This window comes from Hyperolius riggenbachi, chromosome 3 (assembly GCF_040937935.1).
Source record: "Hyperolius riggenbachi isolate aHypRig1 chromosome 3, aHypRig1.pri, whole genome shotgun sequence".
Taxonomy (NCBI): Eukaryota; Metazoa; Chordata; class Amphibia; order Anura; family Hyperoliidae; genus Hyperolius; species Hyperolius riggenbachi.
The window spans coordinates 133,253,011-133,397,189 of record NC_090648.1 but is presented as its reverse complement, the minus strand read 5'-3'; the positions used below and the strand labels follow the sequence as shown (position 1 = coordinate 133,397,189).

Genomic DNA, 144,179 nt, shown 5'->3' with positions numbered 1-144,179 from the left:
GCCACCAGCTATTACGTCAAACAATAGCTGCTCACATTACTCCTCCATTCCTCCTGCTGCTGTTGCTGTCTGTCTGTGTTTCCCACTGCCAGGGTACACAGAATTACCTTCTGCTGCCACTCTGCCACCAGCTATTACGTCAAACAATAGCTATATTGGTTGCAAAACCAAAACCAAACAAACCATTAAAAAAAAAAAAAAAAGGTTTAATTTTTCTGAGGTGCCCGGGTTGAAAACTGTGTTGTCCCAGTTGTGTATTGGACACAATGTGGGCTGCACGATCGCTGTCTGGACTGGGACCTCCTGTTGTGTTTATTTACAGCCCTGGTATCACCGCTAGGTACCAGGGCTATTATGTCACGCTGCCTACCTGCTGCCACACTCACACTACTCCTCCATACCTCCTCCTGCTGCTGCTGCTGCTGTCTGTCTGTGTTTCCCACTGCCAGGGTACACAGATGATTTACCTTCTGCTGCCACTCTGCCACCAGCTATTACGTCAAACAATAGCTGCTCGCCTACTCCTCCATTCCTCCTCCTGCTGCTGCTGTCTGTCTGTGTTTCCCACTGCCAGGGTACACAGAATTACCTTCTTCTGCTGCCACTCTGCCACCAGCTATTACGTCAAACAATAGCTATATTGGTTGCAAAACCAAAACCAAACAAACCATTAAAAAAAAAAAAAGGTTTAATTTTTCTGAGGTGCCCGGGTTGAAAACTGTGTTGTCCCAGTTGTGTATTGGACACAATGTGGGCTGCACGACCGCTGTCTGGGACCTCGTGTTGTGTTTATTTACAGCCCTGGTATCACCGCTAGGTACCAGGGCTATTATGTCACGCTGCCTACCTGCTGCCACACTCACACTGCTCCTCCATACCTCCTCCTGCTGCTGCTGCTGCTGTCTGTCTGTGTTTCCCACTGCCAGGGTACACAGATGATTTACCTTCTGCTGCCACTCTGCCACCAGCTATTACGTCAAACAATAGCTGCTCGCCTACTCCTCCATTCCTCCTCCTGCTGCTGCTGTCTGTCTGTGTTTCCCACTGCCAGGGTACACAGAATTACCTTCTGCTGCCACTCTGCCACCAGCTATTACGTCAAACAATAGCTATATTGGTTGCAAAACCAAAACCAAACAAACCATTAAAAAAAAAAAAAAGGTTTAATTTTTCTGAGGTGCCCGGGTTGAAAACTGTGTTGTCCCAGTTGTGTATTGGACACAATGTGGGCTGCACGACCGCTGTCTGGGACCTCCTGTTGTGTTTATTTACAGCCCTGGTATCACCGCTAGGTACCAGGGCTATTATGTCACGCTGCCTACCTGCTGCCACACTCACACTGCTCCTCCATACCTCCTCCTGCTGCTGCTGCTGCTGTCTGTCTGTGTTTCCCACTGCCAGGGTACACAGATGATTTACCTTCTGCTGCCACTCTGCCACCAGCTATTACGTCAAACAATAGCTGCTCGCCTACTCCTCCATTCCTCCTCCTGCTGCTGCTGTCTGTCTGTGTTTCCCACTGCCAGGGTACACAGAATTACCTTCTGCTGCCACTCTGCCACCAGCTATTACGTCAAACAATAGCTATATTGGTTGCAAAACCAAAACCAAACAAACCATTAAAAAAAAAAAAAAGGTTTAATTTTTCTGAGGTGCCCGGGTTGAAAACTGTGTTGTCCCAGTTGTGTATTGGACACAATGTGGGCTGCACGACCGCTGTCTGGGACCTCCTGTTGTGTTTATTTACAGCCCTGGTATCACCGCTAGGTACCAGGGCTATTATGTCACGGCGAGCTGCCTGCCTCATTGACTGCCTGCTGCCACACACTCATCCTCCTCCTCCTGCTGCTGAATTTACCTCCTGCTGTCTTTGTGTTTCCACTGCCAGGGAGCACATACAATGGCGCTTCCAACATGCGTGCGCCCACCAGCTATTTGTTACGCTCAAAAATAGCTGCATTTCTTTAAAAAAAAAATTGAAAAGAGAAATACGTGAAGAAGAAGAAGACGATATTGAAAAAGAAGGAGAAGGAGAAGATGAAGATGAAGAAGAAGATGAAGAAGAAGATGAAGAAGATGATGAAGAAGAAGATGAAAAAGAAGAAGAAGATGAAGAAGATGAAGAAGATGAAGAAGAAGAAGATGAAGAAGAAGATGAAGAAGAAGAAGAAGAAGATGAAGAAGATGATGAAGAAGATGAAGAAGATGAAGAAGAAGAAGAAGAAGAAGAAGATGATGAAGAAGAAGAAGAAGAAGAAGAAGAAGAAGAAGAAGAAGAAGAAGAAGAAGAAGAAGAAGAAGAAGAAGAAGAAGAAGAAGAAGAAGAAGATGAAGATGAAGAAGAAGAAGATGAAGAAGAAGAAGATGAAGAAGATGAAGATGAAGAAGAAGAAGAAGATGAAGATGAAGAAGAAGAAGATGAAGAAGAAGAAGAAGAAGATGAAGAAGAAGAAGATGATGAAGAAGACAATATAGAAGAAGAAGAAGAAGATATAGAAGAAGAAGATCGAGAAGAAGAAGAAGAAAGATAAAGAAGAAGAAGAACAAGTATATACAGTAACACTACTGAACAAAATTAAGGACACAACTTCTCTTTCCACATTTTTTTTTAAAGGAACATCCCCACATAATCACTTGCTGTTGTTACTTGGAAAAAAAGATGTTTCTTGCATCATTCACCCTCAAAACAAGTGTTGGAAGCTATTTAAGGCCAATTCGAATAGTCAGCTCGAATAGTGAGCTCGAATACCGACTCGAATAGTGAGCTCGAAGTCCGAGGTCGAATCGAATAGTAAAAATTATTCGACTCGAATATTCGACTGACCTCGAATAATTTACTATTCGAATTCGACCAAACTCGAATTTTAAAAAGGGGTATTTGAGCATCACTAAACCCTACCTACTGCCTGGCTCTGCGTGACCTGTGCTGCATAAAACATTCCCTTAAATCCATGATATCCTGCAAACTTCAGGACATTCATAACATGTTATTTTGACAATAGGCTGCGCAGCCCTAGTTCTTGACCAATGTGCACAAGATAAGGGAACTTTGTAGTCAGAACTGTGGGACTATTCATTAAGGGGTACGAGGGCTCAGGGACTGGGGTGACTGGTGGGGGGTTTGGGGCAATTTGCCGTTATGTGCTTTTATATATTGGATTAAGAATTTGCAAGTTTTGAATAAAGTTTTGTATCTTTACAATTAACACATTTGTATTCAATCAGGACATACCCTTCCTATAGTCTATCTCAAAGTTTTTTTCTTCTAAAATTGTTCTAATGACTGCATCTGTTCAGCCACTGATAAGGAATCATACAAAGTTTTGCAGACAAAGATTTGTAGACAGTCCCTATTCAGTGTTTAGCAGCATCTTGTGTACAGCGCCCTGCCTCCAACCTCCCTACCCCTCCACAACTGCTGATGTACTGTAGTGATGCTGGAGAGGTCTGCAGAGCCAGTTCTGCTCCATCAGAGATGGACAGAGTGAGTGTAATAAGCTCAGGTTGGGAGTACACTCGTCTGTCAGTTTTCAGTATGTGTTTTCTGTCTATATGTGTGAAAACATGCACGTTTTATCACATAAACTAATGTAATTGATAGTCTGTTTCCATCTGCATGGAGAAAACACATTCAGGTGTGCCCTAGCACAGCCAATTGAATAACATTGGTTCTCAGTTTACATGTACAGAAAGCGAGGGGAGGGGGGCCAATCCAAAGTTTCGCAGGGGGCCTAGTTATTTCTAGTTACGCCTCTTCTGCCATTCATCATTTTTCAAAGTGGAGAAAACCACTGACCAAAAAGGAGATCAGTGCTAATTATTTTAATTTTTTTTTCAAATTGCCACAGATTTCCACCAGATAAAGTGGTATGAGGCTGAAGTGAAAGTCAATGGGCAATGTACCACTACTTTTTCTAATGAGTTACGGCTTGTGACACCTTCCATTCAAGTCACTAATTTTGTTGAACTATTGTACTGGGGTTACAACATTGATCACACGTGAACAAACTATAATAACCCTTTTAGCAATACAACATTATAAAAACTGCAAACATAATACAAAATGTAGAAAACAAAAATGGTGATTTATTTTTATCTTCATGTACATAAAGGAACATTTAAATCATTCCCAAGCTTTCCCTGTCACATGGAACAGGCGCTTGTGGTGACAGTGGACACCAGAGGAGGGCAGGAGTCACGCCGGTGAAGAGGTGAGACTTTAACTGACCCTTTGGGGAGCCCTGAGGACTTGGAAGCCCACCTTATGGGTAGCAGCAGATGGTTGACGCGCTCTGACTGCCAGTCGGCTGAGGTCTTGCTGCCTGCCTCCGACCGGCCACACAAGCCCAGGCTGCAAGCTTGGAACAAAAACTTTCAAGCATAGAATGGCCAGTTTTACCAGTTTATGACAGCTGCCGGTCCATCGCAGAAGCTACCAGCCTCCCAGCTATCCCGCAGCCAATATACCTAGGACAGTCTACAGGCTTGGCCAGCCAATCATGCCACTAGGCAACCAGATCACCGCCACAACTCCAGGAGGACTTTCCATCTCTTGTTTTCTTTCTCTCCTTCTCTGTCTCTGCTCTCTTTCTCCTCGCTCTCTGTCTATCCTTTCTCTCTTTCTCTGTTCTCTCTCTCTCTTTTCTTCCCTCTTTCTGTCCCAAGGACACACAGCGGCATCTGGAATTTCTGAAGAGCTCTTGAGCGCCGCAGATTAATGTGCCAGCTCCACTCACATAGCACTCAGACTACCCCTCTGGTCCTTCTTTCATGATGGTTATGTACTGTGCAAATGCCTTCTTATGTTGTACTGTACCTGCAATGCTCACTGTAACTGTAACACTTACTGTACTATCACCGACCCTGTACGTGCCAAAAATAATTCCGGGTACAAATCCCGTTGTACTTGGCGAAATAGTTATTCTGATTCTAAATAACCACGTACTGCACTTAGTGCAGTATAATCACGGCCTGGGAAAACTTCACTTGAAGTCCCAGGGCCATGAATACTCATACTCATACTCCCCTCACTGCCGGTTAGTGGGGAGATGAATGAATGGGAACACAGTTCCCATTCATTAATCTAAGTTCACATGTCAATGAACGCTGGCATCTATTAGATGCCTACCTCATTGTATCATTCTGGAGTTACAGTGCCACACATTACTTCTGATTCACGTACATATGCATGCGAACAGGAAACAATGTGCGAGGACCTCTTGTGGCCAAATAGTAAAGTTACATCTAAAGACATTTTATTTAATAAAAATACCAATACGTTTATCAAAAATTAACTATTTCCCTCCAACACTCTCCCATAGTACCCAAACAGAAAAAAAAAATTATAGAAAGAAAATTAAGTAAAAAAATACATAAATAGTTACCTTAGGGAGTAAACTTTTTTAATGTGTCAGGTATGTCAAGAGGGTATTTTACTGTTATTTTTTAATTTACGGTCTTGTAATTAGTAATGGACGCAAAACTGAAAAAAATGCACCTTTATTTCCAAATAAAATAATAGCGCCATACATATTTTATTTGTTGCAATAACCGGGACAAATGGGTAAATAAAAAATGTGGGTTTTATCCACAGTAGAACGCTTTATTTTAACACTATAAGGGCTGAAAACTGAGAAATAATAATTTTTTTCCATTTGTTACTTATGATTCCAATTAAAATGCATTTCTAATAAAATAATTCTTTGCATAATGTACCTCTCAAAGAAATCCTAATTGGTGGCAAAAAAAAACAAAACAAAACAAGATACAGATGATTTTGTTGTGATTGATAGTGATTAAGTTATTGGCGAAATAATGGGAGGAGCGCTGACAGGTGAAAATTGCTGTGGTCCTAAAGGGGTAAAAAAAAAATCCTCAGTGGTCAAGTGTTTAAAATGGAATTGGGCACGGGGACACTTATATACATGGGGGACACGTACACTTGGGGGGACACCGGCCAGCGATCGTGTTGGTCATCGCGATATCGAATGTCATTACTGCAGCACACTCAACTGATTTTAGCCATAAATTGATTAAAAGATCGATCCGGCAGCCATGTTGCCGAAATATTGAGTATTGCATGGGCACCTTTGGGATTTAAAACTTGAATTGTGTGGATATGTTATCTGCCCATATATCAGGTGATCATGTGTAATCAATGTATTAGTATTATTATTATTATTATTGATTTATAAAAAAACAACATATTCCATGGTGCTGTACAAAGTAGTAAACAAACATGTACATAATACTTCAGACAATGGTACACACCAATATATAAAATACAGAATTGGTACAAATAAAGAATTGGTAATTACAGTGAAAAAAGTAACACAATGAATAACATGTATAACAAAATCCACGACACAAAGGGGAGAGAGAGCCCTGCATATTTATTTTATTCTTACAGCACAGGGTTAATACAGCACTCTTTTGCCAGCTTTGCTTATTTATTGTTTACCTCCAGCAAAACTAAAAGGTTGTTCAGATAGCAAAACTTGATTCTGGCCATTTCTGGAACATATTGGTACTGTGATACTTCAGATCTGCTCCAGGAATGAGAATGCAACCACCGGGCTAACAGGTTGAGTCTTGACTATAATAGATTTTGCCTTAGAACCTGTTTGATGAGGTTTAATCTTGGTCAGCACAGTAGCTGAAGCAATGACCTTTAAAGCTCATATCAATCCTTGTCTTGTAGTTATTTCTTTAAAGACACAAGGCAGAATTTCATTGCAGTGCCAATTGCTTCTAATCTTCGACCATTGTCTGCTTCACAAAATCATATTAACTCCTTATCATCCGGGCTTTTTAAAACTGTTGTGTTAGCAACATAGCATTCTGCAGTGTTTGTCATCAGTTAAAGGACCACTATCATGAAAACATGTAGAATGTAATTGTAAAATACATACTTATAAAAAGTACATTTCAACTAGATTAAAATGTACCATAAATGTACTTTTCTCCCATGTGTTCCTGTCACTTATAATAGACAGTAAAAAACAGACAGATCAGACAGGCTTTGGACTAGTCCATCTCCTAATGGGGACCCAGCACTGTGTGTGTGCCTGCGTTTATAGTTTGAACCCGAGCAGCTCCCCCTCCCAAAGGAATGTCATTTCAGTGTTTATTTTCACCAACAGACATGCAATGTGTATGGAGCTGGGTGTTCTTTGGCTGTACCCATCGCATGTCTGTTGCTGAGAATAAACGCTGTAATAGCATTTGATTGGGAGGGGGAGCTGCTCGAGTTGAAACTATAAACGCAGGCACACACACAGGCAAACAGGCTCTGTCAGTTGTGAGGAGGATGCGGGCAAAATTATTTCAGGTGACAACAAGCAGGTTACTGTGATTTCAGGAGACAAAAATATGCATTAATAAATCACAAGGGGAACCGTGCACTCCTCAAAATTCCTATTCCAGAGTAATTTGTGATATTATAAAAAAAAAAAAAGGTGTGCTATACTTTTACATATATAAAACTTGTACGAAGGCAGAGCGCTCAACAAACTCTAAAGGTAGTGGTTCACACTATATATAGGGGTAACACATCACAATATAAACCATAGGGGTATATTTCACATCATGAACAGTGCAAAGTCCCGTCCCTCAAATTATAGAGTCCACATAAAAATCAAAATAAATGAAAAATAGAAAATAGGATTCTTCTAATTTACACTGTTCTCAAAAACCTCCAATCGCCTTTCAGTGTAATCTTCATAAGCGTCTTATGGTAACAGTAACAATGACATTATACGCTCACCGAATTGAATGGCCGACCCAACCAGATCAGCAAACATGTTTTTGGCCTTGCCAGTTAGCACGTCTCCTGCATCTGTCGTTCCAAGATCCTCAATACTCCATATATGCAGGGAAAGAAAAAAAAATACATAGCAATAGTGTGATACTGTATAACCATTTGATCTACAGTGCCACCAGTGCTCCCCAGTATTCAGCTACAACACCCAGCGTGCCTCCACTAAGTAAGCACTAGAGCCTCTCACCAGATTCATATGCTGACCCAGCACAGAATAGCAACTCCGCTCTTCATGAACCAGTGATTCCGTTTCTCCATAAGCAATGATCCTATGACTCAAACAGAGCTTGACATAGCATAATTCCGTTTTATTAATAGCAAAACAAAAAGTAGTGCACTTACAAAGTTCCAGATAAAATGCGCATATAAAAGTTTTCCTCGAGATCACCTAGCATCTTACTGGCTCCTCAGGCTCCGCCCAACTAGTTTCGTTGATTGACTCATCACGCTTCTCGTCTCAGATACACTTTAATTCCCCTTCTGATATTCTTTAAAGTACCCATACAAGTACAAGGCACGGTGTACAATACCATATATCCCAATGGAACCATTATCAGTGCAGCGCTTTCAATTTGCATAAATTACAAACTCACTGCATGTAGCATTTTTGGAGTGATCGCCGTACAATCACCGCAAAATCGCAATGCAAAAATTGCAATATTATGTTTTGCAATCGCAAGTGTCAAAGGAGCCTTATGCTCATTTACCCAATTATGACATGCAATAAAGAATAACATGAGTTATGACTGACTCGTGTACTCCGTTAAGCAGCACAGAATCATGAAGAATATAAAGAGTAAAAGTTTTAATTATATTTTATTAAAAATGAATATAGGTGTTTTTTTTGTGATATCATTCAAGCCCAGACATTAATTAAATGACTCGTAGCTAGAATCACCTTGGACATGATTATCATCTGGCCACCTTTGAGGGTATGACATCTTGGTGTCTCTCATTATGTGTGCCACTGAAGGAGTCATGGAGATGAGACACTAGGGGCTTGATTCACAAAAGCGTGCTAAAGCAATGCACCACACATGAAGGTTTGCAGTTAATCTTACCTGGGAGTAGGGCTACCTAATACTGGGGTACATCTTGCTATCTATAATGGGGAAGGGGGGAGGGCTACCTACCGTATACTGTGGATCTATCTAGCTATCTAACTTATATAGGACTACCTAATACTGGGGGTACATCTGGCTATCTATAATGGGGAAGGGGGGCTACCTACCTTATACTGTGGAACTATCTAACTATCTAACCTGGGAGTAGGGCTACCTAATACTGGGGGTACATCTTGCTATCTATAATGGGGAAGGGGGAGGGCTACCTACCTTATACTGTGGAACTATCTAGCTATCAAACCTGGGAGTAGGGCTACCTAATACTGAGGGTACATCTGGCTATCTATAATGGGGAAGGGGGGACTTCCTACCTTATACTGTGGAACTATCTAGCTATCTAACCTGGGAGTAGGGCTACCTAATACTGAGGGTACATCTGGCTATCTATAATGGGGAAGGGGGGGCTACCTACCTTATACTGTGGAACTATCTAGCTATCTAACCTGGGAGTAGGGCTACCTAATACTGGGGGTACATCTTGCTATCTATAATGGGGAAGGGGGGAGGGCTACCTACCTTATACTGTGGAACTATCTAGCTATCTAACCTGGGAGTAGGGTTTCCTAATACTGGGGGTACATCTGGCTACCTATAATGGGTAAGGGGGGCTACCTACCTTATACTGTGGAACTATCTAGCTATCTAACCTGGTAGTACGGTTACCTAATACTGGGGGTACATCTGGCTATCTATAATGGGGAAGGGGGGAGGGCTACTTACCTTATACTGTGGATGTAAGGCTTGGTGGTGTATTCTCCACAGTCAGCATGCAACGCATGAGCTGGCGTGGAGGAGGTACACACACTAGCACCAGGAAACAGGCTATCCCTAGTATAGTGGAGGGGAGGACTGACTCCAATAGGAGATTGTGGCGCACAGAGCCGGTGCAGATCTGACAGTCACAAACAATGCTTTCGTTATAACGTCTCAGCGCAAAGTAGCGCTGAGCGCATAAACCAGAACTGAGGAGATCAGGACAGGTAGACAGAATGAACGCTTGCTAGCTAGCGGCTACTTAGCGACAGCAAGCGTCCAAAACCAGACAGACTGGAATGAGGCAGCCAATGCATTGCGGCGATGGCGTGCCTCACAAAGACAGGACAGGATGGTCAGGAAATAGCAGGATTGAGATAGAAGAACGTAACACAGATAAATATACAATAAGTATGTTTTCCTAGCGTATTACAATTACAGCTATCAATGAAACTATTTGTTACGTCTGACTAACATATGTATATATCGGCAATGAACCGATATATGACATAAGCAGGAACGCTGACTAGGAATGGAGTAACACAGGGAACAGGACTCAGAAGGATTCGCTATCTCTTCGCAGAGATGAACGCAATCCACAAATAGTAACAGAACAGGATTCAGAAGGATTCGTTATCTCTTCGCAGAGATGAACGCAATCCACAAACGGTAACAGGACAGGATTCAGAAGGATTCGTTATCTCTTCGCAGAGATGAACGCAATCCACAAACAGAACCAGGAGCAGGGTAACTACCTCAGCACGGGTGGTCACGGTACGCGCAACCTACCAAAACGTGCTGGAAAGCTGACTAACTGCACACAGGATATAAACAGTTCGTGTACGTATACATCAGCGACACTGATGTATCACGTAACACAAATACAAGGAAAATAATAAACGTGCTGGTATGCATATATATTGGCAATGAACCAATATATGATGCAAAGACCAGCAAAGTATCTTTATAACAAGAAACACGATCGGGGGCTAAAGCGACAGCAAGACTGGCTTAAGCTGAAGCTATGAAAACCCAAGGAAACCCTGCAGGAAGCAGATCTTTATACTGAGGTCATCCAATGGGAGCAGACATGCAGATTCCCACACAGGTGAATGATAATCAGTCACAAGCTGACAGCAGGGAAAGACAGACAAACCTATGCAGCTTGCATGGAAATAGATCAGAACTGCCTGAGCTGCAGCACTACTACTTCCAGTAATAGCTGCTGCAGCAGCGATCATTACAGTACCCCCGCCTTTAAAAGCGGATTCCAGACGCTTTTCAAAACTGAAATTCCCAACAAAACAGTCTGACTGATAATTCATGATGACCGGGACAGCCCGGCAAGACCGAATTCCAGAATCAGTCCCCACAAGACTGGACCCATCAGAACCAGAACCTACAGAACCATGCCCATCAGTACTACAAGCCCCAGTGTGACACCCATCAGAACCATGATTTCCAGAAGAAAGCTCTCCGAAATTCCCTGAGCGATACCCACCGCCTTCCAGGAACCGTTCAGAAACGCCAAAGCCTTTGCAATGCCCACCGGTACTGTCTTTACCAAGACAAAACCCACTGTTGAACCAGTCCAAGGCACCAGGACAAGTTTTCTCAGAGACCTCCCAGAACACCTTGAAGCTCCAAAGAGATCCCCATAGGTCAGAATGCCCCTTAGGCTCACATGGAGAACTATCAAGAACCCCTATGGAACCTAGGGCAATTCCCGAGTCAGGGCCACAAGGACAAACATCAATATCAGGGCTTTCAGGGACCAGAACCATCTCTGGGCATGCAGGCAGACTGGCAACATCAGAACGTGTTCCCACTAAGGAAGCATCAGAGCACGCTAACACCTTAGACACACTTGGGCATTCTGGCACACAAAGAACATCTGGGCACACCGGCACAAGAGAAACCTCTGGGCATGTCAAGGAACTGTGAGCCTCAGGGTCAGCCAAGACAGGACCAAAACCAGGACTGGCCAAAAAAAAATCATCATTACTAAACTTCGCAACTACTGGACTTTTACACGAGAATGCTGGATCAGACTTAGATGTCGCTGATTCCAGCAAAGTCAGTAACAAATCAGATTCAGGGGCACTAACAAGACAGGACAAATCTTCTGATGTATGCACTGAACCAGATAGGGACTCCACAACTACCTCTGGACTGGACAGAGACTCATTTAATACACTGGATTGGAGCTCATGAGGCGCTGCAGAACAAGTCAGTATTGCAGCAGCCCCCACTGGACTAGGCAAAACTGAGGAATTCCCTGGACAGGAAGGGGACTCTGGAACCTCTGCCACAGTGGCCAGAGAACCAGAATCTTTCAGGATACAGGGCTGGGTTTCAGGAACACTCATCAGACCGGACTGAAATTCTGAGATTTCTATTATTTTGACCAGAGAATCAGAATTATCCATGTTACAGGGCAGGACTTCTGAAACATTCAGAGGACAGGGCTGGAGTTCCTCGGCTGTTACAACACTGGAGAGGGACTCAACATTGGTTAAATCAGACTGTGTACAGGGCAAGGTATCTGACACACTTGCTGACGAGGACAATATTTCAATGGCTTCTGCTTTGCTGGGCAGAAATTCATCAAGTTTTATTAGAGCAGACTGTAATTCCAAAACAGCTGCTAGACAAGTGAATATTACTGCAACACCAACTGAGGTAAGCAGTGCTTCAGCCTCCTCTGCTAGAGGGTTTAAAGTATCCAAAATACTGGGTGAAGCATAAGACTCTGCGACCACAGCTTCACTGGACAGGATCACTGAACAGTCCATATTGCAGGGCAAAACCATGGAAGCACCTGCTGGACAGCATAATGATTCTGTGACCTGAGTTTCATTGGAGAGATCTACTGCACAATTCATGGTACAGGGCAAATTTATTGGAAAATTTTCTGAACAAGGTAATAATTCTGCGATTTCAGGTTCACATAGCAGATGCTCTGAGCTATTCACGAAACTAGAGCGAGGTGTAGAAACAGGAAGATCAAGACACAATGTTTGCGCATCTGCTGGATCAGACAGGAGTTGAACTTTATTAACACAGGTAATTTCTGCAGAAGTGTTTGCAGAGACAGGCAAGATTTTTCTGGTGTCTGTTTCACTAAACAAAGAGTCATGAGAACTGGCTAGGCTGGACTCGGAAGTCAGCAGGACCTCTGGATTCTCTGCTGAGAAATTTGCGCAGGGCAAGGTTAAGAATGTATCAGTGGCTTCTGTTTTACTGGGAAGTAACACTGAGTTATCCATGGTACAGGGTGGAATTGCAGGAACTTCAATTTCACACAAAAAGAGCTCCGAATCACCTGCTGAATCAGCCAAAGGTGCTGAAGCAGGCGGGTCAGAACGCCAAATTTGCGAATTCGGAGTCACATAAAAATCATCCAAAATCAGTTCCCACACATCAATCAAGGGAGCCACACAGTCATACCTACACACACCAGCCTCTATTAGGTTGTAGGCTGACTTAATGCATGCGTTCAATACCATTTCACTTTTTGCACTGTAAAATTGACAAAATGAACTTGAATCATTCTTCCATTCACAGACCAGGGCTTCCATCTCTCCCCTCTCGAATGGAGGATCCCATGCATACTTAACAGCGAAACATTTAGGCTGATCACAGTCTGCAGATATGATTGTGGCAGGCACATGTATAGGGTTAATTAGCAGGTGATTGGCAGATTCCTTATTCTTAAGAATCTCCAATACCTGTAGCAAGTGTTGAACTGTAGTGTATGCAAACTTCCCTTGGTTCACAAATAAGTTGATTTGTTCAATACTCTGTAATATCTCATCATAATCATACTCAGATAATTCTTTTAAACAAAAATCTTTATTTTCCCTAGCCAGGGAGGAAAGTTCATTAGTAGTTTCATAAGTCCATTTAACTCCCCTGAAAGACAATTGCATTTCATTATCTGTTAATGGCAGAATCTCATTATAGGTCTCAGTCGCTAAGGATAACGATTCTGCAGATTGGACACGTTTCTTAGAACGTTTGCGTTTTGCCTTTGACCTTGCGGTTTTTGGTGATTTATTCAAAGCTGCAGGAAAATTATCAGTAACACTTTCTGCTTGCTGAACATTCTTGCAAGCAATTGAAGGAGCAGCTGATTGGCCTGCTGCCAGGAGTTCATTAAGAGGAAAAGGCAATGGATCTATGCGCAACCAGTTATGGATCACAAACGCTAGAAATTCCAGCGGTCTATCTTTCAAATCGGAATGATTGAGAACATCAAATGCCCACTGGAATAATTCCCCTTTAAACAAAATATAACTTAGTTGGAGTGCCCAGGTTGAAACAGGAGTCGCTTGGAGATCAGGATTGGTCAGGAACCTGGCACATTCAGAGAAAAACTCATTTTCTGTTTCAGAGCTAAGTTCTTCAAATTTCTTAAAGGAACAGGAACCATAATTAACAGTGTCATACTTTCTGGGAATCCCCCCCACAATGGGGATTGGTAATGGGGTTTTCATAATGTAAGGCTTGGTGGTGTATTCTCCACAGTCAGCATGCAACGCATGAGCTGGCGTGGAGGAGGTACACACACTAGCACCAGGAAACAGGCTATCCCTAGTATAGTGGAGGGGAGGAATGACTCCAATAGGAGATTGTGGCGCACAGAGCCGGTGCAGATCTGACAGCCACAAACAATGCTTTCGTTATAACGTCTCAGCGCAAAGTAGCGCTGAGCGCATAAACCAGAACTGAGGAAATCAGGACAGGTAGACAGAATGAACGCTTGCTAGCTAGCGGCTACTTAGCGACAGCAAGCGTCCAAAACCAGACAGACTGGAATGAGGCAGCCAATGCGTTGCGGCGATGGCGTGCCTCACAAAGACAGGACAGGATGGTCAGGAAATAGCAGGATTGAGATAGAAGAACGTAACACAGATAAATATACAATAAGTATGTTTTCCTAGCGTATTACAATTACAGCTATCAATGAAACTATTTGTTACGTCTGACTAACATATGTATATATCGGCAATGAACCGATATATGACATAAGCAGGAACGCTGACTAGGAATGGAGTAACACAGGGAACAGGACTCAGAAGGATTCGCTATCTCTTCGCAGAGATGAACGCAATCCACAAATAGTAACAGAACAGGATTCAGAAGGATTCGTTATCTCTTCGCAGAGATGAACGCAATCCACAAACGGTAACAGGACAGGATTCAGAAGGATTCGTTATCTCTTCGCAGAGATGAACGCAATCCACAAACAGAACCAGGAGCAGGGTAACTACCTCAGCACGGGTGGTCACGGTACGCGCAACCTACCAAAACGTGCTGGAAAGCTGACTAACTGCACACAGGATATAAACAGTTCGTGTACGTATACATCAGCGACACTGATGTATCACGTAACACAAATACAAGGAAAATAATAAACGTGCTGGTATGCATATATATTGGCAATGAACCAATATATGATGCAAAGACCAGCAAAGTATCTTTATAACAAGAAACACGATCGGGGGCTAAAGCGACAGCAAGACTGGCTTAAGCTGAAGCTATGAAAACCCAAGGAAACCCTGCAGGAAGCAGATCTTTATACTGAGGTCATCCAATGGGAGCAGACATGCAGATTCCCACACAGGTGAATGATAATCAGTCACAAGCTGACAGCAGGGAAAGACAGACAAACCTATGCAGCTTGCATGGAAATAGATCAGAACTGCCTGAGCTGCAGCACTACTACTTCCAGTAATAGCTGCTGCAGCAGCGATCATTACAGTGGAACTATCTAGCTATCTAACCTGCGAGTAGGGTTTCCTAATACTGGGGGTACATCTGGCTACCTATAATGGGTAAGGGGGGCTACCTACCTTATACTGTGGAACTATCTAGCTATCTAACCTGGGAGTACGGTTACCTAATACTAGGGGTACATCTGCCTATCTATAATGGGTAAGGGGGGGAGGCTACCTACCTTATACTGTGGAACTATCTAGCTATATAACCTATATAGGGCTACCTAATACTGGGGGTACATCTTGCTATCTGTAATGGGGAATGGGGGAGGGCTACCTACCTTATACTGTGGAACTATCTAGCTATCTAACCTGGGAGTAGGGCTACCTAATACTGGGCGTGCATCTGGCTATCTATAATGGGGAAGTGGGAGGGCTATCTACCTTATACTGTGGAACTATCTAGCTATCTAACCTGGAAGTAGGGCTACCTAATACTGGAGGTACATCTGGCTACCTATACTGCGAGGGCAACCTACTGGGGGGCACATCTAGCTAACTATACTGAGCAGGAGTGTCTTCCTCATACTGTAGGCACATGTGTTACCTGTACTGAAGTGGGCACAATCTCCTTCTTTAGTGCTTTAGAACCTTGTCCAGGCTTTAGTTATATCTCACTTAGGAACAGTAGTTATTTGAAATTGCATTGAGTTATTTTATGGGGCCAGTTTAGGTGCAAACTGTACTTGCATGAAAGGACTCTTTAGGTAGTTTTTTTTTCCTATCATTTACACCCCATGAAACAAATGAGTGGAAAATAAAGCATAGTGTATATATTTATTCTCGGACATGCACCATGATGGTATAAGACATTCTGTAGTCTTAGTTCTGTAGGCCTTAATGACCCAAAAAGACATCGACATTCAAAGTAGTAATTATATATAGTGTTCAAAAACATAAAGTGCAGGAACATGTATTTTAAGGTACCTTTTTTTAAGCAAAAGCAGACAAGGAAAAAAAGGGGTTATCAGAGAGTTCTGCTGGGATGGAGGGCCCTGTACTTGCCAAAATTATTATTATTATTATTACTGCACAAAGAAAATCAATTTAGGAAAAATGGTAAAAGTTTGAAAATACAGCTTTCTTGGGGTTTTTCATCCAAAGTCTAACTATTTTGGTGCTTTCAATCATAGGTTTCTTAGCTGTTATTATAAGTTTTTTCTCTGACCTTTTATCAGGCACTGCACTGCTGCGAAGCAGCTGCACTCCACAAAGCGGCTTCGGGGGTTTTTGGCATTTGAATGAAATTTTCATTCTTATGTCCTTATTTCACTCTTTAAATAAAAATATTGTATGCGCTTATTTTTTATATCTTGTGTGCTGTACGTAAGGCAATACATCTAATGGGAGGAAGAAACCTAATTTATATCTCAAGAAATTAAGCTAGAATTGATTGCACCATGTGTTGAACTATTTATGTATCTATGTTCCCTCACTGTTGTCTGTTCTGAGAGGCAGACGTAACAATGGGAAAGCTCAGCGAGAAATTCTAATTTAGCAGCTGCAGTGTACCTAGTTAGTTTACAACTTGGTTACAGCAAGTCTGGTTTACAGGTTCGTTATTTCTAAACCAAAGCAAGAATACCATAGAAGAAGAAAAAAAGATTAAATAAGAAGAAAGTAATAGAGCAGAGTAGTCTGTACACACAGATAGTCACCCCCAGTATAACAAGCTAGAAAACTTTACTGAAGAAAAACATGCAGAGATATATCATACACCACCATCAGGAAGAGCAGCTTACTTGGAACAGAGGGAGAGATTGGAGAATACAGGAAATAACAATCCATCACATCTACACACAGTGACATCTTGTGGTTGTTTTACTACACTGCAGTTTAAGGTAACAATGTTGTTAAATCTCTAAAAGAAAGAAGTTTACAGATAAAAATACTTGAAGAGGATGAAAATATATAGAAGAAGATGTAACTTAGTGTAACGCACACTAATTGTGTAATGTGCACTACGTAGTCTGCGTAAGTAACAGTAAAATTACAGTGAGCTCTCTGCGCACAGCAAATTTACCGATCTTAAGTTTATTTGGACTCTAATCTTTCTCTCTATTGTCTGTCCTTATTTTCTCTCTGTCTCTCAATCTAACTATCCATACTTCTTGTTATTAGTTTATAAGCAAAAACATATATTGTATGGGGTGTCTGAATGGTATAAAACACATAAGGGAAACCTGAAGGAGGACATATGGAGGCACTTTGTCCATTAATTCTGTTCTTAAATGTTCCGTGGCTGGTTAGCCAAGGATTTCAGCCAAAAAGAGAATGTACGTGAGTTTCCTGCCAAGCATAAATCTTCCCATCCCCTGATAAATAGAGAGCATATTCACATCTGCACATTCATCTAACAAATGCAAAGGAATAGAAGGACCACCTAAGCCTGGGATTTAAGAAGAAACTGTGCTGTTATTTCGCATTTTTAGACATAAACAAGGTAACGGTAAACAATACATAAGCTGTACAAATACCATTTTAGATTGTCTAAACAAGGATGCGCCCAACCACTGCTATATCTTAAAAAGAATAATGGTTATGCACAGCGTTTAGTAGGACATGAATTCTTGTACTGCATATTACTTTCCAATTTAAAGAGAAACTCTGACCAAGAATTGAACTTTATCCCAATCAGTAGCTGATACCCCCTTTTACATGAGAAATCTATTCCTTTTCACAAACAGACCATCAAGGGGTGCTGTATGTCTGATATTGTGGTGAAACCCCTCCCACAAGAACTGAGGACTCTGAGGACACAAATTATTATGCTGTACTCGTTTTTTTTCCTGTCTGTAAACCTTGTTGCATTGTGGGAAATAGCTGTTTACAGCTGTTATAAAGAACAGATAAAAGAGTATCCAATCCAATCCACCTCACCTAATACTTAAATATATACAAAACAGTCCACACAGGGTTTTAAAGGAACAACATCAATCTTTTCATTCTTCATAAATATCAGTTTAACTTGATTGCAGTCATATGAGTAAAATATTCAATCCCAAAACCAAAAAATGCCTGACACGTGTTTCACGGCCAAAGGCCGCTTCCTCAGAGGCAAACAAGTGCGTTCAATCTGTTAAAACAATAAAGTCCAAACAGTCCAAACAACGGGAAAAGGATGAGACACAATCTAAAATGCTGTCCAATGTGCACAACACACGCCAAATGCTGCTGTCTGTATGTGAGTCCAGCACTGGACTCACGTACAGACAGCAGCATTTGGCGTGTGTTGTGCACATTGGACAGCATTTTAGATTGTGTCCCACCCTTTTCCCGTTGTTTGGACTGTTTGGTCTTTATTGTTTTACCAGATTGAACGCACTTGTTTGCCTCTGAGGAAGCGGCCTTTGGCCGTGAAACACGTGTCAGGCATTTTTTGGTTTTGGGATTGGATATCTTACTCATATGACTGCAATCAAGTTAAACTGATATTTATGAAGAATTAAAAGATTGATGCTGTTCCTTTAAAAGCCCGTGTGGACTGTTTTGTATATGTTTACAGCTGTTTCCAACTGCAAAGCATGCAGCAGCTACATCACCTGCCAACAGTAAAAATGTCAACATGTAATAAATGTCAGAATGTAAATCAGGGATTTAAAATATTTTACAATGGACAAACACATAATAAATCATTTATACACAATTATTGTAAAAATGATGCACTTTATTACATTATGTTCACTGGAGTTCCTCTTTAAAGGTTCAGTATATTGGTCCATGTAATTAGCATTTTTCTTCTTCCACTATCAATTTACATATCTTTAAAATGCTTTGCATATCTATTTTCAATATTCTTCTATCTTCCATATTTTATGTCTTGGAAAGCATTTAGGATATCAGATAATGTATTTATTCACACTTTTGTAGGTACTTTGGGCAATTTTCACTATTGATACCATTGTGGAAGAACCTTATGTTGTATCATTTCTTTATGGTTCCATTTCCAGTCTGGGTGAGTAGGGGATAGTAAATGAGTGTGACATCATGGCAAATAGTGCCCTAATTACATTTGTTTGCTTATTTTCATTACCTCCAGCTCTGTTTCAGGCTCAGTTTGGGGGTGACAAGCTTAAGATACAGCTCTGTGTTGTTGAGTTAGCTATCTCTGCAAAAAGCAAATGGGATACTATTTCTGCATTGTGCAGGACGTTCCCTATGCCTGGAGTTACCCGACTTGCTCAATGCTTTGAGGCCTGGAGGAGGGATATGATAACTCTTCCAATTCTTATGGAGTTGTAAGAGGTGCTTTAAAAGTTTAAGAGCTTTAATATAGCCACAAAATAGTTCACATCAAACTATATGCATCTGTTATTCAATACGCTACCATGATTAATGTATACATGTGAAAGTTCAATTTCTTATAAAATCAAACATCATATGTACAGTGGCTTGCAGAAGTTTCCGGCCCCCTTGAAGTTTTCCACATTTTGTCATATTACTGCCACAAACATTAATCAATTTTATTGGAATTCCACATGAAAGACCAACACCAACACGTGAGTAGTGGAACAAAAATCATACATGATTCCAAACATTCTTTACAAATAAATAACTGCAAAGTGGTGTGTGCATAATTATTCCGTCCCCTTTGATCTGAGTGCAGTCAGTTGCCTATAGACATTGCCTGATGAGTGCTAATGACTAAAAAGAGTGCACATGTGTGTAATCTGATGTCAGTACAAAAACAGCTGCTCTGTGAGGGCCTCAGAGGTTGTCTAAGAGAATATTGGGAGCAACAACACCGTGAAGTCCAAAGAACACACAAGACAGGTCAGGGATCAAGTTATTGAGAAGTTTAAAGCAGGCTCAGGCTACAAAAAGATTTCCAAAGCCTTGAACATCCCACGGAGCACTGTTCAAGCGATCATTAAGAAATGGAAGGAGTATGGCACAACTGCAAACCTACCAAGACAAGGCCATCCACCTAAACTCACAGGCCGAACAAGGAGAGCGCTGATCGGAAATGCAGTCAAGAGGCCCATGGTGACCCAGGAGCTGCAGAGATCTACAGCTCAGGCGGGAGACTCTGTCCATAGGACAACTTTTCGTCATGCACTGTACAAATTTGGCCTTGATGGAAGAGTGGCAAGAAGAAAGGCATTGTTAACAGAAAGCATAAGAAGTCCCGTTTGCAGTTTGCCACAAGCCATGTGGGGGACACAGCAACCATGTGAAAGAAGGTGCTCTGGTCAGATGAGACCAAAATGGAACTTTTTGGCCAAAATGCAAAACGCTATGTGTGGCAGAAAACTAACACTGCACATCACTCTGAACACACCATCCCCACTGTCAAATATGGTGGTGGCAGCATCATGCTCTGGGGGTGCATCTCTTCAGCAGGGACAGGGAAGCTGGTCAGAGTTGATGGGAAGATGGATGGAGCCAAACACAGGGAAAACTTGGAAGAAAACCTCTTGGAGACTGCAAAAGACTTGAGACTGGGGCGGAGGTTCACCTTCCAGCAGGACAATGACCCTAAGCATAAAGCTAGGGCAACAATGGAATGGTTTAAAACAAAACATATCTATGTGTTAGAATGGCCCAGTCAAAGTCCAGATCTAAATCCAATCGAGAATCTTTGGCAAGATCTGAAAAATGCTGTTCACAAATGCTGTCCATCTAATCTGACTCAGCTGGAGCTGTTTTGCAAAGAAGAATGGGCAAGGATTTAGGTCTCTAGATGTGCAAAGCTGGTAGAGACAGACCCTAAAAGTCTGGCAGCTGTAATTGCAGCAAAGGTGGTTCTATAAAGTATTGACTCAGGGGGGCGAATAATTACGCACACCCCACTTTGCAGTTATTTATTTGTAAAAAATGTTTTAAATGATGTATGATTTTCGATCTACTTCTCACATGTACACCACTTTGTATTGGTTTTTCACATGGAATTCCAATAAAATTGATGCATGTTTGTGGCAGTAATGTGAAAAAATGTGGAAAACTTGAAGGGGGCCGAATACTTTTGCAACCCACTGTATATGCACTCTTGGTCCAATATTTTGGAAAATATAATCTAAATGTATATGATCATTTCATGCATAAAACGACCATTGTTAATTTTCTTTATTGAAAAAAACCCAATACAAATTATTTGAATATAATATAGCCACAAAGAATAGGCTGATAGTCCTTAAGTTTCTTCACAGAGCCCATATGTCTCCAACCAAAACAATGACATTTAACGAGGGATCCTTGGGTAGATGTGGGAGGTGCGGTGAAGCCTCTAGTTGGCAGCAACTTAGTGAAATATGCTTTGGGATGCATGGAGTTAAGTGCACAAGGTGAAAGAGATGACCAGGGTATGGTAAAACTAAGTTAACACCAGTTAAAAAGAAAAAGATGAGGTGGCTTACCTCAAATGAAGTATTTTTGTATTTATCTATTAATGTTAAGAAATTGGGAGGGTTGGGGAGGTCCATCTTGAACGTTTAGGGTGGATAATGCTGTTTGCACATTGTATTGTTATATGGTATTTTGGACAAATAATAAAAATGTATTATAAAAAAGGAGAACATTTTTTTCCATGAGCTTCTACACATGGCAACTTTACCAAACTTTTGTGAACATGGCCCCTTGGCACCTACAATTTAGAAAGTGATACCTTCAAGCCAACTTCTGATTCAGATCCCTAAGCTCACGGTTGCATTTTTCATTAAGATAATTAATTTTGCAGTGATGTATATTAACAATGTTATAAAAATTTAATAAAGGTTTAACTTGCTAGCTAGCAGATGGTGAAAAAGTATGACTCTTCTACATCTGTCGGAGAAAAATAAGTGAAACCATAAATCATTGTATTAAGTAAACACTATAGGGGGGAGGGGGGCCCAGGGACCCTTCTTTTAAGCTTTTATTCAAATCTGCGACACAGTGATATGACATTACTGCTTTTATATAATATTTCATGACCTCATTTACCTCAATCTTGAATTTGCATACTTAACCCTGCTTAACACAGCCTTATAAAAAAGTGCATTATAATAATATTGTATAGTATTAGCTACTGCATCAAGACTTACAAACAGGGGTGGGCAAAACAGGCAGGCGCACATCACCTGGAACCGCCATCTACAAGCTGCACCGCATACAAAGCTGCACCGCAATGGAGGGTAGAAGCAGGGTAGGCAGCTCCCCAGATGCTATCACAACTCGGTGGACTACCCACTACTGCCCCCACCACTAACGAGATTCCCCACAAAACCACCCCCGAAAAACATTTAAAAAAACAAACAGGTTGGCAAGAGCTCATTTCCAAGCAGCACCTTCCTATTAAAATGCTCTGCAGGGAAGCCTATCAGCACCGTTAAAGGCACAACAATGTGCACCCAAATTTGTAGAACCAGATTTTGCAAGGGTTGAACCAATTACATTCCTCTAAAGCCTGGGTTCTCAACGTGCGGTACATGTACCCCAGGGGGTACCTCTGATGGTTCCAGGGGGTACTCGGACTTTATATACTTAACCAAGAATAACAAATTTAGAGTTTTAGAAAATGATCAATCTTATTTAAACAGCACCAAATTAGTATTTTAGCTAATTAAAAGCAATAGTAAATGCTTGGAAATTGTTTACAACCAATTATCATATACTATGATTAAATATACATTAGTCAAGGGATACTTGGTGAGTGCAAGGTTTTAAAAGGGGTACTTACCAATAAAATGTTGAGAAACACTACTCTAAACTATAAGGAGATATTCCCATAGTAATACAATTAGGTGTTAGCAGGGGTGCGCGTGGGCCGCCATCAGCAAGCCAAATGGTGATTGTCTGGCTGCACAGCATCTGTAAACTAAGAGATATGGCCTCAATTCACTAAGCTTACTCCTGTCTTTAATAACTCTTCTGAGCTGTTTTACAGTTATCACAATTATATCACCATGGTGATAACTGTAAAATAGCTCAGAAGAGTTATTAAAGACAGGAGTTAAGGTTAATGAATTGAGGCCATAGAGAAGATGACTTGTATCGCCGCGGGGAGCAGGTAATGTATAGCATATACAGAACCACCCCATTCCTAACACCCCCCCCAGCTCAGGCTCCAGGTCCCCCCACCCCCTGTTACTTCCCTGTATATAATGTATGAGGCAATGTAAGACCAGGCATACTATGTTTAACTGTAAATACTGTATCCATGACCGTTGTCTGTGATTTTAATGATTTTGCATTTACCTTGGTTAAACAAAGGCTGAGTGCTAAGAACGGCAGCACCCACTATTAAAAGCACACAGACCTCTATGTTTCATTAACTTCCTGTTGAACTTTTTTTTTTTTTTTTTTGGTTGACCATGAAAATGGTATCATATTAAAAATGTATTTGTGGTGTTCCGCTGCACATTAATGAGACCGCTCCCATACAACAAAATAAGTAAGGCTTATTAAATATTAACCAGGCAGCTCCCTGAAGCTAGAAATGAATGTTCCTATTCTGATGCTAATATTCACTTCTCTGTAAAATGTAGCTAGACTAGTAAATGCCCCGTATCAGCACAACTGCAGGACTGCTTGTAATCAGTATGTGCGGAAACATAACAATATGCTCTTGTTTACAGCTACATACTATGAGAGATGATTCGGCTGACTTGTAAAGAGCACACATCTTCTGATTAATCATTTTGAGGGATTCATTTGCTTGAGTATTCATTTAGCCTATGAAATTCTAGCCTATTCCTAAATCTAGCCAATCAGAATCAAGAATCAGGATACATTTTATAATGAGCTTGAGTGTTTTTATATGTTTATACTGATTATCATCAAAATATACAGTAGAATAAAACAAAAGTCTATTTCTGATTTATGAGGTTAAGATGGATCTGGAAAATGTGAGCTAAGTGTAAATTACCAGATCGGGAGTCTTAAATAAACCTGATGGCTTTCCCTAAGAGTACATTTGAAATTGGCGCCGGTAGACTTGGGCGCAGGATACAGCGGTATATGGCTGATCCTGCTTCTGCACAAGTCCGGGCCGTTTTAATTACTATTCCCCCTCCAGGCCACCATGGATAGTGGGGGAATGAAATAATTCAGCTTCCAGGGATTGCTGGAACCTCTGTGCCTTGCTCTTCTACTGACCACATATGCTATTGCTCCGTTGTTATTGCCTGATGAAGCGGGATCAAACCTGCGAAACGCGTTGCAAATTTTGAGTTCATAATTAAAATATATTGACTGTGTTTACTACAGTCGTTGTGTGTCTACTTGGAGGAGGTAAGTCCACCACTACCTCCTCTATTTACCAAGAATTTGGTTTTTAAGCTCATTTAGCTTCCTTTTATCCTTTTGGCGCCTCTGTTCTCCTGCCTGAAAGATTAGAGCAGTTCTCTAATCAAAAGCATAATCACCTTTACAGAAAAATATTTCTTTGTTACAGCTGATACAAATCCTAAAATAAATATGCACTGTTTCTACTTCCTGCTTTCAAGGAAGCAGACATATTGTTAACATCCAGTGCTTTCAGATGAGCTTATCTGTCTCTGATCAAATTACAACTAGTGATTATATACAAATGAGGGGGAATTAGACAGGCTAAACTCTCTGAATGCATACTGTTTGCATTCTCTCTGTTTTCTTTCTGTCCTGTGCAAGAAGAGTTCAGGTCCACTTTAACCATTTCAGCCCGCAGGCACCTTATGCAACAGAGCAATTTTCACCTCCCATTCATTCGCTAATAACTTTATCACTACTTATCACAATGAATTGATCTATGTCTTGTTTTTATCTGCTACTAATTAGGTTTTCTTTGGGTGGTACATTTTGCTAAGAATTATTTTTTTCTAAATGCATTTTCACAGGAATATTAAGAAAAAAAATCATTATTTCTCAGTTTTCGGCCATTATAGCTTTAAAATAATACGTTACCATAATTAAAACCTATGTATTTTATTTTCCCATTTGTCTCGGTTATTAAACCATTTACATTTTGTCCCTATCACAATGTATGGCACCAATATTTTATTTGGAAATAAAGGTGCATTTTTTCAGTTTTGCATACATCACTATTTACAAGCTTATAATTTAACCTGCCTGGCGTTCTATTAAGATCGCCAGGGAGGCTGCGGGAGGGTTTTTTTTTTAATAAAAAAAAAACTATTTCATGCAGCCAACTGAAAGTTGGCTGCATGAAAGCCCACTAGAGGGCGCTCCGGAGGCGTTCTTCCGATCGCCTCCGGCGCCCAGAATAAACAAGGAAGGCCGCAATGAGCAGCCTTCCTTGTTTTGCTTACATCGTCGCCATAGCGATGAGCGGAGTGACGTCATCGACGTCAGCCGACGTCCTGACGTCAGCCGCCTCCGATCCAGCCCTTAGCGCTGGCCGGAACTTTTTGTTCCGGCTACGCTGGGCTCAGGCGGCTGGGGGGACCCTCTTTCGCCGCTGCTCGCGGCGGATCGCCGCAGAGCGGCGGCGATCAGGCAGCACACGCGGCTGGCAAAGTGCCGGCTGCGTGTGCTGCTTTTTATTTGAGCCAAATCGGCCCAGCAGGGCCTGAGCGGCAGGCTCCGGCGGTACTGGACGAGCTGAGCTCGTCCAGACCGCCCAGCAGGTTAAAACAATTTCGTAATACCTTCTTCACATGCATATTTTAAAAGTTCAGACCCTTAGGTAGCTATTTATGTTTTTTTTTTATTGTATTTTTTTTCCATTAAACATTTTTTGGGGTAATTTTTGGTGTGGGAAATTAACAGTTAAAACCTATGTATTTTATTTTCCCATTTGTCTCGGTTATTAAACCATTTACATTTTGTCCCAATCACAATGTATGGCACCAATATTTTATTTGGAAATAAAGGTGCATTTTTTCAGTTTTGCATACATCACTATTTACAAGCTTATAATTTAAAACAATTTCGTAATACCTTCTTCACATGCATATTTTAAAAGTTCAGACCCTTAGGTAGCTATTTATGTTTTTTTTTTTATTGTATTTTTTTTCCATTAAACATTTTTTGGGGTAATTTTTGGTGTGGGAAATTAACAGTTAATTTTAAATGTAATAAAATGTGTTTTATGTATTGAAAAACGTATGTAGATGTAGTTTTACTATTTGGCCATAAGTGAGAAGAGGACAGGAAACTTTTTTTTCAGAAAGACCGCGGCCTCTGATAAGAGGCCGTCGGTTTTTCTGCCGGGGACATGGATCGATGAACGGGAAACATGTTCCCATTCATTGATCGCTGGGCTACCGGGGGCGGCACAGGGGCGCGAGGGCGAGCCCACGATCGCCAGTGGGAGCGCACAGATGCGCGCATCATCACTGCAGCAGCTGCCTGGACGTGAGGATCATGTCCAGGTGGCATAAAATTCAGCTATGTAAATGACTTTCTCCAACCAGGACCCAGTTAGAATAGTAATACTAATTGGAAGACAAAAGAATCGTTCCATATCGATTGCCTTCATAAACTGCTAATTTTCTATACAATTTGATCCTAAAAATCGCATTGAAAGATCGCATTTGGTGAAATAATTGTATCTTTAATGGGAACGTTAAAGCCTCCTTCACTAATAAGGAATGACAGCTTTCCTGGCAGAGAACTGAGCTTTTGAGAGTAGAGGACAGATAAAAAGGTCAACAGTTCATATATTTTACCACTCAGAGATAAGGAACAGATTGTTTCATTGAGCTGAGACAAAACAATAAATCTACCTTTTTAAGTTTTTAACATAACATAAAACTGTGAAATATCTAAAAGTCGTTTTTAGACTTAGGAGGACAGATACATGTATTTATCTCATCAGTTTATTTTACTTAAAGATTACCTTAAAGAGGGCCATACAAAATCTGGTAGATAGGATCCCTTTCATACAATGTGTTGGACAGATGTGTGATCCCAGCACTGCCCCAGGTGTATGACCAGTCAGCAAGATGACACATCATGTTCACTCAGCTTCTATAAAGTAATCTCAGAGATGTGTAGATGGAAGACTGTGTCCTTTGAACTTATATATAGATTTTTTTTATATGCTTTTGCCCCCTCTCTATAAATATTTTACATTTAGCACATGTAGACCGATTTCCCATGGTCAGCTGAGTCATGTGCGACAAAGATTATTGTAAGTGCCCAAATAAGTAAAAATAATTTAAAAAGAAGGTATGTGTTGGCTTACCTTTGTGAGAAATGACAGGTGTGTTTTTCATACTTTATTTCAACTGATGCACAAAAGTACAGACTACGCATTTCTTGGCTCAGAAGCTGCATGACACTGCGGATTCAGCACTTTATTGACCTGAAGAAGTGGCTTCTGAGCCGTGAAAGGCGTAGTCTGTCCTTTTGTGCAATAGTTGAAATACCATCTAAAATATTGATATGTCATTTTTAGTGAAGGTAAGCTACCTCCCTTTTAAACGTTTTTAATAGTTTTATACTTACTCGGGCACCTCCAGCAATTTTTGTTGAATATGTTTTCACTAGTGTTGGAGGGTTTAAATTCTTTGTTTTCATTATAAGATTTTATTTTTGGATTTTCTATTGCCACTGATTCCAAGGCCGAGTGGGAACAGTACTTCCTCGCATGCGACTCTGAGCGGTCACTTACTATAACAACTAAGTCTTGTGAGTATATTTCTACTGATACACACACATCATGGTAACTTACTATTAATATACTACACAACATTAGGCTCCTGGTGTACCTGTGTTCTTTGTTTTTGTTCTCTCAACCAGATACAGCAGGATTCCTTATTTCTCTCTCCACTCCATAGGACATATAATCCTTTTCACTCTCTGTGGCACCTTCCTTGTCGTCTTTTCTGTACTACATGTAAACCTCTGATTCTCTTTACTGCTCATATAATGCCACTCTCCTGCTGTAAATTAACCATTTACCATGTCCGAGGTGGTATATCTATGCCCTGCAGATGCTGTAGTCATTGATAAAATGAAAGTGAAAGCACAAACACATGATTATTATAAACTGGGGGTGGGGGGGCATCTAGTGGCTAGATAGTAAAAATACACCCTATGTACATTATATTAAATAAAAATACAGTCTGTCCTCATTACCTCCTCAACTGTCCCATAGTTACCACCAAAAAACATTTGTATATTAAAAAAAGACATTTAAAAAAAATCATAAATTGTTACCTTAAAGGAGTTATCCAGGCAATTTTAATAAAATAAACGCTACTTACCGGGGGCTTCCTCCAGCCCCAAGCTCCCAGGACCTCCCTCACCACATCTCTGCTCTCAGCCGTTCACCGGAGCTCCAACTCGGTCCCCAGCAATGACGTCAGAGCGACCTGGAGGTCGCTCTGTACTGCGCCTGCGCGATCGGCGCTGTCAATCACCGCCATGTGGGCCGGAGCGGACTGCGCAGGCGCAGTAGTTCTGCACCTGCGCAGTCCACTCCGGCCCACATGGCGGTGATTGACAGCGCCGATTGCGCAGGCGCAGTACAGAGCGACCTCCAGGTCGCTCTGACGTCATTGCTGGGGACCGGGTCGGAGCTACGGCGAACGGCTGAGAGCAGAGATGCAGCGAGAGAGGTCCTGGGAGCTTGGGGCTGGAGGAAGCCCCCGATAAGTAGCGTTTATTTTATTAAAATTGCCCGGATAACTCCTTTAAGGACACTACATTTTTCTAATATGTATGTCATTAGGGTTTAACAGTGTTATTTTTGTAAATGAGGGCTTGTATTTAGTGACCGGCGCAAACCTGTAGAAAACACCTTTATTTCCATAATTTAAACATTGTAATAACTGGGACTAATGGGCAACTAAAATGTGTGGGTTTTATCCACAGTACCAGGTTTTATTTTAAAAATATAATGGCCGAAAACTGAGCAATAATTTTTGTTTTCAATTTTTTTCTTAATACTCCCATTAAAATGCATTTAGATACAACTATTCTAGCATACTGTACTGCCCAAAGAAAGCCTAATTTATGATAAAGAAAAAACAAGATAAAGATAATTTTGTTGTGATAAGTAGTGATACAATTATTGGTGAATGAAAGGGAGGAGCGCTAAAAGGTGAAAATTGTTCTGGCCCATCAGGGGAAAAAACCCTCAGTGGTGAAGTGGTTAAAAGGAGTTACATAAATCTGGCTGTGAAAGCAAAATGCAAAATGCAGTATAAAACAGTCAAGTATACTGTTTCTTGAATTTCAAGTTTTGTCTAGCATAGCTACATATTTTACAGGAAACTTTGCCTCAATCCTTAGTGGTCATTTTTTGCAGAGCTGACAACAGTCTTTGGCGTTTACTGAAGCCAGTCACACTCCCTGAAGTGCATCCATATAAAGTTTTGACTGGCAATTTAGACTCCGACAGCTTGGCACTGTGTACTTTGCCTGAGCTGTCAGTTTATTTTGCTGGAGCTGAATTGTCAGCATTAGCAGAAAATTCAAGATTTGTTCCCCCTAAACCTGACTTTGTTTTCGTGTTGATAAAAACTAATCATACCCAAACTTCAACACAGCCACCATCTCGCCGGCCTAAATACTATCCTCCCCACTTCTATACAAAAGTTAAAGACTAACATAATCCTGGTGGTGCTAAGTGAATTTCCACTTTTGTCAACAGTTTGCTATAAACCCGTAAAAGTGCTGCAAAAAAAAAAGTGCTGTGTTTGCAGTTTAATGTCATAATGAGTTACCGTACTTTTTGTTTCACTTTGCAGACAGCTATGGATTTCCAAATATGGTTGTAAACTTAAGTTACATTACTTTTCTACTCTGTAATCTGTACTCTGTGTTGCACCATCCACTTCAATCCAGCATAGCTCTTTTAAAATCTGCTTTATCAGTGTAAACATAAAAGGTTAACAGGTTACATTAAAAAGCTGCGATAGTGGCTACAGCCGGCTGTTTTGGACTTCTTTAGTCCTTGTTCACGCCACACAGCCAGACACACAATGCAGCAAACCCTCTTATATAGTGAGTATCAAGCATGAGCTAACCAATCGCAAACATTGTATGCAAATGATCAGACCTGATGGGGAACTGACCAAAAACGGTCAGCCTAGCCCCACCTCCTAGTCCTAGTGGGCTTCAATATGAAATTCCATTGCAGCCAATCAGGATTGCCCCCATAATGAATGCTGGCAGAAAACAGACTACATTATAAAACTTAATGATTGCATACAATCAGGAGACAACGGCAACTCACGCAGGATGGATGCCTACAACCTACAAAGCTCTATTGTTTTTATTTCCCTTCTAGGGCTATTTAGTCCGAACCTTGTAAGGTTTTTTTCTTTTTTTTTGCCTTCCTCTGGATCAACTAGCATATGTAAGACTAGTGTTAGTGTTAGCTTAGCATCATACTTTCTGGTTGAACTCAATGGATGAATGTCTTTTTTTTTAGCCCAACTAGTACCTATGTAATTATCCCACTTCTCAATACTTTACAGATACCACTCCAACCACTTCTTACATTATGCACACAATCTTCATCTGTCCTTCTCCAGAATCACCTCCCCACATTTACATATTCAAGACTTTTCCTTAGCCACTCCATCCCACTGGAATGCCCTTCCAGTGGAAGGGAATTCTAGTGATGCATTGAGAAGCATAAACTACTGTGCTTGTTTTTCTGTATACTGCACAATTCAGTGCAATGAATATGATCAAAATGACAGTTAATGGTGTCGCAGGAACCCATGTAGTGCCATCTGCTGATTTAAAGCACACCTGAACTGATCCGGAAAAAAAATAATTAGCCCCTCCTGGTGTTGCTCCCTTATCCCCCCCCCCCATGTACACACATAATCTATATGCCCCTATATGTCTTTCCTCCATTGTGCTGCTGTGGCCCCCACTTTAGAACACTTAAGGTGGCCACACACCATACCATTTTTTGAATATCTATTCAATTTAAGAATTGCAATCAATTTTTCTGACTGATTGTAACATTTCAAAAATATGACCAATGTACCACACACCTATGTTCAATTTTTCCCCAATTATGATAAAAATGATTGGAAACTCTGAGAAAATTGCTAGGGTGTGTATATTAATAAACTGACAATCTAACACACACCATACAATCTTTAGAAAGATTGAAGAAAAATATCTGGCATTCCAGATCGATAAAAATTGTATCGTGTGTGGCCACCTTAAGGCACATGTTGTGTCCCGGCTGCACACCTCCTCAGTCTCCCTCATGCAGGAGTATTCTGCACAAAAGCCTTAGCTGCAACCAGCTGGGACAGAGCTTTTAAAGAGAAACTCCAACCTAGAATTGAACTTTATCCCAATCAGTAGCTGATGCCCCCTTTTACATGAGAAATAGAATGATTTTCACAAACCGACCATCAGAGGGCGCTGTATGACTGATTTTGTGCTGAAACTCCTCCCACAAGAAGCTCTGAATACCGCGATACTCTGGGCAAACTGCCACAATGTAACAATGTTCACAGACAGGAAATAGCTGTTTACAGCTGTCTGTAACAGCCAGAACAGCTAGAAAGAGCTACATAACCTGCCCACAGTAACAATGTCACCATGTAGTACATGTCAGAATGTGAATCTGGGAGAGGAAAGAGTTTACAATGAGCAAACACTGACTAAATCATTTATACATAATTATGGTAAAAAATGAAGCACTTTTTTTACTACATTATTTTCACTGGAGTTCCTCTTAAAACAGAGGCTACAGAAGCATATCAGAAATAAGTCCTAGCTTACTAAGCCTTGGGATATCCATAACCCCAATAAGAGTTACAAGTTCAAAAAAAGCTACAATAGCAGTTGAAGCAGCTCACATATTTATCATGACAGGTTTAAAGCAAACCTATGACTTAAAAAAATAGATTCCTTAGTATAAGGGAGCCTCTGGATGATGCTGAGGCTTTTCTGATCCTCATCCACCTCACCGATGCTACTACTACGCAAGCGCGGCCAAAACTTGTGCTTGTACTAGGACAGGAGCATAGCCATGCAATATATTTGACAAACCCTAGTCAAATATAATCGGAGGAACCCAGCGCTGGATCAGTGGGGCCAAGGAGGGCAGGGAGGTCTCTGAACTAACCAATGGACTTTCCAGAGGCTTCTTTTTTGGGGGCCTTTAGGTGCCCTTTAAATTACACGCTGAGAATACATTTACAGTAGGTGCGGTCATAAAAATGCAAATAATTCGGAGGTGTTGCAATAAAATGCCAATTTTGTGCAAACTGACACAGCTTGGATATGGACCAATCAAAAACTGCAGCTACTAAATTTCATTGGTCCATCTGTAAACTGCATACCTGTACATTTGCATATATTGAGCATAGCCTTTGCATCAGTTCATAAGTGCTTCCAGCTCATTTACCATCCCTAGAGCACAATTACATAGGTTAAGAAAAAAAAACATATTCAGATCCATCACATTCAATCTCAAAAAATTACAGTAGTTTTACTCTACAGGAAGGTAAAAAAAAAGAGGTTAAGTAGAGAACAAGACATGCAACATGCAACGTAAAACATCCTTCCATTTCCTTCCACAGTGCTCAGCTGTCCTGCATGTGTAAGAAAGCAGATCAGTGGAGGCTGGAGGGCTTGGAGCTAATTGGCCCTCTACCATGGCTTTGGCCTTGTAAACCGATTGAAGGAAGGCGTGAAGAGCTTATTGACGGAGGTCAAAGTGAGGTGACCCTTGCCATTCAGCGTTTGACCACCACTAGAGGGATTGTGCTGAAAATGAAAACCTTCAAAAGACACCTTTAAACCTATAAAATGAAGCATAATGTAAAATGGCTGTAATCATTAAGCACAGCCCAATGTTCATAACAGGGACCATTAAACATTAACATGTCTCCTCAGGGAATAGTAAAACCTATTTTGTGACAACCCTTCTGATTTGCACACGACTATTTTCAGTCTTAAACGGATCCATTATTAGCAGCATGACTCTGACTTCGGCTTGACCTCCTCCCCCTCACGGAATTATGTCATGAAGATATTTCTGTGTCCAGTGTTGTCATTGCTCTTTGAGATTTTAAAGTATTAACTCCTGGGAATCCCACAGAGAGTAGAGTCCATACAATTACATACAATTTTTCTGTAATACAAATCCCTCTCAGGACTTGATGTGCTCGCAGCCAGAATCTGATCGGTGACTGCTGACTGCATTAAAAGCTTCTTTTGCTGAGATAAAATACAACATCGTGTCAACTAACAGTTGCATTCCACTGTGCTGTTGTCGTTTAGTCAGAGACATCCATAAACAATACAAGTCAAGGTTACCTTGCTAATGATTTGCGCAGTGCTCATGTGAGATTTGAAAACGCTTTTAGTGAAAGGTCCGCCTTTTTAAGAGCTTAAATATGAGCAATGTCTATTTTACCATTCAAATTAAAGCAATTGACATTGCTAGAACAGCATTTTCTAGTGAGAATGTTACCTCCGAGTCTTGAAATGTAAGAGTTACATATTACATATAAGAATTGTTTAGGAGCCTGAAATCACCCTAATGTATACAGAACATCTGTTTGTTCTTTCCCTGCCCTGCATGGGAATGATTGCATGTGCATAAAGAAAAAAAGGAGGGCACATGAAGTACAAGATTGAAAATCCAGAAATCCTCCTGTTGTGTTGGCTCCTGTGACAAATTTAGAATAGGTTTCTTCCTGAGTTCTCCCATTGTCCAATCACTGAGTATGTGAATGTGGAATTGTAGGGTGGGAATAGCATTAGCCACCCAGACCTTCAGCAGATGCAGGATGAGCTGTCTTTCAGCTTCATCACCGGAATCCCAGATTACCCTTATATGCTCTATGCAATACAGCATTAGTTCTAGGGCAGCGCCTAGTTCTGGTGTATGTCGCTGAGTGCCGTGCCCCCGAAACCACCTGCTTCACTGCCATGGGGTCTTTCTGTTACAGTGGGTCTATTGTAGAGTGCTATATGTCACTAGAGTCTGCTGCAGGGCGATGTCTGTTACTGGGGTCTGTCTGCTACAGAAGTGTTTGCCCTCTTGAGGAATTTGGGTGACATGCTGTTGCCTAATTGTTGTTTTCCTAGGTGCATAGTGCTTGTCTACTGCGTATCAGTACTTACAGTATATTTGAACTTTTATGACTTAGCTAGTGCATAATTTTATATTGCTGTTTATCTAGGGCCAGAGCCGCCCCTGTCCAATTAGAAATCAATTCGGTGTGGTGAGCAATTCAATTATATAATTTAATCTCAATTAGATTTCCTATGAAATCCCCTATGTAGCCATTGAACCCCCACCTGCTCAACAAATGTTTTTCAGTTTACCCAATTATATTTTCAGCTGATGAACTGCCTAAAATTGGTAAAAAGATGATTAATGGGACAGCATTTACAGCTGGACAAATGAAGGACATCGAGGGACATATGTATACACTTTCGATACCCATCTGAAGTAATCAGAAACAATCATTTCGCTGAGGAAAATCTTTAGTGATACTTAGCTTTACTTTACATACCTTCCTCAACTTTGCTTGACTTTCATAACCTGATAAATTAATTTCATGGTAAATCCCGACAAAAGCTTCATTGCAAATCTGCCCTATATGAGCATTGGTGTAATAATGGAGTCCGTGTTTCAGTGATGCAGCCATGCCAGTTGGGCGCTTGGTGGTGCCAGTAGTAAAAATATTGGTCATTTAAATTACCAATATTTTATGAAGCACTTACACGGTGTCCATTCTCTCACGAACCCTCCTCTCCTAGTGCCTAACACTAACTTTCACCCCCCTCCCAAGTGCCTAACAACACTAACCTCTGAAATGACTATGAATTTTAGACAATCATCTACAAAATAGACGATTGGCTGCCCTATGACCTCTCCACATAGTATCCAATTGGCTACAGTACCGCATTACCGCCTGGATGCCGGACTACCAATAGTTTGCATTGGCGTATACCGTATATACTCTACTATAAGTCGAGAAATTTAGGTCCGATCTACTTTTGTGAAGGGTGTGTGTGTGTGTGTGTGTGGGGGGGGGGGGGGACTTATACTCACATCAGACCTAAAGTTCTGACTAGTAGCTTAGTATCAAGTGTCCCCTCTACTCTCCATTTGCTCCATTCTGTCTGATTGTGTCCCCCTGCTTTAGTTAGATGCCTAGTGTAACGGTTGGGTGCCGGTTGGGTGCCGCAAGATCTGCAGAATCACCAAAGATACAGACGCTATACCTGATTATGTGTGATCTGCAGAATCACCAATAATACTAGTATAGCAGCAAAGAGCTGAGTGTGTAGTGCTTGGTGCAACCATAACTTAAGTAGTTTTGCGAGACCTCACCAGAGGGGCTGGTGAGGTACAATCAGTACACTGACTGTATAATAGCGTACAAGCCCCAGCAAGCTGGGGAAACTGATACTGAGGAGATAGGATCTCCCGAGGAGCGTATGATTCAGACTGTACTTCAGCCTAGTGATCACCTGAGGAGCAGGTGATTAAGACGGTGCTGCAGCCTAGAGGACACCTGAGGAGCAGGTGATACAAACAGTACTTCAAATAATGATCACCTGAGGAGCGGGTGATTAAGACTGTACTGCAGGTTAGCGAACACTGATTAGTCCTTACCAGAGGAGCTGGCAAGGAACTAGTTTTAACCAGGTAGCAAGAGAAGCTACGCTAGGCCTCTCCAGTGGAGCTGGAAAGGTAATACAAGTGACTCGGATAGTATAGGCTAAACCTTCCAGTGGAGCTGGGAAGGTATTATCAGTCACTAAGCAACGCCTCCCCAGTGGAGCTGGTGAGAATAATGAATAATTAACGAGTGCTCATCAGTGGAGCTGATGAGCCTCAGAAACCAATAAGGCTAGGCCCCTTCAGAGGTGCTGGCTGGCACTAGCTGAAACTAATAAAGGCCATGCCCCTTCAGAGGTGCTGGCTGGCACTAGCTACAAGGCACTGCTAAATACAACCAGACCTTTGGGGGTTCTGGGAACGTACTAACAGATACGGTAACTGTAAGTTTGGCTAGACCAGTAAAACTGACAAGGTACTACCAGTTACAGAAACCATATAAATAGGTCAGACCTCACCAGAGGAGCAGGTAAGGTACCATCAGTCACGGCAACTGTATAGTTTGGCAAAACCTTACCAGAGGAGCTGGTAAGGTACTATCAGTTTAAGTGACAATCTAATTAGCAGAGCTCGTGACCTAATAGTTTAACTAGACCTTACCAGTGGAGCTGGCAAGGTACTACCAGTTACAGAAACCATATAAATAGGTCAGACCTCACCAGAGGAGCAGGTAAGGTACCATCAGTCACGGCAACTGTATAGTTTGGCAAAACATTACCAGAGGAGCTGGTAAGGTACTATCAGTTTAAGTGACAATCTAATTAGCAGAGCTCGTGACCTAATAGTTTAACTAGACCTTACCAGTGGAGCTGGCAAGGTACTACCAGTTACAGAAACCATATAAATAGGTCAGACCTCACCAGAGGAGAAGGTAAGGTACCATCAGTCACGGCAACTGTATAGTTTGGCAAAACCTTACCAGAGGAGCTGGTAAGGTACTATCAGTTTAAGTGACAATCTAATTAGCAAAGCTTGTGACCTAATAGTTTAACTAGACCTTACCAGTGGAGCTGGCAAGGTACTATTGGTCACTTTAAGGAAGAGTAGCGATACCGTACCAGAGGAGCTGGTGGGTATATAGCACACCTCACCAGTGGTGAGGGCCACTGGTGAGTAGAATGGTCAGACAGGCAAGGTTCGGCAACAGAGAGGTTGGTTTCAGTACAGAATCATGAGGCAGAAGAGTAATCGGTAATCAGGCAGAGGTTCAGCAACTTTAAGGCAGATAGGCAGAAGTACAGAATCAGTAAGCGAGATCAGAGTCAGAGTATAGCCAGAGTCAATACACAGGTAATCAATATAATATAAACAATATCCTAGTCTAGGTGTGAAGTCCTTGGTTTCAACACCTGGTATCTAGCCTAAGGTCTGAGCGCTAATACTTAATGTTTTCATGACAGCAGACGCCGGCTGATTGAAGCCCGGAGGCTTAAGAAGCAGAGGAGACCTCACTGACACGCCCCCTGCAGCCAGCCAATCCGGGGTGCCGTGAGTCTCCTCTGACGTCAGCTGACCAGCAGGTCAGCTGACGAGCCTCCTTCTAGCATAAAGGTCCTGTCTGTGCGCGCGCCCGCGCGAGACAGCGACCTTATGGGCACATGACACTTCTGGCCTCGGCGTGCTAAAGGCCGGGACGGACGGAGCAGCCAGGGGCATGGAGGTAGCTGCGGTGGCGACGCCATTCGCCGCCGCTGCCTCCAGACTTGTTACACCTAGTCACAACAGTGCAGCTCCCCCCTGCAAGCTGCAGAATAGACTGACTCCAGCTCTTACAGCTAGTGTTGGGCGAACACCTGGATGTTCGGGTTCGGGAACCCCGAACCCCGAACTCCCCGAACATCCCGCTTTTGGGGGCCCTATGGGGTTGCAGGCATAAGGGGGGAGCATGCCCCAATCGCGGGGGGGGTCGGAAATTCCCCCCACCCCCTCCGCTAGCACTCCCCCCTCTGCCCGCTTCCCCATACAAAAGTTTAAGGAAAGTAAAATAGTACCGGTGGTAGTGGCTGGCAGTGACCGGAGAGTGACGCGTTGAGGGAGGCCGGGCAGCGGGCGGTTCAGCGGTAGTACCCTTGTGGTACTTCCGCCCTTTCTCTGACCTCACGTCCTCTGCATACGAGGGTACGCGTCACGCGTACCCTCGTATGCGTCATCACGCAGAGGACGTGAGGTCAGAGAAAGGGCGGAAGTACCACAAGGGTACTACCGCTAAACCGCCCGCTGCCCGTCCTCCCTCAACGCGTCACTCTCCGGACTCCTCCTCCTCACTCACTTCACAGTGCCACTGCCAGCCACTACCACCGGTACTATTTTTACTTTCCTTAAACTTTTGTATGGGGAAGCGGGCAGAGAGGGGGAGGGAGCGCTAGCGGAGGGGGTGGGGGGAATTTCCGACTCCCCTCCCCCCACGATCGGGGCATGCTCCCCCCTTATGCCTGTGACCCCATAGGGGGGCCGTATTCGGCCGAACAGGGCCCTGTTCGGCCGAACAGGAGCCCTGTTCGGCCAGGCATTGAGCCGTTCGGGACGAACCCAAACAGTTTGGCCGAACACCACCAGGTGTTCGGCCAACCTCGAACATCACCCGAACAGGGTGATGTTCTGCAGAACCCGAACAGTGGCGAACACTGTTCGCCCAACACTACTTACAGCACATAATGCTAAACAGCTGGCGGGGGTAGGAGCTGCTCAAAATCCCCTGTTGTACCTGATGCCTCTTTACTATTCCGACCCCCGCCAGCTAATTCTGGCCACAGATCACTGTCCTCGCTGGCTGTCCCTGGTGGGTGCAGCTTACCTTCACTGCACACAGACTTGACGGACCTGCCTAGTGACCTATGAGGAAGTGAAGGAGGGGATCAGAGCAGCGAGAGAGACAGACATGCTGGATGGGGGCTGAAACCAGCGTATCCCAGTGATTTGTTTATGGAGGCTATCAGCAGTGACTAGGAGTTTTAGCTGCATCCACACTGGGGAATTCACTGACAGCCTCTGGAGCTGACCTCACAAACTCTGCATTTAACTAGCCAGCATGTGAATGTACAATGAAATGGCCAGACTGGTAAAGTTGACATAGCCCTGAGAGCTCAGGCTGGGAACCTTTTTGTTTACTTGATTGTTTCTTTGAAGTGCAGGACTGGGGTTATCTTCCCTGGCACCTCCAGTGAAGTGCACTGGTGCTTATCATTGTTTTTCAAAAAGCTACATACACACGTCGGATTTTTGCAAACGACCTGTCGTTTGGACGTCCAAACGACGGGTTGTTTGCAAAAATCCGACCTGTGTACGAGCCTTAACTGAGGCAAGATACTTGAAACAATTAACCCCTTATGATCTGCAAGTATGTTTCCAACACTGTGCTGCTGTTAAAGTTGTGTATTAACACAGCAGAACAGTGTGGGGAAGATGCATGGAGATCATGCAGGTTTGCTCCAAGTGTCTTGCCTTGTACATGCCCACTGTTAACCTTATTTATCATTGATTATACTTACAGAAGGTTTGGACTTGACCACAACCTTGCTGGGTAGACATTTGAGACATTAAAAAATGCCAGCTTAAAGGGTCAAATATTGGGATTGACTTATATACGAGTTTGACTTTTATTCAAGTATATACGATATTAGACACTTGCTGATTCCCACACCTAAATGACCTGATCTGATAATAATGTTGTGTCATTTCTGAGGATCTTTTTGAGTTACCTAGCCTCGGACATTCTTTCATTTTTTCCCAAAGAAGGTCTGCATTAGTGTATCAGCCAGGAACTGTCAATTTATTATTCGATCCCCACATTTACAAAGATCTGGCCAATCTACAATGTTTAATTGCCCAGTAAAATACTTTCTTCTGTCCTGTACTTGATAAATGGCACTCCCGGGGTGCGGAAATGGTCATTGACGAATGGCCAGATCATGTAAATGTGGTGATAGAAAAGAACAATAGAGGGTTCCTGGCTTACAGTGTGCAGACCTTCTTTGGATAATTCCATGTACCGTATATACTCGCATATAAGCCGACCCGTGTATAAGCCGAGGTACCCACTTTTTCCTCAGAAAACAGGAAAAAGTGATTGACTCATGTATAAGCCCCCTCCTCAGTATAGCCACCTCCACAACAGCCAGATGTGCCCCAAGGTCAAGTCAGCCCCCCTCCCCATAGCCAGATGTGCCCCAAGAATGATACAGCTGTGTCTCAAGACACCACTAGATGGCAACATAGATATGAGACACAGTGATTGCCACACAGGAAGAATCCCTGATTATTGCACCGCTTGCACGCTCCGCTTCACAAGCCAGGGGACACAGGTGGTCTTGAGCAGCACACTCTGCACACCATGTTGCAGGGGATGAGGGCTACGGACACTGCAGGGAGACAGCTGGCAAGAGCAGGATCACTAGTGTATTAACCTTATGCTCCTCTGAAAGTAACAATACCTGTTACACCATCCGTCCTTTTCCACTGACTTACAAATAAACTGATGAGATAACTTTTCAGCACATTTTTTTGTGCTGAAAAATTAGGCTTATATGCGAGTATATAAGGTAAGTCTGTTTAGTCCAGCACCTGGGAATAACAGTTTGTGCAGGCTATTGGATGTTTTGACATTTTTTCACGTTTGACGATGCTTTACACCGGCACAATCATAATGTACCTCCCTTTTGCACATTACATTAGTTATAAACATGCAATAAATGAATCTACACATAACAGTTTCTATGAAAGAATAACAACGTGCCTAGGTAACAAGTGCTGCATAGCTAATTCTCATGCATATAAATGTAACTAGAGTTCACCCTGATTGTACTAATCATTCTGTGCAAGAAAATGACTAAATGCTCATTGCCGTGGGCTCTTGTCTTGATTAGTAGTTGCGTGTTACATGTTTATCAGTGTTCTATAACTCCTTGAGTTAGCTGTGTTGATTGAGTAATGAAAGGCATTGGGTCCTACATGTTCTGTTTGAGAAATATTGTTTCTATTGGCTGTCTTCTGACAACAAGGCTGCAATAAGAATTTATCCCGCGCTGGCATCAACTGCAGAAATGAGCTGTTTCTAGGCAATGTGTTGCCCAAGGTAAAGTGTGATGGCGATGGCAGAAGGCAAACCTTCACATCTCATTACATTTGCATTCAAAGAATCAGGTTTGTATTGTTTACAACTATAATATTTGTAGATAATAAATCCAGCCCCCAAAATACAGATACAAACATGAATGATTGAAACTTTTGTGTAAACTATAATCAAAAACTTATTTTAAAATGTGTTCCCACCTCATCACTAATGACATTATGCTGAATTACTTATTCTGGTACCGATAGTAGGTATGACCAGGGCCGGCCCGCTCATGAGGCGGGGTGAAACTTTTGCCTCAGGCGGCAAATTTCCAGGGGCGGCACCCGCCCGTCCGTGGGTGCGGGGAGCTGGCCCGCCGAGCTGGAGGGGTAGCTGGCAGGACGGGGGTATTGGGCCAGCGGCGGGGAGGGGGGTCGGACCCCCCCCCTCCCTCGCATGGGTCCCCCGTCCTCCGCTCCCCTCCAGCCTAAATAGAAGCAGCCGTATGTGTAAGAGGCACGGGCGGGGAGACACTCACCTCCTCCTCGCTCCAGCGTGCGCTCCACTGGCATCACTTCCTGCAGGACGCTGCAGGAAGTGACGTCAGTGGAGCGCACGCTGGGAAGAGGTGAGTGTCCTCCCCGCCCGTGCCTCTTACACATACGGCTGCTTCTATTTAGGCTGGAGGGGAGCGGAGGACGGGGGACCCAGGCGAGGGAGGGGGGGGTCCGACCCCCCTCCCCGCCGCTGGCCCAATACCCCCGTCCTGCCAGCTACCCCTCCAGCTCGGCGGCCCCCCAGAGCGCCCCCCCCCCCCCCGAGGGGAGGGGGGGAGGGGCGGCGGTGACAATTTTTTAAAAATTTGCCTCAGGCGGCAAAAAGTCTAGGGCCGGCCCTGGGTATGACATGGCAGCACCTTCTATTATTTACATGCTGCGTAGAAAACCCATCTCTATACGTCAACTACTACTGCCCTGTTCTGCTGCTGTTGCCCTTCTCCCCCTGCTCCTGGTAAACACACAACCTACTTGATAGGCATAGATTAATTACTGGATACTCAGACATTGGTTTGTTCACTGCAGTAATGTTACTATTTGATATTCTTCTCTAATATTTCTCAACTGAAGCCAGTGATACGTTGAGCTCAGTGAAGCTGCCCCCCACAATCAGCACAAATAAAAATTCCCTCAAATCAGTGCCACGCTTGTGCACATTTGTGCAGCAAAAATGAAGGTTTGTGCTGCTTTCGCTTTGAAGATAATAGCACTTTTTTTTTCCAGACAATCAGGGGCCTTGCTAGGATCCAAAGAGATGCGGGGCACTTTTGGCCACTCTAGCTGGAAAAAAATAGATGTGGCCACACACCAGTGGGTGTGGTCATGGGTGGAGCCAAAATTTACATGAGCTTAACAGTGGTCTAAGTAGGCTTGCCCAGCAAAATGTTGGATGAAACCCCCTCTCCATTAAAACAAACAAAAAACAAAAAAATACAAAAAATGCAGCATATCACATAGATAGGCATTGTCACTTAAACACTAGGCAGAATTACCTGGCTTCTGTGCTGGCAGTACTGGCTTTCTGCTGGGTGGGCTGGCCTGCCGACAGGTTATCTGGCAGTTCCCCCATAGCATTCCCTTACCTTCTAGTGTACCCCGTCCCATGCTCCCATGAGCCCCGCATTCAGGCACCTCAGCTCCCTGCATGCCCCCATAAAGGCATCACAGTGTCCAGCATGGCACCGCACCACCCAACTTGCCCTCATAGAGGCACCACAGCAGCCAGTATACCCCCATTTGGCACCACAGTTCACAGCATGCTCACCATTGAGGCACCACAGCTGACTATGTCTAGGAGACATCTGGGGAACCCCAGAATAGATCTGGGGCATGTACCGCTGATCTTTGGGGCTAGAAAAGCCCCTGCAGACAATAACATCACTCAGCCTCTGAACAACAGCCTACGGACATTGAATTGGTATGGTTTGATGGTGCTGTGATTGTGCTAATTTGTGGTGCAGAAGTCACCATTCTATCTTTAATAGTGTTTGAGACATTCAAGTTTTTATAAAGGTCAAAAGTTCACTCAGCCCCCCTACAACATTGCACAGGCTGAGTGAACTAGCCCTAGTAAAAAATCTCTGAAGTCCCTTTCTGTTTTTAAGTAGTCTATGCAAGAGAGCTTTTTGACAGCTTGTTGAATTCAGTCTGCAACTGAAAACCATACCACACAGATTAAAAAAAAGTAAATTATTCTGAGTATTTTCTGATATGCTAGTAGCTTAAAATGTATTTTATTGATAAGGTGTGAAACTATCATCTATGAAAAAAATGTAGAAGAAAAAGGAAATGAAATAAGGGCCATTGGGCTTTATTCACTAAGACAAATAACATGTATTATCAGCGTTAACACACCTTATCAAAGTTAACATGACATATCAGAGTTAGCATGCCTTATCAGAGTGAACATGCCTTATCAGAGTAGCATAGCGACTGGTACGAACTTATGCCTGCTAATTGGCAATGACAAGAGCTCCACTCGTCCTGCTCTGAGCCCCTGCGGGTCCAATTACTTTAAAGGACATTATCCCCGCACTTTGATTGGCCCAATAGGCTGCCTGTCACTGACAAGAAACTTGACAGGTAGTCTCTAATTTGACGTACAGGCAACAGCGCATTGAGGGCCGGCTTGTGCAGTTACCAGAAATCATGTATGCGGCAGAGTTTTTTTAAAAAAAATTCCGTGTTGTGGCGTACATACATGGAAGCGTATTTTTTCAATAAACTTCCATGTAACTCCAATTTCGGCCACAGGAAGTGAGCAATAGAGAGCCTCACTTCCTGCTTGGCCTGCAGCCAATAGGGAGATTACCATGCATTGCCGTGGTAATCACCGAAGTCTATTTGTATTGTTACAACGTGATGCGATCATTGCACCGCAAGCTCCCATAACACTGGTTGCCAGTCTGAAACCGACCTGAGACTAGTGATGCATTTGTACAGCCTTATCCCTAGAATTGTCGCCTGAAGGATTACGTTGTGGTCCCCGCCGGAGGGTAGGAACACACTAGGCAGAATCGCATATGCGTTTTCCATAGAACATAGTGGTTAACGCATATGATATTCTGCCTAGTGTGTTCCTACCCGGACAGATAAAAAGAGGTAATTCATAAGATAAATCTTGTAACTGCAGTAAGCATGATAACCAACAATTAAATAGGCTACAGCTTTAAAATTCAGCCTTTTTTAAATGTAGCATGAAACAGCTTTACTGTTACAACGTTACTAGATACCAGTTACTTTCTTTATTTTACTTTAGATTTAAAAAAGGTGGTGCAGGGCTGATTATACTGATTGATGGACTCGCGTTTCAGATTTCTTCAGACATTCACTGTAAAACCATTTTTATATTTTCATTTTTTTTCTTTGCAATACTCTTGATGTAAAAGGCAAAAGAGCAACCGAGATCTTAGAAAAAGAAACTTCCAGCATCATGAGAAATGGAAGGGAATTTGACCCAGGCGAGAGCTTGTGTTTGATTTGTTCGATAAATGGCAGCTTTTGTTTCTGAGTGTGTGTTTTCTTTGCTGTGTTCTTTTTACGAAGTGGACGGGGAGCCTTTCAGAGTGGCATGGAGCATATTTCAGACTTACAGCTTAGTAAGACGAGCCAGAAAGCATTGAACGCTATATTTAATACTCAGCGGTGTGGGGGTACAGTACAAACAGCTGACAAAGAGATGATGCGGCTCGGTCATCAGTTACTGAAAGAAGAAACTCATTGTTTTACAGTTTATACTTTATTCACTAAGGAGTAAAGGAGTGCTTTAGTTGCTGCAAAGAGTTCAGTAAGTATTTAATTTTTCAATTAAACCTGTGATTTTGTAGCTGACAACTGATTTTCATGTCAAGTGCCTGTATAATCAAACATATGAAAATTCATAGAGGAATTGACATATGAAACAAAAAACTGATAAGAACAAAAGTTTTACTAATTGGAACTACCCATATCCTACTACTCATCCATCACGTAAGTAATACAATTTCACGGAGCATTACCAAAGCCCATGTGCCGGACGGAGGGAGGAAAGGAAGAAACAGTAAGATAGAGAAGTACAATCCTACACGTTTCAAAGGTTCATAATCTGCTTGTATTCATCTGAAAATTGAAAATCACCCCAAATGGACCATGTGAGGGTATAATGCTCCATACGATCCTGAGACATGGGAATTAGCCTTTCCATAGCCTCTATCACATCCACTCTTAAAAGCCAAGCTTTGATGGTAGGTGGGAGTGAAGACTTCCAGTGGAGAGTAATCAATGCTCTGGCCGCGTTGATAAGGTGTACCACAAGTAACTTTTTCTATGCATTCACAGACATATCCGTATCATGCAAGAGAAAGGTGCTAAGAGCAAAACGCACTGTAGAGTATGTAATCTGCTAATTCAGATGATTAACCGTCCTCCAGTAGTAATCAAGGGAGGGGCAAGACCAAAAGATATGGAAGATACCACCATCATTTGCCCCACACCCCCAACAATTATTTGGAGTTGAAGGGAAAAAACGGTGTAATACTTTAGGGGTCCTGTACCAACGGGATAATGTTTATAATCCCAATTCCTGGGTGTTTGCGTTAAGTGACCCCTTGTAATTAGATGCAAAGATCTTTTACCATTGTTCTCTTTCAATCTTAAAGCCCAAGTCCCTCTCCCAAGCCTCCTGGAATTTCAATTTATCAGGGCATGAGGGTTCAAGTAAAATTTTATAAACTTGAGAGACCAAATGTCTATGGGGAGCTGCACTCATCACCAACATTTCAAATGGGGTCAAGGGTTTCTTCCATCAAATTTGCCCTTAAGGGAGTGTAAGTATAAAAAAAAATCTGGGAATACTGCCAATTAGATAATTGCAGATCCTCTCTAAGAGCAGACAGTTCAGAAAGAGACTGGATGTCCCCCCCCCCCCCGATATAAAATCTTTTACCCTTGAACAACCTCCCCCTGGCCAGTTTTGCAGAAAAGAAATATCAGGGACCGAGAGAAAACATGGGTTAGCCACCAAGGGAAGGGAATTAGTTTACTAGGATAGGAAGCCAGCCCCAGAGTTCGCAGGTATTTCCTCATACTTTTCACAGTAGCTGATAAAATAGGTCTTTTTCAATTGGCTAGGTATTTTTCAATTGGCTCGTAGTGTCTGACCATTCCAGACTACTGGACAAAGTGCAGACTCTTGTTCAATCACTACCCAATTTTTGGGGGTGACACAATTAGACAAGTCAATAACCCTACATAGCTGTGAAGCTAAGTGATACTTGAAGTGGTCAGGGAGGCTCATCCCACCCAATTCCTCTGGAATACAGAGAACCGTACATTTGAGGCGAGGTGGCTTGCGTCCCCAAATTAACTTGTTGATATGCGTCTGTAAGGTGCGCAAATAGGAGGCAGGGAGGTCAATATGTAGGCATAAACTGATATAAAGAAAGCAGGGTAACAGATTCATTTTTACTGACGCCATTCGCCCAAAAACCACGTCAAGCTAGACTTGTTTTCCCAGTTGAGTAAATTGGTTTTTAAAACATCAGCAATATGAACAATAATTAGCCTCAATAAGATTTTTGAGGTTACAGGTCAAGTTGATTCCCAAAATTCTCATCCTAGAGAAAGGCAAATGTAGACTGTCATAATTGTACTGTTTCTCTATTTAATTATATTTTTAAGGCTTGTGACTTGTGAAAATTAATCTTCAATTTGGATAATCTGCCGAACTCCTCAAATCTTCGAATTAAGTTTGGCAGGGAGGCAAGCGGTTCTTAGGTAGAATAGAAGATCATCCACAAAAGCAGCTATGACATGGTAAGATTTAGTAGTAGCAGTAGGGTATTGTACCGTGTTAGCCATCAGTAAAAGCAAGAAGTTTTAAATCAGGATGATACCATTTATTGGCTAACTACAAATGAATAAGAATAAACAAGCTTTCGGCCTTGCAGCCTTCGTCAGGTTTACATACTGTTAGTTTGCAAGCTGGTGGTACAGACAGCTTATATACATGCAACATCAAAAGGGAAAACAGATATTTTTTTCAAGCATAAATACGTCATTAACCTATTTTGGTTCCTGGACGTAGTTTCTACGTCCAGGAACCATGCGCGCTACCGCGCGCCCCCGCGGCCGATCGTGCGCGTGCACGCGCACTCCCGGCCGCGGATTCGGTAGCCAAGGAATCAATGTATCGGGCTATGGAGCCCGATCATTGATTCCTCTCCCCCGCTGAAAAAGCGACAGCTTCTCTCGGAAGCTGAGCTTTTTCTGGCCGTCTCCTTCCCGATGCGTCACTCTAAGCGCGTGCTACGCTTAGACTGACGTCATGTAAACAAACTCATGGCCATCTTGTGGCCAAAAAGTAATACTACACCTGAAAAAAAAAAAAAAAAAAAAGAATTAACACACATTTACATTATAAATCTATTGTTTACCTCCCACCCTCCCAAAAGTACCCAAATAAAATGTTTAGTATAAAAAAAAAACATTACAATAAAAAAAAACATGTAAATATTTACCTAAGGGTCTAAACTTTTTAAATATCAATGTAAAGATGAAATATTTCTATATTGTTTTTATTTTAAACTTGTAAATAGTGATAGATGCAAAATGGAAAAAATGCACCTTTATTTCCAAATAAAATATTGTCGCCATACATTGTGATAGGGACATCATTTTAACCACTTCAGCACCACAGGGTTTTTTGCTTAAAAACCAGAGCAATTTTCACATTTCAGCGCTCCTCCCATTCATTCACCAATAACTTTATTGCTACTCATCAGATGTAAATGATCTATATCTTGTTTTTTTGCCACAAATTATGCTTTGTGAGGGTGATATTTGCTTTTAGTAATTATGTTATTATCTGTGCATTTTAAAGGGAAAAATTAGAAAAAAAAGAAAAAATACACTATTTCTCCATTTCCATCCACTATAGTTTTTAAATAAACAATGTTACCATAGGTAAAACCCACATATTGTATTTGCTAATTTGTCCTGGTTATCTCAACATTTAAATAATGTTCCTAGTACAATGTATGGCGATAATATATTAGTTTCTGGTTTGTGTTTTTTGTTTTCTCATTGTACTCTATCAGTAATTAAAAGCCCTTATCTTCATGATTAACAGTAATACACTCTCATGGCATACATATTTTAAAAGCTAAGTCCCTAGGGTAACTATGTATTCTCTTTTCAATGCTGTCACTTTTGTTTTTTTACAAGTATTTATTTAGGGATATAGAGTACATGAAAATAACAGTTTTATTGCTTTTCATTCAGTTTTCCGGTAAAAAACAATCACATGACTTAGCTCTCAGTTGTCAAACAACACAAAATCTATTCTCTCACTTGTCACGGTTAAAATGATACCCTATATACATAATCAGATAGCTTATTGGGCATACAGCGCACTGTTTACCACAAGTACGCATATTTACTCCCCTGACCTTCAGATGAAGTTTTGTGGGGAGTAGATAAGCGTAGCAAGGGATTCAAAGTGGTTAACGGTGTAATAACCGGGACATATGGACAAATACAATACATGAGTTTTAATTATGGAGGCATGTATTATTTTAAAACTATAATGGCTGAAAACTGAGAAATAATGAATTTTTCCATTTTTTTCTTATTCTTCCTGTTAAAATGCATTTACAGTAAAGTGGCTCTTAGCAAAATGTACCCTCCAAAGAAAGCCTAATTGGTGGCGGAAAAAACAAGATATAGATCAGTGCATTGTGATAAGTAGTGATAAAGTTATAGGCTAATGAATGGGAGGTGAACATTTCTCACGTGAAAACAACGGAACCTGAATGGGTTAAGATGCCTTAATACAAACAGACCATCTAAATGGGGTAAGATAAGGATCCTTGTTTACTCCATTGCTCACAGACCTGGTAGTTAGGATTGACCCAGAGGTATCGTAAATTCTTAGTTCACAAGTTCAGCTAGAGTGGCTGAGACAGTTCATATATCATCAATCTCATACCAATATAGAAAGTTGTTGTCCTTATTCAAACCCTTCTGCACAGCTTTGAACCAATTTATAAATTTTGTTTCTGCTATTAATCGGTCATTTGACGTTTTGAAGCCGCCCTTCAGGGCAGTGACACGAAGATCATCCATGCTGTGGTTACAGGTCAAGATTTGGTATCATTAATAGTGTGCCTGTGTCCATTCATACGTTTGCGCAGTGTTTGTCCAGTTTTTCCCACATACATAACATTGGGGCATTTAGCACACATGATCAGATATACCAGATTGGTGGACCCACAGGAAAATTTACCTTGTACTCTGTACTCCTGTTGTGAATCTGGTATCGTTACCCTGTCAGTGGAGTAAATGTGTCTGCAGGTCCCACATATTTTTTGTCGGCAGGGTGATGTTCCGTTTTGTTGAGGCCTATTCAAAGAGCTCCTGACAATCATCTGTTTTAGATTGTGTGGTTGCCGATATGACAAGAGTGGAGGTTTAGGGAATATCGTTCTCAGTCTGTGATCCTTGTGTAAAATAGGATGAAGTTCCTTAGCAATCCTCCTTAAGATTTCCAGGTGTGGGTTGTAGGTGACAACCAAAGGGACACGTTCCTCTTTTTGGTTTTGCTTATATTTCAGGAGTTCAGTCCTGGGGATGTTGCTGGCTTTCCTTATTTGAGCCTCAGCCATGGGAGGACTGTAACCTTGTTTAATGAAAGTGTTCTTAAGGTGATCCAGGTGCTTGTCTCTGTCCATCCTGTCAAAACAAATCCGGTTGTACCTTATAGCTTGGCTGTAAATTATAGAGTTCTTAATGTGCTTGGGATGAAAACTGTCATATCTCAGGTATGTGGGACGGTCTGTAGATTTGCGACACACAGAGGTTTGTATGTTGTTACCCCTGATGTATATGGTGGTGTCCAGAAAGTTAATCTCTGTGTGAGAGTAGGTAAGTTTCAATTTGATTGTAGGATGGAAGGCATTGAAGTTCCTGTGGAACTGGAGAAGATCATCCTCACTTGCGGATCAGATGATTAAAATATCATCAATGAAGCGGAAGTAGGCCAAGGGTTTTATGCCACATGCATTGAGGTATTCCTCTTCGATTTTGGCCATGAATAGATTTGCATACTGTGGAGCGAATCGCGAACCCATTGCCACGCCCATCTGCTGTAAATAGAGGTCCTGTCCAAAAGTGAAATAATTATGAGTGAGAATGAATTTGATCATTCCCGTAATAGGCTTTACAGGTATGCCCTGACCCTGAAGATATTTACGGCAGGCCGCAATACCATCATCATGGGGAATGTTCGTGTACAGGGACTCCACGTCCATCGTGGCCAGTATGGTTCCCTCAGGTACTGGGCCGATGGCTGTCAGTTTGTTCAGGAGGTTGGTGGTATCCTGTAAGTAGCTGGGTCTTTTACAGACAAGAGGTTTCAAGATGTTGTAAAAGCAGGCTGTTCTAGGCTCTTCAGGGATAAGGGTACTTACATGTAGTCTGATGTTTGCAGGCAATCTGTTAACCATCCTATTAAGTGCCATCCTGTAGCCTTTTGTGGGGTCCCCCTGTAATTTGGCATAGTGAGCGGTGTTGATTGACCAATTGATAAGCCACATATAGTCTCATCTGCTCTAATCGCATTCAGGAAGGGCTCAAGTGTAAGGATGTAAACTAAGGGAGGCAGGGGATGTTAAATGCAGCTGACAGTACACCATTTGCCTTTACTCTAGCACACGGGTTTGAGTACAGTAAATCAATCCATTTGGTTATAGCTATACCTAAGCCCAGGTGTGACAGGGTGGCATGCATATAATCCCACGCCATTCTGTCAAACGCCTTCTCCATGTCGGTAGAATGCCTTGAGAGTATGCTTCTTAGCGTAGGCCATAAGATTAACAGACCTCATCACGTTATCCTTCACCTCCCTCCCAGGGATACATCCTGACCGATCTATCCCATTCCCAACATGATCCAGAACGAACGGCATCAGTCTTTTAACCATGATCTTAGCCAACAACTTGGCATCTAAGTTGAGTAGGGATATTGGCCTATAGATAATGCATAATTGTGGGTCCTTGCCCTGTGAAGAAATCACAGTGATGTGAACCTCTAAAAATTGTGTGGATGGGACAGTACAGGCGAGATCGAGTTGAAAACAGACACAGATGCGGGGGGCCAATATAGCGCAAAAGGACTTATAGTTTTGAGATGATAGGCCATCTGGACTGGGGGATTTTCCGAGTATGAGAGTGTTGACAGCAACTCAGAATTCATCTGCAGTGAGGGGGACCTCCAGGTCCTCTCTTTTATTTCCTTTTAAACAATACCAGTTGCCTGGCAGCTGTGCTTGTCTATTTGGCTGCAGTAGTGTATAAATAACAAGCATGCAGCTAATCTTGTCAGCACTACAGGGACCGCTAGCAGAAGAACAGAGGCACTCGGCAGGACAGCGAGAGACTCAGCAGCGCTTATGGGGCTGGAGAAAGCTCAGGGTAAGTATAACATCTTTTCCTGCTGCTATTTTTACCTCGTTAAAGCCCTTATGGTTTTTCATTGAATATATTGTACACAAATGTATAATGCAGAAAGTTTTGTGTATCGCTTCTGTGCACTTTTTTAGATTGCTAGCTAGGTTTGCAATGGGAATTTGCTTTGATGCCATATGGAGCTTGGTTAGCCTGAATAGCAGTTCTTTTCATACTTGTCCCTTGCTATCATCACCCAAGGAAGACCCAGGACTGGGCATCAGTCCATGCTTTTCTCTGTTTGCAGAGCTGACTCTGCCTACAGCATAGAGCAGAGGGTGTGATGAGGTGATGGCCCATCCTACTGCTAGCTCTATATTGTGCACAGATCTCTGGGTCATGCGACCCACTTTTCCAAAGGGAATTTCTCTGGAACTAAAGTTATATATGAAAATGATGTTAGTAAAGACATACATAATTCGCTTTTCTCCTGATTTTTCATTTCTGTTTCAAATAACTTTTCAACGCTCTGCCACTGAAAAAGGTACCAAAAAGTATGAAGTTGAATAGTACTATCAAAATTATTTTAGTATTTAGTATTCAGCCAATGCCAAGGTATGAACTTATCACCTAGGACAGTGATGGCTAAACTTTGCACTCCAGCTGTGACAAAACTACAAATCCCATCATGCCTCTGCTTCCCCAAGTTATGCTTGGAGCTGTCAGAGTATTCCAGTGCCTCATGGGACTTGTAGTTCCACCACAGCTGGAGTGCCAAGGTTAGCCATCACTGACCTAGGAGAACATACAGGAGATAAAGTTAATTGCATATGGATGCTTGTCAATAATTGAGAAGGATGAACTATGGCTTTAAAGCGGACTTGAACTCAGAACTTCCTCTCTGCTCTAAAAGATAAGCAACAGCATAATAACCGTTAAAGAAAAACATTTGTTGCAGTTGATACAAATCCTACAATAAATCTGCAGTGTGTCTATTTCCTGCTTTCATGTTAACATCCTGTGTTAACAAATTAGCTGCTCTGCCGAGGCAGCCAGCTGACACAACTGAGAGATCAAATTACAGTTGTGATTAGTCACAGATGAGGAGGAATTAGACTAGCTAAGCTCTCTAATTACATACAGGGTGCATTTCTCCATGCTTTCCTTCTGTCCTGTGCTAGAGTTCAGGTCCACTTTATATCTCAAAACTCAAATGGGGTGGATCTGGCCAGGGATATATAAAGGTTTTACCTTGTACTAGTAAGTATTATGCAGTATTAATGTATTTCAAGGCATATTCTGTGTAATGCTTACAGTTCTCTCCTACACATACTGAGAGCCTGAATTATTAAAGCTGTGGAATGCAGTGATGACTGGCAACTGGGAATATTCCTGTTCTGACATTGAAGATAAAGAGGGCCACAAGTGTGCTCATGGCCAGGAGTGTCCATAGTCTGCAATAGCACGTTAGAAGTTCACTAACTGATCCCTGGCCATCAATACTGGCTTTTATGCTTCAGGTGAATGCTGCTGTGATTGACAGAAAACACAGCTGAAGATGCTACGAAAACACAGTTTGTCAGGAAAAAGGGTTTATTACACATTACTACAGCCTCAGATAAATAGTATTATTATTATTTTTATTATTATTATTTTTTATTTATATAGCGCCAACATCTTCCGTAGCGCTGTACATAGTACAAACAAATAATGGGGAACAAACATACATAAGAAATACAAGACACTGTACAGTCATGACAGTGAATAGAATAAATACAAATACATACATAGTTGATGTGTAGTTGGTACATGTGCATATGTTAAAATTACAGCAGTATGAGAAACACTAGGAGGAGGTCCCTGCCCCTGCGAGCTTACAATCTAGTATATTAATATCCAAACATTTTCAGTGTTCTGCAATAAAAGCAAAGAAAAAAATAAAAAAGCATTGCTGTTCCCCCCATAAACTACAACCATGCAGATGATACTTTCTCAAAGGAATTACCATCCAGTGTATAGCCCCCCCCCCCCCCAGAATTAATACCAACTGCCCCCCATCCCCCCACCACGCACGCAAGCACACACACACACACTCACACACACACACACACACACACACACACACACACACACACACACACACACACACACACACACACACACACACACACACACACACACACACACACACAATCCCAGAACAAATGTGGATGAACAAGGTGCTTTTCTTCACCTTTGTGGCCCTCTGAAAAGGAGGTGGAGGTAATCAAAGAGGTGAGATCTGCTAACAAGCATAGGGATGGTCAGAAATGCCCATTTCCAATTCCGTAGAAATTCCGATTTCCCCCAATGCCGATTTCCATTTTTCCATTTTCCAATTTTCCAAGGAGTATTTTATGTGACATTTTTATGCATCAGAGAAAGAAAGAAATTACCAAAAAAAATGGAATTCGGAAAATCGTAAAAACAGAATCTTGAGCTTGGTCTAAAATTACTGCAGTAATCCGATTTTTAAGGAAAATTTCAGCATTCTCTGATTGGTCCAATACTTCCCAGTTTTGTGATTGACCTAAAATTACTTAGTTTTGGTAAATCGGATTACCGCGGAATTTTTGATCTCCATTTTTAGTATACCAATCAGAAAAGACGATTTCCGATTGAAAATGCGGTAATTTCAATTTAGCGGAATCTGACTGAGCATACCTATAAGGTCTTCTTTTATCCTGTTCACAAAGGGCTAGGTGAAAGAGAGTTTCTGTCTACTCAAAACCTAAGCCTACTGTGGCTAAGATTTGTTGGACCCTTCTCAATCAAAGGGGAAATTAATCCTGTGGCCTTCATACTATATCTTCCAGGAACCTGAAGGGTTTATCCTATATGTCATATACTGTGTAAACAGGCTCTCTTTGAATACGCTCCCTACTTTGGCCAGGATACTCCTCCAGTAATAGTAGACGTACTAGTAGATGAACCTGAGGAGGTTGAGATTGGATTTTCAGAAGGGTAGGGTAGGGAGAATTCCTTGTAGAACTTAATAGCGGTGCATGTGGAAAGACTGACTGATAGATCAGAAGCTGCCACAGCTGTCATACTGAAAGAACACCTGCTCTAGGCAAGATGGAGGGGGGGGGGGGGGGGGGGGGTTGCAATGGTGCAACATTAAGATGCTAACTGGCAAATTAATTCCTGCATGGCCATGCTTGTACACATTCCTGGCCATGATAAGTTTTCCAATTTGACCTCTGCTTGCATACTTTTTTTTTCTGCTCTTTGACCTGACTTTGGTTAGTGCACCATATTCTTTGAACATTGGCTGACCTGATCTTAGATTGTGTGTTGCATTACCACTTAATTGGTCTCTTCGAGTCTTCCACAGTGACCTCCCTTTCTCGTGTCAGCCAGCATTGTGTAATCTGGTGATCATTACCTCAACAACAGTGTAGAGTTCAGTGTTCACTAAGGGTAATGAGGGTCTCTTGAGGGACACTCTGCTGACAACCTGAACGCTCCTTGAATGCTGTTTCCGAGTTGAGCCTACATCACCCTCTGCTGGTTGGATCATAAAAATGTGAAATTGTTCATGCAGAAAGAGAGGGTTTGTGTAATGTTATGCACAGAGGCTAATCTGTACATCAAAGTGTCATGCTTCATGGCAGTTTTGGAACATCAGAACTGCTTGCTAATTGGAAATTAAAGTTTTAATAATGTTACATTACAAGTCGACTTGATAAATGTTATATCGTTTTTAACAGTTATGTTTCCGATAAACACTAAGGGCTGGGACCCACTAGGGCGTTTTGGCAGCGTTTTAGGTCTTTGCCAATGTATTTGAATGGGACTGAACCCACTAGTGTTATTGCGATTAGGGGTAATCACAATCGCAGGACATGCAGCATTTTGAATGCATTTGCGCTCAATTCCAAGTATAAAAGCCCTGCGAAATAGCAGTGAAAAGCAATTTTGCAGCGATTTAGGGGCCAAGTGATTAGAATTTTAAATAAATGTTTAAATGTCCTGATTTCTGTCTTCTGTCCGTAGCCCTGCCCCCTAAGAGAAGAGGTCACAGGCACTTATCTGATTGGTCCTAGAGAAGAACCTATGGGAAGTGGTGCTACGGATGGAATCCAGACATCTGGACACCTGGTGAGTATAATTAAGTTTATAAAAAAAAATTGCTAATCAGAAGAGCTGTACATTTTACGGCTTACACTTCTAATCGACAACAAACGTGAGCACAATTACCCTAGGAATCCTTGTATATCACTGCAGTGATTTTAAAGAGATTCCTAGTAGGTCCCGGCCCTAATGTGTGATTCACGGTTTATTGTAAGCACCACTCCAATGCAGTAAAGCTATGTAAGGTTTGGCCACTATCTACACTATCTGTAGTCAGTTAAAGAGGAACTCCAGTGAAAATAATGTAGTAAAAAAAGTGCTTCATTTTTTACCATAATTATGTATAAATGATTTAGTCAGTGTTTTCTCATTGTAAAATATTTTCTCTCTCCAATTTACATTCTGACATTTATTACATGGTGACATTTTTACTGTGGGCAGGTAATAAAGCTGTTCCTAGCTGTTTTGGCTGTTACAGACAGCTGTAAACAGCTAATTCCTGTCTGTGAACATTGTTACATTGTGGCAGTTTGCCCAGAGTACCGCGGTACTCAGAGCTTCTTGTGGGAGGGTTTTCAGCACAAAATCAGTCATACAGCGCCCCCTGATGGTCTGTTTGTGAAAATCATTATATTTCTCATGTAAAAGTGGGTATCAGCTACTGATTGGGATAAAGTTCAATTCTAGGTTGGAGTTTCTCTTTAAATCAGCTGATCTGTGGCTCATCATGTTCAAAGTGGTGTTTCCTGGATAACATACTGTAACTGATTTTGATTTTTTATTAGCTAGCCGAGGGAAGCTCCTCTCTGGATCAAGAACTGAGAGGGATTATGGCGTCAGGTTTACTGCAGTGCATTACCAGAATGCGTGACAGCAATCCTCAACCTGGGCATTGTTTGACAAGCTTTCTCTTGAACTTTACTAAGGCCAAATAATACGAAACCAAGCAAAGAAAAACAACACAAAAAGCAAGATCAGAAATATATATCCACTCTGATATTTAGCTTTGGGGTAATATGGCTCCTAGTGTCAACAGAAACATATTTTCACTTTTAACTTATTCTGCCTTAACAAAATGCCAGCCAGGGATTTGCAGAATCTGTAATGTTGGGAAACATAAAGATTGCCATTTGAATTGCATATTCTGTGTTGAGATTACTAAGTGAGCACAGGGGCCTTATATTTGTATCTGTTGGTGACAGTTCCACATTTTGGAAAATGCAATTGCTGGAATACAACTTATAAAACGTGTAGTTTGATACAGCCTGAATCTCATTTCAAAAGTAAAAGAAAGCAGAGATAAGCTTTTCATTCTATACAAAGATAAATAGGTAGATCGACAGACAGACAGAGAGACAAACAGTGATTGATAGAAAGATTATCTGCCATGATCAACATAAACTTTCTATATATCATGGTTCGGTGGTTCCGGGTTCAATAGTGCTGCCTTGTGGTACTGGTTCTTTATTTGTATCCGGTGAAATATTATGGGTGTGAGTTACTTAAAGTGAACCTCCAGACTAAAAATCTACTCAGCAGCACTGAAAAGGCTTGGTGTTTCTTTAACAGTTTCACAGCATCAGAACTTTGTTTTTCTTATCCAAGCCTTATTTTTAGCTGCACAAAGGCTAAGCTTGGGCCCATCCAAGAAAACTGCATGGGCATTTTTCCCCTGATGCTGTGCAAAGCATGATGGGATTTCCTATGTTGTTGTTCTCATTGCCTAGCAGCTAGGAGGGGTGATCAGGACACAGGACAGTTGGAACGGTGTCTCATGCTCCCTGTCACCTCCTTTCAACCAAAAAGATGGCTGACCTCATGAAATCAAACATTTGCCTGTTCTTTTAAAACAGGGTGAGTAAGAAATTATATTACCTATCTATTTTAATTAACAAAACTAATGTAACTTATTGACAGTATGTTTGTTTGGGTTAAAGTTCCTCTTTAAGAAGTGATTATCTTTCGGGGATACTGAGGAAATCAGGCATCTGGGAGCAATGTGTAAGGGTATAAATACTGAGTTTGTGATACCACCATGAGTTGTTTCACCATACTTTTCTTTTGCCTGTACTACTTATTTTACCTCCTACTGCACCACTTTCTTCTCCTGCTTGTCCTTCGCTTACAGGGTCTTAGAGAGATGCATCTTTACTCTACATTGTCAACAACCCTATCTGGACCTCCATGCTGCATGCATGTGTTTCTCTTTCATGCATATTTCCCCTGATTGACTGAATGCCTCTTACTATGTTCATGTTTATGTTTATATAGCCCACCCTACGACGTATGTATGTAGGTCTTATTGTTTTTGGAGCACATGGCATGGCGTTTATACATACATACGTATGTATAAACGCCATGCCATGTGCTCCAAAAACAATTCCGGGTATGTCTCTGGCATACTTGGCGAATAAAGCTGATTCTGATTCTGAAGAAAAATGGTGCCACGCCATGCTTACATTTTTAAAGCGGAATGAAACCCAACATTTCTTCTTTGCTCTAAAAAATTATTTACAGCACATTATATACAACCAGCATTTTTTTTTTTTTACTAGAACAGAATTCAAAGGGTTACACACAGGGCTGGAGAGTTTAGTGCAGAGAAATGTGGACTCATCCGAAGTGTAGATATTGTTATCTTGTGTTTACTTAATTGTATTAAGTGAGGAATGTGACACATTCTCTAACTTTGGAGAAGCTCCTGGACACAGAGAGACACTCAACGCATTTCTGCCTTCAATACATAATGAATAAAACCAGTTATGAATAAAATGCAAAGTCAGCTCACAAAGCAAAAAACTGTACTTTTGAGAATGTAAAATTTCTAAATGAATAATAATACCTATGCACAAATGCAAATATGATAACCGTATGGCATATAAAAAAGTAGGAAAACATGTTTTTATTGAATATTATGTCAGGGTTTTATACCGCTTTAAGCCAAGGGGAAGAGAACAGCACAGGCCCAGAGCTGATGACAGTCTAATTTGTGACAAGCATACTTATTGGAAACCTGTACATTTTGCAGTTGCTTTACCATCAACAGGGAACAGCCATGGAGTATCATATCTGCTACATAGAGCACAGATGATCATCAGTGAAGTTTAGGTACTTCACTTCTCTCTCTCTCTCTCTCTCCTCTTTCTTTCTCTTTTCAGCTGGTCCTATATCTTTTGCTTCTTTTTCAAATACATATATATATATATATATATATATATATATCTGTATTTGAAAAAGAAGCAAAAGATATAGGACCAGCTGAAAAGAGAAAGAAAGAGGAACAAAATCTGGTAGGAAGTAGATGGAGCATAGAAAAATGGGCAAAGCATCCACCAAATTCACCAAGAGGCTTAAAAGAAGTGTCAGGAAATCTATGCTACCCCCAGATCTACTTACCCGGGGCTTCCTCCAGCCTCTTGCAACTGACATGTCCCTCGTCGCAGCTCCACTCCCAGCCACCGACTCGGGGTACCCGCCGGTGCGGAGGCCGACTTTGCAAGGTCGTCCTCTACAACATCTGCGCGAGCGCCGCTGTCAATCACTCGCACATGGGCTGGAGTGTTCTGCGCAAGCGCAGGCACAGTAGAGGATGACCTCGCGAGGTCAGCCTCCGCACCGGTGGGGACCCCGAGCCGGCAGCTGGGAGTGGAGCTTCGACAAGGGAAATGTCAGCTGCAAATGGCTGGAGGAAGCCCCGGGTAAGTAGATCTGGGGGTAGCATAGATTGCCTGACGCTTCCTTTAAAAGAGGCCATTAGACATTTCCACTAAATACCTCAGTAGATATTGCTAAATCTTTCTAATCAAACCAAGTTTTCTGGGTCTGGATGTACCTCCCTACTTAATCCTGTGAGATCAGTATTATTACTTCCGTCTCAACAAAGTGATCGATTCTTTTGATCCACTTACGCACAAAAAAATGTTGCAGAGCACACTATAAAGGAAGATTACACTTAAATAAACTAATGGCTGTGCAGAGTTTCACAAACACAAACATTGGAAATATATTTTTGAGGCAATCAAGAGTAATCAAGTAAGTGCATATATTTATTTTAAAAATTGCACATAAATTGAGTGGTGGTCTTGCAAAATTGTACAATAATGGGAAAAAAACAAAACTGTAAAATAATTGACAGAGCACCCTAAAACAGAACTGTTCAACTGTGTGCAAAGAAAGGTAACATCTACAAATACCTGAAGACTATAGTCTGCTCAAAAAAGTGCCCTAAAAACACCCAACCTAACCATTTATGCCGCGCGGACGTGAACCGCACGTCCACAGTTGCAGCTGCTACAGCCGCAGGGACGCACTAGTCACGTCCCTGCAGTTTGTGGGGTTTGCACCCAATCAGGCGGACAAATGCCCGCGAGTAGCAAGGTGGATTGGCTGCAGGGGACAAAAGTCCCCAGTGCCAATCCGAACATGTTCGGCGAGAATACACATTGTTTTTGTTCAAAAACAGTGTCTATTCTTAAATAGAGCCGTCGCGCTTCCTTCCGTCGCCGATTTCTGCCACTTTCAGCTGCCGATTGTTAGATTTATGAATAGGAACAAAGTTCCCATTCATGAATCCCCCCACAGGCCACCCGTGATGCAGGCTTCCGTTGAAGCCTGCGTCACTTTCCTAGTTACAATGTAGCAACACTTGTACGCTAGACAGGGATTTGCTCAGCGGGTACGTCTTGTGGCCAAATAGTAAAATTACACCTACTGACTTTAGGGATTATGAAAAAATGAATATGAATGTCAAGAGGGCATATTATTATACATTTATGGGCTAAAAATTGGTGATGGATGTAAAACTGAAAACATTTACCTTTATTTCCAAACAAAATATTGTCACCATACATTATGCTAGGGATATACTTTTAATGTTGCAATAACTGGGACAAATGGGCAAATAAAATGTGGATTTTAATTATGGTAGCATGTGGTATTTTAAAACTATAATGTCCAAAAACTGAAAAATAATGATTTTCTCTATTTTTTTTCTTAATTGTTCCCGTTAAAATGCATTTAGAATAGAATAATTCTTAACATAATGTACCACCCAAAGAAAGCCTAATTGGTGGTGGAAAAAACAAGGTATAGATCATTTCTTTGTGATAAGTAGTGATAAAGTTATTGGGGAATGAAAGGGAGGAGTGCTGAAAGGGGAACATTCCTCTCGTCCAAAAGGTGAAAAATACCCGTGGGCTGAAATGGTTAAAGTTGCTTAGTTTTACTGAATTATTGCTTAAAAAACAGACTCTTGAAAAAAAGAATGGAGACTGAGACAACATGAATTAAAAAGTTGAATGCTGAAAAAATTCTAAAACCCATAAAGTGGGCACAGTTTCCTCCTTAGTTATCTGTAGAGTTGGGCCGAACCTCCGATTTTAGGTTCGCGAACCCTGTTCGCGAACTTCCGCAAAAGGTTCGGTTCGCGAAAAAGTTCGCGAACCGCAATAGACTTCAATGGGGAGGCGAACTTTCAAAGTTTTAAAACATTCTATCAGCTGGAAAAATGATAGAAAACATGTTTCAAAAGCTCTAATACCTGGAGCCACACCTAATTGAGTGAAATACACATCATTGCTGGAGGACCCACCCTCCCTCCCTTCTCCAAGCAAGGTCCTTTATACCATTTGCCTACCTACACTAATTAGTTATGGGACAGCTGCTACACACTCTGCTAGGGAGATTTTATCCTCCCTTCTCCCTCCTCCCTCCTCCCTCCTCCCTCCTCCCTCCTCCCTTCTACCCTTCTACCCTTCTACCCTTCTACCCTAGGGTGACGTGCCCACCACACAGTGAGATCTGGGTTCTATTCCCAGCTATGGTATGATCTGGTGTTTGACATTTTTGTAAGATCTGACAAGATTAGCTGCATGCTTGTTTCTGGTGTGATTCACACTACTGCAGCCAAATAGATCAGCAGGGCTGCCAGGCAACTGGTATAGCTTAAAAGGAAATCAATATGGCAGCCTCCATATACCTCTCACTACAGTTCTCCTTTAAGCAACCTAATGGTTCTATTGCATTGAGCATAAATGTTAAATTTTAGGCAAGCTTCACTTACTTCTGTAGTGGTACAGTGCTTAGGGTGATGTGCCCACCACACAGTGAGATCTGGGTTCGATTCCCGGCTATGGTATGATGTATACTGGTTTTTAAAATAGTATAATTCCCTGGCAGAAGAGACCCTCCTCCCTCCGGTAGGAGGGAGGAGGGAATAGGTAGAAGGGTAGAAGGGTAGAAGGGTAGGAGGGAGGAGGGAGGTGGGAGGAGGGAGGAGGGAGGTGGGAGGAGGGAGGAGGGAGGTGGGAGGAGGGAGGTGGGAGGAGGGAGGTGGGAGGCCAATTAAAATCTCCCTAGCAGAGTGTGTAGCAGCTGTCCCATAACTAATTAGTGTAGGCAGACAACTGAGTCAAATGGTATAAAAGGACCTAGCTTGAAGGGAGGGTGGGTGGGGTCTTTAGCACTGAAAGCAGTGTGTTTCACAATAACATGTCTGCTGACAGTAAAATGGAGGCGAAAAATTTTACTCAATACAGCTTTATGGGGCGAATCGAACTTCCGCAAAAGTTCGCCTGATGCAGGCGAACGCGAACCCTTAAAGTTCGCCTGGAACCGTTCGGCCCATCTCTAGTTATCTGTTACTTTTTGTTTATAGGTAACAGATCTTCTTAAATGGAACCCGAGATGAGAGACCTATGGAGGCTGCCATATTTATTTCCTTTTAAACAATACCAGTTGCCTAGTAGTCCTCCTGATCCTGAGTTTCTAACACTTTAAGCTATAGGCCCTGAACATGCAAGTAGCAGGTCAGGTACTCTGACTGAATTGACTTGGGTTTTAGTGGCTAAGTCATATACTTGTTCTATGGTTTTGACTCTGCTTATGCCAGAAGATTAACAGGGCTGCAAGGCAACTGGCATTGTTTACAAGGAAACACATATGGCAGCCTCTATATTCCTCTCACTTTGGGTTCCCTTTAACCTTATTGCTTGTTGCACTATGACAGTATGAAGCTCTCTAGCCATGCCTCACTGAACATTGTTAGGAAAGGTGCGCAAAGCATATTGTTTGAGATCTTTGTCACAGTGTAACAGCAGCTGTCCCAGACTGTCAATATATGTCACTTATTTTTAACTTTATTTCTGGTTTAATTCTTTTCCTCTCTCCTTAGCAGTAGAATGAATCATTCTGCTGGCTCCAATGCTTCTCCTCGGAAACCAATGGTGTCAGGCTTGAATGCCTTCTATTTTCCTCTTGTTAAACCAGCAAGTGCATTTGATTCTGTTTTTGCATTATATGAAAGAATTCTGAAATGCAGCATATACATTTAAAGCACTTTTATGGAAGATTTACTTTCTAACTTAACTCCCCCTCTTACGACTAATTTAAAGTGAACCAGAGACGAAGCACCCTCATATATATATCAGTGGGAACGTTAGAGAAAACACCTACCCTGCTCTCTGTTTAATCCTTCACTGCTCAGCCTGCTTGTTACCAGCCCTGATAAAATCCCTGACCGAGTATTCAATTTGGCTTTGCTCAGGAATCATTATAGCTGAGTCTCTCTTCTCTGATGTCTTTTTAAGCCCAAGCCTGCCCCTTCTGGCTCTGCTTTCCTGTTTTGTATACTGCAGCATCACAGAGAGCTGTGATGAGATGGGAGGAGCTGCTAATGTAAGGGTATATTGAAAAACATTTTTTTGTATCTATATTTGTTAGTCGTAAAAGGTTTTTAGAAATGGTGATTTCCTTTTGCACACAGCTCACTAAATATTATGCTTTTCTGATTAACTGTGTTTTGCATGGAGTTTTAGTAAAAAAACGGCACACTAAAGCGGCGAAAATACCAGGCATAGCATTTATTTTGTAAAATCTATCGGGGTATATGTTTATTTTGTGCCAAAGCGTTAATTTCTGGTTTCCTTTAATTGTAACAGTGCACCCCAACCCCAAACTCAGCTTTGGGATCCCATTGCCCCATCCAGTGCCAGGAAAGCTCTACCGGCAACTAAGGCTGAGATTCTTAAAGTGAATCTGATACCTAAGGAGAGGGAAGGCTCTGGATCCTATCGAGCCTTCCCATCTCCTCGTTCCCCCGCAAGCTTCTCTGTTGAAATCTCCCGCTGTGATAGACTTCGGCAGTCTTTGGAAGCACTCAGACTTACAAAGACGGGTGGCTCTGTATTGCGCATGGACAAGTGCGCAAGAGAGGTTATTGTGCATACGGAGTACGTAGCGGCCCGTCTTCCGAAGCCCGAGTGCTTCAAAAGACATATGTCATAGACTGCTAATGGGGAGCCTGGAAGGAATGCAGGGACTGGGAGGAGAACGGAGTGGCTCTGTAGGACGCAGAGCCTTTCCTCTTTTTAGGTTAGTATCTGTTTTTTTGTTTTAAATTTCCCTTTAGACTATTTTTAAGTGTGTCCTCCACCCTATATACACTTCTGTGTAGAGACAGTTAATGTTGTCATGTTGTCAGCATTCATAGAGGATTATTAGAAGATGCAGTGTGCACTTACATTATAAAAAGGCAGTGACAATGAGGGTGCTAGTCTACTTTGGAGGACCCAGCAGGAAACCTCATAGGGAAATTCAGCTAATGTGATTGTGTGGATGGCACCTTCTTAAACTGCTAGGTTTCCAATAGGTTGTGATAAACTAGGCCCAAAATATTAGGACAATCACAATGCTTTGTGCTGTAGGGGGGTGATGTTATTGGAGAACTGTTCCCTATGAGGATAACTGCTGGGTCCCTTAAAGTAGACTAGCGCCAAGATGAGTCCAGATTAGGCTAGACAGATGACGGCATTTAGATGATGGCCTTTATAAAAAAAAACCTGAACTGAAAAAGTCAAAATAAACATACACACGTCATACTTACCTCCCAGTAGTCTACCCATCGATCTCATTCTCCTCTCCCGCACCATGTTTGTCCACTGTGATTAATTAAATTCTCTGTCCACCATTTTACAAATGGTGATAACCTTGTAACAACTTCCGGGTCAGCATTCCATTAACCAGTAATGTTTCTTGAGCCATAGGGAAACATGGGCATTACCTTGAACATCTGTTGTCCTTTAAGTTATAATTGACACCTGATATAGTGTAAAAAGGGCCCTAAGGCTTTCAGCATCCTGAGAGACAAGTCTGACAAGATCTTCTAATAACTGGAAGGAATCAGAAGAAAATGGTGAACTTCTAAGAGGAACTGATAAGTATGCAATATTAATTTTCAGGTACATCACGTGTTTATTTTAAACAATTTTACTCAGTTCAGGTTAACTTTAAGTGAAGTACACAAATGCTATTCCTGTCGCCCAGAAAGGATCAAGCCTCAGTCCCTCTGGTAGCAGATCATGGTTGAGTTCTTTAGACATGTTTTGCTAGCCTACAGGCCAGCAATGGGTATGTTTCTATGGAGGAAGGTGGAAGGATGACAAGTGGCACATAACAGTGCAGCTTCCCGTGGGTGGGGAGAGTGGTAAGAACAATGCAATCTGTGACTGCTCAAAAGATACTTAGGTTGTAATTTGTGAGATCTTTGTGTGGTCAATCAGCAATAAAAACTGGTAGGATTTAACTGTGGTAAGCCAGTGCCAGAAATTCAGGTAAAAGAAACATAACTTTTAACCAGTTCACCCCCAAGGGTTTTTACCCTGACGGACCAGAGCAATTTTCACCTGTCAGTGCTCCTCCCTTTTATTCCCTAATAACTTTATTACTACTTATCACAAGAAAATGATTCATACCTCATTTTTTTTGCCACCAATTAGGCTTTCTGTGGGTAGTACATTTTGCTAAGAATTAATTTATTCTAAATGTGTTTTATTGGGAAAAATAAGAAAATAATGGAAAAAATCATTATTTCTCAGTTTTCGGGCATTATAGTTTTAAAATTAAACATTATCCTGTGGATAAAACTGACACATTTTATTTGCCCAGTTGTCCCAATTATTAAACCATTTAAATTATGTCCCTAACACAATGTATGGCAACAATATATTATTTTGAAATATAGGTGTTATTTTTCTGGTTTTTTGTTTTTTTTTTTGGTCCGGTCCATAATTACAAGCCCCTATGTAGTAAAGTAAAAGGAATTTTCCCTTATAAAATATAGATTAAAAAAAGCTGAGCCCCTAAGGCAACTATTTATGTATTTTTTTTTTTTTTTTTTTTTTGGGGGGGGGGGAGGTGGGGGGCTTTGGTAATGTAAGTTATTCATTTTATTAGTTTTGTGTATGTATGTGCCTATATGTGTAATTTTACTTTTTGGCCACAAGATGGCGCTAGTGAAAACTCTCCCATTATAGGAAGTGTTCACTTTTTTTTCTACATTTAATTACACTATTTCCTGTTTTATGAATGGACGTGGCCGCTGATCACAGTCACGTCCATTCATTCCAGGCATTGCGATTGGGTAGAGGACCTCCTCGGTCCTCTTCCCCAATCGCTGAACACGGAATCCTGACAGAAACGGCAGCGGGAGCGGCACACACGTGTGGAGTGGCGCTGAAATGTGCAACGTATTAAAATGTCATGTTGCAGTTAACAGGCTCAAATATGACGTTTTAATACGATACAATGTTGTTAAAAAAGCAGCCTACCAGCCCTACTTCCGCCTGGGCACTAGAAGTGGGAATGAGTCCAATAACATTAGACAAGAGGATAAACAAATGCAAGGGAGAGGGTGGGATATGCTTTTCCATTCCACTGCTCACAGGTGCCCCACGTTTGCAGGGTCAGAATTAGCACGTAAATACTAGCCTGTATTGGGGGGAGGGGGGTGTAAAAGTTTTTCAGAGAGGAGAACCTATACTTTACAGTTCAATGCAAATTCTAAATCAAATGATGGCAAATTTCACTATCTCCAGTCAGCAGTTCAATGACCAGGTAGATAGCTCTATTGTGCCTATTCAATGTAAACAATATTATGTGTAAACATTCAATAAACTCTAGAAAGTAGAAAAACGTTTCAGTAATTCAGCATCAGTGTCAGGGGTGACTGCCAATGTTCTAATCACTCTGTAATTGTATAGAGCGCTTACAATGTACTAATTATTTAATGAGACCACAGAAAGACTTTAATGGAATAGGATTATAGTAAAGTTGGGGTTTTCTTTCAGCTACCTACACTAAGGTCACTACTGAAGTGTAGACAGTGCATGATGTTGCTGTATGTCCATTATGGGACCGAATTAGAGAGCAGTAACTAATGCGAAAGGTGTACAATTATTATTTTAGACAGAATAGTTAAAAATCCAATTGCTGAAAGAAATATATATTTTTTTTAGGTTTTAGAGTTTTGGCAGCATGGTGGCGTAGCTGTTAGCACTCTCACCTTGCAACGCTGGGACCCTGGTTTGGATCCCAGCCAGGGCACTATCTGCAAGGAGAATATTCTCCCGCTGTGTGCATATGGGTTTCCTCCGGGCACACAGTTTTCCTCCCACATCCCCCAAAAAACATACAGATTAGTTAATTGGCATCCCCTTAAAAGTATAAAAACATTTCAGTTATTGAAGATTACATGCATTTAATGGCCCTAAACTAGGATACATACTGTACACGATATATACATAGACATATGACTATGGTAGGGATTAGATTGTGAGCTCCTTTGAGGGACAGCTAGTGACAAGACTATATACTCTGTACAGCGCTGCATAATATGTCAGAGCTATATAGATACTAACTAATATTAATAGATAGCATTTCATGATGTATGACAGAAAGACACATCTAACTAAGTGGGAAAATACACCAACACATAGCAACCAATGATGATCAATAATATGCTATTTTTTCCAAGTCCATTGCAAAATTATTGAAAATTGCATGCAACTTGGAAGCAAACCCCTCAAATGTAGTGGCTAGTGATTTTGGTTGGCTCATTCCCAAGCTACATGTATTTAATTAATTTAACCAGTGGAGGAACAGAGGTTTATACCCCCCTAGCGACCAGGCCATTTTTTACAATTCACACTTCACAAATTTAACGGTTTATTGCTCGGTCATGCAACTTAGCACCCAAATGATTTTTACTTCTTTTCCTTCTCACAAATAGAGCTTTCTTTTGGAGGTACTTTATTGCTGTTGAGACTGTTAGATTGCACTGCGTAAGATGGCAGCACTGCGTAAGATGGCAGCGCTATATGAATATTGCAAATCAATTTACTGAAAAAAAAAAAAACAGCCTGCGAGCGCTGATCAGCTGCTGGCAAGCTGATCGCTGGAGCCATCTATTTACAGTGACGGGAGCTTGTGCTTGTGCGAGCTCCCGTCAAATCTCGCTCCTCGCGAGATGATGCCATATGGTGGTGAAGAGTAACAACAGAGACGCTCTTTCGCCTCCATATGGCGTTAGGCGGTTGGTAAGAAATTAAATAGCTAGCTCGTTTGGCTACATCCCCACAGCCACGGGATTGCCCTCTGATGATCTGATTACCTGGCAGCCCAGGACTACAAGTGATGCAGTCCAGCCAAGGACAGCGGCGATCTCTATATAGGGACACATTGGTCCAAAGCCTTTTATCTGTTGTCGTGTGACTCTGTCATTCACCAGATCTGGTGAGGATTATTTACCTGCACAGGGAGCACCACTAATTTTTTTGTCTATTGATCTTATTATTCATGTTATGAGAGGGGAGCAGCACCTGCGATCACAGGGGAGGCCAGAACTGTGGGAAGCCCCAACTACTAACCTTCCCTTCCTCTAATACAGGGGACTATACTTCAGATCAGGTTGTTATGGGTGTGAAGATCATGATGGCCACACTTGTATGACCCTTGTGAGATGGGCCCCAAGGTCGTGAATGGCACCAAGGATAAGATGGTGACGGTAACGCAGCTTTAATGTGCATTACCACTTTTTTGTTTCGTTGCGTTGTAATGTTGCTTTGCAACTTCACAACGCAACATCCCACCTTGAACCCAGCCTAAAGGACAACTGAAGCGCGAGTGATATGGAGGCTACCATATTTATTTCCTTGTAACCAATACCAGTTGCCTGGCAGCCCTGCTGATCCTCTTCCTCGTATACTTTTATCCACAGACCCTGAACAAGCATGCAGCAGATCATGTGTTTCTGACATTATTGTCAGATCTGACATGATTAGCTGCATGCTTGTTTCTGGTGTTATAGATCTGCAGGGCTGCTAGGCAACTGGTATTATTAAAAAGTAAATAAATATGGCAGCTTCCATATTTTTCTCACTTCAGTTGTCCTTTAATTACCTACAATAAATGTATTACCCTCCAGAAGCATATAAAGTACATTTTGCCGCAGTCTGAAAGCAATTCCCCATGTAGTATTACCTAAGCTTCCTTGAAATTAAATAAATCTGCCTGTAGTGACCTTAGACCATGAACTCATGAACTCATCATCATCAGACATCAACAGTCCACTGTACTCTATCAAATGCTGCTAAATGAATACTCTAAAATGACATACTTAACATTGATCTGGGTGCGACACGCTTCCTCTGAGGACAGGTGTCAGTGTGTTGAGGCTCCTCTCTGTTCACTTAGGGAGCTATTGAGTTAGCGTAGGCAATAACCAATTACTCTAATGCAATCTCAGAGCCATAAGGAAGCGTGCAAATAGATCCTGCTGAAATACAAACTCAGTATTGACTCTGCACACAGAATAGCTGATCTCGCTTTAAAGCGGGTGCCAAGTGCCATTCAGATTAAAATTCTCCTTTTGGAGTACATTCACTGAGAACTAAAGGTCTTTTTTTACTTGCTCCAATGTTCTACTGGTCAACAGGCTGGCAACGCATAGCAACCGTACCAAATGAACAAGCACTTGTTTTTCCTCTCTTGCACCTGTGGCAAATAATGACGTCAAGTCTCTACAGGGTACTCTACATAATGGCATTGTGAAATTCCATTAGTGTTGTGAAGCCTTTAGAAACATTTTGTTTTTCCAGCTTGCCAGGCCAGGGCTTGATCTCTATGTGCATTGTTTTTCGCTAGTGCGCATTAAATACAGCATGCCACCAACCATGTTTCTGGATTTGGTCCCTGTAACTCTTAACAATATCTAATTAAATCTTTTGTCCCCTGACTTGGAACTAATTGAGGTTAATTGAGCCCATTACTACTCCAGCAAACGTTCTGGGAATTGGAGCTTGGAGAACTCAGTAGTTTGCGTTGCCAGGAAGATTAATAATTTCCCCATGAAATTTTGTATTTTTTTCGTATATACTCACTTATTAAGGTAAAAAAATATTTTAGTGCAGAAATGGGTCAGATAGAAAACACCTGTGCTAAAATGTTGGGGAAGAGTCAACTCTTGATGCAAACAGATCTAAATCACAGTTGTCCAGGACAACAAATGGATACCGTACCACTTCACTTAAGATTTGTTTCATCTGCTGGGAATCTATCCCCCAAAATGTCAGATTGTTTGATTTTTGGTCAATCTTGACTAAAATCAATCAGGAGCGGGGCAAGATTGATGGCCTATAGCTGTGCACTGCATCGAACAGTGCAACTCTGCAGTTCGATCAATTTTCAATAGATTCCTTACTGGAGTCTATTAGACATTGATGTGCAGTGTAAGGTAGGAATCAATTCCTTCTGAATTAATGCTTTTAAGAAAGAAATCGTTTTGGAACAAGTTTTGAACAATTTAACACTACAGATAACATATACAGGTCCAAGGCTCCAGGACATGTGATTTACTTTTTCTCCTGAGTTTTCTCCCGGGAGATATTTTTTCATCTTCTCTTAAATAACTTTTCAGCACTGAGCAATTGAAAAAGTTACAAAAGCAGGTAAAAAAAAGTCTTATTAAAATTATGTTGAGTTTTAAAGGGACTCCGAGCTCTACCTAGAATCAAAATTTGAACTTACCTGAGGCTTTCTCCAGCCCACCGTAGGTCGGGAGGTCCCTCAGCGTACTTCTGGCACATCTCCCCGGCCCTCCGCAGAAATAGCACCCGGCGGCTCCCAGAGGACACCGGGACGAGTGTCAGGCTCCCTCTTCCTGATAGCTCACGTCAGTCATCATCACACTGGCCAACGTGACAGTACTGTGCATGCGCACGAGTAGGATTGTCACGCCAGACGGCGTGCTGACGCAAGGTGGCCGGCGTGATGATGACTGACGTGAGCTATCAGGGAGAGGGAGCCCGACACTCATCCCGGTGTCCTCCGGGAGCCGCCGGGTGCTATTTCTGCGAAGGGCCGGGGAGATGGGCCAGAAGTACGCTGAGGGACCTCCCGACCTACGGTGGGCTGGAGAAAGCCCCAGGTAAGTTCAAATTTTGATTCTAGGTAGAGCTCGGAGTCCCTTTAACTCGCTTGCTGGTGGTTCAAAAAGCATTTTATTCACAAGTTGTAAAAATATCACCTGGGAGAAAACTCAGGAGAAAAATGGAATGGCATATTGGTAATTAATTAAATTCTACGCCCTGTTTGTGAGCTGTTATTCCTGCTTGGGGGTAGACTTCAATAATCCCCGCCACGCACGCCTCTCACTCTCACCATTACCGTCGATGTCTGCATCACTGTACCTACTCGTTTTGCTGTCATGCTAACAGCAGAGCTTCCGTATCTTGAGCAGGAGCCAATATCATTGGCCCTGACCTCATGATTGCTGTAAGCCAATCACAGGTATCACTGCACTTAAAAGGACATGAACGGCTCTGATCCTAAAGAACAAGTGTAACCCATGCTAACCTTGAAATTAAAAACACATATACAGTATATATAAGTAGATAAATACTAGTTCTACTTACATAACAGATGTATTGCACTGCCCACATTATGATTCCTGTGGATTTTATAAAGGAAAGGCAGAGAATCCTATTCTAGAAAGTTTCCATCTTGGTTACCTTTGAATGAAGATAATCCTGACATCATTTGCTCCCTCGCTTTTTTTTTCTTCTCTTGCTAATTGTGTATTTGTTACCTCCTCCGTTCTTCAGACACTCCCATTGAGGTCTATACTAGGAAGTGCACTGTCTTATGTCATTAGAAAGAGGGGGAAATAAAGAGAAGAGGAGGAATATATTATAGTTAAAAAGTCCAAGCAAGCAACTGTTTTGCTAGGCAATGGCAATAATGGCAATTAAAGGGCCAGTGCTCCTAAGGTATGTGATGACTCTAAAACATAACAGCAAAAAAAGTTTTGAAAGTTTTGAATGCAGGATTAGCTTTTTTTATCATGAAATACACTCAGACCAGTTGCTATTGAAATTTGATTTGTATGGTGACAATCCCGCTTTAAAGTGGCCGGAGCCATCCAGTCTGGAAAAGGTTAAGCTCAATATTTGGGGAATATAATTAAACCACCACGCTTCTCACTGCAGGAGTGCCTTATTTCTCACTTTCTTTCTCCAGTGTATTACTCAAAGTAGACACAAGTATCATTTTACCATCAAATGTCTATTCAGGAGACTGGGGATATACATAATGTGATGAGAGAATAGTAGCAGTTGTTGCATTTTGAAATTTTACTAGCTCATTTTCTTGTTCATAATTCCACCATGTTGTGATGTTTACACTGGAATTCCAAGTTTTGTATAAGCAATAAATATGTAATAGTAGTAGTACTGTGTAGACACATTTCTAAAATGTAACATTATTAATCATTACTCTGCCTTTTTAAACTGCAGTCACCTAAGAGTTTTCAAAACGGACTAAACTCAATAAACTCAAATTTCACTTCTTTCCTACAATAACAACAATACTCTGTGTGGACTCAAAAGACGGTGCAGAGATTTCCACCTTGCTGTGTGAGTCATAAAATGCACAGAGCAGGAGCCACTGCTACTTATTTTTGGGGATGGTTGGAAAATTGAATTTCAAATTTGTCAAAATTCTTATTCTCACCGCTAAATACCAAATTTCCCATTCTGATTTCCATGATCGGAAAGCTTTTTTAATTGAAGTCAATGACGCTGAACATAGTGGTTAATAGTAGAGCTTCTATACATGCTATCATCCCCAAAGTTGCCTGGAATGTTAGGAAGATTAGTAGGAACACGTTAAAAAAAATACCATGACATTTGAGAAAATATATTTTAAAATTCCATTTAAAAAAGATTTTTATACTGGATAAAATTACAATTTGCTGTCATAGGTGCAAAGTGAAGGGTGAGAAGTCACGTGATAAAGGAAAAAACACAGAGACAATAGGAGCCTCAATGGTGTAGTATGTCTCAATAATAGACACATGGTAACACTGGCGTAACAATAGGGGAAGCAGCCCCTGCCCCGCGGGTGGGCCCGGGGCCCGCCTGAGGCCCGCTCATAGCCGTTTTTTTGGGGGGACAGGGGGGTCGCAGCATGAGGGGAGAGCTTTGCACATCAGCGGGGAGGGGGGGACAGTCCCCCCCCCCCTTCCTCACCTCGGGCTCTCCCCTCTGTGCTACCCTCCTGCATCTATCTAAGTGACAGCAGCGGCGGCGGCAGCAGCTATAATTACCTCCATTCACCACGGAGGTTGCCGATCTGCAAGGGCTTCACTTTACTTCCTGTTAGAGGAAGTAATGTGAAGCCCTTGCAGATCGGAGACCTTCGGTGGTGAATGGAGACAATTATAGCTGCTGCTGCCGCCGCTGCTGACACTTAGATAGATGCAGGAGGGGAGCGCAGAGGGGAGAGCCCGAGGTGAGGAAGGGGGGGGACTGTCCCCCCCTCCCCGCTGATGTGCAAAGCTCTCCCCTCATGCTGCGACCCCCCTTTCCCCCCAAAAGGGCCATGAGCAGGCCCCAGGGTGGGGGTTCCCGCTTAAATTCTTGCAGGGGGACCCGGGGACTTATAGTTACGCCCCTACATGGTAACAAAGGAAAAAGTGGTACTCACAAACGGAGACTGCAGCAGGAGCAACCAACCACTACGAGAAGGTGGAGATGCCTAAACCCGACTTCACTCGGGTGTCCAGGTAGACTGGGTGCGGTCGTGCTCTTGTTACTAAATTCACTAGTTGGTTCTGAATGTGGCAAAGCCACAGGGGGGCTAAAGGTACACCCCTCCCAATAAAGGTGAAAACCACAATAAGTTTGAAGAGGCGCACATGAGTACAATAAAACCCTGTCAAAAACAAATAAAATTAGAGACAGTGAGGTGGATTACCTCAATGAAGACAATTCAATCTTCACTTCTAGTACTGTAAACTTTTCCTAGTCCTGAGTCCCACTGATCTGTGATCTCTTTGGATGCATTAGTATCTAAATCGCACACCTGAAACAAGCATGCAGCGAATCTAGTCAGACTTCAGTCAGGATCAAGAACACCTGGTCTGCATACTTGTTCAGGGTCTATGGCTAAGAGTACTACACTAGAGACAGATGTTAAAGGACCTCTTTCGTGAAAATCTTAAAATGTAATATACATGTAAACATAGACAAATAAGAAGTATGCTTCTTCCAGAGTAAAATGAGCCATAAATCTTATCTTACAGTAAGTAGTAGAAATCTGACATTACCGACAGCTTTTGGATTAGCCCATCTTCTCATAGGGGGTTCTCAGAGTTTTCTTTATTTTCAAAAGCACTTAGTGAATGGCAGTTGCTCTGTCCAACTGCCAAAAAAAGTGTGCAGCAAGCAGGGAGGTTGGCCAGCATTTTTGTATAAATATTTTTCAGGGAGTGTATTTATAAAGAATAAAGGTCATGCTGAGGATCCCCTATGGAGAGATGGACTAGCCCACAACCTGTCGGTAATGTCGGATTTCTCCTACCTCCTATAAGTGACAGCAACATAGGAGAGAAGTATTTTATGGCTTATGTTACTCAGGAAGAAACATACTTCTAATTTGTATGTGTTTATTGCTGAGAATACACGGTTCATATTTGCGGTGATTAGATGGTTCGATAGATCATTTCCGACATGTCCGATCTCCCTTTCAATTCTTTCGCTGCTCGATTTCTGATAGAAGTGATTGGAAAAAGATAAGAAACAACAAACGGAAGATAAGAAAATCAACTACAGAATTGAGTGGCAAAAGCAATCGAGAGGAGAATCGGGCACCAGAAACGAACCGTGTATTCCCAGCATTAAATTTTAAGATTTTCGCGACAGTTCCTCTTTAACCACTTCAGGACTCAGCCTTTACCCCCCCTTAAGAACCAGCACTGATTTAGAAGATCTGTGCTGGGTGGGCTCTACAGCCCCCAGCACAGATCAAATAGCAGGCAGAGCGACCAGATCGCCCCCCTTTTTTCCCCACTAGGGGGATGATGTGCTGGGGGGGTCTGATCGCTCCTGCCTGCGTGTGGCTGGCGGGGGGGGGGGGGGGCACCTCAAAGCCTCCTCCACCGCAAGATTCCCTCTCTCCTCTCCTCCCTCCCTGCCTGCCCCGGAGATCGGAGTCTGCACAGGAACGGATCTGTCCTGTGCAGCCTCTAACAGGCTCCTGCCTGTCATGTGACAGCAATCCCCGGCCGCTGATTGGCCGGGGATCGCTGATCTAGTACAACGCTGCTGCTATAGCAGCATTGTAAAAATGTAAACAAAGCGGATTATTTCCGCCTGTGTTTACATTTAGCCTGCGAGCCGCGATCGGCGGCCCGCAGGCTATTCACGGAGCCCCCCGTCGTGAATTGACAGGAAGCAGCCGCTCGTGCGAGCGGCTGTTTCCTGATTAATTAGCCTGCAGCCGGCGACGCAGATGTGCGTCGCTGGTCCTGCAGCTATCACTTTGAAAATTGCTCTGGTTTTGCCGACGTGCGTTAGGAGTGCGCGGTCGGCAAGTGGTTAAGCACGGCAGCCAAGCAATCTGTATTGTTTGAAAGGAAATAAACATGGCAGCCTCCATATTACTCTCACTGCAGAGAGAGTGGCAATGTGGGCTTCACCGTCCATTTTTCTGTACAATTGTAGAAAAGATTTTGTATTTATATTCGAGAATATTTTTACCGGTGTTGCTTGTGAATTTTCGCCAAAGTTATTTTCGCATGCAAAATACCCTTTTAGATTTCAAGAAAACATTTTAAAAAAATACATTCGCAAAATCAAAAGAAAATGTGTATTTTACAAATTAAATTGTGCACAAAATGTTTAATTTTAGTGCTAAAATTCATGAAAGATGCAAAAAATCCCAAACTTATTACAAAATGATTTTCAATGGAATTTTCACTTGAAAGTCGAATTTGCCATTGGTGAGAATTAATGTGAAAAGAATATCTGCATTTTCACTCATCACTGATCCTTAACTTACTATGATGCTCCATACCAAGATGCTAGTTTCTAAACTCTTTCCTGCTACCACAAAAAAAAAAAACCAGATATATCCAGGCACATCGCCTCTAGTTGGGACATTAAATAAGTTATCAAGGAAAGGCAGGTGCTGAAGGGGGTGTGGCCAGAAAACAGCAAAAATCAGTAACCCTTCGCACTCTTGCATGCAAATGTTCAAACAAATGCATTCACAAATTCACTCATCCAGGCACCACTGCTAAGTTAAAAGCCTGGGTCTTAGTTCACAGAAGAATACATTCTTATGCTTAGTCACCTACACTGCGCAGAAGTACCCAGGTAAACATAGGTGTCCTAACTCTAGCCCTGTAACATGCATAGTGCAGACATGCAAACACATTCATTGCATCAAACCTATTTAGGGATTAGGAGCACACATCCTGATGTCCTCTCCTGGGACAGCGCATCATACCAATCGCACAAGGGAGCTAACGTAATGTATCCATACGCACCATGCACATACACCAGCATAAGCTGTGTGCATGCTGACAAAAAACACAAACAGGGGAAGGAGGGAGTGCACTGAATTAACTACTTCACTACTGAGGGGTTTTACCCCTTGAGCATCAGAGCAATTTTCACCTTTCAGCGCTCCTTCCATTCATTCGTCTATAACTTTATCATTACTTATCACAATTAAATGAACTATATCTTGTTTTTTCCGCCACCAATTAGGCTTTCTTTAGGTTGGACATTATGCCAAGAATTATTTTATTCTAAATATTTTTTAATGGGAAAATAGGAAAAATGTGAGAAAAAATTCATTATTTTTCAGTTTTCGGCCATTATAGTTTTTAAATAATGCATGCTACTGTAATTAAAACCCATGAAATGTATTTGCCCATTTGTCCTGGTTATAAAACCGTTTAAATTATGTCCCTATCACAATGTTTGGCACCAATATTTTATTTGGAAATAAAGGTGCATTTTTTAGGTTTTGCGTCCATCCCTAATTACAAGCCCATAGTTTATAAAGTAACAGTGTTGTACCCTCCTGACATAAATATTTAAAAAGTTCAGTCCCTAAGGTAACTATTTATGTATTTTTTTTAAATTGTAAATTTTTTATTTTTTTTTAATTACAAAAAATTATTGGGGAGTGTGGGAGGTAAGGAGTTAATTTTTTGTGTAAAACAAGTTTATTTGTGTGTAAAAAATGGTTAGGGTGTAGTTTTACTATTTGGCAACAAGATGGCAACATTACCAATTTGTTTCATGCGACCTGCAAGCGTCCTTCCGGACGCTTGCAGGAAGTAGAAAGAGGCTGGGACTTTGTTATTTTTTTCACAATGATCGCGCTGCTCAGCCGAGCAGCAGCAGATCATTGCGGGGCTATATTATTATTACAAGCCCATAGTTTATAAAGTAACAGTGTTGTACCCTCCTGACATAAATATTTAAAAAGTTCAGTCCCTAAGGTAACTATTTATGTATTTTTTTTAATTGTACATTTTTTAATTTTTTTTTAATTACAAAAAAAAAAAAAAATGGGGAGTGTGGGAGGTAATGAGTTAATTTTTTGTGTATAAGTAATGTATTTGTATGTGAAAAATGCTTTAGGGTGTAGTTTTACTATTTGGCCACAAGATGGCAACAGTAACTTTTTGTTTAATGCGACCTCCAAGCGTCCTTCCGGACGCTCGGAGGAAGTACTAGGAGGCTGGGAACTGGTTTTTTTTTTTTCACAATGATCGCGCTGCTTAGCAGAAAAGCAGCAGATCATTGCGGGGCTTAGGTCAACGAACGAGAATGGATTTTCCCGTTCATTGATCTCCGGGCAAGCGGCCGGAGGCGTGTTTACGAGCGGGAGTGCGGGCAGCGGCAGGAACGCGGAAAGTACGGATTTCTCCGTCCCTGGGGGTTAAAGGATGGAAAAAGGGACGGAGAAATTCGTACGGGCGGGGGTAAAGTGGATAAAACCCTAGCCACAGGGTTCAGTAACAAGAAAAAAACACACATATGAAGGCACATCGCCTCTAGTTAGGACATTAAGTAAGTTATCAAGGAAAGGGAGGTGCTGAAGGGGGTGTGGCCAGAAAATTATCAAAAATCAGTAACCCTTTGCACACTCGCATGCAAATGTTCAAACAAATGCATTCACATTTACCAGGGTACTTCTGTGCAGTGTAGGTGACTAAGCATAAGAATGCAGTCTTCTGTGAACTAAGACCCCGGCTTTTAACTTAGCTGTAGGGATAACAGTGGTGCCTGGATGAGTGAATTTTAATTGTGAATGCATTTGTTTGAACATTTGCATGCGAGTGTGCGAAGGGTTACTGATTTTTGCTGCTACCACAAAACATTCTGGAATACCTTTCTTTAGAAAGAAAATGTAACTTTATATCCAGTAAACCAACCAGCAAGAGCTAATGAAATATTTTTGCGGGTCTAAGTTTGTTATTGTGACAACAATGGAGCATAGAAAGATGAGTCTGGTCTGTTGTGAGCCATGTTGCTGTGCAAGCACACAGACATGTTTAGCGATAATCCAGACTCAGCAGGCTTCTGCTGAAATATGGCAGCCACATATTGATTTTTTTTTCTCCTTTAGCTCAACTGGATAAAAACTTGTTTGTGCAGCAATATTGGTCCGTTCAGAACCCTAAAACAATACTCTTCACGCACTGTAATCACCACCAGCCTTGCTTCTCAAGGATAATAACATTTCTGTAAATAAATACAACTATTGGAGGGTCCTTCTTTATACTGGGCAGAGAGAGCCACCTTCATTCTCAAACACTGCAACTTCTATTTTTTGTGTGTACCCTTGTCGGTATTATGCACCCCATATTTGTTTCTTACTAGTTTGTACATCGCTACAGAATATGTTGGCGCTTTATAAATCAATAATAATAATAACATGTGCTGCCTGTGCACATAAAGTTTAAAGCATTTCATGAATACACCCCAACGTTAGGTAAGAGACTATAACAGCTGGATCCATATGTTTATTGCTGATTTTTTTAATACTTTGGCCTCAATTCACTATGCTAATCTCCTGTCTTTAATAACGTTTCTAGAGTTATTATCACCATGGTGATAAGGCATGTAGTATTCAGGAAACATTTTACCTCAGGCAAACCTAAAGTTAACTCTTCTGTCTTTAAGTTAAGGTGAGATCTCTAAATTTAACTCTTCAATCCTTAAAATAACTCCAGAATTCTAAAGTTAAAGACAGACTGTTAATTAACTGCTTGTGAAAATAACTACAGAGGAGGTAACTTAAAGAGGAACTCCAGTGAAAATAATGTAATAAAAAAAGTGTTTCATTTTTACAATAATTATGTTTAAATGATTTAGTCAGTGTTTGCCCATTGTAAAAACTTTTAAATCCCTGATTTACATTCTGACATGTATTACATGGTGACATTTTTACTGTTGGCAGGTGATGTAGCTACTGCATGCTTTTTGGCAGTTGGAAACAGCTGTAAACAGCTATTTCCCACAATGCAACAAGGTTCACAGACAGGAAACTACCAGAAGTACCACGGTCCTCAGAGTTTCTTGTGGGAGGGGTTTCACCACAATATCAGTCATACAGCGCCCCCTGATAGTCTGTTTGTGAAAAGGAATAGATTTCTCATGTAAAAGTGGGTATCAGCTACTGATTGGGATAGGGTTCAATTCTTGGTCAGAGTTTCTCTTTAACTACAAAGGAGGTAAATTAAGGAATGAAGAGATAAGATATCTTTCTCACTGTGAAAACTTATCTCTACACCTTAATAAGGCAAGATTGATGAGTGGTGGTAAGTTTTCTCTTGCCTTATTATCTCCAGCATGATCTTAGTGAATTGAGGCCTATATCACTACAGTGTCTGATTAGTGTACTGGTTGAGGGCTCCACTTCTGACATAGGAGACCATGGTTTGAATTGAGACGGTTCTTCTTCAGTAAGCCTCACCTATTCAGTAAGGAGTCATTGGGCAAGACTCCCTAATATTGCAGTCCAAATCAAACAGTACCAAGCGCTAGGCAATAGCAATAGATTGTAAAACCCTTTCAATAGGGAGCCTCACAGTGATAAACAACGTCCACAGTACCCAAATGAGTCACTTAAGTCTCATAATAACAATCATAATTTATTAATAACTGCATACAAAACCCCCTTAATCCCCACTAAAAAGAGCAGCCTATGATGCAGGTTACACCACATACACAGCCGACATGTGTCACACAGACCGCACACATATCAAACATCCACACAAACAAACCGTCCTTGTAACTCCCGGGAGTGATGAATTAACATCAATATCAATCCTTTGAACAAGGGGTCTGGTGGGAAGTGTGGCTCAAAACAACTCTTCATAAGGTGCTGGAAAGCCTTTAACAATGTTCAGTATCATGCATCAAAGTGCTCGCAATAAAGCCTCATGATACAGTTCTTAAGAGCAATTCAAGCGGCCGAAGGAGCTTATAGCATAAGCAATGCAAGCAGGCAGACACACCGCAGCATATACAGGAAGGTTCTCACAGCCTCCTGTCAGTGAATCACGGTACCCCGGAGGGCTCTCACCTAGAGATGAGCGTAAAGACGTAATTACGATTTCGCGAAATTTCGCGTAATTAGTGTAATTACGATTATGGCCGTAAGTACATAATCGTAATGAAGAAGGATTTCGCGAAATTTCGCGTAAGCGTAATTTTTCGCGTAATTTTCGCATTACTGTGGGCATTACGAAATTAATGCGTATGGCCATGCTCCCAAGCGGAAAAGTTGACGCATGGATCAATGTTAGGTAGCCGCCAACTTTAAGGGTTAATAGCAAAGCCCCCTTAAATGCTAAGAGCCTCAAATTTGGAGAATATATTAAGGAGATCAGGAGGAATAAGAGGAATTTTTTTTTTTTCAAAAAGACCTTATAGTTTTTGAGAAAATCGATGTTAAAGTTTCAAAGTAAAAATGTATACAGTTAAAAACCCGCCGACTTTAACGGTTAATAGCAAAGCCTGCTTAAAGTTTAGGAACACCAAATTCCTAGGGTATATTAAGGGGATCAGTGGGAATAAGAGGAAAAAAAAATTTCAAAAAGACCTTATAGTTTTTGAGAAAATCGATTTTTAAGTTTCAAGGGCAAAAATGTCTTTTAAATACGGAAAATGTCAGGTTTTTTTTGCACAGGTAACAATAGTGTATTATTTTCATAGATTCCCCAAAGTGGGAAGAGTTTTACTTACTTCGTTCTGAGTGTGGGAAATATAAAAAAAAAACCACGTGGGGTCCCCCCTCCCGGACCTCTTTAACCCCTTGTCCCCCATGCAGGCTGGGATAGCCAGAATGCTCCGCACCGGCCGCGTGGGGCTCCGCACCCTGACTATACCAGCCCGCATGGTCCATGGATTGGGGGTCTCGGAAGGGGAGGGGCAGCCAAGCTTTCCCCTCCCCCTCCGAGCCCTTGTCCAATCCAAGGACAAGGGGCTCTTCTCCACCTCCGATGGGCGGTGGAGGTGGAGGCCGCGATTTCCTGGGGGGGGGGTTTCATGGTGGAATCTGGGAGTCCCCTTTAAAAAGGGGTCCCCCAGATGCCCACCCCCCCTCCCAGGAGAAATGAGTATAGAGGTACTTGTACCCCTTACCCATTTCCTTTAAGAGTTAAAAGTAAATAAACACACAAACACTTAGAAAAAGTATTTTAATTGAACAAAAAACATAACCACGAAAAAAGTCCTTTAATATTCTTAATTAACCAATAATACTTACCTGTCCCTTTAAATAAATGATCCCTCGCAATATCCTCGGAAATGTTCTATCAGTTACAATGTAACAAAGTTATTACAATGTAACAACTTTGTTACATTGTAACTACGCCGCACCCGACGTCACTCGCCGCTCACCCGCCGGCCGCCGCATACGCGTCCGTGCAGGATGCTAAGTCCCCGCTGGCCCCCGCTGTCCACCTCGCCCACATCTGTCACCCACATGTCACCCACATGTGGGTGACATGTGGGTGACATGTGGGAGAGGCGGGGAGGGCAGCGGAGCCGGCGGAACTTAGCATCCTGCACGGAGTCCGGACCCGACAGAGCTCTGAGCTATATAGCTCAGAGCTCTCTAAGAATCTTTGTATTTGGGCTCCAAGGAGCCCCATTGGTCCTTAGCAGACCAATGGGGTTCCTTCTGATTTGAAGGAACCCCATTGGTCTGCTAAGGACCAATGGGGCTCCTTGGAGCCCAAATACAAACATGCTTAGAGAGCTCTGAGCTATATAGCTCAGAGCTCTGTCGGGTCCGTGCAGCACGGGCGTGTATGCGGCGGCTGAGCGGCGAGTGGCGTCGGGTGCGGCGTAGTTACAATGTAACAAAGTTGTTACATTGTAAATAACTTTGTTACATTGTAACTGATAGAACATTTCCGAGGATATTGCGAGGGATCATTTATTTAAAGGGACAGGTAAGTATTAATGGTTAATTAAGAATATTGAAGGACTTTTTCGTGGTTATGTTTTTTGTTCAATTAAAATACTTTTTCTAAGTGTTTGTGTGTTTATTTACTTTTAACTCTTAAAGGAAATGGGTAAGGGGTACAAGTACCTCTATACTCATTTCTCCTGGGAGGGGGGGTGGGCATCTGGGGGACCCCTTTTTAAAGGGGACTCCCAGATTCCACCATGAAACCCCCCCCCCCCAGGAAATCGCAGCCTCCACCTCCACCGCCCAGCGGAGGTGGAGAAGAGCCCCTTGTCCTTGGATTGGACAAGGGCTCGGAGGGGGAGGGGAAAGCTTGGCTGCCCCTCCCCTTCCGAGACCCCCAATCCATGGACCATGCGGGCTGGTATAGTCAGGGTGCGGAGCCCCACGCGGCCGGTGCGGAGCATTCTGGCTATCCCAGCCTGCAAGGGGGACAAGGGGTTAAAGAGGTCTGGGAGGGGGGACCCCACGTCATTTTTTTTTTATATTTCCCACACTCAGAACGAAGTAAGTAAAACTCTTCCCACTTGGGGGAATCTATGAAAATAATACACTATTGTTACCTGTGCAAAAAAAACTGACATTTTCCGCATTTAAAAGACATTTTTGCCCTTGAAACTTAAAAATCTATTTTCTCGTAATCGCAAATTTCGCATGCGTAATTATAGTAATGCGAAATTACGAAAATTTCGGCTCAACTCTACTCTCACCACCTCTACAGGGCCTCCACCGCGCTGATGTTCACTTGGACGGCATCCACTCTGCCATTATTCGCCTAAAGGCTATGTCCCTTCACCACTCGCTGCCACCGCTGTTCCGAGCATCCAGTTCCACGCTGTGAGCACTCGTGTGCAGCCGTGACGTCACCACGCTGCTCTGATCCCGTGACTAGTATCGCCCGCCTATCCGGGCTTCATCAGACGGTCATGTGAGAAGCACCGTCCAATTCATTATGTAGTCTCTCTGCACCTCCTATCTCACCTATGGCCACTCCCCCGGTTATGTTGATTGGTCCTTCCTCCGTTTACATGGCTTCAGATGGCGCAGCCCACCTTTCTCTCCACTGGCAGCTCGTATAGTCCTACTTTCAACATAAGTCCAGACGTGATTATACCTTTTAGATTGCCACACTGATAATTCCACTGGGACGTAGGGACATCACCTTGAACTTCTCTCATTGAAAGAGTCCATTCCCAGTGGTCCTCATATCATTGGAGGGGAGATTGGAGGGGGAAACATAGATATTGAATCAAGCAACATTATCTAAGGAATGTTGGACTATACCATAGAGTTAAGGGCACAAACACACCACATCCGGATCACACCAGACATACAATCTAAGTTGGTAAGAAAGGTGCTAAAGGCAGATCGGTGTTTAAACCATCGGGTATGACAGTACCCAATCTAAAAATCCAACTGAATTCCACTTGGCAAAGTCTCCTATCTAGATCACCTCCCCTTGTAGGATTCTGCATCTTGATAATACCCTTAAATCTCAGACAATCCGGATTCTTATCATGATGCAACTTAAAATGCAAACCCAGGGGACTTGTCTCGTCACCTGTCTTTATGTTACCAACGTGCTGCTGTATGCGTTGTTTGATCATGCGCGTAGTTTTTCCGATATATTTCAAACCGCACGGGCACTCAATCATGTAGACTATAAATCTACTTTCACAATTAATGAACGTCCGAATATCGTACGATCGTCTTGATCTAGCATCAGCAAACACGTTGGACCGATGAACCAGTGACAGACACTACACTTAGCACATGGGAACATCCCAGGGGGCCGCGTAGAGGGGCCCAACCACATTCTCGTCGACTGTCTTGTTACCGAACGAAATTCCGATGCACCAACATATCGCGAAGGTTGGGGGCTCTTTTTTGCCGCCATCCTGGGATAGTCCCCAACCACCTCTATTATCTTAGGATCCAGCCTCAGGATGTGCCAGTGCTTAGCCAACACCCTCCTAAGCTGGTTCCAATGCGTACCATACTGTGTAATCAGGCGAAGATTATTATCCCTTGGTTTCCTCTTCTTGTTGGTATGTAGCAACAATGCATCCCTTGGTGTCGCATCACTGCGAGACCTTGCTTTCTCCAAAATTTCCTCCCCATACCCCCATCTGGAAAATCTGCCGCACATCTCATCAGCTTCCCTTGCATAATCCTCCTCCCCACTGCAGTTGCGTTTAACCCGCAATAATTGGCCGACAGGAATGCCCTGCAGGAGGGAGGGCGGATGGAAGCTAGAGGCGCGAAGCAGAGTATTCCCTGCTGTCGGTTTGCGATAAGTCACCGTCCTGAGTTTGTTAATATCCTTTCTAATCAATAGGTCAAGGAAACTAATTTCATTTTCATCAATGGTATATGTGAGCACAATATTCCTCTCGTTCATATTCAATTGATCCAGGAATACATTTAGTTCCTCCCTGGTGCCCCGCCAGACCATGAAGACGTCATCGATGTAACGAATCCAGGCGGCGGCGTGCGCCCCAAACCCCACATTCGTATATACCTCCTGTCGTTCCCACAGACCCAAGAGGAGGCACGCATAGGCCGGAGCGCACGCCGCGCCCATTGACGTCCCCCTGGTCTGGCGGTAGTATGTTCCATCAAACCTGAAACAATTGAGGGTAAGAACCATCTCCAATAAATCCATAATGACCTGACTTCTCCCAGGCTGTACCATGCCTGCATGTTTCAAGAAAAATTCCACAGCACTCAATCCCACATCATGCGGGATTGAGGTGTACAATCCCTCGACGTCAATCCCCACCAAAAGATCCCTCGGCCGTATCGAAAGATACTCAAGGGGAGGTGATCTAGATAGGAAATTGTGCAAAAGGTGGATCAGCGCAACACCAGGCCGCCTCCGAATGGCCTCCATCAGAGATGCGCTGAGCCCCCCCAGGAACTACAAACGCACCTTGAACCCAAACAAAAGCTCTGCATATACACCAAAAGCATGGCTGTTAAGTGGGAGCAGCTGACCAAAAACGAATTACATTAGTACATAGCAAGGAAATGAGCAGCGCTACTTAAAAACAGACTAGTGCCTACCTGCAACCTATTAAGTACTCGTCCCTCCCACTGCGAAGAAGTCAATCCTCCATGGGAGGGGCCTAACACTAACTAAATCCTAACCTATGTATATGCATAGCCTGGGTGCGGCTAATCATTAGTGGGAGGGACGAGTACTTAATAGGTTGCATGCAAGCTGTTAATGGAAACCAACATCCTCCTCTAGTGGTAGACAGGTCATGTGTATGCTCGGTGTGTATTCGACCCCACAAGTGGGGCTTGCACTCTTTTGCAGGTAGGCACTAGTCTGTTTTTAAGTAGCGCTGCTCATTTCCTTGCTATGTACTAATGTAATTCGTTTTTGGTCAGCTGCTCCCACTTAACAGCCATGCTTTTGGTGTATATGCAGAGCTTCTGTTTGGGTTCAAGGTGCGTTTGTAGTTCCTGGGGGGGTTCAGCGCATCTCTGATGGAGGCCATTCGGAGGCGGCCTGGTGTTGCGCTGATCCACCTTTTGCGCAATTTTCAATTTTCAATTTTATTTGATTAGCCGCACCCAGGCTATGCATATACATAGGTTAGGATTTAGTTAGTGTTAGGCCCCTCCCATGGAGGATTGACTTCATCGCAGTGGGAGGGACGAGTACTTAATAGGTTGCATGCAAGCTGTTAATGGAAACCAACATCCTCCTCTAGTGGTAGACAGGTCATGTGTATGCTCGGTGTGTATTCGACCCCACAAGTGGGGCTTGCACTCTTTTGCAGGTAGGCACTAGTCTGTTTTTAAGTAGCGCTGCTCATTTCCTTGCTATGATCTAGATAGGAGACTTTGCCAAGTGGAATCCAGTTGGATTTTTAGATTGGGTACTGTCATACCCGATGGTTTAAACACCGATCTGCCTTTAGCGCCTTTCTTACCAACTTAGATTGTATGTCTGGTGTGATCCGGATGTGGTGTGTTTGTGCCCTTAACTCTATGGTATAGTCCAACATTCCTTAGATAATGTTGCTTAATTCAATATCTATGTTTCCCCCTCCAATCTCCCCTCCAATGATATGAGGACCACTGGGAATGGACTCTTTCAATGAGAGAAGTTCAAGGTGATGTCCCTACGTCCCAGTGGAATTATCAGTGTGGCAATCTAAAAGGTATAATCACGTCTGGACTTATGTTGAAAGTAGGACTATACGAGCTGCCAGTGGAGAGAAAGGTGGGCTGCACCGTCTGAATCCATGTAAACGGAGGAAGGACCAATCAACATAACCGGGGGAGTGGCCATAGGTGAGATAGGAGGTGCAGAGAGACTACATAATGAATTGGACGGTGCTTCTCACATGACCGTCTGATGAAGCCCGGATAGGCGGGCGATACTAGTCACGGGATCAGAGCAGCGTGGTGACGTCACGGCTGCACACGAGTGCTCACAGCGTGGAACTGGATGCTCGGAACAGCGGTGGCAGCGAGTGGTGAAGGGACATAGCCTTTAGGCGAATAATGGCAGAGTGGATGCCGTCCAAGTGAACATCAGCGCGGTGGAGGCCCTGTAGAGGTAGTGAGAGCCCTCCGGGGTACCGTGATTCACTGACAGGAGGCTGTGAGAACCTTCCTGTATATGCTGCGGTGTGTCTGCCTGCTTGCATGGCTTATGCTATAAGCTCCTTCGACCGCTTGAATTGCTCTTAAGAACTGTATCATGAGGCTTTAATGCGAGCACTTTGATGCATGATACTGAACATTGTTAAAGGCTTTCCAGCACCTTATGAAGAGTTGTTTTGAGCCACACTTCCCACCAGACCCCTTGTTCAAAGGATTGATATTGATGTTAATTCATCACTCCCGGGAGTTACAAGGACGCTTTGTTTGTGTGGATGTGTGATATGTGTGCGGTCTGTGTGACACATGTCGGCTGTGTATGTGGTGTAACCTACATCATAGGCTGCTTTTTTTAGTGGGGATTAAGGGGGTATTTGTATGCAGTTATCAATAAATTATGATTGTTATTATGAGACTTCAGTGACTCATTTGGGTACTGTGGACCCTAATATTGCAGGGTGGCCTAATAAAGCATTGAAGGGTATCCACAGCTACAACTATTTGGTAATCCCCAGGAGTTGATCCAGGGATTTATTTGACTGCCATGTGGAGTCAGGAAATATTTTTGACCCTTTTAAAGAGAAGCTTTCATCCACACTATCATACTATCTCAGAAAAAAACACATATATAAGTAGATACTGTACATACTTGCTCTACTTACATAACATATGTATTGCACTGTCCACATTTTGATTTTAGTAAAAAAAAAAAGTGAAAATCCTTTTTAGGATTTTTCATTTTGACTGTGTCTATCTTGAAGCCAATCTTGACATAATTTCCTCCTTTACTCCGTCTGTGTATCATTTCTCGCCATAAGAAATATTGGCAAATCAGTGAGGAACAGAGGTGTGTGAGGGAAAAATGAGAGGCAAAGAGGATTCAAACAATCAGGCTGCATTAGTTATGTCTGAGGGGAAAGTAAAGAAGAAAAAAAGAAAACCCAGCATGCCATGCAACTTCCGTTGTGCGGCAGATGTACCAAATAAGAGCCAGAGAAACTGGGGGATGATGTTTTATGGAGAAGAAAAGTAAGAGTGATTTTTAACTTTTGGATTGCCTGGTTAGCATCCTTATTACTTGTTTACCAGATAAAAATAAAGAATTGATTTGTGATTTTATGCCTGACAGTTACAATTTACGGCTAATTGGCTAAGGCCTTGTTAGGTTTTTAACCTCCCCTGGATCAAATGGGATATGTGCAGGTTCAGGATGGTGTGATTTTTTTTTTTTTTTTTCCTGGATGTCTTTTTTCAACCAAACTGACTATGTAACTGAGTGTGCCCTAGTGGTTGCAGCTCTCAAGCTACAGCTCTCTATAGCTACAGAAGCGTCCTTTCACACAGAATTGTAACATGCGGGATCTCTGCCAGCTAAGCGATCACTTGTTATATTTAGAGTGGAGCTGGGGCTTACTGGAAGCAGTTTTATTCCCATTAAAGCAAGTTACAGTCATTCTGCTCTGTCCCAAAGTTTTGCTTCCCGCAGACCTTCCTCTAATTCCCTACATCTATGTTCACAAACCGCAGTCGGCTTCAGGATCCATTAGCGTATGCAATGAAATGTAATACTGCTTACTTAACACCTTTCAGGAATCGTAAATCATACGCAAACTCCCTGCCGTTTATCTTTATCAGGGCTGAGGGCTTTAATAAATAATGAACGGCTCTAGGCAGTTTGAAAACAGAGCGTTGGAAGACTGAGGAGGCAGCAGCAATGCACGACTGCACCATCGCATTGCCACTGAGCCTGAACGTCTATTCTGCAAGAGACCACTGGATGGCTCACAAGCTCAATCAGCTAGTAAACCAGAAAACTCAGGTCTGAACACTTTAATGTGCCTGAATACGCACTACTGAAAGCAAGACGGCGTTAACAAATATCATCAAATTTTATAGTCGATAAAGCCGTTGAACAGAGACAGTTTATTTCCAAATATTAATGCCCCTAATAAATAATAAATAATGGTCTGCTATGAACAGTGAGGATGTGCAAAGAGCAGTAACCCATGACAATCAGCAATGAATCCTCTCTTAACTTATCTGACTGTAATAAACAGAAATTTGATTGGTTGTTCTGATTCATTGCACTTTGTGTATCCTTGCTACATTATTGTGTGAGGCGCCAAATTCTCATAAACCCATTTTTTTTTTTAAATACTTTGAAATAAGTTACTAAAGTGGGGTTTTTACTACTGCTGCTTTCAGGTTTTGGTTTCTAACCTATCCATTTCTGCTACTATTTATTATATCTCACATATCACAAAATCAATGTGCAAGTTACAGTGATCCTACAGTGATGTTGATTTGGAGGACATCATATTTATTTCCTTCTGAACAAGACCAATTGCCCAGCTGTGTTGCTAATCTTCCGATTCTAATAATTTAGGGTGCAGACCCAGAACCAGTACACAAATCAGGTGCTTTGACTTAGGGCCCATTTCACACTTAAAGGGGAACTGAAGTAAGAGGTATACGGAGGCTGCCATATTTATTTCCTTTTAATCAATACCAGTTGCCTGGCAGCCCTGCTGATCCTCTGCCTCTAATACTATTAGCCATAGCCCCTGAACAAGCATTCAGCAGATCAGGTGTATCAGACTTTAAAGTCCGATCTGACAAGACTAGCTGCATGCTTGTTTCTAGTGTTATTCAGATACTACTGCAGAGAAATAGACCAGCAGGGCTGCCAAGCAACTGGTATTGATTAAAAGGAAATAAATATGGCAGCCTCCGTATACCTCTTACTTCAGTTCCCCTTTAATCAGTTGGTATGTGTTAATGTGTGTTGGTGTGCGTTAGTGCGTGTTGGTACACGGTTTTTCATAGCAGTGCATTGGGAAGAAGATTTCAGTTAAAACGTGTTAAGTGTGAACTATGCTGTAGGAAAACATGAGCATTACTTTGAAAATCCGTTTTCTTTTAGTTATTACTGAGAGCAACTGATTAAGTGTAAAAGGGGCCTAAAGGTATTTTCACACTGCATTAGCTGCATTGTAGAATAATTCTGCATGTCAATAGTGTTGGGCGAACAGTGTTCGCCACTGTTCGGGGTTCTGCAGAACATCACCCTGTTCGGGTGATGTTCGCGTTCGGCCGAACACCTGATGGTGTTCGGCCTTTTAAGTTCGGGTTCGCCCCGAACTTCTAATGGCCGCCGAACAGGGCCGAACAGGGCCCCTGTTCGGCCGAACAGGGCCCTGTTCGGCCGAATACTGCCCCCCTATGGGGTCGCAGGCATAAGGGGGGAGCATGCCCCGATCGCGGGGGGGGGGTCGGAAATTCCCCCCACCCCCTCCGCTAGCGCTCCCCCCTCTGCCCGCTTCCCCATTCAAAAGTTTAAGCAAAGTACCTGTAGTGGATGGCCTGGCAGTGGGCGGCACTGTGGAGTGAGGAGGAGGAGTCCGGAGAGTGACAAGTTGAGGGAGGCCGGGCAGCGGGCGTGAGGTCAGAGAAAGGGCGGAAGTACCACAAGGGTACTTCCGCTGAACCGCCCGCTGCCCGGCCTCCCTCAACTCGTCACTCTCCGGACTCCTCCTCCTCACTCCACAGTGCCGCCCACTGCCAGGCTATCCACTACAGGTACTTTGCTTAAACTTTTGAATGGGGAAGCGGGCAGAGGGGGGAGCGCTAGCGGAGGGGGTGGGGGGAATTTCCGACCCCCCCCGCGATCGGGGCATGCTCCCCCCTTATGCCTGCGACCCCATATGGCCCCCAAAAGCTGGATGTTCGGAAAGTTCGGGGTTCGGCCCGAACATGCCGAACATCTCGGCCATGTTCGGCGAACTTTCCCGAACCCGAACATCCAGGTGTTCGCCCATCACTACATGTCAACTCAATGCTCATACAATTCTATGGGCCTGTTCACATCCCTGTGTTCAGTACTAAGAGGCTGTTCACTTCAGTTTGAAGAAAAACTGACTGCCAGAAACAGTGGGCTGCTGCTGATAGACAGACAGTTTTTGCTATTCTTTGTCTTAGTCACTTTTGAATCTAGAGCTGTTTTATCATAAAAGCTCTCTAGGTGGTGCCAACCAGATCTGTGTACTTATGAAGCAAGAAAGACATAGAGGATAAGCAAAACATAACATTTTTGGAAAACAGATGCAAATTTCAATGCTGGATTTCAACAAAATGTTTAAAACTCTTTTTTTTTTATTTTTCTTTGAACCCTTGGGGGTCAGAAATGAGGTGGGTGCTTGCAGGGCCGATTCTAGACCTTTTGCTGCAAGCTTGTCAGTATGTGCCCCCTCCCCCTTTTCCCGATTTGGAATGATTGCATAGCAACCGACAATTTGTACTGCACATTATATCTGTGGTATGACCCCAAAAAAACACGCTCAGTATAGGTAGGTAGCCATGTACATGGTGCCCAGTATAGGTAGCCAAGTATAGTTGTCCCCAGTTTAGGTAGCCCCCCCCCCTAGGGATGCTCGGAAAATTCCACGGAATTATGAATTCCGTAATTCCGGCCGGAATTAGGTTAATTCCGATTGCGATAGTCAAATCTCTCTCTCTCTCTCTCTCTCTCTCTCTCTCTCTCTCTCTCTCTCTCTCTCTCTCTCTCTCTCTCTCTCTCTCCAGCTTATATACCATAGCTGGGATTTGAACCCAGGACCTAGTGTGTAGTAGGTATCTGTCTTACCCTCTAGACCATGACCCACACTGCATGCTAAAGCTGGCGGTAGCATAAACCATACTTCCATTATGATCAATTCGATAGAAAAAGTAGCATGGTTAAGGATTTGTACTTTTTGAAAAGCATGCTTATATACCATAGCTGGGATTTGAACCCAGGACCTAGTGTGTAGTAGGTATCTGTCTTACCCTCTAGACCATGACCCACACTACATGCTAAAGCTGGCGGTATGTGGAATTTGATTGGAAACCAGCAAAATTTCTGCTTTCTGGCTTCCATGTGGATGGGGGGTGCTGCACTGCTATTCCATATGTGGACCACCAATATTTAAAGATGTAGCTGACTGCATTTATAAGCAATACATTTTCTGTGTGGGGGGCCGGTAAGAAAGCCTTAGGGGGCCACATTCGGCCCGCGGGCCTTAGTTTGAGGACCACTGCTCTAGACCATCAACCACACTCAGGGCCAGGCTTTAGCATGTAGTGTGGTCAGAGGTGGGACAAGGTCCTTCAGCACCCAAGGCTGAGACAGCAAAGTGCGCCCCCCCATCCCTCCCACCCCAGCTGTCACACACTGATTGCTATTACACTAGGAGGTGCCCCAGGGCCCCCACCCCCCCCACCCCCAACACCTTAATCTCTACTTATCTGGCTTGCAGTCACTGCCATGTATCACCTTTTCTTATTTCTTTCTGCTTCAAACACAATTGGGAATGACAGCTGAATGAATTGTGCACCCCCTCCTACACTGCGCCCTGAGGCTGCAGCCTCTCCAGCCTCAGCCTTACTAGTGGGTAAGACAGATACCTACTACCATGCAGTGTGGTTCATGGTCTAGAGGGTAAGACAGATACCTACTACACACTAGGTCCTGGGTTCAAATCCCAGCTATGGTATATTAGCATGCTTTTCAAAAAGTACAAATCCTTAATCATGCTACTTTTTCTATCAAATTGATCATAATGGAAGTATGGTTTATGCTACCGCCAGCTTTAGCATGTAGTGTGGGTCATGGTCTAGAGGTTAAGACAGGTACCTACTACACACTAGGTCCTGGGTTCAAATCCCAGCTATGGTATATAAGCTGTTTTGAAAATCTGCAATTCCCTACTGGATGGATGGATGGAGGAGGAGGAGGAGGGAGAGATTAAAATTTTTCCGTCGGAATTCCGTGGAACTGCCCCGGTATACCGTCGGAATGGAACGGTAACGGAATTTCTATATGACGGAATGCGGAATTGTGCCGGAAACGGAAATTGGCTATTCCGACCATGCCTGCCCCCCCCCCCCCCCCCCTGGATATAGGAAGCCAGTTATAGGTACCTTCAGTATAGGTTAGCCAGGTAGGTTCCCCCAGTATAGGTAGCCAGGTATAGCTGCCCCAGAATAGGTTAGCCAGGTAGGTTCCATAGTACAGTATAGGTAGCCAGCAGGAATGCTCATCACAACCTGAGAATCACGGGTAACCTGTGATTATGGGACAATTTGAGCAATCACAGGCTCAAACTCGTAATTCCTGATCAGCCATGATCACGGATGGCGATTTCAAATGTATCTGTAATTTCATCCGCATTCGTTACATTAATTGAAGATCTCCATGCATCTGCCACAGCAACACCACACACCACATTCCCTGCGCAGCTCTAGCTATACTCTATAGATCCTTCTGATCCCCATTGGTCTGCCTTAGAGCTAAAATTTAAAGATGTTTTTGCTCTAGCTATACAGAGTATAGCTAGAGCTGCGCAGCTAGCGGCGGTGAGTGGCAGCGGGTGCACGGAGATCTTCAATCAATGTAATGACAATGATTGCAAAATTAGAGGATATTGGCATGGGACCATTTTTTTAAAGGTAAAGGTAAGTACTTCTGGTTAATTTAGAATATTAAAGGACTTTTTTTGTTGTTGTGTTTTTTTTCCACTTAACCCTTTGTGGAAATGGGTACTATGTACCCCATACCCATTCTCCTGAAAGGGGGGGCGGGCATCTGAGGGTCCCCTTCTTAAAGGGAACTCCCTCAGATGCCACCATGACCCCCCCAGGCATTTTCAGCCTCCACCTCCTCCTGGGACACTGGAGGTGGGGAAGAGCCCCGTCCATGGAATGGACAAGGGCTCCGAGGTTGAGGGGGAGGCTTGAATGCCCCTCTCTCCCAGAGCCCCCCCCCCCCATACCATGGACCATGCAGGCTTTTATAGCTCATGGAGCCAAGCACCACATAGCTGGGGCTCTGCATTCTTGCTATCACAGTCTGCATGGGGACAAAGAGGTTGGGGAGGGGGAACCCACATATTTTTTTGTTATTTCCCACACTCTGAACATAAAAATATATTTTTTTAAGAAGGAGGTATGTGCTCAGCTTGCCTGCCGCCGCCGCTGCTGCTGCCACGAGCACCACCAATGATTGCTTGCAGGAGAGGAGCGCTGAGAGGAGTGCCCGAGGTGAGGGAGGGGGGGGGGGGATTTCCCCCCTCCCCACCGATCTGCGGCCACGGCTCTCCTCTTATGCTGCAACCCCTCCTGCCCCCAAAAAGTCCCTGAGCGGGCCCTGGAGGGGGAGGGGGGATTTTTTTTTGCAGGGGGGCCCGGGGCTTTCTAGGTACTCCCCTGGTTCTCCTCCTATGTTCTTGTTGGAGTATACATACCTCCAGACAGTGTTGCTCGGATACCTCATTATCCTATTCGAGTTTGGTCGAATTCGGATAGTAAACTATCCGAATTCACTCGAAGTCGGATATCCGATGTAATCGAATACCCGATTCGACCTCGGATATCCGACGTCACTATCCGAGTCTGTATTCGAGTAAAATATTCGAGCTGGCCTTAAATAGCTTGTAAAACTTGTATAGGAGGTCAATGATGCATGAAACCACCTTTTTTATGAAGAAAAACATCAAGTGATTATGTGTTGATGTAGTAGTTATAAAAAAGGTCTCAAAAATAGTAAATTAACTTCATGAAAAGTTCTTCTTCTTCTTTTTCTTCTTCTTCTTCTATATCTTCTTCTTCTATATCTTCTTCTTCTTCTTCTTCATCTTCTTCTATATCTTCTTCTTCTTCTTCTATATCTTCTTATTCTTCTTCTTCTTCTTCTTCTTCTTCTTCTTCTTCTTCTTCTTCTATATCTTCATCTTCATCTTCTTCTTCTTCTTCTTCTTCTTCTTCTTCTTCTTCTTCTATATCTTCTTCATCTTCTTCTATATCTTCTTCATCTTCTTCCATATCTTCTTCTTCTATATCTTCTTCTTCTTCATCTTCTTCTTCTTCATCTTCTTCTTCTTCTTCCTCTTCTTCTTCATCTTCTTCTTCTTCTTCCTCTTCTTCTCTATCATTATATTATGTGTCTTGGTTTTCCTTTCTTTTGTAATTTTTTTTACTTCATTTTTGGAAATATTTTATTGTAATAACACCATAGTTATATTTGTGTTGATGGCATAATAGGTAGGTAGTGGCACATTGCAAGCCACAGCGCCTTTTTCTGTGTACCCTGGCGGTGGTAAAACACAGACATCAGCAGGAGGAGGAAGTAGTAGTTGCAGGCTTGCAGCTATTTGTAGTGTGTGTGTGTGGTAATAGTCGGTCGGTACTCGGTAGGAGAGTGGGTGGGCAGGTGGCAGTAGAAAATAGTTCTTCTTCTGTTCTCACTGGCAGTGGTAGCAGCACACAGACAGCAGAAGCTCAATGCAGCTACAGGAGGAGGAGTAATGTGTGTCAGGCAGTGTGATGTGACTGACATAATAGGTCCTGGTACCTAGCGGTAGTACCAGGGCCATAAATGAACAGCATGAGGTTCCAGACAGCGATCGTGAAGCCCACATTGTGTCCAATACACAATTGGGACAGCACAGTTTTCAACCCGGACACCTCTAAAATAATTACAATTTTTTTTTTCAAAATAATGCAGCTATTTTTGAGCGTAATAGCTGGTGGCGCTTGGGCAGCAGCACCTTGTAATGTGTTCCCTGGCAGTGGAAACACACAGACAGCAGGGGGAAATATAACAGCAGGCAGCGTGAGGAGGATAAGTGTGTGTGGCAGACTGGCATTTGGCAGCAGGCAGGAGGGCAGGCAGCGAGACATAGTAGGCCCTGGGTCCTAGCGGTGGTCCCAGGGCCGTAAATGAACAGCATGAGGTTCCAGACAGCGGTTGTGAAGCCCACATTGTGTCCAATACACAATTGGGACAGCACAGTTTTCAACCCGGACACCTCTAAAATAATTACAATTTTTTTTTCAAAATAATGCAGCTATTTTTTAGCGTAATAGCTGGTGGCGCTTGGGCAGCAGCACCTTGTAATGTGTTCCCTGGCAGTGGAAACACACAGACAGCAGGAGGAAATATAACAGCAGCAGCAGCAGCAGGTGTATGTGTGTGTGGCAGTCGTCACTTCACGTACCCCTCTCGCCGACAACAGGGGCCATGAATTCGCCTTCCACCCAAGCATGGTTCATTTTGAGAAACGTCAGTCTGTCCACAGACTTGTGAGACAGACGAGATTGCTTCTCAGTGACGACTCCACCGGCTGCACTGAAGCAACGCTCTGACAGTACGCTGGAAGGGGGGCAGGAGAGCACTTCCAGGGCGTACTGCGCAAGCTCGCTCCAGATCGGCAGGTGCTTGACCCAATACTCCATGGGATCAACAGGGGCCACGCTGTCAAGCCCGCTGAAGGACCCCATGTAGTCAGCCACCATGCGGGTCAAGCGCTGCCTATGACTGGAGAAGGATGCTGCTGCAGGCACCTCCTCTCTAGTCCTTGGCAGCTCTACACTCATGTAGAGCTCTTGGGTCAGAGACAGCAGGTCTGTGGTGCGCGAGCGCTTGCTGCTGGTGGATGCAGGCACCTGCTGCTGCCTCTGTGCTGGCTGGACAGTGGGGGTGGATGGCTCAGGGAAGGCTTCCTGCAAGCACTCAACAAGGGACAGCTGCAAATCCCTCATTTGTTGCGCACGGTCTCCTCCTGCAGGCAGGAACTGGCTGAGCTTCCCCTTCAGACGTGGGTCCAGCATCATGCAGATCCAGATGTCCTCCCTCTGCTTCATCTGGATCACCCTTGGGTCCTTGCGCAGGCACCTCAGCATGTGCGCTGCCATTGGGAACAGTCTGGCCACGTCTGTTGGCACATCATCGGCAGCCCCAGAGCCGACATTGCTCTCCTCCTCTGCCTCCTCCACCTCATCCTCTCTCCACCCCCGCACCAGTCCAGCTGCGCTCTGCTGCTCCCCCTCATCAGCAGCAAGGTCAGGGACCTCCACCAACTCCGAGCCCTCCTCCTCAGAGGTGGCCTGTGAAGCTGCCTACAGCTCCTGCTGGTCCAAGGCTGCCGCTCCCTCTTCCACCAGTGCATACAGGGCCCTGTCCAGCACACACAGCAAGGGGACCCACTCGCACACCATTGCATGGTCCCTGCTCACCATGTTGGTGGCCTGCAGGAAGGGTGCCAGGACTGAGCACACCTGCTGCATGAGCCCCCAGTCCTCCGTGGAGATGATGGACGGGAGGTTGGTGGCGGCACGCCCAGTTGCAGTGAGGGAGGCAACTGTTGCTCGTGCAACGTACTGGCTGACAGCCTGCCTCTGTTCAACCAGACGCTCCAACATCGCCAGGGTGGAGTTCCAGCGAGTTGGAACATCGAGCATGAGCCGGTGCTGTGGCAGGTGCAGCTCCTTCTGCACCTCTTCCAGGCTCGCCACGGCTGCAGGTGAGAGCCGGAAGTGACGCACAACCTTCCTTGCCGCCTCAAGGAGTCGGTCGATCCCCTGGTAGGTCCGCAGGAACTTTTGGACTACCAGGTTTAGGACGTGCGCCAGGCAGGGGATGTGGGTCAGGCCTCCCTTCTTGACGGCAGAAACCAGGTTTGCCCCATTGTCGGACACCACCTCTCCGACTCTGAGGCCTCTGGGGGTCAGCCAATTCCTCTCCTGCTCTCGGAGTTTGGCCAGGACGTGGTTCGCCGTCAGTTTGGTCTTCCCCAGGCTGACCAATTCCAGCAGCGCTTGGCAGTGGCGGGGCTTCACGCTGCTGCTGAGGTGGGGGGTTTGGGCTGGTGTGGTGGAGGATGGAAGTGGATCAGAGGAACCTGCTGCTGTTCCGCTGACCCTGCATGGTGGCACCACCCACTGCGTTGTTGGTGCTGCTGCTGCTCTGGCAGTGCCGGCCGATGCTGCTCCCTCCTCCTCACCCCCTTCCACCAAGCTGACCCAATGCGCGGTGAAGGACAGATAGCGGCCTGTCCCAAACCGGCTGCTCCATGAGTCCATGGTGATGTGGACCCGTTGACCCACCGCGTGCTCCAGCCCTCTCCCGACATTGGCCATCACAGAGCGGTGAAGTGCAGGGATGGCCGTGCGTGCAAAATAATGTCGGCTGGGGATTGGCCAACCGGGGGCTGCACACATCAGGAGCGCACGCATGTCGCTCCCCTCCTGCACAAGGGAATAAGGCAGGAGTTGGGAGCACATGGCCCATGCCTGCAAGCCGTTCAGCTGACGCACGCGACGGCTGCTGGGAGGCAGAACCCTGACCACCCCCTGGAAGGTGTCGCTGAGCAGGGTCTGGTGAGCTCTTTTGCTGGCACGGGAAGCAGTGGAGGGAGCAGAGGAGGCCACTGAGGACTGGCTGCCAGAACAGGCCTCAGTGTCAGCGGCAAGAGTTGCAGAGGGAGGAGGAGCAGTGCGTTGCTGATGCACTCCTGCTGCCGACGGCTTCGCAATGGTGGCGGGTCTGCCACTGCCGCTGCCAGCTTCCTTCAACTTCACGAACTCCTCATGCTCGTGAAAGTGTTTCCCTGCAAGGTGGTTGACCAGAGAGGTGGTGCCAAACGCAGAGGGCTCCTTCCCTCTGCTGAACTGCTTGCGGCACTGGTTGCAGGTGGCATACTTGCACTCCAAATATGGAAGGGTGAAAAAATTCCATATTGGGGAGGTGAAGTTGCCCCTTCGGCTGGAAGGTGCTGCTGCCGCTGGTCTCCCTGTGGTGGTTGGGGGGGGGGGGGGGGGGGGTTTCTTGGTGCGGCTGGTGGTGGCACTGGCAGAACTCGTCTCCTGATCAGCACGCTGTGTGGTCTGCATACCACGCCCACTTGTGATCCTGCCCATGCCTGCGATGCTGATCCTTCTAGCAAGGCCCGCAGACGCATCCTCCTCCTCCTCCTTCTCCTCAGAGCTGATGACATCCCCACTCCTAGGACCTGGTGGCACCCAGTCTTGGTCCTTCACAATGTCATTATCATTCTCCCCCTCCACAAACATGTCCTGCTGGGATCCCCCAAACTCCCCTTCTGCATGCATGGACGGATGGACAGTCACCACTGTCTGACTGTCCAAAGCATCATCCCCCAAAGTGCCCATCAGCATTCCTTCCTCCGCCAATTCTGCCGCAACAGCACTCCATAACCCCGCTGTGCTTGGGGTTAAGAAGGTGCTGATTGACAGGGTGCTGATGTCACCCGCTGGGGCTGGAGAACTGCACTCCTCCTCCTCCTGCTCCCCAGGCAGTGCGGGCGGCTGCAGCTGCTCTTGCGAACAGGAGTGGTGGCGGGGGTGGAGGACTCTGTTCCAGAGCTAATGGTGGCCTGCTCATCCACCATCAAGTCCACCACAGCGTCTGCGTCCTCCTCAATAGGACGGCTACGACCTGGCGGTGGGAGGAACATCTGGGCCACACGCTGCTGCTGCTGCTGCTGCTGTGTCTCTGCAGCGTGACTCCCAGCTGTTGGGCGGCCAAGGCGTCCACGGCCAGTGGCTAATGGTGGAATAGCCACTGGTGCAGACACAGAACTGCGCATGGTGGTGGTGGCGCGGCTGCCACGCCCACGACCTCCTCTCTTGGCGATGCCCTTGCTGCCCTTGCTGCCTCTGCCCAGACCGCGGCTGCCAGTGCCAGACATTGTATATTTTTAATATTATACAAATGAAAAAAAAAACTTACGTATGTAAAGGCCGGTGGGACAAGTGGGGTACTTTAATGGGGTGGGACTGGTGGTGGTGGGTGTGTGAGGTGACGGACAGGTGTACTCTACAGCAGAGATCGGTGTAGCGCTAACGAGAGAGTGCACACTGCGCACACAAAGACCCTAGCTGACGCTGACTGACGGTGTCAGACTACAGTACAATTCAGCTAAGACACAACAGAAGTAGTGATATATAAACAATAGGAGGACGGGTGTAGCACTAACTAACTGGAGGGTGCTGACAGCGCAGATGTGCACTGCGCACACAAAGACCCTAGCTGACGCTGACTGACGGTGTCAGACTACAGTACAATTCAGCTAAGACACAATAGAAGTAGTATATATATATAAACAATAGGAGGACGGGTGTAGCACTAACTGGAGGGTGCTGACAGCGTAGATGTGCACTGCGCACACAAAGACCCTAGCTGACGCTGACTGACGGTGTCAGACTACAGTACAATTCAGCTAAGACACAATAGAAGTAGTATATATATAAACAATAGGAGGACGGGTGTAGCACTAACTGGAGGGTGCTGACAGCGCAGATGTGCACTGCACACACAAAGACCCTAGCTGACGCTGACTGACGGTGTCAGACTACAGTACAATTCAGCTAAGACACAATAGAAGTAGTATAAATATAAACAATAGGAGGACGGTTGTAGCACTAACTGGAGGGTGCGTGCGCACGCACGTCGCACACTAAGACCCTAGCTGACGCTGACTGACGGTCCCTAAACACAGACTAGAGTACAGTGAGTGAGTGTACTAAACAATAGAAGAATCGAGCTAAATAGTAGAACAGGTGTGACTAGATTACTGAGAGGCAGATACAGCAGGACAGGTATAGCAGTAAAGCTGGGCCTTGCTAACTACAAAATAGTACAATATTCTATCTAACACAGAAGTAGTAGTACAGGAGTAGAGTAGGACAGGTGACAGCACAGGTAAGGTAGAGACTAGTGTTGGGGGAACATCTAGATGTTCGGGTTCGGGCCGAACAGGCCGAACATGGCCGCGATGTTCGGGTGTTCGACCCGAACTCCGAACATAATGGAAGTCAATGGGGACCCGAACTTTTGTGCTTTGTAAAGCCTCCTTACATGCTACATACCCCAAATTTACAGGGTATGTGCACCTTGGGAGTGGGTACAAGAGGAAAAAAAAATAGCAAAAAGAGCTTATAGTTTTTGAGAAAATCGATTTTAAAGTTTCAAAGGGAAAACTGTCTTTTAAATGCGGGAAATGTCTGTTTTCTTTGCACAGGTAACATGCTTTTTGTCGGCATGCAGTCATAAATGTAATACATATAAGAGGTTCCAGGAAAAGGGACCGGTAACGCTAACCCAGCAGCAGCACACGTGATGGAACAGGAGGAGGGTGGCGCAGGAGGAGAAGGCCACGCTTTGAGACACAACAACCCAGGCCTTGCATGAGGACAAGAAGCGTGCGGATAGCATGCTTTGTACCGCCATGCAGTCATAAATGTAATAAAGATAAGTGGTTCAATAAACAGAGACCACGCGGCAACGCTAACCCAGCAGCAGCAGACGTGATGGAACAGGAGGAGGCGCAGGAGGAGAAGGCCACGCTTTGTGAGACACAACAACCCAGGCCTTGCATGAGGACAAGAAGCGTGCGGATAGCATGCTTTGTACCGCCATGCAGTCATAAATGTAATTAAGATAAGAGGTTCCATAAACAGGGACCGGCAACGCTAACCCAGCAGCAGCAGCAGCAGCACACGTGATGGAACCGGAGGAGGCGCAGGAGGAGAAGGCCACGCTTTGTGAGACACAACAACCCAGGCCTTGCATGAGGACAAGAAGCGTGCGGATAGCATGCTTTGTACCGCCATGCAGTCATAAATGTAATAAAGATAAGTGGTTCAATAAACAGGGACCACGCGGCAACGCTAACCCAGCAGCAGCAGACGTGATGGAACAGGAGGAGGCGCAGGAGGAGAAGGCCACGCTTTGTGAGACACAACAACCCAGGCCTTGCATGAGGACAAGAAGCGTGCGGATAGCATGCTTTGTACCGCCATGCAGTCATAAATGTAATAAAGATAAGAGGTTCCATAAACAGGGACCGGCAACGCTAACCCAGCAGCAGCAGCAGCAGCACACGTGATGGAACAGGAGGAGGCGCAGGAGGAGAAGGCCACCCAGGCCTTGCATGAGGACAAAAAGCGTGCGGATATAGCAGCAATGCTTTTTGCCGCCATGCAGTCATAAATGTAATACAGATGAGAGGTTCAATAAACAGGGACCGGAAACGCTAAACCATCCCAGATGTTCATTGGTCATGTTACTTGGTTGGGGTCCTGGAGTGTTGCGTAGTCGTTTCCAATCCTGGATTGATTCATTTTAATTTGAGTCAGACGGTCTGCATTTTCTGTGGAGAGGCGGATACGCCGATCTGTGACGATGCCTCCGGCAGCACTGAAACAGCGTTCCGACATAACGCTGGCTGCCGGGCAAGCCAGCACCTCTATTGCGTACATTGCCAGTTCGTGCCAGGTGTCTAGCTTCGATACCCAATAGTTGAAGGGTGCAGATGGATTGTTCAACACAGCTACGCCATCTGACATGTAGTCCTTGACCATCTTCTCCAGGCGATCGGTGTTGGAGGTGGATCTGCACGCTTGCTGTTCTGTGGGCTGCTGCTGCATGGGTGTCATAAAATTTTCCCACTCCAAGGACACTGCCGATACCATTCCCTTTTGGGCACTAGCTGCGGCTTGTGTTGTTTGCTGCCCTCCTGGTCGTCCTGGGTTTGCGGAAGTCAGTCTGTCGGCGTACAACTGGCTAGAGGAGGGGGAGGATGTCAATCTCCTCTCTAAAGTCTCCACAAGGGCCTGCTGGTAGTTTTCCATTTTGACCTGTCTGACTCTTTCTTCAAGCAGTTTTGGAACATTGTGTTTGTACCGTGGATCCAGAAGGGTATAAACCCAGTAATTGGTGTTGTCCAGAATGCGCACAATGCGTGGGTCGCGTTCAATGCAGTCTAGCATGAATTGAGCCATGTGTGCCAGAGTCCTGCCAGAATCCTCATCATCCTCTTGTGAGCGTTGTGATAGTTGTTGTGATGCATCATAGTCGTCACCTTCTTCCTGGTCTGCTTCTGCTGACCATTCGCGCTGAATTGTGGAAGTCCAACGTGCACCGCTCTGGCCCTCGTCAGTGGTGGCAGGAAATTCCTGCTCCAACTCCAGCTGTTCCTCCTCCTCTTCTTCGTCATAGCTGCTGGGGCCAGCGTTTCCTGAGGCGGATGGCCTGATGTTGGTACCATCACGCTGATCGTTTTCTCCCTCAGATTCCCCCAGTTGCATCATGACAGCTGTTTCCTTGATTTTCAACATCGACCTCTTCAGTAAACACAGCAGTGGTATGGTAATGCTGACTGAAGAGTTGTCACTGCTCACAAGCAACGTGGATTGCTCAAAATTTTGGAGGACTTGGCAGAGGTCCAACATGTTGGCCCAATCGGATCCACAGAAGCTTGGCAGCTGTCCGGATGCGCCTCGGTACTGCGCCGTCATGTACTGGACCACTGCACTCTTCTGCTCGCAAAAGCGGGCTAGCATGTGCAGCGTAGAATTCCAGCGCGTAGGGACATCACACAGCAAGCGATGGTGGGGGAGATTGAAGCGCTCCTGCATCTTGGCGAGTGCCCCCGAAGCAGTACTCGAATTTCTGCAATGTTTGGCCACTCGTCGCACCTTCAACAGAAGATCGGCCACGCCTGGGTATGTCCTCAGGAACCGCTGAACTACTAGGTTCATCACGTGCGCCAGGCAAGGGATGTGTGTCAGCTTAGCCAACCTTAAAGCGCGAATGAGATTACTCCCATTATCACACACAACCATGCCCGGTTTCAGGTCCAGCGGTGCCAGCCACAAATCCGTCTGTTCCTTTATTCCCCTCCAAATTTCCTCCCCTGTGTGCTGCTTATCCCCAAGGCAGATCAGCTTCAGCAACGCTTGCTGACGCATGCCAACAGCTGTGCTGCACTGCTTCCACGATCCTACTGCTGCTGGTGCTGGGTTAGCGTTTCCGGATGAGGTACAGCTTTGAGATGCGTTGGAGGAGAAGGAGTCAGAGAGGTAGGTGCTGCTGTTGTTATCCAGTGGGAGGGACGGCGGTGCAGCTGTTTGCGGCGTGGGCAACACCCGCGCCGTAGCAGGTGAGGAATCGCTGCCAGGCTCCACAAGGTTCACCCAGTGCGCGGTAAGGGAGATGTATCGACCCTGGCCGAACGCACTCGTCCAGGTGTCAGTGGTGAGGTGAACCTTGCAGGCAACGGCATTCTTCAAGCTTCGGGTTATTTAGCTGACCACGTGCTCATGCAACTCAGGCACTGCAGAGCGCGCAAAGTGGTAGCGGCTGGGAACCACGTAACGTGGGATGGCCACTGACATCATGCCCTTGAAGCTGTTTGTCTCCACCACTCGATATGGCAGCATTTCGCAGGCCAGAAGCTTGGCTATGCTGGCTGGCTGTTACTGCCACGGCCCGGGGGTCATTTGCTGGCAATTTCCTCTTGCGCTCAAACATCTCAGAGACAGACAACTCAACTGTAGGGCTGCACACCGAAGGGCTGTTGGTTGTTGTGTTTGATGAACACTGGGAGACCTCAAGAGCACTAGTCCGGAAAGTGACAGTGTCAGCATTGTCTGATGTTTGTGAATGTTGTGAACCACGCAATGGCTGGGCTACTGCTGCTGCTGAGGCGGGTCTGGTGAGTCTGGTGAACCCAAGGGAGGCAGTGTTGCTGGTGGTACCCTGTCCTGCCGCGTTTGCCCACAGAGTGGGATGCTTGGATAGAATGTGGCGGCTCATGCTGGTAGTGGAGAGGTTGTTAATACTTTTCCCCCTGCTCAGGCGGGTCTTGCACACCTTGCAAATTGCCATGGTAACATCCTCAGTGCAGTCTTCAAAGAAAGCCCAGACTTTAACTGGCTGAGGACTCGGACCTCGTGCGTGATGTGCTGGTGCTGCTTAACCCACTGCTGGACGCTTGAGAGGTCATCCAAGTAATTATCTGGTCCTGTTCTTTTGGATCTGTGAGGGTTGTTGTCCTGGACAACATGGGCGGTATTGAGTGGGTATTCTTGGGTGCTCCCCTGTGGCCTGTACGTGAACCGTCAGGGGAAACACCTCTTCCCTTGCCCCTCCCTCTTTCACTGGATTTCTTCCTCATTTCACTTATCCTTAAAGTACACGCTGACTGGCAGCAGTACAGTGGCAGTACAGAAATGCTATACAGTGGTGGGTGAGCGGTGTACCACTATTGTCAGCAGCGACACAGAGCACAATGCTATACAGTGGCGGGTGAGCGGTGTACTACTGTTCCCAGCAGACACAGAGTGGAAGTAAACACAATGCTATATAGTGTGGCTGAGCCGTGTACACAGAGTGGCATTAAACACAATGCTATATAGTCTGCTATATAGTCACCCCGAACAGGGTGATGTTCTGCAGAACCCGAACAGTGGCAAACACTGTTCGCCCAACACTACTGGGAGGGAACGCAGATTTTAGTACCTAAACACACGATACAACATGTTTTCCGGGGTCGGACTCTGAGGCACATACAGATGGTCCCGATCATCATCCTCATCATACAACTCTTCTCCTGAGTCTGACCCACCCACCACCTCTGCCACCCCAACATCCCCAGACACAGACCCCTCATCGTCCTCAACATTAACTTGGGATGCTGGCCTGAGCCAGACCTCCTCCTCCACATCAGGCCCCATCATCTCCTCAATGGCAGCCCTCATTAATCGCTCTGGCGACGGACCGATGGACACAACGTTCTCCTCCGGGGAGGGCTGCTGCTGACCACTGGCTGCTGGGGTGGATGTTATAGCTTGCGTGGGGCGTTGGCTGTTGCTGTTGTTGGGAGTGCTGCTCACAGCGGAGGTCTCTCGGGAACTCATGTTGAGCTCATATAGTGGTTGACGGTGAGTGGAGTATTACTGATCCCAGCAATATACACACTGACTGGCAGAGTACGCAATGCTATATAGTGTGGCTGAGCGGTGTACACAGAGTGGCAGTAAACACAATGCTATATAGTCTGGCTGAGCGAGCGGTGTACTACTGTTCCCAGCAGAATCAGAGTGGCAGTAAACAATGGTATATAGTCTGGCTGAGCAGTGTACACAGAGTGTCAGTAAACAATGCTATATAGTCTGGCTGAGCCGTGTACACAGAGTGTCAGTAAACAATGCAATATAGTCTGGCTGAGCGGTGTACACAGAGTGTCAGTAAACAATGCAATATAGTCTGGCTGAGCGGTGTACACAGAGTGTCAGTAAACAATGCAATATAGTCTGGCTGAGCGGTGTACACAGAGTGTCAGTAAACAATGGTATATAGTCTGGCTGAGCGGTGTACACAGAGTGTCAGTAAACAATGGTATATAGTCTGGCTGAGCGGTGTACACAGAGTGTCAGTAAACAATGGTATATAGTCTGGCTGAGCGGTGTACACAGAGTGTCAGTAAACAATGGTATATAGTCTGGCTGAGCGGTGTACACAGAGTGTCAGTAAACAATGGTATATAGTCTGGCTGAGCGGTGTACACAGAGTGTCAGTAAACAATGGTATATAGTCTGGCTGAGCGGTGTACACAGAGTGTCAGTAAACAATGGTATATAGTCTGGCTGAGCGGTGTACACAGAGTGTCAGTAAACAATGGTATATAGTCTGGCTGAGCGGTGTACACAGAGTGTCAGTAAACAATGTATATAGTCTGGCTGAGCGGTGTACACAGAGTGTCAGTAAACAATGGTATATAGTCTGGCTGAGCGGTGTACACAGAGTGTCAGTAAACAATGGTATATAGTCTGGCTGAGCGGTGTACACAGAGTGTCAGTAAACAATGGTATATAGTCTGGCTGAGCGGTGTACACAGAGTGGCAGTAAACAATGGTATATAGTCTGGCTGAGCGGTGTACACAGAGTGGCAGTAAACAATGGTATATAGTCTGGCTGAGCGGTGTACACAGAGTGTCAGTAAACAATGGTATATAGTCTGGCTGAGCGGTGTACACAGAGTGTCAGTAAACAATGGTATATAGTCTGGCTGAGCGGTGTACACAGAGTGTCAGTAAACAATGGTATATAGTCTGGCTGAGCGGTGTACACAGAGTGTCAGTAAACAATGGTATATAGTCTGGCTGAGCGGTGTACACAGAGTGTCAGTAAACAATGTATATAGTCTGGCTGAGCGGTGTACACAGAGTGTCAGTAAACAATGGTATATAGTCTGGCTGAGCGGTGTACACAGAGTGTCAGTAAACAATGGTATATAGTCTGGCTGAGCGGTGTACACAGAGTGTCAGTAAACAATGGTATATAGTCTGGCTGAGCGGTGTACACAGAGTGGCAGTAAACAATGGTATATAGTCTGGCTGAGCGGTGTACACAGAGTGGCAGTAAACAATGGTATATAGTCTGGCTGAGCGGTGTACACAGAGTGTCAGTAAACAATGGTATATAGTCTGGCTGAGCGGTGTACACAGAGTGTCAGTAAACAATGGTATATAGTCTGGCTGAGCGGTGTACACAGAGTGTCAGTAAACAATGGTATATAGTCTGGCTGAGCGGTGTACACAGAGTGTCAGTAATCAATGGTATATAGTCTGGCTGAGCGGTGTACACAGAGTGGCAGTAAACACAATGCTATATATAGCGTGGCTGAGCGAGGTGCACAGTGGCAGTACACACAATGCTATATAGTCAGGCTAAGCCGTGTACACAGAGTGTCAGAAAACACAATGCTATATATAGCGTGGCTGAGCGAGGTGCACAGTGGCAGTACACACAATGCTATATAGTCAGGCTAAGCCGTGTACACAGAGTGTCAGAAAACACAATGCTATATATAGCGTGGCTGAGCGAGGTGCACAGTGGCAGTACACACAATGCTATATAGTCAGGCTAAGCCGTGTACACAGAGTGTCAGAAAACACAATGCTATATATAGCGTGGCTGAGCGAGGTACACAGTGGCAGTACACACAATGCTATATAGTCAGGCTAAGCCGTGTACACAGAGTGTCAGAAAACACAATGCTATATATAGTGTGGCTGAGCGAGGTGCACAGTGGCAGTACACACAATGCTATATAGTCAGGCTAAGCCGTGTACACAGAGTGTCAGAAAACACAATGCTATATATAGCGTGGCTGAGCGAGGTACACAGTGGCAGTACACACAATGCTATATAGTCTGGCTGAGCCGTGTACACAGAGTGGCAGTAAACACAATGCTATATATAGCGTGGCTGAGCGAGGTGCACAGTGGCAGTACACACAATGCTATATAGTCAGGCTAAGCCGTGTACACAGAGTGTCAGAAAACACAATGCTATATATAGCGTGGCTGAGCGAGGTACACAGTGGCAGTAAACAATGCTATATATAGTGTGGCTGAGCGAGCGGTGTACTACTGTTCCCAGCAGCGACACACAATGACTGGGGGGGACCCTGGCTAGCGTGGCTGGAGAGCGAACTACCCTGCCTGCCTACCCAAAGCTAAACCCACAGACAAATGGCGGAGATATGACGTGGTTCGGGTATTTATTTACCCGAACCACGTGACCGTTCGGCCAATCAGAGCGCGTTCGGGCCCGAACCACGTGACCCGTTCGGCCAATCACAGCGCTAGCCGAACGTTCGGGGAACGTTCGGCCATGTGGCCGAACGGTTTGGCCGAGCACCGTCAGGTGTTCGGCCGAACTCGAACATCACCCGAACAGGGTGATGTTCTGCAGAACCCGAACAGTGGCGAACACTGTTCGCCCAACACTAGTAGAGACTAGAGCACAGAGCAGGGCAGGCACAGGGCCTAGCTGCTGGCTGCAGGCCTGCAGCAGCACCAGTGACAGACTCTCCCTCCCTAGTCCCTAATCACACTAACTAAACTGCCTAAAATACAATCTATCTACAATACAAAGCAATACAGTTGAAGATCAAGTGTTGGAGTGTAAAAACGCTAGGTTTAGAACAATGGAAATGCACTTGCACACAGACAAAAAGCACTGGAGCAGTTCTCTCAGTACAATCAGTCAGTAAGTCGCAAGCAGGACGAGTGAGGCAAGATGGCGCCCGCTATTTATAGAGCGGGGCTTGGCCAGGCTCCCCCTCTGTGATTGGCTGCAGTCAGAGGGCTTGGAGCCCTCTGATTCGCTTGTGAGGACTCGAGGTGACGTCTGTCGTGACGCTATCCGAGCTCGTGACGCTATCCGAGCTCGGATAGCTAGGATATCTCCGGATAGCTGCTTGCTATCCGAGTGCGCTCGGATAGCACAGCCCGGATAGCTAATACTATTCGAGTTCGGTATTCGAGCTCGAATAGTGAAAAAGAGCTAGGTTTATCCGAGTACCTCGGATATCCTAGCTCTGAAGAGCACCACTGCCTCCAGATGCCAATACCAAGGTCACTTTGCATACTCTCAGCGACACCATCTCAGCATGGGAGACATCCCTCCCGGATTCCCTCTTCATCATCTGCGGTGACTTCAACAGTGCGAACCTCTGCCAAGCAATGCCACGCTACAACCAACATATCACGTGCCCCACCAGGAACCAAAATACCCTGGACCACTGCTACACAGTCCTCAAGGATGCATACAAACCCACTCAACTGGCTGCCCTAGGCAACTCCGACCACTGCCTAATCAACCTAATACCATCCTACAGAAGGCTCCTTGAGACTTCCAAACCGGTCAAGACTGTGGGGAAGTGGACTGATGAAGCTAAGCTGCAGCTACAGGCCTGTTTTGAGTGTACCGACTGTGCAGCCCTGGAGGCATCCTGTCTTGAGGAATGGACTGAGAACATTACCTCCTATATTGCCTTCTGTGAGGAATTGTGCATCTCTAAAAAGACTTTTAAGATCTACCCTAACAACAAGCCCTGGTTCAACGGCAAGCTACGCCGGCTCCGCAAAGTCAAGAAAGCAGCACACAAGTCCGGCTCACCAGAGGAATTCAAGACAGCCAGATACAACCTTAAGCGCAAGCTCTGCGCTGCTAAGAGGGACTACTCCAACAAGCTGGTTCTCAGCCTCAGGTCCAACAACTCGCGAGAAGTCTGGAAGGGCCTCAGAGCAGCCACAAATGTCAAACCGCCCCCCCCCAACATGTGCCCCCAAGCCTCAAACTAGCTGAAAAACTCAATGAGTTCTACTGTAGGTTTGAGCACCATCCCATTCATCCGGGGACACAGGCGACCACTCCTAGCATGCCTTCCACATCCACCTCTCCCAAAAGGGCCCATGGTTTCTCAGGGCCAGCGGCAGTCCTGGAGGCTGACGTTCTAAGGCACCTCCAAAAGCTGAATCCCAGAAAGGCCCCTGGTCCAGACGGTGTGTCCACTACCTGTTTGAGAACCTGTGCCAGCTAGCTGGTCCCTGTCCTCACCACCATATTATAGAAATCGCTGATGAAGGGCAAAGTTCCCACCTGCCTCAAGAGGTCTACCATCATACCAGTCCCCAAAAAAACAGGCATCACGGACCTCAACAACTACAGACCTGTGGCCCTGACCTCAACTGTCATGAAGATCTTTGAAAAACTGGTCCTCTCCCATCTAAAAGGTGCCACTAACGTTCTCCTTGATCCACTTCAATTTGCTTACAGAGCTAACAGGGCCATTGAAGATGCCATCAACATTAGCCTGTCTTTCATCATGGAACATCTAGACAAGCTTGGCACTTACGCCAGAATCCTCTTTCTGGAATTCAGCTCTGCTGTTAACACTATCTGTCCAAACATCCTGTATGACAACCTAGTGCATCTTGGTGTCGACCACACTCTCTGCGTGTGGATCAAGGACTTCCTCACAAACAGAAAGCAACTTGTCAGGCATGGCGGCAGTTGCTCCAAGGAGAGAACCACAAATACCGGCGCTCCCCAAGGGTGTGTACTGTCTCCGATCCTGTTTTCTCTGTATACAAAGAGCTGTGTCTCAACCACAGACTGCGTCAAGGTCATTACATTTGCGGATGACACCACTATCCTTGGCCTCATCAGCGGTGAGGATGAACAAGCCTACCGGAGCGAGATTGAGCGTATCTGCAACTGGTTACATAGTTACATAGTTACATAGTTACATAGTTACTTTGGTTGAAAAAAGACATACGTCCATCGAGTTCAACCAGTACAAAGTACAACTCCAGCCTGCTCCCTCACATATCCCTGTTGATCCAGAGGAAGGCGAAAAAACCCTTACAAGGTAAAAATTCCTTCCCGACTCCAGATGGCAATCAGATAAAATCCCTGGATCAACATCATTGGCATTACCTAGTAATTGTAGCCATGGATGTCATTCAACGCAAGGAAAGCATCTAAGCCCCCTTTAAATGCAGGTATAGAGTTTGCCATAACGACTTCCTGTGGCAATGCATTCCACATCTTAATCACTCTTACTGTAAAGAACCCTTTCCTAAATAAATGGCTAAAACGTTTTTCCTCCATGCGCAGATCATGTCCTCTAGTCCTTTGAGAAGGCCTAGGGACAAAAAGCTCATCCGCCAAGCTATTATATTGCCCTCTGATGTATTTATACATGTTAATTAGATCTCCTCTAAGGCGTCTTTTCTCTAGACTAAATAAACCCAGTTTATCTAACCTTTCTTGGTAAGTGAGACCTTCCATCCCACGTATCAATTTTGTTGCTCGTCTCTGCACCTGCTCTAGAACTGCAATATCTTTTTTGTAATGTGGTGCCCAGAAAAGATAGATGGTGTATGGGCAACACGCTGCAAAGACTGTTGAGATGATCGTGGACTTCAGGAAGCACCCCCCCTCTCAATCCAATCCTCATCGAAGACACTGAAGTTGCCAGAGTATCTAGCGTTCGGTTCTTGGGCACAATCATCACCAACGACTTGAGATGGGGAGCAAACACTATACGCCAAAAGAAAGCCCAGCAAAGGTTGTTCTTCTTGTGACAACTGAAGAAGTTCGGCATGCCCCAGGAGCTGATGACAAGTTTCTACTCGGCTACAATCGAGTCTATTCTCTGCTCCTCTATCGTCGTATCGCAAGTGCTACCACAAGCGACAGGCACAAACTACAAAGGGTGATCAATGCTGCAGAAAGAATCATTGGGTCACCACTGCCACCACTGGACCTTCTCCACGCAACCAGGCTAAGAACCAGGGCAAACAGGATCGTGCAAGACCCTCACCACCCTGGCAGTCGCTTCTTCATCCCCATGCGCTCAGGCCGCTGCTACAGAACTATTCCCACCAAAACCTCCAGGCACAGGAACTCTTTTTTTCCCCCAAGCAGTGCTCCTATTAAACTAGTGCCCCTGACGCTGCTTGTCCTCCCAGCAGCCCCCCTAGTCACAATGCAGTACTGCCACATAGGTCAATTGTCTGTCAATTTTTGCACTTTGCCCAATTGCCTGTGTGTACCGCAAATAATTCTGGATGTGGCACCTGCCGCACTTGGCGAAATAAACCTGTTTCTGATTATGATTATCTGTCATTTTAACGATTTTCTCAAAAACTATAAGTAGAGATGGCCTGAACGGTTCGACCGTGAACTTATTCACCCGAACTTCGGTGGTTCGCATTCGCGGTGAACTTCGAACTATATGCGAGTTCAACCCGCCCCCTATACTACATCATTAGGGTCAACTTTGACCCTATACATCACAGTCAGCAGACACAGGGTAGCCAATCAGGCTACACTCCCTCCTGGAGCTTCCCCCCCCTTATAAAACGCAGGCAGCGTCAGCCTTTTAACCCACTCATGTGGCTGCAGTAATTAGAGAAGGGAGAAAACCTGCTGACATAGGGAAAGTTTAGTTAGGCTCTTGTGTTAGGCTTGTTAGGTTCCTCCTTCTTGCTGATACTTATTGCTAAAAAGCACTCCTCATCCTCAACAGCTCTCTTGAGAGCTAATGTTGTTCTTGTGATCTATTTTTTGTATGTGTGTGTGTCCCACAGACACTTGTGTTGCATATACAGCCCTGTCAGTCAGTTGCAGCTGCTGGACCTTGGCCCCTTGGTAATTCCTACTGTGCCACTGCCAGGCCCAGCACATTCAGTGACTACCTGTGTGTGTGACAGCTGCACATTTGTAATACCAATCACTGCATACCCACCTGTTCAGTGCACCTACCTACCTACTTGAGCGCACGCACTGCTATATACCAGTCAGTCGCTGCAACTGTTCACAGTACTGGTGTGTGACAGCTGCACATTTGTAATACCAATCAGTGCATATCTACCTGTTCAGTGCACCTACCTACCTACATGAGCACACACATTGTCACTGCACCTGTTCATAGTACCTGTGTGTGTGACAGCTGCACATTGTATTGACACCAGTCACTGCATACCTGTTCACTGCACCTGTGTGACTGCACATTGTATTAGTCAAGCCAGTGCACATACCTTTCACTTCATCCCCCCCAATATGGGCAAAACAGGCAGAGGCAGGCCACCCGGCAGGTCTGTTCGAGGTCGTGCTGTTGTGATTTTGGCCGTAGTGGCCGTTATAATACTTTTTCTGGTGCATGTACATGCCTGCCTAATTTTTCTGGCTGCACTGCAGCTGTAACAACAAAACAAAAGGTATGTACATGTTCAATTCCCCTTCGTGATCATTACCTTGCCGCGGTGAAGGGGCTTGCATATCACAATGAAGCAATGACAGACGGCTATATGAGTGTCTCGGGGGGAGGGGGGCACACCCAAGATAATAAGGTTGTTGCTTCATTGTGGAAAGACCAAATTTGATCAGCTGGACAGTCACTGTTCTGTCATTGAGCTACCTCAGCCCGGCGACCATATGGGCTGGAAAGCCGCCATCATCTGCACTCTCTTCATGGTGCGCACCAGTCCAGCATGGTTGCCACTACACAAACAGCTGTGTGCGGTGCGTTACACAGTGAGTTTGGTCTGTTAGTGTGAAGCAGTACACTAATTACACTACCTGATTGATGTATACACATGCAAGATGTTTTAAAGCACTTTGGGCCTCTAAATTAGCATGCAATGTGATTTCTGCCCTTAAGTATCCCACTCCTCCATGCAACAACTCAAATGTTAGACCCCTTGAAACATCTTTTCCCTCACTTTTGTGGCCAGCATAAATGTTTCTAGTTTTCAAAGTTTGCCTCCCCATTGAAGTCTATTGCGGTTCGAAAAGTTAGCGCAAACCAAACTTTTTGCGCAGGTTCGAGTTCGAGGTTCGCAAACCTAAAAACGGAGGTTCGAGCCATCTCTAACTATAAGGTCTTTTTGAAAAAAATGTTTTCTTTTTTTTTCCCCTCTTGTTCCCACTGTTCTTAGAGAAGGTAATCGAACGCTGGTCATGGAGAGAAGGGAAAGACAGGATGCCTGCCCCTTGGAAGACGCCACCTGGCACAAGTCGTTCAGGTAGTGTCATGGGAGGTCCGTCCCTGGGTGTTTGTGTCTATTTTGGCCTTGTACACCAAACCTGCATAGTGAATTAAAGGACAATTGAAGGGAGAGGTACATGGAGGCTGCCATACAGTATTTATTTCCTTTTTAGCAATACTAATTGCCTGCCATACCTGCTGATCCTCTGTCTCTAATACTATTAGCCACAGATCCTTTACAAGCATATGCAGATCAGGTGTTTCTGACATTATTGTCAAATCTGACAATTAACACAGTAGCGGCCGCAAGTGAAGCATTACGGTAACGATACTTCACAGGAGCAGAACAACCCGCAGTTAATACTCACAATACTCACGCAGTTAATACTTACGCACATTGCTAAGAAAGCGATGTGCGTAACTAAAGAAGGCACGCTCTTTACATGGCAGCGAGCGATGTTATGTAAGACATGCATAGCACGCACTACAGCACATGAAGGTACGTTGCTTTAGCCCATAATTAGCTGCATGCTTGTTTCTGGTGTGATTCAGACACTACTGCAACCAAATAGATCAGCAGAGCTGCCAAGCAACTAGTATTGTTTAAAAGGAAGTAAATATAGCAGCCTCCTCGCTTGGTGGCACCCAAATTACAAATTCCACCAATCCACAACTGTCTACTAAGCATATTCAACTTTATTACAATTGCTAATACAAATTACCCCTCATACCCATTAAAACGAGCAGGGATTGCGGTGACCCACCTATGCTGAATCACAGCCGGCTGTGCCACACATTCCAGTTCAAACTGCACACCTGCACACACACATACATGGCAGTCTTTATTACTCCCAGGAGTTTTAAATAGCTGTCTGCAGTCAGCAAACTATGCCCTCTGATTCTCCAGTTAGCAACACTTCCCTCATGTGGTGGCTGTATGCTGTTATAAACACAAAATGACTGAGTCCTTTATTCAGGCAGATTCACACACAGGACTTTCACCAAAGCGCTTGTGGTTAGTAGCTTTAGCATGTTAGCAAAATTGCAAGTAGCATGGGTTGCCGCTGAGGGCTCTCACCACCTCATTCGCGTAGTCCACGCTCAGCTTAGGTCTGTTGCACAGTCCTTGTATTGCAATCCACGCACTTTGCTCCGTCCACTCCGCGCTGATAGCCTCCTGATAAAAAGTTCTTGCCTGCCGCTCTGTGGTTACATCCGTGAATTCCGATTACGGCCTATGGCAGCGCCTCAAGCACCCAAATTTTCTGCGCCCTTTTTGCCTGACTCACTCAACTGCCCCAGGGCCTCGTCTACATAAGTAAAACTGAAAAAGTTGTTCAAGCAGACCTGAACTCAGAACTTCTTTCTGCTCTAAAAGATAAGCAACAGCATAATAACCTTTAAAGAAAAAAATAATTATTTATTATAGCCTACAAAACTCCTGAAATATATTTGCAGTGTGTCTACTTCCTGCTTTCATGGAGGCAGACAAAGGGTTAACATCCTGTGTTTACAACACGGAGTACTTGGGGGGGGGGGGGTGATGCTTAATAAGCATCCCTGGCTACTTGGAGGGGAAGGGAAAGAGGGTTCTGCCTATTAACAGCATTTTAGTTGTTGATTTTACCCATGGGTGCCTTAAAAAAAAACACTGGCTTATACAAATGCTTCAGCTGTAAGTGTTTTCTCTGATTTCTTTTTCTCCTTAGGTAAAGAATGATGAGAACTGTGTTTGATTGTCTAGAACAGGACTTTAAAGGACTACTGTAGGTGGGTAGGGGGAAAAAGAGTTGAACTTACCTGGGGTTTCTAATGGTCCCCCGCAGACGTCCTGTGCCCACGCAGCCACTCACCGATGCCCCTATAGTCGGAAAACCACTGCGCCTGTGCGGCTATGTTCTAGCTCCCGCTGATGTCACCAGGAGTGTACTGCGCAGGCGCAGGCCGTACTGGGCCGGAGCAATACACTCCTGGTGACATTAGCAGGAGCGAAGGTGCGGCCACACAGGCGCAGTGGTTTTCCGACTTTAAAGTCGGAAATTCCAGAAGTGAACTGGAGGCGGGGACCGGAGCATTGGTGAGTGGCTGCACAGGCATAGGACGTCTAAGAGGGACCAATACGAGTAGAAGCCCCAGCTAAGTTCAACTCTTTTTCTCCTTACCCCCTTAAAGTAGTCCTTTAATCATAAATACTACAATAGGTATAGTACTGAACTCAAATTATATGTTCAAACCATCCTCGGTGCTCAGCTGGGGTAGACAATGTAGTTCCCTAGGTTGGTAAAAATGTCAAATGACAACGTGATTTCTGTTTAATATGATTTTGATTATGTACAGTATGTAACTCATCACACTATGTGATAGTGGATTTGTATATCATGTGATGTGTGGTTGCTCATTGAATGTCATGTGATTTCCTGTGGGTGTGGCATTTAGGTGTTGCTGGGAAGGGATGCCACGCACTTGAGGAAGGGCAACACCCGAATCATGTTGAGTACCTTTTATTGCAATTACATTACAGCTTTCATTTGCTGAAGCCTTTAGTGTGCCATATGCATGTTAACTCTACAGTTATTGGTGTCTCTGCAGGGTTGTGGCACCGGCGGCAACTGAGTCGGGAGTCATAGACCAGTAAGGTGTGGTGAGGTGACTGTTATACTTCATACTGCATTCTCTTTTCTTATGTGTCTGTCAATCTATGCTATGGATGTTAAACAAAAAATGTTTTAAGGATCACCCTTGGATTGGTGCCTGGATGCTGTGCTTTTCTACTTTGACTGAAAGACTTTGCTTGCCACAGAGCACAGTCCTTAATATCTGAAGAACCCTTTGCCTCTGCCAGTCTGGATTGAGTGCCAGCTAAGGACTTTTCTTCAACCACATTTATCTGGGTGTGAGGTCTACCACAGAGAATCCCCTGATGGCAGGTAAAGTCATGAAGACCCCTGCTACATGCAGCTGTGCTACGCCTAATCCTAACAAGGTACTTTTGCAGAGATGAACCCTTAGTCATGTGCCATCTGTGCATGGGCACAGGGTCAGAATTCCCGGGGAGGGCCACCACATGTGCTCACTGAGGGATGACCTGATCATTATGGCTTAATACATCATTGCCAGTGCCAGTGCCTCATCTCACTGCAGCACAGCAGGTCACAGTGATGCCACATTCGTGTACTGCTCCAACACCTCCGTGCATCACTAGTAAAGGTAGCCCGTCAGAAGCCTAGTTGCTGGGAGGTTCTCCCCATCAGTCCTGCCCCCGACAGCATGGAGAAAACCACACCCTGAGTCCATGGGATGGGAGCCGAGGCAAAACGTAGTGGCAAATTTTAGCAAAGGTTAACCATTTGAGTCATGAACACAAGACGGCAATGCAGTGTCTGCAATGGACATGACCATTTACTGCGCATAAGATACAGTATTGACATTGGCAGGTGAAGGCGCCACCAATTTTTTTTCTCTGCTCAGGGCCTCCACGAGCCTACAGCCGCCCCTGCTCAGTGGATGTGGAAGCTCCTGCACTCTGTGCATGGACCTCAGAGAAGGGTTGTATTAACATGCAATACTTTTTTACTAGGTCTAATGTTATTGCCTTCCTAACTTTTTGCTATGTTTTTTTTTCTTAAAGTGAACATCCGGACTAAGAATCGACTCAGCACCACTGAAAAGGCTTGGTGTTTCTTTAACAGTTTCACAGCATCAGAACTTTGTTTCTCTTATCCAAGCCTCATTTTTAGCTGCACAGAAGAAAACTGCCCGGGCTTTTTTCCCCTGATGCTGTGCAAAGCATGATGGGATTTCTGATGTTGTTGCTCTCGTTCTGCTGTTTTGGTGCCATTTTTTTTTTTTTACATTTGGAATTTGACATTTGAAGCCTAGCGTGTGCAGCTGGGAGGGGTTATCAGGACACAGGACAGTTGGAACTGTGTCTCATGCTCCCTGTCACCTCCTTTCAACCAAAAAGATGGCAGCCCCCATGACAAAGATGGCAGCCCCCATGTATCACAAACATTTGCCTGTTCTTTTAAAACAGGGTGGATAAAACATTATATTACCTATCTATTCTAATTAACATAACTAATGTAACTTAATGACAGTATGTTTGTTTAGGCTGAAGTTCCCCTTTAAGAGAATTTGTTACTGGAGATGCTTGCCATTGTTGCTGAATACAAGATATTATTTCAATAAATGGTTCTGGTTGAAGGTCAGTAGTCAAAACTGACTGTAAGCCATCCTTCTTTGCAACTGCTCAGCCAGTTAACGTCAAAAGAAGTCAAAGAAATCTACCTGTTCCAGAGTACCTGAGACAAGGGGTCATAAAAGTTTTATACATACCTGGGGCTTCCTCCAGCCCCCTCCGCACAGATTGCTCCCTCGCCGCAGTCTTAAGCCTCTTAGATTCTCCTTTAGCAGCCTCGTTCTTTGCGGCCAGTTGAGCGTACTGCGCATGCACAGCCCGCCATGCGTGCCCACCACCATGCCATGTTCCCATCACCAGGAGCGTTCTGCGCCTGCCTTTATGCATACCTGGGGCTGAAGGAAGCCCCAGGTATATATAAAACTTTTATGCCCCCTTGTCACAGGTAAACTTTAAGAAATTAGACTTTTTTGAGGCTCTATCCATGATGTTTGACTGTGACAATAGGATAGATGGGATAAATATCTAGTGCTGGCACAGGCATGCTCCAAACTATCCCCTTTTAGGAGGGACTGTTCCTCTTTGGGAACCAAATACCTTTCTTCCTCATTTGTCCCTCTTTCAGGACTGATGTACAAATCTATGTAAATATATGTATTTTTCTCCTTTAAAATGATTTTAATTTACTCTAAACTTTATTCCCATCCTTTAAATTGATATATTTCTACTTCCAATTGTAATTATGAAGGAAAACTAATGATAGAAAGGCCCAATGTGGCTTGAGTGATAAAACAACATTTTTTGCTTATGAATTATTTGTGATATGTGTGATTAGGGGTGTGGCTGAGTGCTTTTAGAGGTAGGGCAGGGGTGTGTCATAAAGTGTTTCTCCTTCTTAACTCAAAAAGTTGGGAGGCATGGCTATAGAAATCCACCACAGTATGTTACAGGTGTTAAGCCAGGTGTCTGCTCCAGGTAATCTGAATGCAAAATATGCACACACACACACACACACACTGGCTAGCTCTCTGCTTCAAAACAGGAGCTGCAATGGTGCATTAATGGATAGATGTGTATTCAGGGTACTATCTTATTTGAAGTTTTTTTTTTTTTCGAAGACAAGATATACTATAATGTGATATCATATGGCCATAAGAGAAGTTATTGAGCTCAGGTTGCTTTACCTTCACCTGTTTTACCTTCAATTTCATCAGTTGCAATCTCTGAAACTAATGATTATTTTAACATGATATTTACATTGAAGGTAACCTTTGATTATACATTTTTCTATTGTATGATTACTTTTTACTGCCATGTTTTATAATATACTAGGCATAAGCCCGCCTGTTTAAAACGGGCGTTAAGGCTCAGCCGTGACCCCCCTCACCACCACTTTGCCCATGCCACGCTTCCCTCTAGAGCGCGCATGGCTGCGCTCCCCCTGCACCCGTCCTCCTGCTCTCCAACCTCCGCCTGCGTGACGCACACGGGCAGTAGCGCAAACGCATGGACACAGGGACAGGAGAGGACGCAGGGACACAGGAATTTATTATAAAGGGTTCTTCTGTTGTGGAATTATAGTTATTAGAGACATCAAATAGAGCCCGTCAATTAACCTTTTGGGGACCGACGTACGTTGAATCTACGTCCAGCAGGTGGTGCTACCATCCTGACTGGACGTTGATTCAACGTCCGCGCTAACGAACCGTCCCGACGCGATCGTGCACACCGGAGAGGGGAGATTAAGCTGTCATATGACAGCTGGCATCTCCCCTCAGTGATCAGCAGCCAATGTGTATGGCTGCTGACCACGTGATCACTACGATCACCATCGGATCGTAGTGATCAATTTGACAGCTGCGACGGTAGGGGGAAAGAAGAAGATCCACTCACCTCCCTGCCGATCCCGCGACGATTGGTGCTCTCCACCGCTCTTGCCGGCATCTCTGCTCCTCCCTCTGATGTCGGCACCGGGTTCCGGCTTGATGACATCATCAAGCGGCGACCCGGAACTGAGCGGCCGTAGGAGCTGAGATGCCGTAGCGAAGGGGTCCGCTGCGGCTTGGCGCTGGAGCCTGGAAGGTGAGTGATTGCTGCTGACAAGGGAGGACACCTGGCCACACAGGGGGAAGACAGCCGAGCAAGACCCTGCAGGGATCCGGCTGCCTGACCCCCCAAACGCGCCCCCCCCATTCTGCAAAAATGCCTGGTCCTGAAGGGGGGTTAGGCGGCCGGTCCTGAAAGGGTTAATATTTAAAAACAAAAAAAGCATAGATTGTTGGATATAACATGACCTATGTTATTTTGTGATCCCAATACTACCCATTGGGATCCAATTACAGTTTTTATAACAGGAAACACTTGACTTTTAATAAGATGCACAATCCACTTTGAATACACCCTTTAACAGAAGGTAATGGCTTCAGCATAAGCCTGAAGCTACAAGTAATCATAAATCCATCGAGTTAAAGTGTGATGCTATCAGTGGGCATTTACTAGCATGGATGGGTAAACCACATCATTCAATGAATATGGATTTACATGGATCTTGGATTTCCTTGTGTGTCTCTGCTGCCACTTACCTGTCTCTATGGGTTTGAACCATCACACAAAACAATACTAAATCTCTGTCTGATTCCATTTGCATTGCCTAATGTATGCAGACAGCTTACTTATGAGTTTCTAAACTATTGAGACAGGGTTATTCTCCATGTACCGAGCATGTTCTCCGGGAAATACTGCTTGTAATTGATCATAAATGATGACCGAGACACAGTCTTTAATAAAGAGCTTTTTAAAAAGAGAGGGGAAAAAATAAACATTGTTTGCCAAATGATATTTGAAGGTTTCAAAAGGGATATTTCTTTGAATGTAATGTTAAAAAAAAACAACCTATATAGCCACATATTACAAAGCAGTAATTTGCATGTATAGACTATCTGTAAACGTATTGATATAGCTAAAATAATAAATAAAAAAATTACTTTTGGCTAGAGCACTTGCGCACTGCAGCCACTAGGGCGCTCATTCAGATTCCATGGTGATGACATTTCTGCACTTCCAATCGGAAAATGGAGATCAGATTTCTGCGGAAATACCGCAATGCGGTAATTTTAGCCCAGTCTCAGAACTTGGCAGCACTGGACCAATCAGAGAATGCAGATCCAACTCAGAAGTATGTGGCCCCTCAGAGAGTGCAAAAAATGACCAAAAAAAGACTCCACGGAATAAAAAATTGGATTTCTGAGGAAATGCTGCATTACTACAATTTGGTAATTTTAGCCCAGTCACAGAACTCGGAAGCAATGTACCAATCAGAGAATGCAGAGTCAACTCGGAAGTATTTGGCCAATCAAAGAATGCAAATATTGATCAAAAAAGACTACTCCGAAATCGGAAAATGGAAAAAAGAAATAAGAAATCCGTGGAATCGATAATCAGCATTGGCAGAAATCGGAATTTCTGTGGAAAAGGAAATTAGCATCCGCACTTTGCATACCGGATGGTCTCCATCACTCTGATCCTGGACATCCATTTACACTTACTGGCCACTCTGCCTGTGATCGCTGTTTGCAACCTACTTACATAACATTCATTCACCAACCTAATGATCAGGGCCATGCAGAGGGTCCTTAAGGTGGGGGTGCTCAATATAAAAAAAGGGGCCTTAACCCCCCCCCCCTCTTCCCCCGAAATGCACAGAAGTACCAACAAGTGGACCTTTCCCTGCAGTGACTTGTGAACCCCCCCCCCCCCCCAAGCTCTCTCACTGTCCCAAACCATCTCCCTTGGCCCCTCCGCTTGACACACATTCAATCACAGAGTTGCTGGCTGCATTCAAAGATGGGAAGTCATTCAGACTTGTCACCTGCCTCTTACAGCCACCTACTGCCTACTGCGTGTACAAGGCTTTAGCATTACATGATATGTGTGTCTTAAAGTGAATCTGAGATGGGTTTATTAAAAGATTTGATACTTACCCAGGACTTCCTCCAGCCTCATGAGCACCGAGGCATCCCTCACCGTCCCCCTGTCCTGTTCGGCCACAATCAGCCCTGGTATCTGACTCAGCCGCGCCAGTTGGTCTCTTCTGTGCATGTGCAGAGGGACCACGCATGCACAGAAGAGCTGACTGGCATGACTGAGCCAGATTAACGGGACCAATAACATGCAAATGGAGGTACTCAGGAGGATGGCGAGGGACGGATTGGTGCTCATAGGGCTGGAAGAAACCCTGAGTATCAAATATTTTTATTTTGACATCTCATGTACACTTTAATCTACCAATGAGGCAGCTGTTAGTGGCACTGTGGCAGTGGCACAGCATTCTTGGTTATCTGTGACTCTCCCCTAGTACACAGCACATGACCAGCCATCACACACTGACTTTTTTCATAAGAAAAGGAGCAGGTGCTGCACTGCACTACGATTTATGCACTGCACTAAGAGGACTACTTGATGTGCTATCTGTTTCACCTTTTAACCCCCATTTATAGCTGCAGGAGTCAGAGCTGGGCCTGGCTCTACTGAGCTTCACATGATTTCTGCACAATTAGCTCTAATAGCTTAGTGGGCTGTGTGAAAAACATGCCACCTAACTATGAGGTATCCCAATTACAGAAGGACCTGTACAAGTTTCTCCTATTGTGTGCATCACAAAGCCTGACCTCACTTCCTCCTTGAAGAAAATTCCTATTGGTAGTCAGAACAGGGGTGGGACTTTAAACACACACCATCTCCAGAACAGGGGAATAGTGGGCAGGATTAGGCCCTGCACGGAGGCATTAAAGAGAAACTCCGACCAAAAATGTAACTTTATCCCAATCAGTAGCTTATACCCCCTTTTACATGAGAAATCTATTCCTTTTTTACAAACGGACCATCAGGGGGCACTGTATGACTGATATTGTGGTGAAACCCCTCCCACAAGAAAAGTTTAAACTACACAAAATTTGCATAATACTGCATCTCAATTACTATCCCTTAGGTGTCAGCAGAATCCTGCTGTAACTTTTTGTACCAATTCTCCAATCAGATCACTGTTACAAATATTGTCTCGTTATTAGACTCCTCTGCTGTTCAGGGTCACAATAATGCATTAATGAGAGGATCTATTAAGCCAATGTCTTAAAAAAACGTTGTTTTCTTTCTTTCATTCTTTCTTTCTCTCTTTTTTGCCCTACTGAACTTCTTTCCTATTCCTTACGACCAGGAGTGTTTATCACAGCCAAACATGACGTTTATGACCTCTTATGGGGAACCAAGGACAACTGAGCTACAGTCTGATTTCATCTTAAGGTGGCCATACACTGGTCGATTTGCCATCAGATCGACCAACAGATAGATCCCTCTCTGATCGAATCTGATCAGAGAGGGATCGTATGGCTGCCTTTACTGCAAACAGATTGTGAATCGATTTCAGCATGAAATTGATTCACCATCTGTGAAGCTGCCACTGCCACCGCCCCCTGCATACATTAACTACTCCGCCGGCATGTGTCCCCACTGTCACCGCTGCTCCTTCTCTGCTGGGTTCCGGCAGGTTTCACTTCTTCCTGTCCGGGGAAGTTTAAACAGTAGAGGGCGCTCTACTGTTTAAACTTCCTGTCGGGACAGGAAGGAGTGAAGCCTGCCGGAACCCAGTGGAAAAGGAGCAGTGGTGACAGCGGGGACACGCGCCGGCGGAGCAGGTAATGTATTGCCGCTAGTGTCGGTCATCAGACATTTGAATGCCGCTATCGACGCACTCCTGACCCGCCGGCGATCAAGCAAAATCTTCCACATAAACGGATCAACAGGAACGATCGATTTCGGATGGAAATCGCTCGTTCAGTCATCGTTTGCGAAACGATTTCACAGCAGATTTGATCACAGTGATTGAATCTGCTGTATATCAGTGGGAAAATCGTTAGGTGTATGGGCCCCTTTACAATTGTAAGAAACAAAGCAATGCCAATGAGAAGAAAAAGGATGGAAACAAATGGGTAGCCCAATCTAGTATTATATGTATAAACGAGAGAACAAACAAGAGAACAGATAGGGTACCTAGCTACTAAGAAGAAGTATAATAGAAGTGTAAGAGGCATTCAAAGACCATAAAAAAGTTAAGGCCCCATTCACAGTGGTGTGTTGCAGTGTGGTGTAACGACTGCTTCATAACGCAGCCTACCGAACTGCAAAGCACCACCTATGTGACATTCACAGTGCGACGGGAGCGTTGCAGTACAACCGGATGCTACACGATAATGCACTGTAAGCAGTGCGCTGACACAAAAATGCTCATATTAAGGTTTACAGTGAAGCATACTCTTCATTAAAAGGTATGCTTCGCTGTATGCGACACAACACACAGGTAACATGTTGCACTTGTCTCCCAATCCATTGCTTTGAGTTCCTGCTTTTATAGGGAACAACTTATATGTGAATGTGTACTAAAAGGGATATGACTGAGCGCAGTGGCATAGCTAAGAAGCTAGGGGCCCTGGTGCAAGTTTTACATTGGGGCCCCCCAAGCACTCTATACATAACAATTGATAAGGTGCACCAACACCTGCCAAGAACAACCACAGTGTCAGAGGTGCAAGAAGGGGATGGGGAACAGTTTGGAAATGATTACCACTACTTAGAGCATCCATAGAAGTGATTATTACCAGCACAGGACCAATAAAAAGCTAATAGTGTAGTTGAGGGAGGGCCCCGATGCGGTCACAACCTCTGCACCCCCTATCGCTATGCCACTGACTGAGCAGAGGAAGTGTTGCCATTTATCACCTCACACAAAGGTGAATGTCTGAGGGATTTTATATCTCATTAAGCTGCACCACTTCAGGTACTCTTTAGCCTATTACCATCTTAAAATGAATTACCTTGTTTGAAATAAGTGCACTGCTTTTAACCTCAGTTGGCAGAACTCGTCGTTGTACCATACATTTTTGGAATGCTTTGATCTCCCTCTGCTAGCAGAAAATACAGAGACTGAAAGCAGAAGTCCTCACACTGCCCCCTAGTGACAAGTGGCCATACATACACATCACAGCAGTACTAATTAGAAGCAAGGAAATGTAACAGATAAATAAAAAAAATGCTAAAATAAATTGGCCTGGAGCATTTGTAAGCCTCTAAATAAATTGGCTGCTAAATGGTTACAGTGACTTTGATTTCACTGTCTATCCAATTTCTGGTTAAATAAGAACAGTTTAAAAAAACAAAAACAGGACAGCATCAACCCCTGTTGCTTTTACAAAGGGACAATCTCAGTGGCTGATTTGCCACCCACTTCTAAAACCCACAGAAATAAATCACAGCCTGATGCCTAAATCTGTCAAACCCACATAAAGGGTTAGAACATAAAAAAAGGATCATAATAAATCTCTGGTCTATCAGACATCTCACGTGGATCCAGCTTGTGCAGGATTCATTATTCTGAGATTTCTCTTGCTGTGCTTTCTGAACGTTTCACACTTCTGCAGTTTAGCCCCCCCAGTGTAACTGACAAGGAGCGTGCAAGGATTGCTACGAGACGCCTCGTGACAGCTATTGTTTCTGTAAACAAAATGAAAAATAATCAGGCTCCCGTCTGCTCTCCTCCCAGTTAAATATCAAACGTGAAACCATGTTAGCGAACATGCCAGCACTTCAACTGCCACGATCAGCCTAACATTTAGCAGAACAGAAGGCAAAAAAAGCTGCTAAATCTCTCGTCAGATGTTACCATGCATTCTGTACTTGAGAGTGTAATGCCACTTGCCATGATTGGCACTGCTGGTGGAGCTTGTTTCAAGTAGAAAGAAGTAGGAGAAGGAAACAAATATCTTTCTGTTGTGTAATGACTTGCAGTTAAAGCCCTAGTTAAGCCTCTGTTTTTTGGGGGTTTTTTTATGCATATAATAGTAAACGCGCATTAACTAGCAATGCATAAAGCTTTGTGTTACACACACCTGTACTTTTTCAATGAATATATTTAAAACATGTAGCTTTCTGGGTTCAATAGTACCATTTGCTGTTAATGTGGCCCTGAACTCTTGGCACACACCAGAAGAAAAACATAGAGAAATCCACCCTGTATGTACTTAGTGAGTTTAGTCTGTCTACGGTAATCCCCCCTCATCTGGGACTAATCACAAGATACAGGGGTCTATCCTTCAGTTCAGTTGTTTTTGTGGCTACGTTTGTTATGGGTGTGAATATCATTATGGCCACACTTGTTTTATGACCCTGGTGAGGCATAGAATCCAGGAGCACCTCACTTACGTAGTATAACTTCCATAACTTTCATCAAAATCTTCATAAAAACATAGACAACATAGTAGAAACAATACTTATCGAATCCAGAAAGTAACTGGTGCAGCAGTTGGTGATAAAGCATATAAGAGGTGCGGAGGATGGTTGGTCGACAATTGCTTCGCCCCTCTATTAGGGCTTCTTAAAGACTATAATAGAGGGGCAAAACGATTGTTGACCGACCAGCCTCCGCACCTCTTATATGCTTCATCACCGACTCCTGCACCAGTTACTTTCTGGATTCAATAAGTATTGTTTCTATTATTCCAATACCCAAAGGTTAAAGATTGCGCTCCACAGCACAGCTATTGATAAAACTGTTATTTCACCAATTAATTATGAGTAGGGGATACGCTGGCTCCTCAAGAACACATATATTCTCCAAGTCCAGTTCCAATCCAATTAAAGCCGCAATCTCAATCCAAATATCCTGTTTTCCACAGACAAGGGGTATAGGATTTCCCTGTAAAAACAGACTTTCCATAGCACAATACTGCTGCAGATAAAAACACCCAGTGAGGAGCACTTCAGGACCGATGTGTTAAGCCTCCACCAGGAACACTTAGTGGTGTGGGGTACAGCGTCCCCGTAGTGGGTTACACTCACCGTGTGACCTCTTGACTCATATGCACATCAGCCCTCCAATCACCTGGGCAAGGATTCCTTAAAACCAAAACCTTCAAGAGATACAAAGCGGGTTTTGCATAGTGTAAAACCATGAAGTTTAATGGCTAAAATCTCCTGCATACATTCTGCGTACCAGATATAAAGGGTAAAAAGCGCTTATCTGAAGTGTCAGCTACTGCCGTGGCCGAATCCCACTGCACGCTCCAGTCTCCGCTCAACCCACTTCCTGGTTTGCGTCCCACGTGACTCCAAGCTCCGCCCTACGCGTTTCGTCAGAATGTCTCATCAGGGGCTGGAGTCACATTGCAAAAAGAACGCATTACATACTCCCTCTGTGCCCGCCCACCCCCCACACGTCATCTGGTTACAAACATTGCAAGAATCAGTGTGACGAGACCTATCTCGCCCACCCCAACCTCCCTCACATACATATTCATGCCCAACTACTACTAACATAGCAGGCAATGGGATCCCTGCGCCGGTCCTGCATAATTATTAAAACAAACATAATTGCTACCTATTCCTATAGTTAATTATTTCATCCTAACAATATACAATATTCAAACCCTAAAGTGCAATACATTTCATCATAACAATGTACATATTCCGTGCAACTATATCCCACTGTTATACCTCATACTGTGATATGCACAATACCCATAATTAATTCATATTCAAGTGCCTATTACATACATACATACATATATAAAGTGCATATTCCATATATATATATATATATATATATATATATATATATATATATATATAATAGATCACCCCATTTCCAAATACAATGCATTTACTGTATATGCAAAGGTTACTTTATAGCCACACCTTATTAAAAGGTGTGCCCACCCCTCAAATCTCACCAAAGTATAGAATTAATCCCACCGCTATATACAATATATACCCCACCCCTCCTATCAGTGCCAAGTTTTAACCCACCCCCTCATTAATATTTTTATCACTTAAACAAAGTTCTAGTGCACTCATCCTTCATAAATACTGTATATTTACCCATTTGACTAACCATCAGGTAGTCCAATGTATGCCTGTTGTTTAACCATATTGTGCTTTATTCTTCATTAAAGGGGAACTGTAGTGAGAGGTATATGGAAGATGCCATATTGATTTCCTTTTGAACAATACCAGTTGTCTGGCTATCCTGCAGATCCTCTGCCTCTAATACTTTTAGCCATAGACCCTGAACAAGCATACAGCAGAGCAGGTGTTTCTGACATTTCTGACAGATCTGACAAGATTAGCTGCATGCTTGTTTCTGGTGTGATCCACACTACTGCAGGCAAATAGCTCAGCAGGGCTGCCGGGCAACTGGTGTTGCTTAAAAGGAAATACATATGGCAGCCTCCATATACCTCTCACTACAGTTCTCCTTTAAATTTCCCTTATACACCCTTCAACTGACACTTCTCATGCACATCTACCACCTACTAGTGTTCAAAATGTATATAGCACTGTTTCTATTATGTTGCTTATATTTTTATGAAGATTTTGATTAAAGTTATGGAAGTTGTACTACGTAAGCGAGCTGCTCCTGGATTCTATGCCTCTTGTTGAATACTATGCTATAGGTGCTTAACCAGATGTTGCACCACTTGATAAAGTGTATCATTGTTATCAGGCAGATCAATGGTGTGCACTCACTTTTGCTCTATATGTGGAATTATGACTCTTGTGAGATGGACCCCAAGGGTGTGAACATTGTGGAGCCACATCAAAGTTTTGCTGAGGGGCCCCATCATCACTTGTAGTTACGGCCCTGTAAATAGCATTTGTAGGATAATAGCAAATAACAGCAGCCTTAATAGAACTAGTTGATGCATTTTTTTTCTGAAATCACCTTGTTGGTCAAATTACAAGGGGTGGGGCACAGACTAAGCTTTTGGAGAAGACTGCAACCTCCAGCTTTGAAAGTCTGTGGTTCAGGAAGTAGACATCCTTCTCACCAGCTATATTAAACTTGACATCATCAACTCATCAAGGAACGTGCACACGGTTAAAAGCAAGATTTGACACCGAGTGCCTACCAGAACTAGAAAAATATTTACTTCTGTTGGGTGACAGATATTTAAGAGGAACTACTTTAATTTTGAGAATATGTGCCTGAAAGGAGATCCATGCTGTCAGAGATGTATCAGGCTTTGCTATTAACCCAGGGGGAACTGAGTGGCAGAAGAAGACCATCCACATTTGAGTTAGGACCAGTTCATACAGGCACTGAACTGCATCACATGATGATCGTGGCACTTGTTGCTTAAGCCAGGGCCGAGCCTGGGCGGGTGCTGCGGGTGCAAGGCACCCAGGCGCCTGCCTCTGAGAGGCGCCGCCCGGCCCCGCTCGCCCGGCCTCGCTCTCCCCCTGTGGCCGCCGCTTCAAGCTCCCTCCCTCTAGCTGCCGCGTCAGACCTCGATCAGGCGGGCGGGCGCTAGGACCTAGCACGCCGCACTGATATGCGGAAGTGACATCACTTCCGCATATAGAGCGGGTGCGTCCGGCGCCCTTTTCCTGGTCGGGTAGCCCGCTGATTGAGGTCTGACTAAGGGCTGCTGAAAGGTGAGGGGGGAGCGGAGGAGGGAGCGGCGGCGGCGGGGCGCGCTCCTGTCACTCACTAGCTATCCTGGGCACAGATACCACCTGGCTACCTATCCTGGGCGCACATACCCCCTGGCTACCTATCCTGGGCACAGATACCACCTGGCTACCTATCCTGGGCACAGATACCACCTGGCTACCTATCCTGGGCACAGATACCACCTGGCTACCTATCCTGGGCGCACATACCCCCTGGCTACCTATCCTGGGCACAGATACCACCTGGCTACCTATCCTGGGCGCACATACCCCCTGGCTACCTATCCTGGGCGCACATACCCCCTGGCTACCTATCCTGGGCGCACATACCCCCTGGCTACCTATCCTGGGCGCACATACCCCCAGGCTACCTATCCTGGGCACAGATACCCCCTGGCTACCTATCCTGGGCGCACATACCCCCTGGCTACCTATCCTGGGCGCACATACCCCCTGGCTACCTATCCTGGGCGCACATACCCCCTGGCTACCTATCCTGGGCGCACATACCCCCTGGCTACCTATCCTGGGTGCACATACCCCCTGGCTACCTATCCTGGGCGCACATACCCCCTGGCTACCTATTCTGGGCGCACATACCCCCTGGCTACCTATCCTGGGCGCATATACCGCCTGGTTACCTATCCTGGGCGCATATACCCCCTGGCTACCTATCCTGGGGACATATATCCCTGGCTACATATTCTGGGGACACTGTCTGTTTGTCATTATGTGCATTTACTGGTGAAAATCTCTCTTATGTGCATTTGCTGGTGAAAAGCTGTCTTCTTATGTGCATTTGCTGGTGAAAAGCTGTCTTCTTATGTGCATTTGCTGGTGAAAAGCGGTCTTCTTATGTGCATTTGCTGGTGAAAAGCTGTCTTATTATGTGCATTTGCTGGTGAAAAGCGGTCTCTTATGTGCATTTGCTGGGGAAAAGCGGTCTCTTGTTATGTGCATTTGCTGGGGAAAAGCGGTCTCTTGTTATGTGCATTTGCTGGGGAAAAGCGGTCTCTTGTTATGTGCATTTGCTGGGGAAAAGCGGTCTCTTGTTATGTGCATTTGCTGGGGAAAAGCGGTCTCTTGTTATGTGCATTTGCTGGTGAAAAGCGGTCTCTTATGTGCATTTACATGGGGAAAAGCTGTCTCTTGTTATGTGCATTTACATGGGGAAAAGCTGTCTCTTATGTGCATTTAGTGGGGAAATTTTGTCAGTAAAAGTAATCTTTTGTCAGTAAATTTTTAGGTATTTGTCAGTAAAAAAATAACGTGAAAGGTTGGTAACACTGGCAGGCTGCGTGGCGCAACGGGAAAGATACAGGCAGCCCACCTCACGCTTGGGCTTGGCGGGGGGAGGAGCCTACGACAGCGAGAGTAGGGTGGCCGCAGGCAGCCATAAATACGCAGTGTGTGACTGCGTCGCACTCGCAGAGCCTCTCAGCCTGAGTCAGTCCAGAGACTAGCAGACTCGCAGGAAGCCAAAGCCAGCCAGGAGCAAGCCCATGGAAGAGGGGTAGGAATGGGGTATCACATGCAAGCGGAAAGAGGTGGAAGGTGTGGGTGTGATTAGGCAGGACACTGGTGTGGTTATGTGGTTGGGCGCGGTAAATTTAACCACTCCCATAGGCGCCAGAGAAAATCTTGCACCCAGGTGCCAGGCACCCCAGGCTCGCCCCTGGCTTAAGCACTGTCTGTTCAAATGAATGGACAGCTGTTGGTACAATTGTTTACTGTCAGTCATTCAAACACCTTGCTTGATCCACCATTTCCCATTGTCTTGTTTTATCCTGGACATTACATGTAGCCTCCAGGTTCAGCTAACCGCAGCGCTTACATGTCCCCATGTGGGGGTAAAAAGATGTGACACATTCGATGAATGACAGGAAGGTTGTCAAATGCGTTTCTGTTTGCTAGAAGAAAAGCATTTGACTGAGAGGCTGGGCTGCTGGTGCTGACATCCCTAAATTGCATATTAGAATGAAAAAGCAGACTCTAAAATTATTTTTTTCAGTGTAAACTTTCACCTCAAAGTGTCAGCAACATTGCTATAAGCATTATTTACCAGGCCATGTTCAAAGGGAAACAAGCACCACTGTTTTTTCCTGGTTTCTAATAGTTATAGTAGCTGCCATGCCCCCCTCCATTTCTAGCTGCCCATTATTTATCCAAGGGAAAGTGTGAAGATACCATATGCGACTTCTGAAAACTCTTTGAAACACAATGTTTTATCTACCCCTCCCTGTCGATGAAAGCTTTTTTTGCTCTGTGCCAATGTGTGCAATACAATAATTACATCAGTCCTTCTGCCTGAAACTCCTGCAGTTGGGCCGGATTCAGAAGTAGGTAATAAAACCCTCTGCTAAACTTTTAATGTAAAAAGAAGAGGTAAATTTGAAGTTTTTTTAATTGAGGAGCCACATTGTTTGCATACATATTTAATGTGCTATTGAGATAGCCTGGGTAGTAAAAATGGTGCTCGGTTCACTTTAATGTACAGTCACCTGGATTCTGCCATGCAGAACAATCATTCGTAATATTTTCAGCCAAAAGTCGCAGTCAAGCAGTGACCGTTCATGCAGGTTTGTTTCAGCTGAGAGGCATGCACTATCCTATGGAAAGAGGCTGGGAGGAAAAGGCAGGAGATGCCATGAGACAAAACAGGTGGCTGAAAATATCTGGCACATCCGATTACTTGTCACTTGCATTATGTCAGGCTGAGCAGGCAGAAATGTGTTTAAAGACATCAAAATTACTCCCAGAATGATTACAAATGATTTAAAGCCTTCAAAACGTTGATGTTTGCACACCTTTAGTTCAAAAAAGGAGCAGCCACTGTTGAGATAAGCACAGTCTCTTTCCCAGACAAAAATACAGCATCTGCACCATTATCCCTGAGTCTTAATAACCAGTTTAGTAAAAGCTCCCCGGTCTTCTGTCTGTATTGCTTAGCAAAATCAGACAGCTCTGTGTGCGTATAATCTCTTATCTCCTCCACCTCGGTGTCCTGAATAGTACAAAGTAACCCACTTTCCTGGCCGCTTTCCCAATTATACTGTCTTTTAGTGTGTCGAGGTAGGAAGCAGTCTGAAATCTTTCATTTGGTTTGGTTATTCAGCATTAGTCAAATAACCAAAAATGTTGTCAATTATCAATTACTGTTACGCAACTCAATCAAATTATTCTCCTTATGCTTTTTCACATTGGCAGCTACTTTCGGTACATTCAGTGCCATTTCGGTACACTTTGCTTTATTTGTAGGCTCTTCTATACAGCAACATGTCATTTGAACTTTAACTGCTATAAAGATTGTCTCATTTTGTAGCCATTTATAAGCAAGCAAAGCAGGTAATTTGCCCCCCCCCCCTTCAGTAAAATGGGCGCCCTATAGCTCATAATGTTAATTGTAGCTATGCCATTGTACAGGTGATAATTATTGTTATTATAGTAATCAGGCACTGTGGATGTTGGTGGAAGGCCGGAAGGCATTTTTATTAGTAAACGCAACGCTTATCATGTCAAAGATTGTAACGTGGGAGAAGGGGGGGGGGGGTTAGAGTTAGGCATCATCAATAGAGGCAGGGCCACATTTAAGTTATGTTAAAGAGACTCTGAAGTCTCATTAAAATCAAGTTTTTATATTAAAATTGTCTTTAACATAATTGCCCTAACAAAAACGCTGCATCCCCGCAGCTGAACTCTAACTAAATCCCCCCTAACTCCCTGGAGCACACTGCGGGGAGCACTTCCGGGAGAGGCAGAGCTTTCAGCTGCAGCTCTGCCTCTCAGCGCGTCTATCAGCGAGGATCGCCGCCTCTGCCCACCCCTCTCAGTCTTCCTTCACTGAGAGGGGCGGGGGAGAGGCGGAGATAGACGCATGTAGAGGCAGAGCTGCAGCTGAAAGCTCTGCCTCGCTGGACAGCAAAATCCACAACCAAGAAAGTTGTGGATTTTGCGAGGGGGAGTTAGGGGGGATTTAGTTAGATTTCAGCCACGGGGATGCAGCGTTTTAGTTAAGGCAAGCATGTTAAAGACATTTTTAATATAAAATCTTGATTTTAATGAGATAATGTTTTATAGCCGGTATGTACATATGTGACTTGTACTAGGCCTTTAAACCCTACACTTTTTCTTTCATCCATTCTGGTACACATAACTCTACTTTAGGGGTGGCCCTTATCATTTCTTTGACAGTGTTACATAATAGCCAAAACACAAAATGGGAATACCAAGAGATGAAAGGGGCCCAGTTTATCCTTAACCTGATACTGCCTTCATTTTGGGAAATGTTTCCTCCTTACTAGTAAGTTACTACTGTCTGTTATTACCTTCAATGCAACAAGGCTTCCACAGTCTGATGTCAGTACCTAGGTGCTGACATCCCACTCTTGGGGGGGGGGGGTCACCACAATATCAGCCATACAGAGCCCCATGATGATCTATTTGAGAAAATGTAAAGATTTATCATGGGAAAGGAGGTATCAGCTACTGATTGGGATGGCGTTCAATCCTTGGTTACAGTTCCTCTTTAAATGTAGGTAGCAAATCTCAGGAAGGAGGTGCTTGGGATGTGTTTCCTGTGTGGGTTGCTCAAGTCAGAGAATACACTTTTCGCTCTGCATGTATTGTATGCTGGATGTCACTGTTCATTTCCGTGTCCAATTTGTTCCATGGGGGACAGTGGGAGCTGAAAGCATAATTGCTGATATGTGGCCAAGACTGGCACTGATCAAAGGATTGTTGGGCTTTAAAATTTGTGGTTACACATCTGCAAGAAACTAACTTGAAAAAATATAAAGCGTATTGTCTTGAGGTCTTTCAAAAGCAAGAGCCGCTTTTAGTGTAGTAATTTTGACAAAAAATAAAATAAGGTCTACAGAATGTATACTCAGAGATAGAAGACAACCAGCCACAAGGTATATGTAGAATGAAAGCCCATCCACACTTGGATTGTAAGGTACCAATTACTATAATCTCTCGATCCTCTCCCCTTCTCTGGAACACTCTCCCTCAACACATCCGCCACTCATCCAGACTTGCTGTGTTTAGGCGCAATCTGAAAACTCACCTCTTCAGGCAAGCATACTCTCCTACCTAGGACACTGCCCACTAACCACCATTTCTACCACTCCACTTACAGCTTCTCTTTACCTACTGTCCTATACCTTAAACATTTAAACTGTAAGGCCTTCTGGCCAGGGCTCTCCTCCCCTTTTGTCTCACTATGTTGTGTAAAGGGTGTACATACCTCCCACCCCTGTGTAAAATATGTAGTTAATTTGTTCACTGCTTTAGCTGTTCTACCCTCTTGTCTTGTATCAACTGTTGTATTGTATACTTTGTGTTGTTATACCCTGTATGCTATTGTACAGTGCCACAGAAGATGCTGGTGCTATATAAATTAATAATAATAATAATCTCACTCCGAAGGCTTAGCAATAGGGGAGCGTAAAAATGATGAAAGGCTTCAAGTGGATGTCAAAACAATAACTATGAAAGTAGTTAATTAGTCCAGGAAAATATAAACTCAAACTCAAGTAAAAGTCTACAAGAAGGTACCAAAGAAACTCATAAAGTCATTAAAAACAGTGTAGAAAGAAAAGGTGGTGAACATATCTCATGTAGGGAAAAGACCAAATGTTAGGTAAAAAAAAATGTTTATTGGACACAAAAATGCGTTTTGTGGGAGACACCATCTATTGTGCTAATGAATAAATGGCAGTTAAATGTGTTGTTGTAGTAGAGGTACTCTGCTCTGATTCAGCAATTCATTGACACCTTAAGAGGACAATAACATAATGAATACTGTTGCTTACTTTTTACAATATTCACGTATAAATTATTTAATCAGTGTTTGCCCATTGTAAAATCCTCCCTCTCCTTGATTGACGTTATTTCCCACAATGCAATGAGGTTTATAGACAGCAAACTGGCAGGACCATGGTCATGACATCACAATGTGGGGGGAGTTTCACCACAATATCAGCCACACAGATCACCCTGATGATCTATTTGAGAATACACTTAATCATTTGTTTAAGTTCCTCTTTACACTTTGGCCTGCAAAAAGTGGGTTTATCCCAAAAATTAGTTGTTGTGTCCAGTAAACATTTTTTTTTACCTACAGTGTGGTCTTTTCCCTAGATAAGATAAATCCACCACCTTTCCTTCTTTTAAAGTGATTTTATAAAGTGCTTAGCCTTATAGCCTTTTACTTAGGTTTGAGTTTATCTCCTTCTGGATAAACATAGGAGAGTTGGAATGTGATATGTTTTTTACTTTTGTAGAATCTACAATACATTTCAACTGCAATTGACAGGATTCCCCCAATATCAGTGTTCTTATTATTCAAAGCTATAGCAAGTAATTTGTCATTAACTGATATCAGTTTTAAATGGCTAATGCCATCCCACAGATATGATCTTAAATGTCAATTATAAATTCAAAAAAACAAAACTCTTTTATGGCACTAATTAACTGAAGTAATTAATTACCATAACTAAAGCACATACTTCTAAAACTAATTAATACAGCATTTTATTTTACAAGTCCAGCATGGATATGGCAGGAACAGTGTTTTGTTTTTAACTCTCCTTCTGTCATCTTGAAAAGAGCCAGTGTGGGCTATGAGAGTACTTATAAAGTATAAACAAAGGGACCTCTTTATATAAAAAAGAGAGGAAAAAATAACACGTTTGACTGTTTAATAATGCCATATTCCTTAAATGAGGATCAGTACTATGAATAGTGTACTGTAAGCACCATAACATGACAATCTCAAGCTCCAGTCACAGAAAGAGAACCCGAGGTGGGTTTTACAAATCCTAATTGCATACAGAGGCTGGGTCTGCATATAATGCCCAGCCTCTGTTGCTATATTATATCCCCCCAGGCACCCCCTGCGCTCTGCTATGCCCCCCAAAGTAAACTGCCATGCTAGCGACACACAGCGTGTCATCAGCAGGCTGTTTACATGTATACTGTCATTCTCGCCGCTCCCCCGCCTACTCTATGTCACCTCACTAAATAGTGTCCTACTGTGAATTCAACTTTATTTATATAACATTTTATTCATTATCCTGCCTGGCTTTCTATTAAGATCGCCAGGCTGGCGACCGGACGTTCTTTTTTTAATAAATGAAAGCCCACTAGAGGGCGCTCCTAATCCGCACTTCTGATCGCCTCTGGCGATCAGAAGTAACAAGAAGGGCCGCGATGAGTGGCCCTTCTTGTTTAGCTTTCCTCGTCGCCATGGCGACGAGCGGAGTGACGTCATGGATGTCAGCCGACGTCCTGACGTCAGCCGCCTCCAATCCAGCCCTTAGCGCTGGCCGGAACTGTTTGGTCCGGCTGTGCTGGGCTCGGGCGGCTGGGGGGACCCTCTTTCGCCGCTGCATGGGGCGCATCGCCGTGCTGCAGCGGCGATCAGGTAGCACACACGGCTGGCAAAGTGCCGGCTGCGTGTGCTCCTTTTTATTTGATTGAAATTGACCCAGCAGGGCCTGAGCGGCACCCTCCGGCATCTCTGGACGAGCTCAGCTCGTCCAGAACGCTCAGGAGGTTAAGTAATCTACATTAAAAATACAATATGTGTTCATAAATACAACTACTCATTGTTATAGACTATAGTTTCTTTTTTAAGAATGGCTCTTTAATTTTTATGTGCCCTTGATTTTTGTGAAGTTATTTTCCTGAGCATGTCCCCTGCAGTTAAATAATAGTAAAAAAGAAAAGCTCTGAAAACACATAGCTCTTATTCAATCTTCTTTTTCTCTCAAGTTTTCTCCTAGGAGATTATTGTTCATCTTCTGTTTAAAATGATGTTACAGCAAACAGCAGTCTGCAATTCAAAAAAAATTACCAAAAATTAGGTGAAAAAGTACTGTCAAAATCATTCTAAAGCTGTGTACCCACATTGCGATTTTACCAACGATTTTCCTGATGACCGGCAATTTGTTGAGCAACGAGCAGTCGTTTCCATGTACTCACGATGTTAGTACAGAAGCACGATCATGCAAACGTAACTTAGCATCGTTTGGCTATATCAAGTCACGGGCGGCAGATCAGATCTTTAAGATCCCTGACGACTCCATGCAAAGTACCGCAATCACTTCACTTCCCGTTCACACCCGTCATGTAACGTTGCATTACGTTGTAAACAGGAAGAGGCGAGGAGAAAAACCGGAGAAAAAGTTAATTGCTTATAGGCCACTGTCTCATTACCTGAAGAAGTCAAACATTTTGGAGCAATACATACTCTTCAGTGTGGCATTGTTGATAATTAGCATAGCTTGCTTCTGGGCTGGCTGATGCCAATCCTATACACTGATGGACATCCTTGGTCTGGGTTAGTCAGTAACAGTAAGAAGAAAATACATATGTTTATGACGTGAAGTCCTTCAGGCCACTCATGCTGTGCATGAGTAAGCTGTCAACGAGCTGTTGTTTTGCTGTAGGGACAGCGCTGGAATAGGGGAAGCTCTGGATTATGCAGAGGTTTCCCTCTAATGAGGTGAGTACCCCTTTGGGCCACTTTTTTCCTTTAACATGTTACTTCAGTAAACACTTCAGATTTTTATGCCCAGTCTCATTTATCTTAGCAAAGGTTGGTTTATTTGCATGCCAAGATCTACAGGTACCTCTGCAGACCATCTGTCCTGCTGCCTCAGTCTTTGCTCAGCAATTCCCGTATCCACTAAACATGTGCTGAGTAATGTCCAATCAGAAGCCTTTAGTGGGTATAGTCCAGCTAAAGTTTTAGCTATTCGATAAACTACTTGAAGGCAGTTTCAACTTCTGAGAACAACTTGACATAGCCAGTATGTTAGGCTGGGCGAATTAGAGTTTGAGTTTCAGGAACAGTGAATCCATTATGGAACAAAGCTGCTCTTTTCTTGGAAAATGGTATGAGGAGTATAGAGGCTTGTTCAGTTGTTGAGACTTCTAATGTAATGATTCTACCTACAGTCCTTCGTACTCCTGGACACTTTCAAACAACTTCTTCAGCAATGTTCTGTATCTTACATGGAGTTGTTTAAAAATGCCTTTCTTACTTACAAAGAAATCATATATACAGGAAGGTTATTTTTCTTGTCTACGGCAGCTCTTCAGCCTAGCTGAGGCAATTAATACTACCAATAGGCATGGAAAGGATTAATAATGTATAGATGCTATTTCTCAAGAAGAAGACAAGTGTATACAATTCCTAGCTCTTTACCAAGACCTAATTTGACAGAAAGCAAAAGTATATCTCTGGAGTCTTTTAAGTGTTTTCCTATTCATTTTTTTAAAATGAGAAATTACCAGATATTGAGGTTACTACCAGTTTTCCAAGCCTAGGTTTGTTATATTGAGGACTAATATGTTTAACCCTTTCAAATCCAATTTCTGGATCACCCACGACCCCCCCCCCCCCCCCTGCCCAGACCTTACTGATTTCCGGTGTCCAGGAAGGACATGGGTGATCCAGAAAATGCTACAGTGACAGGGATCTGGAGGGTATCTACCTCCTCCCACTAGAGCAATGTGGTGACACGGCATCAGGGGGAGGTGTCAGGGCCATCGGCGCCATCCTTGGATGCATGCCAGTGTAATTTCTTAATTACATTGAACAGAGTGGTGATGGAGGGGACGGCAGTGCCAGATACTTAGATCCACATAAGATAATGCAATGCTGGAAACTCCAGAGGCGTTTGACATCCTGCTCCAGACCACTGCCTATTCATGGATGGGAGCACAGCAGCGCACATCTCTTCAACAAGCCCTTGTCAAGGTTCAGGGGGTCCCAGGGCTGGAATGGCAAGGTGAACGGGTAGGGGGAAGCAACTGGATCATCCAGAAGCATCCTACTACTGAGGTAAGTACCCATTTAGGGCACTTTTTTCCCTACAGGTGCGCTTTGAACTTAAAGAGGAACTGTAACCAAGCACTGAATTCCATTACAATTAGTAGCTGATACCCAATAGAAAGACAATACAAAATGATCATCGAGTGAACACTGCAAGTTAAAATACTCAATATGAAATATTATGAAAAGGAAATGATTATTAAAGTGATTTGACCTACAGAACCTCCCTATTGATTAGTGAAGCTGCCCATTAAACTAAGGACCCATTGGGAGGCTTTTACAAGGACAGTCAAAATACTCCCCCTGGAGCTTAACCTGCCTGGTGGTACGCAGTTTCTGAGGCTGCGTCCGCGGGAGGGATTTTTTGAATTAAATTTGCTTTAACCTTTGTAGCTAGCACCAGGCTAGCTACCATTGTCTCCCAAGACCCCAGCACCCATCTGATCCCCCCGATCGCTGACGATATACGTTATCTAGCCGCAATCCCGCGAGAGCCGCAGCCTCCCCAATGAGCTTCAGTCATCGCTATGGCGATGATCGGACATGACGTCTGACGTCATTGACGTCATGCGCAATCCTAATCCTCCCCATAGCGAAGCCTGGAGCTGATTGGAGAGGCTGCATCATCACGAGATCCGGTGGGGGGTACGTATAACAGCGGTGATCGGGGGCAATCAAAAAAGAACGGAGGGACTTGGGGGACGATGGTAGCTAGCGAAGTGCTAGCTATAAAGGCTAAAGCAAATTTAATATAAAAAATCCCTCCTGGGGCAGAGATATCCTCTGCGGCGGCTACCCCGAGTTTAGGTCGGGGTCACTGCCAGGAGGGTTAATGTATTAAAGAGGAACTGTAACCAAGGATCAATAGCCCGTAACTTTCCCATGAGAAATCTTTACTTTTTTTTTTTTTACTAGATCATCAGGGCCCAGGGGTGTCTGTATGTCTGATATTGTGGTGAAACCCCTCCCACAGTGTGATTTCAGAACCTAGGTCCTGACAGTTTCCTGTCTGTGAGCCTTGTTGCATTGTGGGAAATTATAACTGTTTCCAACTGCCAAACAACCATTATCTCCCTCTATGCGTATGTATATCTATAGAAAAAAAAAACGTTTAAGCCTATTGCATTGTTAGTAGGTGTGGTTATAGGTAAAGGCAGTTGGTGCTGTCTATTTTTTTCTTCATGTCTGCCAGTAGTGAATGATGACCTGCAGGCTGATTGTGGATCAAACAATATGAACAAATTACATGACAAATATCAATCATTTCTTGATCTGTCTTCTATTTTTTAACTTCTCACTTTGCAATGTAATGATTTATTTTATCCCCCGTTTCACTAAAGTTCTTCTTTAAATGCAAAACAAAATACAATGTGTGTCTGTGTGATGCATGTGTGTGTGTGTGTGTGTGTGTGTGTGTGTGTGTGTGTGTGTGTCTGTGTGTGTGTGTGTGTGTGTCTGTGTGTGTGTGTGTGTGTGTGTGTAAGATTTCTAACGATCTACAATAGTAAGTAATTATATTATATGAGGCTATTGCAACCATTCCAGTACAAATTACATACTCAGAGATGAATCTGCTAGCCTGAATCTACTGGCCCACTCTACTGGGACCATTCTTCACAGACACCTTCAAAATTCAAGAGCCCAGTAAAAACACAATCAGAGATGATACCACAGTTTCCCATTTGTGTTTTTTTTTCTTCTTCTCCTCAGTGATCAGTCAGCTTTATCTCCGAAGAAAACCATCGTTCTGATGAAAGCGCTGAGCGGGTCCTGCTGTTCATCCGTCATGATGCGTACTTTATCAGCTGCTGTTAATCTGGAATGTGAAACCAATAAATGTATTATAGAGTAGCCAAGCAGTTCTTCTCCAAGATTGATAGATTGAGATGCATGGCAGTGTATGATAGCTCTACCACATGGCTTTTGCAGCTTGCCATCAAAAGGTCAAAGATTCCGATAAGGTATTTATTAATTTTAGTTGGATGTAGACAAGTACAAGTGTCTTGCTTGTACTTATTGAACATATAGCTGTCTGTACATGTCTGTCTGCAGACCCGGAAGATGTAGGATAAATGTGAGTAGGAAAGTCTCATTGGACGGTAGCCATGTAGAAACCAATAACGGAAAAACAAACAAAGGCTTGAAGGATCACTGGTATTGACCTGCTCTAGTCTTCATCACAGGGTGAAAATGAATTGCTGCAAGCTGTGATGTGTATTAGTCTGTTTCATCCACATATAATGCTTTAGATGTACAGCAATGCCAGTGTGAGTGAAATCATCTGATATTCAGGGAATTGGGTAAAAGGTATAGGAGAAGGATAGCTGGAAAACATGGTGTGGCATTAGGAGGAGATGAAAAGTTAAGCAACGCTTAGTAAGGGGTGGAGAGAGCAGACACATAGGCCACTTTTCTTGAAGTTCTTCTAAGCTGTGGCAATTAAATAGATTGTTTAGAAAGACTAATAGACAGATTCAGTGCAGATTCAGGGCAAACATAGGCAGTATAAAAAATGCACATCTAAAGGGAAATTTGGGATGTTTCTCTGCTGTCTCTGCACAGAGAAAATGTATCAACTCAGGCAGCTTCTCATGTTATCGCAAGCTTTAGTTTGGGAAAATACCGCATTTCTATCGCAACTGTAAAGATTTTTATGAATTAGCACACAAAAGTCTAAAATACAGAATGCGGTATTTTCCCAACAAGATTTTTTCCCTGCACAACCTTTTCTGAATTGACCCCAAAATAAACATACACACATCATACTTTCCTCCCACTTTTCTGTTAGAGTTTAAGTATTATATTTAAGTATTATATGATTGAATTCGTAGGCCTCAGTTACTTTAACTGAGGTAAGTTAAAAGACTTGATTTGCAGAGTATACCTTTAAAGAGGATTTCTAGAAGCACTGAAGAACAGTGTGGTTCGAACTGTACAAGGCTACTGTGCAGACAGATAGGCAGTCTTGTTCTGTAAACATCAAGCCAAGTACAGTAAACAAAGTTATTCCTCAGAACAAGATGACTGGTGCCTGAAACATGGGATTTCCCAGGCTATGCGCAGAAAAGACTGTGCTTGTCATGATACCACGGGGTATCTCACGGGGTCTTAGCCAATAGCAGGCAATGAGTTAGTGATCCATCCCTGCTCAGATGATGTCACATTTAACTCTTTAGAGTTTAGTATAAGAAGAGATAACGAGCTTCCGAGGGGGGCTACTTCTTTTGCTGCTTCTGACTTCTGGCTGATGACTCCCACCCTTTACTCTTTTTGTAATGTTTTGTCATATTATCTAACTGTATGCTGTATTTAGTCCTAAGTGCCACGTAGTATAGATGTAACGTAAGAGAAAACCTGGTTGCCATGCAATGGAACCAAGAGCTGCAACGCAAAGAGGACTTACTACAGAACAATTGTTTCGCTGTGTAGAGATAAGCATCTGTATATCTGTTTACTGAATAAACTCCTGAGACTTTGATGACATCTAAGAAGTTCTATCTCCTATGCTGCTTGCTGTGATGAGAGTCAAGTTATTACACTTCCTGTGATATGGTGCCGAACGAAGGTGTAGTGTTGTTGCTAATAGCAACCAACGTATAGATTCTTACATTTCCCTTTATGACATGTGGTACCTCTGACCACTTCAGATCTCCTACATGACAAAGCCTATAATTTATACTATCAGCATCCTGTCATACTAACATACTAGCTATTACATTATGTTTTTCTATTATATGGTTTACTTTGTCAATAGGATAAAGGAAACCTTTCACACCAACATACTGTCTTAATCAAGTTTTTATATCTGTTATAGGATTTACTGTATAGTGTTTACTTGGATGATATCAATAGTCTACGCTATTGGTATGCCACAGTTTGTTTATATGAAGAAACTCAATAAAAACTATTCAATATACTTTCCTCCCACATAGTCTGCTTATCAATTTCTTTCTCCTCTCAAACGGCCTGTTTGTCCACTGTGATCGATATATATCTCCGTTCTCCATTTTAAAAATGGCAATGACCCCATAACAGCTTCCAGGTCAACAGTCGGTTAACCAATAATATAACTTGAGCCATAGGGAAACATGGACATTACCTTGCACATAAGTTGCCCTTTCAGTTATAACTGACAGAAACTGAAATAGTGGAAAAGGGCCCCAAGGCTTTTAGTTTCTTGAGAGAAAAGTCTGACAATTGCTTGGAAAGAATCGTTGTTAGAAGAAATGGTGAGCTTCGGAGGGGAACTGATGGTAAGTACATAATATTCATTTGCAGATACATCATGTGTTTATTTTAAATAATTTTACTTGTTGGTTCAGGTTCACTTTAACAAGCACACAATCAGGCCCTAATTTTATGTTCTGCAGCATCCTCTGCTAGAGATAAGTGAAACAATTTGTTTTTATTGAATGCTATCAAAGTACTCTGACTCATTAATCAAGCATTAAAGGTAAATTGAGTTCTTAAAGATTTGCTCGATAATGATGATGGTTGACTTATGAATTTCAAGTCCACAACAGCATGTTTTATTTATTTATTTATTTTGTTTTGTTTTAAACTAATAATATCTTAATGGTCATGTTCTTGTTTCTTCTTCAAATATATATTTGCCTAAATTTGATTACTTTAGTCTGACTGCTAACATGCACCCTCTGTCTGACCCTGAACTGCTCATTCTTTAATTAGGTACATCAGGCTCCTGTTGAGCAAGAAAATGTAGGTGGCACCTGCAAGAATTGTGGGTAGATAAACAATAAAAGGTAACATGCTGTAACAAAGCTCATTTCACACATCTCACAACTGCATTACTTGTACCCATCCCTAGCTCACTGACTGGGGCCTCTCCATCTCACACATTGTTTTGTTGACAGAAGATA

The 144,179-nt window shown here is 43.9% G+C and overlaps 1 long non-coding RNA gene across 2 annotated transcripts; it reads left to right on the top strand.

Moving 5' to 3' along the window:
* The first annotated feature begins 23,389 nt into the window (after window positions 1-23,389).
* On the top strand, window positions 23,390-141,120 carry LOC137561156 (uncharacterized). Of its 2 annotated transcripts, XR_011029891.1 has the most exons (4): window positions 23,390-23,466; window positions 55,536-55,640; window positions 116,408-116,454; window positions 141,010-141,120. It is a non-coding gene; the product is annotated as an uncharacterized lncRNA (long non-coding RNA). The 2 variants fall into 2 exon arrangements; XR_011029892.1 differs by lacking the exons at window positions 116,408-116,454; window positions 141,010-141,120 and adding an exon at window positions 56,399-56,439.
* The last annotated feature ends 3,059 nt before the right edge of the window (window positions 141,121-144,179 follow it).